Source organism: Cupressus sempervirens, chromosome 9 (assembly GCF_028749045.1).
Source record: "Cupressus sempervirens isolate cs-2001-9-10 chromosome 9, ASM2874904v1, whole genome shotgun sequence".
Lineage (NCBI taxonomy): Eukaryota > Viridiplantae > Streptophyta > Pinopsida > Cupressales > Cupressaceae > Cupressus > Cupressus sempervirens.
Window position 1 is genome coordinate 203,051,928 of NC_143126.1, and position 144,179 is coordinate 203,196,106.

General features: G+C 33.7%; 2 protein-coding genes across 2 annotated transcripts; both read left to right on the forward strand.

The window, feature by feature from the left end:
• The first annotated feature begins 23,419 nt into the window (after positions 1-23,419).
• Positions 23,420-80,060, forward strand: LOC149538198 (cucumisin-like). Its single transcript, XM_089802433.1, has 14 exons — positions 23,420-23,514; positions 23,755-23,852; positions 24,055-24,201; positions 24,571-24,676; positions 26,182-26,698; positions 27,538-27,641; positions 27,757-27,987; positions 28,080-28,188; positions 28,344-28,557; positions 28,663-29,203; positions 78,961-79,030; positions 79,231-79,460; positions 79,562-79,618; positions 79,868-80,060. The coding sequence occupies exons 1-14, from the start codon at positions 23,426-23,428 to the stop codon at positions 80,058-80,060; spliced, it is 2,706 nt and encodes a 901-aa protein (XP_089658559.1). The 5' UTR covers positions 23,420-23,425.
• A 2,295-nt stretch (positions 80,061-82,355) lies between these two features.
• Positions 82,356-83,278, forward strand: LOC149538199 (subtilisin-like protease SBT4.3). The gene is made up of 4 exons (XM_089802434.1): positions 82,356-82,488; positions 82,779-82,889; positions 83,034-83,110; positions 83,222-83,278. The coding sequence occupies exons 1-4, from the start codon at positions 82,356-82,358 to the stop codon at positions 83,276-83,278; spliced, it is 378 nt and encodes a 125-aa protein (XP_089658560.1).
• Positions 83,279-144,179: the final 60,901 nt, after the last annotated feature.

The window sequence follows — 144,179 nt, forward strand, 5'->3', positions numbered from 1 at the left end:
GGAACCACTCTCAGCCAAGCTAGTAAATGTCTTCTAGGGAAGTCCACTCTTCAAAATATTCCAATGTATTCCATGAGCCTCTTTGGGATTTTGGTCAAATATACTACGAAAATGGAAAAGATCTAGAGAGATTTTCTTTGGTCCAAACTAGAGGAACATAAAATATACCCCTAGTGGCCTAGGATATTGTATGTCTCCCCAAGTGTTATGGAGGTTTGGGAATTAGAAAACTTAGGCATCTCAATAATGCTCTTCAAGCTAAGCAGGTCTAGCACATATTTAATAGTACTGGGGAATGGAGAGATATTTTGGTGGATAAGTACATTAGAAGACCTTCTCTAAGATATTTTCTTAATGATTTTGTCATCCTAAATGACTTAGATATATGGAATGGGATCTTAAAGCCAAGAACCCTAGCTAACTCTAAGGCCAAATGGAAGGTGTGGAATGGAGAGAACATCCTCTTGTGGCATGATAATTGGCCAATTCAAGGCCCTCTCATTAATAAACCCACATATGATAACTGGGCCAATACCTATATAAGGCTATTCAAAATGAAAGTAAGAGACTATAGAACATACCAACAATGGAGAGACCTGTCTTTGAGTTTGAATGATCTCAAGCTAATAATGGTGATGCTAAACTCTTTGATTTTGAGTAATAATAAGGATGTACTGATATGGAAGGGTAATCCAAGTGGATCCTATTTGGTGGCCTTAGGTACAACCCCCTTTGGAGCCTGAAGGAGAAACCTCTTTGGGCTAAGGCCTAGCTACTTGTCCTTAAACCCAAAATTAACTTTTTCTTCTGGCTGATGCTTCAAGACAAAATTCTTACTTTAGACAATTTAGAAAAAAGAGGCCAGTACATCCCTAATAGATGTATTCTTTGCAAGCACCACTTAGAGACAGTTATCATATCTTCATCCATTTCCCTTATTCAATGGAGGTCTAGGATTACCTCACCAAGAACCATGGGGTCAGTTGGTGCAAGCCAGGAAATATTTTGGACTTCTTTTGTCAGTGGGATAGTATTTACAAAGGCACAAATTTTCATAGTAAAAGCATACGGACTTTACCCCATTTCTACTGGGGAGTATGGAAGGAGAGAAACAACCAAATTTTTAGAGATAGGGAAGCTCCTGGTAATGTGCTTGCAGATAAAATCAATAGCACTATGAGAGAAAATTTTCTTATCTGGAAGGGTGGAGATCTTGATGAAGGGGGTAATAGTAAGGAAAGGGAGAAGGATATGAGAATGAAAAGATAGGGGGTGAAGTGGAGATTTCCCCCTAAAGGTTGGCACAAAGCCAACTTTGATGGAGCAGCTAAAGGAAACCCTGGTCCTTCGATATGTGGGGACATTATAAGAAATAGTCATGGTGCAGGTATCACTATTCTCTCCTACCCCTTGGGAATCTAGAAAAATCACTACACTAAAGCCAATGCTACTTTCCACACTATTAAATTGGTGCTGGAAGTGGGAATCAAAAACTTATGGTTGGAGGGACACTCAAACAATATCATAAGATGCATAGAAGTGACCTTCAACCTGTCTAGACCATTGCAAACATAGTGGAAGGAAACTATATTACCCTTTGCAAATATGAGAGTGTACACCTCAGCCATGAGTATAGGGAATCCAACTCAATGGCTGATTGGTTTGCAAACAAGGTAGTCAAGAAAGAAATGATGACAATATGGACCACCAAAGAGAATATTTTGTTAGTTGCAAAATGTCTAATTGATTAGGAGAGGATCTTGGGAGGTATGGGTGAAATCCCCAGTTAATTATGGAAACTAATGCAAAGCTGTGCAACAAAAAATGAATTTATAGAAAATACAAGAGGAATTTTTGGATGATGCACTCAGTATCTAATTTCCACACTTTATGGATGGCTTATTTTCTTTTTTGGACAATTCTTCAGAATTGAAAGAAGATGCAGTTTTGGATAGAGCAAACAAAGGACAAAGAAAGGTGAAGAAAGGACTATGTTTATGTGAAAGGCTATCACTCAACTTATCAAAATGGTGGGAGAAAGGAGTAGAAGGGAACTAGTTGGAGAGGCAGAGAAATGGAAATAGAGAACCAAGGTTTGGGAGAAACTTGAAAAGGGTGGCATCACTAACTACACAGCCAAGCTTCATGGGTATGACTTTGTTTTTACCAATCTCATGGTAAATTCTTGGAAGAATGGTAGGGTTAATATTGATGGGGTGTTGTATCATGTCAATGTGGAGGTAATCACCCATGTCACTGAAATCCTTGATGAGGATATGAAGTTCTAAGAGGAAAAAAAGTTTCTACAAATATGGTGAAATATTTTTCCAAGAATATGGAAGAGAAGGAGCTAGTGAAAAGTGAGACTTACTATGAGATGGACTTGATTCAGAAGTTCTAGAGGTATGTGTTGATAGCCATCATTGAGTTTATTTTCTGGATATGAGGTTTGATAGGGTTAGAACCCACCATTTTGTTTTTCTTAACCATTTCCATTATGGAGCTAAGGTTTCTTTTTCGTTATTATCTATATTCTTCCATGAACAAGAATATTTCAGGGTATAAGAAAAAACCCAGTCCTAACCCTACCCTTCATGAGTGTTCACTTCTTTTGCTCATTGAATATTTTAAAACTCAATCTAGGAGTAAACCCCTGCCTCAAAATGTGATTTCTTTTGACGAGATGGAAACCTCAAGTTTCTCCTTAGACATGAAGGAAATGTAGAGCTTAAGCTCAGAGGAGGAAGAAGATTATCATTCATTAGGGAAGAAGAGGGGGAGAGACAAGGAAACTCCCTCTCCTGGTAAAGTTCCTTGTAGGAAAAGCCTTAGCGGCCATGCACCCAAAATAACTGGTTAGGGGGAAGAAGAGTATAATGAGGAAGGAGAAGACATGGACACGAATGAGTAGAATAAGGGGGAGGATGTTGAGACTAGAGAGGAGCTGGTGGGTAAAGCCAAAAAGAAGTAGAGGAGGAATAAAGAGGAGGACATGCCACTAGAGGAGAAAAAGGATATGGGGATGGAGATCTCTATGCTTCCTCCTCTTCCCATTCCCCCACAGGAGCAGGATAAGGATAAAATAGAGGAGGGAAATGTTAGGATTAAAGCATAGACAAAAATAACAATTACATGCAAATGTAACCAATAATAGAAAAATAATAGATCACATAGAAAAGAACACAAGGCACCAAGATTTAACATGGTTCACCCAATCCCTAGGCTACATCCAACAAATAGCAAGTCCAATATTTTTATGATCTAGTGATTACAACCTGATTACAATCTGTAATCCCTTAAAACTCAATACCGCTGCAAGAACCGATTTTGCATCACATCTTATGAAATAATCCCTAACCCTAAGCCCTTTTATACAAGTATTTTAACTACTTTAGGGTTATAATTAATAATTAAATGTTGGCCCAAAATCTCGATAAAATAGGGCCCAAAAAACCAAAGAATTTATGAAGTGTGTACAGTACTTTCCTGATCAATCACCACAATCTAATAGGAAACATAAGTGGTAAGGTTGTAACACAAGATAGGCATATGGGTTGGAATAATTTCAATTCTAGAACCTCTAAAATGGGGATTTTCAAAGAAACTATGAGCCCCCAAATCCTTGAAGAAAATGAGGCGAGATCTAATTGGAAGAACTAATAGAACAATTTTTGGTGGCCATCACTGACAATGTGAGGGAGTGGGGTATGAATTTGCTATATAATGCAAAAAAAACATGATTGATAACTTTTGATCTATAAAATAGCTTTTTCATGAGTTGGAGGAGGTCAAAGAAAGAATGGGATAGCTGGAAAGATAGGGGAAGAAGATTGAGCAAGGGAACTTGGTAGACTAGGGGGATTGAATCAAGATGGTTGAAGAAAGGATGAAAAATATGGAGAACTTCAACCTCATCTTGGCTAATCAAATGCTAACTATTTTGAATTCTCTCAATGAAAACATTGTCATTCTTAATAGAAAGCTGAAAGCTAGGGGGTTTGTCATGGAGAACGATGGATAGGAAAATGATGAAGATAGGATGGAAGAGGACACCATAATAGACATAACCTAGAGCCATGTGGATTAGAGCTATGAGAAAAACCAAGAGCTCTTGGTGGTGGAGATTTAGAGAGCCCACGAAGCAACATAGACCATTCAGGACTTTGAAAGCAAGACAGGGGGTAAGTGAAGAATTTTTAAAGTTTCATTTTTGGATTCTGTTGTCTCTATAGGTTTTTCTCTTTTTGGCTTTTTTCCTATCTTTTGTTCTAGCCTTTCGATTGGCTTTCACTCTGTTGTTGGGCTTTTTTTGTTAAAATGTAACCCTTTTTTATGTTTTGGCTTTTAGGATTGCTATAAAACCTATTTTTCTTAATCAAAAACATATGTAAAGAATACTAAATATAAAATAATATATTATAATGAAAATCCAAACTAATTAAAAAAACTATCTTAATGATGAAATACTAATTAAAAGGTTATGATACTGAAATACCTAATAAAGTACCTAAACTACACCTTACACCTACCCCCTAAGCCTACCTACTTATTCCATTTGTCTATATCACAAGCGGCCTATCTCACTTATCCACACAAATCCCTATGCCTTTGGTGTGTTTTCCCATGAGAGGGATGCATTTTCCCCAAGGTAGCCAACCCTTGTCAGCCCTTTTGGTTGTACTTAACAAAATGGTATGCTTGGGAAAGTTTAGGAGAAGCTTTGTAAAGGTGGTTTGGTTCTAACCTAATCAGGCCTCCATAAAGTTTTGAAAGTCCATAAATTAAATGCCCAAGCTCTCTCTAAGCCAAGTCAAGGTTATTTTGAGCAAGGAGGAAGGTAAGTGGGATGTGGGGCCCATGAGGGTCCCATCTCCACTTCCCCAACTTATTAATTTAAATATCCTTTTTTCAATATATTGATGATGTCTAATTGAATGGGATTAATAACTTAAAGTTTATGTCCCTTACTTGTTTCAACATATTTTTCTAAAAGGATGGGATTATTAAAGGAACATTCTCTATTATTTTTGTTGGGATGGATTAAAATTCTTATCCCATACATTTTCCAAAGAGCTGTTTTTCTTTTCTAGAAATGTATGGAATGCATATTCTTCTTTACTTCTTACTACTAGCTAGATATATGGTATTTATTTCAAATTATTTACAACTTTGATAATTTATTTACTTATTAATCAACTATTATAATCATAATAATTTATATGGACTTAATTATATTAATTGTTAATTTATTTTCATCTTTTGGATCTATGATATTGAAACTATGCAATAAAATAATTTAAATATACTAATTTAAATTGATACTTGAATCTAAAATAACAAATTTTTCAACTATTCAATGAAGTAGAAGTATTCAATGACAACAACTATTCAACTACTACATCAATTCAATGCAACTTTCTTCACATAATGATCTATCTTTTCCTCTCAATTTGATATACAATTATATCTTTAATCAATCCAACATATTGCAATAATTATACAAATAACCCTTTTAATTTCAAGGATGCAACAAAAAAATAAGAAGGTGAATGACAATGGAGAAGTCTCTAACACATTATGAAAAAAGGAAACCATCAAGAAATCAATTTACAAGCTTGCTCCAACCTTTGAATCCATCATAGCCTGTAAATATAATGAACAATACAATGGAAAGGTCACATCCCAACATAGGCCTCAAAGAGGTAACCCACCAAGCTAGGAGAAATAATAATCAATTGGCTCACATTCAAACTCAAACTAAAAACAAATGAAAAATGCATGAAACACCCAACCAGGGCTTGCACAATAGGTTCCACCTATGAACTCATGACAAAGGGTAAAGGTGGAACATCCATGAAGGAGATGCCAATGAAAAAAATACAATAACATGCCTTTTCTCCTCCATAATCATACTCTCTTATCTCCCCCAAACAAGATCAAATGCATTGGAAAACAAGAGCCCATACAACTTGTAATTTTCCCTCTTCTCCATGAGAAGATACTCTACACTTCCATGGAGTCACAACTAGTCCTTTCACCCACACATGGCCGCTTATTCCCTATCAAAGGGTGAGTAATTCCATCACTCCCATTAGAAAACCACTCAATAAAATGTAAAGAAAATAAAACAAGAACAAGATGGAAAAGAACCATCTCCTCATCCCTCACAACACAATAGAACAATACATGTAATACAAAGAATAAAGAACAAGAAACTTCAAACATGAACTACTCTATTGCAAGAATGACAAAAATCCATGGAAAATAAGAAGACCAACCTTTCACAATGTGTTATGGAATAAAATTTTGAGAAGATTCCTCCCCCTTTTTTTCTCCAATTCCAAAACCTAATGTTTGTAAAGAAACAAATTGGGTGAACACCCACTAATGTCTCCAACGGCCTCTAAAAAGACCTCTAAATACCACCCACCTACCAAAAATATCTCTTGAGTTGAATCTAATTCCTTTTTCCATCATCCATGTCACCTCAATTAATGCAAGTCTTGGGCAAAAGTGTGGGTATGGGTAATGGCATAAGCCCACTTCATTTTTGCAACATTTGGAAAAAAGAAAGTTGATAAGGTCCCTAAAGCTACTTGGACCTTCTAGTGGCACTAATAAGGCCCCAAACTCATACCCATACCACTTAGGCACTTATATTCTACTAAATTGTCTCCTAGGACCACTTTTTGGCCTCTAAAAGTGTCTCAAATTTTTAATTTAAAATCCTTATTGGTGGGTTGACTTCACAAGTTACCTTTAACCAAGGGTGATTAAATTAGGATTCTAATTGAGTTAGTTTTAGATTAAGGGTCACATTGTCAAACCCTAATTGACATGCCATTTTACACATATACATAACAATTTTCAAGTAACACTATAAACATCATATTACATATATAATTCAAATGTCACTAAATACAAAATGAATTAACATAATACACGCAGTCAATTTATGATTACAAACTAAATTATACAACAACAAGTTTCAAATCGCTTCATTAGATTCAAGCTTGGTATTATAGTTTTCATATAGGGTTGGCAATTGGTTCTTTTATTAATTATATGGTTAAATTTCCTATACACTCAATTCAAAAGTTTGAGAGGATCACACACACACACACACACACACACACACAACTTAACTGAATAATCAAATCTAACCAAAATATTCTAAATTTTATCCAAGTAACTTTTTTCCTTTTTCTATACATTTATTAAATATAGAAAATTTACATGATTGGATTATCAATTTAACATCTAAAATCTATTCAATGAACTTACCATTTCTAATAAGTATTCATATAAAGCACTTATATAATTCAACACTGTGATGTTATCCATTGATTTCAATCTTAAACTTGTAACACATAGTTCATCAAATCACTCTAAATCTAATTCCAATCAATTTACTATTAAAAAATGGACTATCTGAAAGTGTATAAACATAATCATCAAGGTATCATATATAACATCTTAAGGTAAAACACCACATAACACCAATAGTATACATCAATGCTTAAATAATCAAATAATGTATCAAATCTTGAATCATAGTGCATCAAAACATGAATATATCGAATGACATCAATTTCCATTAAAACACCTAAGCCATAAAACCTTATTTTGTTTCCATCATCATAGTCATCCAAGTCCTTTTAATTTTCTAACAACTAGGTATTAAGATGTATCCTAGAGAACATGTGAAATGTTTACAATTTACACTGTAATTTCAAACATCTAAATAACTCATCTCAATAAAAAAGTATATCCTCTTGTGTATAATACCTCAATAAACTTTACACACTAAAATTTACTTTTAATATTTAATATTAAGTTACCCTAAGGAATTTATAGGAGGTGATAATATTTATCTTCAACTTTCTACTAAGTCTAAGAGGGTAAGAATTAAATTATTTTATCATAACAATCATCAAATTAGTATACATACAATAACCTAAATTTATCAAAATGTACTCAGTAGAATTTCTAGCAATAACTATACCAAATTTCCATACCATCACCTTGTCTTTCTCCTATATCCATTCAATTTTCCTATACAAGGATTTAATAGAAAAATTCATATTTAGATAAGTACCCTTTTGTAAAGGAAAAGCCTAAAAAAAGTATAACTATTCAGATTGAATGACATAAAATTGGTATTGTTATTTTGAATTTTAAAATGAAGTAAACTAATGAAATGTGTAGAAATGGATGAAGTTTAGGATTATACTTTTTTATAATTATTTGCAACAAGAAATGATATATTTTCCTAATTTCTATAGATAATTTTTTAGCTACTGAAAAACACTAAAAATTAGGCATCTAGTTCCCACCACAAAACTATATGGAAATAAACTTATTTGCCTTTGATCTCAGACTATATTATAGATAACATATATATCTAGAAAAATAAAAAATAAAAATTGGCTTTAGACCTATATTTTCTCTTTTATAGTGATTCAAATTTCAACTCACCTAAAATTGATAGTTTTCATCTCTAACCACATTTTTCATAACAAATCCATTCTAACAAGAGAAGAATTATACATTCTAGTAAAGGACTCTCTCTTCTACAATGTCATATTTTTTTTTTTAAATTGATACAATTTAATAATTTTTCTTTCTCAAAATTGACACTTTTATGAGTGTTAAAATACATGGTTATAGAATATTTTGATTATAATATACTATAACTTATTAAAACACTATAAACTCTAAATGAGAATAGTCTCGACTCTGAGCTCTATAAAATGGTGTTTATATGTTATTGAAAATATATCATAAGATATAGTAAGATTTATTGAAATGCCACTTTTCTGAAATAATTTTATTTCTTTAGTAATTGGATAAAAAACTTGTATAAAACATGCATTTAATAGACATTTCCAATTGGAAAATGTGAGACCACATATAACTTAGCTAGAATAAATTTATCTAGATCATATGTTTGAGAAAAAATTATTTTTTGGATAGAAATACTCAAATTTAGTCATTCTGATAAGCCAGCCTGAAAGGTGACACAACTTTGAACTTTTACCCAAATATGATAACCTAAATTTATCAAAACGTATTCACTATAATTTCTATCAATAACTATAACAAATTCCCATACCATCACCTTGTCTTTTGCTTGTATCCATTCAATTTTCCTATATAGGTATTTAATAGAGAAAATAATATTTTGATAAGTACCTTTGAGGAGGGGTCTTACATCCTCCCCCACTTGCCTTTGACTTCTTCCTAGAAGTCACACAAACTAGAAAATTCATCTCATGCTAGACCTTGTTTAGTGTTATCCCAAAATTTTACTCCTACACACAATAATGATTTATAATTCACATATACATTGATAGATGATAACATATTTACCAAATCACCCTTAATAAAAGAGAATTTCAACCCATAAATCCAACATGGGTATGGTTCCCAAGATCAAACACTTCTTAAAACATATAGGTAGCATATATATAACATGATAAATTGATATGAATATTATTATAGAGTCTCTATTAATAATACCACATGGTATTTCAAATTTATATGATCACTAATTAGGGTAATAGCTATATCAGACTCCGTCAAATAAGGTTTTCTTATAATGAAACTTGGATCTTTATGAAAGGTTAATCACTTTTATGCTAGAGTTTCCATTTCATACTAATTCCTTGATAGGACATTGAACAAGTCCATCACTACATGTCATGCCCAAACTATGAGGGCAAAAACACCCCATTTTTTTTTTAATTATAATTATTAATTAAAGTGCTCTAAGCTGAAAAGATTGAGACAACATTTTAAGTACAGGTTCTCTATATTACGTCTTAAGTTTATAAACATGAGGATGATTACATCATTAAGATATTGAAAACTTTCATTATTACATTTACTTACTATGATACATGAAAATTATTTAAATAACAATGTAAGTGAATTTCGGGTTTAGATTAATTGAAAATATCTAATCAAATAAGATCGATAATTAAACACATTTAAAAAAAAAAAAATTAGCCTTTATCAATAAAACTAATTAATAATCGAAAATTAAACTATCTAAATTTTAACTAAACATTAAAATTATAATTTTCTAAGCTAATTAAACAACTAAATAAATCTAAGAACTAAACTAACTAAATCTAATATAATCTAACCCAACATGATAATTAAAGATAAACTATACTAATTAACTTACACAAAAAAAAACATATTATTTAACTTATAATAAAAAAAATACTACACTAACTCTAACAACTTCATTAACAAAATTAGTAATTTACTTTAAAAGCTAAACTAACCATTATAACTAACAAAAAAAAAACTTAATCTATCTTAAATTAACTTAATATAAACTAACTACTAAAACTAACATATAAATTAATACTATTACAAATAACAAAAAAAATCATAAACTAACATAAATAAATCTACTGACACCTACCCTATACTAACCCACACTACCCTAAGACCCTACCTACACCCTAGACCCACTAGCCCTTGGGCAAGCACTTCCCAAGGAGCGCTTCCCAAGTGTTGTCCTTGGGACAGCGCTCTGCCCGAGGGCACACATTGCAGAGCCGCCCCCCTCCCTTAAAACATGTGGCCCAAAAAAAAAAAAATTAAGCCAAAAGTTGCAATAGCAACTTAATAAAACTTATTGCAACTTGATAAAACTGAGCGCCATTTTTCAAGTCTGCAACAAGGTGGATGTGACTGGGTGATGTCATCACTATGATGACTATTGAATGTTTTTTTTTAAAAAAAGATTTACTCTTTCTCCCATTTGCATACTGCGCCCAAAATTGATGGGACAAGGAGGTGACATCATCCCATGTGATGACCAAGGACTTGCAATAATCTAAAACATTTTTTTTTATACCTCCTTTCAAACTGACGTCTACCAAGGAAAAATTATATTAATGACATAAAGTTTTATAGATGGCAAAAAGGGATATTTATAAGAGTTATTTCATAAAGTTTAGTTGTTAGGAATAAGATATATATATGTTTTTTTTTTTAATTTCTTTAGAATTTTGAACACTAATATCTATATTTTCTTTTTATTTGTCTTATTTCAAAATTTTTTAAAAATAAAAATATTTTGGGGAATATTCTCTGTTGCAAGAGGCATTTAAATTTTCTTTCATATAAAAGGCAGAGAGTTTTACTCTCTTGCAACACACATTTTTTTTTTAAAGAAATTTTCTAAGTATAGATTTCAAGCCATGTATATTTTTTTTAAGGTGTATATTTTTTGAAAGGCTTTAAACATAGATACAATAGTTTAAGGTATCCTAACACCATATTTAATATGAACTCCTATGTAACTTGCATTGCAATAAATCAACCATAGACGTTAATTCCTTTCCGGAACATAGTTATCATTTGAACATATAAGAAACATATAAAGAACTTGAAAACTTGCTCAATCCAACTAAATCTACATCCATGATAAAATTTTCGTTTCCAACATAGAAGTAAACTTGAAATTTGCTTGATTAAATAAACACCATTTCTATCTTATTTTGATGTGCATCCATCCAAAATAAAGTTTACAAATTAAATCACAAGACAAGCAATTATATTCAACACCAATTTTATTGGCCAACCTGATTCAACGGCTCAACCGAGAAAGAATCAAGAAGAAAACCCGGCTTCGTTGCCAATTACAACAAGGTTTAAAATACAATTTTCAATAGGATCTCAATCCCTAATTTCAAAAATTAAATCAAATTTTCTTCATGACCCTAATCAAGGGATTTATAATGTTTTTTGCAACTCATTTCTAGAACCATGGAGGAAACAAAATCTGATCAAGTGACCAAAAGCATGAACAAGAACAATTCAAAACATGCATATTTCTACAAGGTTTTCACAAAAAGATCTACAATAAATCAACACTAGGGAAAGGTGGATTCTTCCAACTAGGAGAAGTCGAGCACAACACCAAATCAGATGCCCAATCGGGGCTAATTATCAAGAAATTCCGTTCTTCCATTTTGAAATGCCATACTCATACGAGGTTTGTGCTGACGGGTAGTGGCCCATAACACCCTACCCTTTCTCCCTCTTCTCATCCTGAGAAGAGACTCTACATTGGTTGGAGTCCAACTAAACAGACCTTTCCCAAAATTGGTCACTTCTTCCATCTCCAAGGGTGAGTAATACCAAAACACCCATGCAAGGAAAATCTCAAAATTGCAAACATAAACAAGAAAGGAAAACAACCAAAATAACATGGTTTTCAAATCTTCCCAACATACCCACAACCATACAAACATTGAAACAACAACAAAGTAGCATGAGCATGAAACAAAACATAAAAACTGAATAAGGGAGATGAGAATTTCCTACCTTCACAAAGAGGTAATGGCAAAGAACAAGTTTGAGTAGAGTTTCCACTTCCTTCCTTCAATCTTCAAGAATTCCTCTCTAAATGTAGAGATTGGGTAACAACCTCCATAAGTCCAAGAAGGGCCTCTAAATAGGCCTCCAACTCAACCACCCAAGGGCTCAATAACTACCCCACCCACTTGCAATTCTAGAAACTCCTAACTCAACCTACACTATGATTAAACCCTAAGTGGAGATGAGGTGAAGTAACTCAAGAAAACCATGGTCAATTTTCGCACAAAGGCAAAAAGAGACTTTTTGAGTGACCTCAAAAGTCAATAAAAGGGGCTTAGGGGTTGGAAAAGACCCCTAACCCATACCCATACCCTTTGGGTATAAAAATTTCATGTTTAAGCCTTAGGAAAGAGGTTTAGAGCCAAATAAAATCTAGGAATAAAATAGGACCATCTAACTACTCTAACTTGCACATTAAACACTAACCCGGATTAAGGGATGACTAACCTCGATTAAGAACCCAATTAGCAAACTGACACCAACTAAACCAATTTGGGTCCAAAGGTTAAACAACTAACCCTAAACAGCACATTGAAGCACATAAACACTTTAAGAGTGTCAAGCGACACTAAAAGAACATAATTACGAACACTGACATTCACTGAACAAAGAAGATGCATACACATATCTCACAAGACAATATGTGAATTACGAACAACAAAGTTTCCAAAATTAGCACAAGGAGATCAGTTATGTTCCTCCGTAGGGTTTCTCGGCTAAATATCTACACACTCATTGCACACATCAGTAGTCCCGTAAAATCACATGTACATAAATGTATACGTATAAGAAATTCACATAAATTAAAATATACATCAATAAGGGTTTCTTCATCTTGCTTAATTCTTAATCATTTAAAATCTCTCAAATCAAAGTCTCAAGCCTACATTTACTGATTTCATCAACATACATATACATGAAATATTAAATGACAATCATCAAATATATCTGAAAATAACATCACATAACATGAAATAATAAAGTATGTTCTAAGCATCAAATAATGTCTCGACATCTCGAATCGTGAATATCAAAATAATAGTAATGTATCACTATGCTACGATGGGTCAGGGCGAGGCCTCACACTACACATGCACCTTTTGCATCTAAAATTACATTCGGTTAACCATAACCTTAACTACTCTTATGTTGGGGTGTAATCCATTACTCATAATAGTCAATAGATATATTCACTGGTCCTATTCTTGGAGTCCTAGGAGAGGGTGGGGAATTAATACCCTCACTAAGAGCCCCAAACCCTAATGCTCTACCTATACTTGATTGTTACGAATCCCTTTGGTAGGCCTATCATAAACCAATTTTCTAATACACTTCACAAGAAGGTGCATCAAAATTTGAACTCAAAATCAAGCACAAAATTTTCAATTTAAAATTACAAAACAAAAGAAATTAAGAGTGGACACAATAAAAAACTTTCAATCAAAAAATTAAGGCATGTCATAGAGGCAAAATAGAACCATCAACAAAAAATTTCCTAAGTAACCCAACATCACATTCATACACTATTGGTAATAAGGAAAGATAATTAATTTACCATAATCTAAAATCAAACAAATAAGGAAATAAATCCAATTGCTAAAAAATAATTACATTATTGAAATAATGCAGTCACACCAAGGCAACTGAGGGAAAGGAGGAAATCTTAGGTCTCCCAAATACATTGTAAGGATCTTGCATTGAAATCATATGGTTGTCTATAGACCATATGGCTAAATTTGTGATTGACCCCATGTACTAACAACATAATTGTCTTGATTTGCATTGTCTAAAGGTTAGAATCTTCTACATTAAGGGCTATGTCTTGACTAGAAACCCCATGATAATGTAAAAATGTCAGGGTAACCATAAAAATTTGTTTCCTTCAATCCTCTTGTTAGTATAGGGGCCTTCTCTCAATGAATATAATTGTCTGGGGACATTATTGACATTAGAGTTATACTCAAAGTTGTGGTTATAATGCCAAATCCCCTATCATCAAGTTACTACAATTACATATTGGGACATCTACACATGATCTTACTTAGGTCAAATTTACCACAATATATAGATTGAATTTGTACCATCAAAATGACCCAATTTGGTATGATTTTGTGTTCATATATATCCTTCTCCAATATTACTTCATTAGTAACAAAAATTCTAATTATCATTAGAGAATGTACTGAATGTTGATGCTCCTATCAATATTTAATTTTTTCACACCCCTTAGCCATAAATGACTTGTGAATTCATCTTTAGATTGTAGGTCTACATCTAGGTAGTTATAAAATTATAGGTAAGATGTTTGTAAATGATTACTTTTTACTCTTACTACTAGGCCCTCACTAGGGTAAAAGGTCATCATCAATTTTCCTGCCATGCATCGTGGCCTACAATCCTTCTATTACTTAACTCTAAAACTTGAACCTTCATTTCATATTAGGTCAGTGATCTCATCATGACTTTACTTACTCTATGCCATAGGGTTGTAATTGATTCCATGAATTTCTAATACTAAGGTCTAAGAGAATACACTAGATAGCTATAATTTTATTATCACTTAGACTTACACAATAAGTTTGTTAGCATAAATAGATGTACATAGCCCTAACTTAGAAGTTTGAGTTTTTTATATTATCGGTTCAATGCTATATGCTACATACTACTCACCATTTAGTTGTGTACATACCATCATATAAATAATTTTATTACCCGATTAGGGTTCTGTTCCTTATAATAGAATTGAGATACTCTTTTTCTTTGTGTGTTAATAACTAACTCACTTGTCAAATTAGCTGCTTGGATTTATTATCATACCACACGAGGTTCCCAAATGTTACTTGCAAATTTACATTGACCTCTTGCTTACTTTCCAAAGAATACCAAAATAATACTTTTTAACACCATAATAGATTCAAAGTATCCTTGTATCTTGATAAAATTCTATACTTGATATGAAATCCAATAATTTTAGGAGTGATACAATCATGTCTAAATTAGCTTTTAGTAGAGATGATTCTAAACAAATCTCTTTGGTAGTTATTTTGCACATTTACAATCACCATATTGAATGCTTTTTAAATGTCTATAATTTAATTTACCCAAGGTGATAATGTTCAATACAATTTCTAATAATTTATGAGGTCATAATCTACCTTAATACAAATATAACACTCCTCTTTTTAATCATTTATTTTCATGTCATTAAGACTAGGTTATCTATTGTCATTGATCATTCATAATTGTTTTAATACCAATTTTAATTTTTACATAGGTTTACTTCTCAATGTCATAGTTTTGAAAGAACAAATTGGTTCATTCAAATTATTCAATGAAGAATCTCTACTTTGTGTAGTAACCCATAAACTCCTACATTGAAGATAAACCCATTGTTAAGTGTTACAAACCTAGACTCTAATATGGTCCTACATTATACAAAAGTTTAGTTGGAAGCCTCATGGATAGGTTACTACAATCATACCTAATATTATGTATTTTGTGACTCTTATCTCTTAGTTCATCAAAGATCCAGATGAGACTCATTGGCGAGCAACAAAAAGAATTTATTTTACAATATGTGAGTGGTACACACAATTTTGGCATTCATTATTCTCCTAATGATATGTTTGAACTAGTTGGTTACACAGATTCTAATTGGGTTGGTTGAATGGATGATAGAAAATCAACCTTTAGTTATGTTTTCTCCCTTGGTTATGGAGTTATCTCATGGAGTAGTAAGAAATAGATGACTCTGGCTCTCTCTTGCACATAAGCAAAGTATATTGTAGCAACAATAGCTATTTGTCAACCAATGCAGATTTGAAGGATTCTAGAATATTTGCATTTGGTTCAAGAACATCCTACAACCATTTTTGTGATGGTAGTAATGTCATTGTTTGAAAAATCAAACTATTTCAGTCACTGGTTATTAATCTCCTATCACAAACGATTATTAAACTGTTGAAAATAAATTCCCAGCTAATATCAAAAAATAACACAACTACAACTTCACTTATAAAATACGGAAAGAAATGCGCAACACAATGAACACAATATTTTTGGACAAATTGTCCCTAGAAAAACCCCTAAGGGAAAACCAGTTCTACAGATGAGGAATTATATTAAACTTCAGCAAATCAAGAGATACAAAATTCCTTGCCTCTCACTGGCAGAACTCCGACAACCTCCTAATTTCTCCCGCTGATATTCCCCACTGCTATCCCCACGCTAACACTGCGCCCTTGCTAACACTGCAAGACTGTTTGCTAACACTGCAATTTTTTTTCCAAAACTTCTTATCCAAATGACCCAATGACCCCTTTTTATACTACTCCTGTTGGTAAACCAATGACTGAGATTAAATCAAACCAACGGCTGAGATTAAATCAAACCAACGGCTGAGATTAAGACAACTCGACAGCCAATAATAGAATTGGTTGCAAGGTGTGCAAAAGGGAATCTCTAAAATTAGTAATTAATAACCATTTACTAATTCTTGGCAAGTGGACAAACAGCTATCCAAACCACCCATAAATACTACTGCTATTCATAGATAAGGACGAACAACTGTCCAAGCTACCCATAAATACTACTGTTATTTCCAAGTCAGAAATAACCGCTGTCCAACTAACAATAATTAACACTCCCTCTTAGCAAGGGAGCTGTTCTGCATGACACCCATCTTATCTCTGAAGAAGATAAATTTGGCCTTTTCCAAAGCTTTCGTCAGAATGTCTGCTACCTGCTCATCTGTAGGTATGTATTGTAGTCGAACAACTCCCCTTTGTACACAATCTCTGATGAAGTGATATCTGATATCTAAATGTTTAGACCTATCATGAAACACTGGATTCTCAAACAACTTGATGCAACTCTGATTGTCACAATGTATCACAGTAGTCTCAACCTTCTGACCAAACAAGGCTACTAACAACTTTCAAAGCCATATAGCTTCACATGTCGTCATGCTAGCTGCTATCTATTCTGCTTCTGCTGAACTTAGAGCCACAGACTTCTACTTCCTGCTGAACCAAGATACAACTCCTGATCCCAAGCTGAAACAACACCCCGAAGTGCTCCTTTTTTCTGTTGTACTTCCTACCCAATCTGCATCAGTATAGCCTATCAACCTGATACCTTCACCTCGAACATATCTGATCCCATACTCGACTGTACCATGCAATTAACGTAGCACATGCTTAGTTGCTATCCAATGCATTCTCTTTGGTTCAACCATGAACTGACTAAGAGAGTTAACTGCAAATGCTATAACTAGTCTAGTGTTGACCAAATACGTAAGCGAACCAATCAACTATCTATATAAAGTGGGATCTACATCTTTTTCCTTAGATGTATCTACCTTCCTCCAATTCGTGATCATGGGTGTAGACATGGCTTTGCAATCCTCCATCCTGAATTTCTTCAAAATTTCAATGCAATATTTCCCTTGACCAAGGAAAATCTCCCCATCTGTCTGCCACACTTCCATGCCTAGAAAGTAGTGCATAAGTCCTAAATCCTTCATCTTGAACTCTTCTGCAAGGTTCCTCTTGCAATCCACTATGAGCCCTAGTGAACCTGTAAGAAATAGATCATCCACGTAAAGAACAAGAATGAGAATCTCACCCCTAACCATCAAGTAGTAGAGGTTAGCATCTGCTTCACTCTTCACAAAGCCCATTTTCTGCATGTATCAATGCGCTCATACCACGCTCTAGGAGCCTGCTTGAGTCCGTATAATGCTTTCTTCAATTTGCACATGTGGGTCTCTTTGTTGTGCGCTACAAAGCCTTCTGGTTGTTCTATGTATACCTCCTCCTTCAACTCACCATTGAGGAATGCTTTCTTGACATCCATTTGATGGATTTGCCATCCCATCTGTGCTGCAAGTGAGATTACAGCTCGTATAGAAGTATACCTGGCAACTGGAGCAAATGTCTCCTCATAGTCTATTCCCTCCTTCTAAGAGAACCCCTTTGCCACGAACCTAGCCTTGTATTTCTCGATACTACCATCTGCACTGTGCTTTATCTTATAGACCCAGCGTGATCCAACTACAGCCCTATCTGTTGGTCTAGGTACTACCTCCCACATATCATTCTGCATTATTGAAGAATATTCCTCAACCATAGCATCTCGCCATACCTAATGTTCTGCAGCTTCTTGATAGCTAGAAGGCTCACTATCTACCAACTGACTAACTAATGCCACATAGTCATTGAACTTGGCTGGTTGTCTTCGCTGTCTAGTACTCTTCCTAGGAGCTCCCACAAACTCCTGAGTATCCCTTTGTGTATCTAGAACCACATGATTCCTGCTGCCAACTGTAGAGGATGAAATGTCAACCTCTAAGTCTTCTAGATGCATTTCCTGTTGCACCTGTTGCTCCATACTCTGTGAATCTTCACTAACTGAGTCTACACTCGTACTGGTAACTATACTTGAGCTTTGCTGCCCTTGACTTGGTCTTGGAGCTTCTGTTGGTTGCTGTCCTCCATGAACTTGACATCCTGTCTGACAATAATTCTTTTAGTCCCCAGAATGAAAATCCTATATGCCTTTGAGGTCTTACTGTACCCAACAAAGTACCCCCTCTCTGTAGTCTAATCTAACTTTGTACGTGTATCTCCAGGAATATGACAATATGCCAAACTCTCGAATATCCTGAAGTGACTAACATCTGGCTTCTTCCCTAGCACCTTGTGTGGAACTCTATTCTGAATGTAGACTATTGTATTACACGCCTCTACCCATAAGTAACGGAGCATGTCCTGGTCATGTAGCATAGCTCTTGTTGCCTCCGATATAAAATGGTTCTTCCTCTCAGCAACTCCATTCTACTGTGGATTGTAAGGAATAGTCCATTCTCTCTTGATTCCTTCTCTAGTACAAAACTCCTGGAAGACATTTCCTTTGTACTCGCCTCCATTGTCTGACCGAAGAACCTTTATCTTCTTTCTTGTCAAGTTCTCCACAAGAGCCTTGAACTCTTGGAATCGACTGAAAACCTCATCCTTAGTCTTCAAGAAGTATATCCAGGTCTTTCTAGAGAAATCATCAATAAAAGTAACATAGTACTCATATCCTCTGAGAGATTTCGTCGACATTGGTCCACAAACATCTGAATGTACTAGATCAAGAACACCCTTAGATCTGGTGTCACTCCTTGGAAAAGATGCTTTCACAAACTTCCCCAACACACATCCCTTACATACATCGTCATGCTCTATGCTCACCTCTGGAACACCTGTCACGGTATCACGAAGCAATCTAAGTGCTCCATGATGAATATGGCCCATCCTCCTATGCCATAGCTCTCCAAGATCTCTAGGATTATTATTGCTCATATGTTCCTTAGGAGTATCAAACTGCAATCTATAAAGGCGACCACTCCTAACTCCAATAGTTATGGGTGATTTCCAATCCTTGTGCTTAATGAACACATGTGTCCCTCTAAAGAGTACATTATACCCCCTATCCTGAAGAACAAATACAGAAATCAAATTCATACCTAAGTCTGGCACATATAACACATCATGAAGTGGAATTATCTTTCCATTCTCCCTTTGAAACTAAACAGTTCCTTTCCCAACAGGGTTCAGTTTGGACAAGTTTCCCATAGAAATCTGGATGTTGGTGTCCTCCTCCTTGTAATTGGAGAAGTACTCTCTAACTCTTGTCATATGAAATGACGCACCACTATCTATATACCAAACACACTGTGAGGTTGAGCTAACCATACAAGCTATGAGTGCAAACTCATCTTCCATTCTACTGGAGAGTTCTTCTGCACTTGCTGAAGCTGCCACCTGCTTCTTACCCTTCTTCCTCTCTAGGCAATCACTAACATAGTGGCCAAACTCGTGACATCCAAAGCACTTGACCTTAGAAAGGTCCTTCTTCTTCTTTTCACTTTGTGAATTTGATCCTTTGCTAGATCCCTTCTTTTCTTTCCCTTTACCCGCTAGGGCAACGTTCTCTTGTTCCACCTCACTTTTCTGACTCTTGTTGGCCCCATTGACAAGACTTAGTCTAAACTCCTCCTGAGTGAAATCAGTCCATAGTCGATCCCAACTTGGTAAAGCATCTCATCCACTGACAACTTGAACAAAGACACTCCATTGTTTAGTAAACCCATTTAGGGCTATTCTCACTAGCTCATCATCACTAGGGCTATCTCCAACAGCTGCTAACTCATCCTTGACAAGTCTGAGCCTGGTGAGGTAACTTGTGACATCTTCTCCCTGATTCATCCAGGTATTCTTTAGCTTCTCTCTGAGAATCAACTTCCTATTGGTGGTAGCATTTTGGTACAGATTTAGAATGGCGTCCCACATCTTCTTTGTTGTATCTAGCTCTGAGATATGTGGAACAATATGATCCTTGACACCATCAAGGATAATCCTCCTCGCTTTGGAATCTTCCTTCCTATATGCTGCAAGCTGTGTTGCATCCGTTGGTACAGGTACACCACTGGTAGCATAATCCTTGATACCATTCTCTTCCAACAATAAAGAAATTTTGGCCTTCCAGACACCAAAATTTGAGGCACCATCCAATCTATCTTGATCTCTCAAACCAGCTAAAGCCATCTCAAGGGTTTAAAGCAATAATAAATCTAAAAAGATCAAAATTTCTTTCCTAGGGAAAAACTCTTCTACCTTTAACAATGCTCTGATACCATGTGAAAAATCAAACTATTTCAGTCACTGATTATTAATCTCCTATCACAAACGATTATTAAATTGCTGAAAATAAATTCTCAGCTAATATCAAAAAATAACACAATTGCAACTTCACTTATAAAATACAGAAAGAAATGTGCAACACAATGAACACAATATTTTTGGACAAATTGTCCCTAGAAAAACCCCTAAGGGAAAACCAGTTCTATAGATGAGGAATTATATTAAACTTCAGCAAATCAAGAGATACAAAATTCCTTACCTCTCACTGGCAAAACTCCGACAACCTCCTAATTTCTCCTGCTGATATTCCCCACTGCTATCCCCATGCTAACACTGCACTCTTGCTAACACTGCAAGACTGTTTGCTAACACTGCAAACTTTTTTCCAAAACTTCTTATCCAAATGACCCAATGGCCCCTTTTTATACTACTCCTATTGGTAAACCAACGATCAAGATTAAATCAAACCAACGGTTGAGATTAAGACAACTCGACAACCAATAATAGAATTGGTTGCAAGGTGTCCAAAAGGGAATCTCTAAAATTAGTAAATAATAACCATTTACTAATTCTTGGCAAGTGGACAAACAGCTGTCCAAACCACCCATAAATACTATTGCTATTCATAGATAAGAACGAACAGCTGTCCAAGCTACCCATAAATACTACTGCTATTTCTAGGTCAGAAATAACAGTTGTCCAACTAACAATAATTAACAATTGTAATGACCAAGAATCTAGTGTTTCATGCCAAATTGAAGCACATTGAAATCTGCCAGATACACTTCATTTATATTTGATTTACAATGGTATAGTAGATTTATAGCTTTTCCCAACCTCTGAGCAAGTTGTTGATATCTTCACCAAAGCTCTCACTACAACCAATTTTACTACAGTGAGGAATTAGCTCAAACTCATTCTCATTGTTCATGCAAGGGAAGATTGAAGACATGCATGTGTTCATGCATGTCAATATCACTACATCATTGGTTTGTTTCTAGATTGTTTTATTTATCTCACGCACAATAAACTACATGTATGGAGTTAGTTATATAGGCACCAATATTTTGTTCTTTTAAATTAGATTGCATAATAGTTAGCTATGTAGGCACCAATATTTTGTTCTTTTAAATTAGATTACATAATATGTAGAATGGTGGTTATCATGTATGCCCCTTGCATTGTAGTCTCTAGAATTTTTATGTAGTCAAGACTTAGTATATAATGACCAACACGTCTACCACTAAAGCTTCTTTACAATCTTATGCCAATCTTTAATTTTTTTCTATATTTTCGTATTCTCAAATCTAATTAACAGAAATGAAAGCTTTCTACAAAACTCACAATTTCCTTTCCAATTAATTAAAACCTAAGCTAATTATCTAAAAATAAATAAAGAAAAATGTTTGATTAAAGATACCACTATAAATCCAAGCAGGAACTCAAAATATTTACCACCAAGAGATGTTTGATAGTAAATAAGATTTCAGAACAGTACATTTATTACATAGGATATTCTCCAATAGTTTGACTCCAGAAAGTAGACAAACACGTTGAGGTGAAAAGGACTCACGAAAGGGTTCAAGCATCTGAAACAAAGAGAGAGAAAGACAACAATTAAACACTGAAATTGAAGTTATTTTTATGGTTCAGCTTACCATATTATATATTTTCTATATTATATGTATGGCCACCATTTCTCTTCGAAAGTGACAATCCATCATTTCTTATGGGCTTGACAACAAACGTAATTTTCTATGAAAAAGAACAATAAATTTATTTTCATCGTTTTTTATATAATAAAATATTGTCTTAATTTTTTAACTTCACTATGTATGCTTTGAATCCTCGCTTGTTTATATGTGCTTATCTTATTACAGATGTGATCTTATGTTTGGATTGATAAGGTTTTCTTGGATGCCTTTAATGTAATGTTACGCTCTACTTATTCAATGAATCCGATTGTCTTTTTCGTTTTAGTTTCCAATCACAGAAGATTGAATTACGACAGTAAAGGTCGGAGTTAACAGAGAACTACAGCTAACAAAGACCTCAATAAATGAGGAAACATTTCGCTACAATCTTGTAGGAGAGTTTTTATTGATGCAAAAATAAGTATTTCAATGGCAGCTCCGCGAAAGAATTATTTTCTTCTCTTGGTGTTTTTAGTTTTTATAACGTTGGATGTTCAAAACCTCTGGACAGCTGCATCTGAAGAGCTAGATACGAAGGTATTTATTCACTATAATCATTATCATTAACTTTAACTAAAACTAGAGCATGTCAATAATGTAACATTTTATTTTCTGTCAAAGAAGCTTTATGTAGTTTACATGGGCGCTACCCAATCAAATGGTGATGAGAATTTTCAAGAAACAGCCACTTCTGGGTATCTTGGAATGCTTGAATCCGTATATGGAAGGTTATTATATGTTAACTATAATCTACTTTCTTTTCTGGGTCAGTCTTAAAAATTTAACTATCAATCACATGAGTTTTGGAATTATATATATATATATATATATATATATATATATATATATATATATATATATATATATATATATATATATATATATATATATATATATATATATATATATATATATAGGTGTTATAAAAGGATAAGTTATGTCTGATTTAATTGTTGTATTGGTGACAGCAAAGTGGGAGCAAAGGAGTCTTTGAGGAATAGTTATGGGAAGAGCTTTCTTGGGTTTGCAGCTATGCTTTCTCCATCACATGCCCAACAACTCTCAAGTAAACTAGATAATGTTTGAAAGAAAATATTTGTGTCAAGTGATTTAAACTTTATGCACTGAGGCTTGATTCCTAGACTAAAAGTATTAAATAGTCAAAATCGACTTATAGTTTTCAACTTCATTTTTTCTTAGTATGTGATGTTTAAGGATTACCTTTCTTAAGAACTGTTTATATAGATTTATTTACTGTTGAATTATAGATATGGATGGCGTTGTCTCTGTGTTTGAGAGCAAGAAGCTGATACCCTTAACAACTAGATCATGGGATTTTATTGGTTTTCCTGCATCTTCTCAAACCAATAATTTGGAGTACCAGAGCGATATCATCATTGGAATTTTGGACACAGGTAAACACGTGAGATGAACAATGTTTAAGCTTAAAATGTTTTTCTAAAGTCTACTTTTTTGTTTTAATTTTAGGTGAGACTTTTTAGTCCTAAGTACTGTGTTATTAAAACTAGATTTTCTTGTGAACTCTTTAGATATTGGTAGACATTAAACAATCTAATTTGTTCCGAAAGGTTGATACAATGTAAAAGCAATACCGGAGTAATACTAGAATAAAAATAATATTCTTTGATTTCAACAGCCAAACAACTATTTTACAAGACTCCGAGCTGTAATATTTTCTTTCTATTAGTTAGAAACACGCTGAAAGATAAACAGCAATTCTAGAATGGTTTGATCATTAATTTTACATGGTTGGTCTGTTGTAGGAATATGGCCTGAGTCAGAGAGTTTTGTCGACACAGGATTTGGTCCCGTTCCCTCCAAATGGAGAGGTGGCTGCAACACAACATCAGATTTCCCTGCTTGCAACAAGTTAGACTCATTCCTGCTTCTTGATTTTATGACCAATATGTTCAATTAATATTTTCTTTTATGATCAATATATTGAATTAATATTACTGGAGGCTTGTGAAATGAATTGTAAGACAATGAGTTAATATCAATATTATTGTAGGTTACATGCTTATCTTGGGTGGGATTGATTTTTTTTGGTTTATGTCTTCTTATCTAAAATAAAGAGTCTCTATCTTTCTATTGTTTTGCCTCCTTGTTTCGATTAATTATAGATATGAATTCGGACCCTTCTGCTTTAATTAATCAGAACAAAGTGGCAAATCAATAGAACTAACAGCCTGTTCACCTCTTTCACACCTACCCGTTGGCTTACCAACAACAAGACCACTGCCCCTTTGGAATACCACTGCCCATTTGGAGTAGACAAAAATATCCTACAAATTTTAAAATTTGTATTATAATTTGATCAGAAAACTACAAATCATATGTTCCATCTTTTCCCTATATTTAATCTTGTTTGAATAAATTTTAATCTTTCTTTTATTTCAAAACTTTACTTAATAAAACAAAAGAATTAAAACAAAATATTGACCAATGCTTTCATTTCAATCTTGAATGAGAGATATTAGCTGGGGTGATCTTCAACTTTAAAAACAAGAAGCTTTAAAATCTTTTCCCACTAGCCTCCCATTCTTTCGCTGATAGTTTTGACTCTGACATTTTATGATGCCTTTCTCTCAACAGCTCTGAAATCTTCTGCAGCTACCGTACCATGATTTCTGACACAGGACCTCATTTTTCACTTTGATTGGAACAATTAAAAGTCACACAATCTTCTGTGTTTAATTTGACATGAAACAACAAAATTTTGCAACCCTCATTATCTGTAGCACTCCATTTTTTATCTTTCCAGCAATCATTTGAAGTAGCTTTCAATCACACTTCTAGCAAGAGCAGAAATTTGCTCGCATTATTTTTGTATACATTTTTTCAATCACACTGTTAGCAAGAGCAGAATTTGTTGGAATGTATAATTTTTTTCTTAAATGAAATGTAAGAATATAATAGAGGATTCTAAAAATTCTTGGATTCACGAATAAGATTAGGTAAAGTTCTAAAAGTCATTTATTTTAGATAGTTCTAGAAATGTCTATTTGTCTGTTAATTTAGATGTTTCCAGAAATAATCAAAAACCCCTATAAATAGAGGCATCTTGTACCACAGCACATTGAATATTTTTTCATTTTAATTTATTTTATCCATCTACCTTTCACAAAATGTATTAGAATTGTCCTAAAATTTTACAGAAATTTCCTAATTTTATAATATTATTTCAATAACTTTGATTTGTTACTATTTTACAATGCTTTCTTATATATGTTTAAGCTAAAAAGTTTCACCTCCTTAAAACAAACAAAATAAATTAGAGTTTTTCCCATGTTTAATATGAATAAATCTATATATAAATTTTCTTTAATACATTGGAAAACTTATTCTAACTATTTAGTACGTTGAATTTGCAGAAAACTTGTTGGGGCAAAGTTCTATCGTAGTTTCTCCAATGACTATCCGGAAGGAGATTTCTTGTCCCCAAGAGATGGACAGGGCCATGGAACGCACACGTCCTCTACATGTGCTGGAAATTTTGTTAAAAATGCAAGTTTATATGGTATTGCTCAAGGAGACAGTAGAGGTGGAGTCCCTGGTGCAAGGGTTGCTATGTACAAGGTTTGTTGGGCTGATGGTTGTTCTGAAGCAGATATTCTTGCAGCTTTTGATGATGCCATTTATGATAGAGTGGACGTTCTTTCTGTATCACTTGGCATTGGTCATGATCTCAACTACTTTGAAGATGTCATTGCTATTGGAGCATTTCATGCTATGCAAAGGGGAATTCTCGTAGCAAATTCAGCTGGAAATTCGGGACCTCGCAGGGAATCTGTTCTAAATACTTCTCCCTGGTCTCTATCTGTCGCAGCAAGTACCATAGATCGCAGTTTCGACACAGAAATTCTTCTGGGAAACAACATTTCCATACAGGTAGGAGTTGATTTTAAATTTCTTGTATAAGAAAACAATATTTTTGACAGATGGAATTAAGCACTTTTGGTGAAACATAACATTTATTATAATGAGAAATTAATGTTTTTACCTAACAATCATTTGATTGTTACAATTAGAGTGTGGCTTCTGGATCAGATTGTGTTAACATTATTACATTTATTATTATTATGAAAAATTAATGTTTTTATCTAGCAACTATTTGATTGTTACAATTACAGTGTGGTTTTTGGATTAGATTGTGTTAACATTATTAACTTTATTAGAAATTAATGTTTTCACAGAACAACTATTTGATTGCTGCAATTACATATTATTTATATAAAATATTCATTATATATAATATTTATATATTATTATTTATTCATTTGATCATATGCGCATATTCTCACTCACACACATATTTGAGCACATAATTAAAATATAAGTATATATTCATAAGGATACATGTGTACTTATACACATGTATATGTGAATATCTGGATGCAATCACACACACACGCATATATATATATATATATATATATATATTTGTGAATAGTATGTCTCCTTTGCGGGTCCTCTTTTCTATTATTCTATTTGATTTTTATTATTTTTTTGATTTTATTTCAATTCTTGGTGGGTGTGCAATATCTTTTGAATCAAACATTAATGACAAAAGTCTTAACACAATCTAATCCAGAGCCATGCATTGTAATTGCAACTACTGAATTGTGGAAATTTAATCTTTATTGTTAGCAATTAAAGTCAATCATAGTAACATCAGCTTGACTCTAAACAACTGAATTAACTGCATTAACTTAAATAATGTTCTACAGGGCATTTCCATAAACACATATTCGATGGAGCAAGAATGGTATCCTTTGGTATATGGAGGGGATGTTGCTAATGTTTCTGGAGGTTTCACATCAGATAACTCTAGGTAACAAATGAAACATAAATGGCTAATAAAGACATAAAAATATAAAATACAATTATTTACTTCATTATGGCTTCTATCAGAGTTCTGAATTTTGTTGTTTCTATGAAATCTTCAGTGCCTGTCAATTGGATTCTTTGGATCAAGCAAAAGTGAAAGGGAAGATAGTAGTCTGCTATTTACAAATCAGTACTACTCTTCCAGATTATTCAGTATTTCTAGCTGGCGGTGCAGGTGTTATCATAATTTATGATAAGGATAATGACACAGCATACACATGGTTAAATCCCGCGGCTATAGTATCTACTAAGAATGGGCTAGCCGTGTTGTCTTACATTAATTCAACCAGGTAAGTTGCATCAAATTTGTAATTTGAGAATGAAGATTAATATACGGTGACCTATGTGAAACTAGTAATTATTAATTTTATTTACAAATCAGCTCTCCAGTTGCAAACATTCATAAAACTACAACTCCAAAAGCACCTGCTCCAATAGTTGCTTCTTTCTCCTCCAGAGGCTACAATCCAATCACACTGGACATTCTCAAGGTATCTATTTTTTTTTCTTTCTCAAGGACAAAATTTTAATTACAAACAAAGTAAATTTTTTTGTTTCTCTCTACCCTAAAAACTTTTGGAAGCTCCGTTTTAGACTAGATTTCTTCAATGGAATGTAATACGATATAATGGATATGTATTATCAGCCGGACATCACTGCACCAGGGGTGAACATTCTGGCATCTTGGGCAAAAAATATATCTCTGACTGGTTATCCAGAAGACACAAGGGCTTCTGATTTTAATATAATATCAGGAACATCAATGTCATGCCCTCATGCTGCAGGGGCTGCAGGATTTGTTAAGTCTTATCATACTAATTGGTCGGCTCCTGCGATTAAATCAGCTCTTATGACTACAGGTATTTCATGATCATTCGAATGTCTCTCTACTAAATAAGGAGCTTTTCAGTTACAATTAGTTCTGGCAAAAGAAAATCAATTAACAGTCTTCACTTGTGATGCAGCATTTGTAATGGATGAAACATTGCCTGGGAATGCGGATGCAGAATTTGGGTATGGGACTGGCCAGATCAATCCAATGAAGGCAGTCGATCCAGGGCTTGTTTATGACACAGATGTAGATGATTACATTGATATGCTTTGCAGGGAAGGTTACAATGATACCAGCTTGCGTTTGGTGACAGGAGACTCGAGCAGTTGTGAGCTTATCAAACCGTCTAAAAATGGTGCACGAGAACTAAACTACCCTACAATAATGGTTTTCACTTCCCCCGGAAAGAATTTTCAGGCTGTATTTCCTAGAACCGTTACCAATGTAGGAAGTGCAGAAAGTGAATACAAGGCCACTGTAAGTGCACCATCTGTAATCAATGTGACAGTGGAACCGGAGACATTATCATTTTCCTCTCTAAACCAGAAGCTCTCATATAATGTTACGATTGAAGGTGGGTCACTAGATAACGACACATTGCTTTCAGGGGCCTTAACATGGAGCTACGGGAACTACGCTGTGAGAAGTCCGATCACTGTGTATGCTCTTTCAACGTAATGTAGCTTTTGATTTGAGTTCATAATAATATGCCAGTTTATTTTGTGGCGACAAATATATCTGGCTATAGTTTGTTGAACTTATTTGAATTTCGCCTTAGAAAGGAACAGTATAATTAGCACTTTCATTTTTTAAGGGTGAAAGGGTTAAAGTTGATAGTCTTGTATACTATTGATTATGTTATTTATTATCTCTTTTTTTTTTGTTCTTTTATATATCATTTTTTCTTTATCTTATTATTTTTTCTATTGTGATTGTGTGATAAAATAGGAAAAATCATAGAGAATAATGAGTGAGTACATAATGATCTAAAAGTAAAACTGGTTATCTTGAGAAAAATAAGTGCATATCTCCAATTTAAGATCTACTTCAAATAGATGTTGAGACTGATTTCACTACATTTTTTTGGAAGTAAATAAAACATGTATGTTCTAGATGCATGACCCTTATCCAAATTTAAAATGATGAAAGTCAACATAAGTGTCCTTCTACTTGTATTTCTACAATCCTTAACTATTGAATACACATTATGAGGTATGCTTCTTTTTGTCCCACTCCTTGCACACCCCCTATCCTCCTCCTTCTTATTCTTTTCCTTATGCTCTTTATTTTTCTTCTTCCACTTCATCTTCCTCTTCTCCTCTTTCTTGGGCTTCTCCTTCTCCTTGCTCTTTCCTCTTTATTCTTCATCATCATGTAAGACTAAGTCTCTACAACCAAATAATTTTAATCTACAAAAATAAAAAAATGCCATTGCGTAATCAGTATGAAATATTTATAACATGAAAGTTATATATTTTTCACATATATAGATGGAAAATACTAATTGTGGTGTGAAATTTATGAAAATGACTATTTTTTAATCATTAAATATTTTGATTTACTCAAGTGATTTATCTTAATACATGTTATTACAGTGTATGTATTAATTTTAGAAAAATTAAAATATTTTATTAAACTATGATTATTTATAACTAATCAAATATGGATATATATGTATGTGTCTATATGTATATGTGTGTGTGTGTGTGTGTGTGTGTGTGTGTGTGTGTGTGTGTGTGTGTGTGTGTGCATGCGCGTGTGTACACACACATACACATCTAACTCCATCTTTAAATTTACCTCTCTCTTCTTCACGCCCACTTTATATCTAGACAAATATTTCTCCTCTTTGTAGACCTTTATATTTATATATCTTTTCCCTTTTTCCTTATCGCTATATATTTATATCTCTCCATAATTTCTTCCCTGTACACTCCTACATCCCTCTCTACCCCTCTCTATATCACCATTTTCTTACATATCATCCTCCCTCCTTCCCTCTCAATTTTGTATACCATTTTTTATTCATTTCTCCCTCTACATCTCTCCTTATTCTTCCCACTCTTTTTCTCCTCCTATATGTTGCCTATGTCTATATGGCTATTTATATCCTCACATTATCTCACCATTACCCTGTCCTTCTCTATTTCAGACTAAACATATTTCTCTCTATTTGTCTGTATGTAGCTCCCTCTCAACCTATCTCTATATCACCTTATATATCTACCTAGTCACACTCTATCTCACCATTTGTATCTTGCTAGCGCTCTTTACATCACTATTCATTCCCTAATGGACATTCTCTTCTATATGTGGACCTAAGTCCTTCTCATGTACCAATAGACACTGTCTTTTGTATTTATGATGCACTCAATCACATTAAATATCATATAACATACCAATCAATAAAGTTATTGCATGACATCAGTTGTAATTTTAAAATAAAAACTACTTTCTAACTTTTTTTTATAAATAATTACATGACACATATAATATATATTTTACATTCTAAATTGATAAGCATATTTACAAATTGAACATTAAGAAAAAATAAAAAAAAATTTAATAAATTTACAAATTGCACAAAGTCATGAATTATCTTTTCTTTGAATTATATATAAATAGGTTTTCACTGCTATCATTTGTCCTAATTATTAACTAGTTACACTTATGACCATTTTTTGTTAACATTTTTCTTAGATTACAAATCTATAGGTACACACCTAGCTATTTTTACTAATCCTTCAATTCACTCCCCTCCTTCTTGAATATTAAATAGGTTATAATCAACGAGTCTTCTCATGCCTTTCAAAAAAAAAATGCAATTCATCAAATTGACCATATCAATATTAGTATTCAACATGGTTAGACATTAATTTTAATTTTGATATTGCATACTTTTAACAATAATTATTATTCGTCAAGGAAGAAAATTAGGGGAAGAGACAAGGATACTCCTGCTCCAAGTAAAGTTCCCTGCAGGAAAAGCCCTAGGGGTCATGTGTCCAAAATAGCTAGTTAGGGGGAAGAAGAGTACAATGAGGAAGGAGAAGATATGGATACGGAGGATGAGAAAAAGGAGGAGGATGTAGAGATTACAAAGGAGCCAACTGCTAACCCCAAAAAGAAGAAGAAGAGGAATAAATAGGAGGACATGCCTCTAGAGGGGAAAAATTATATGGCTCCAAAGAACTCTATGCCCCCTCCCCTTCCCATTCCCCCACAAGAGTAGGTAAAGGAGAATATGGAGGAGGGAAGTGGTGAGGTTGTCATAAAAGATAGGCATATGGCTTGGAGAAATTTCAATTCCAGAATCTCAAAAATGGGGATTGTGAGAGAAATTATGAATCCTCAAATCCTTGAAGAAAAAGAGGACAAGATCGCATTGGAAGAACTAATATCACTAGTGTTGGTGGCCATCATAGACAATGCGAGGGAAGGGGGCATGAATTTTCTCAATAATGCCAAAAACAACATGATTGAAAACTTTTAATCTATTAAATGGCTTTGTCATGAGTTGGAGGAGGTAAAAGATAGAATGGGATAGATGGAAAGCCAAGGGAAGAGGAATGAGCAAGGGATCCTGACAGACCAGGGGGACTGAATAAGGTTGGTTGAAAAAAGGATGCAAAATTTGGAGAATTACAACTATAACATGGCTAATCAGATGCTCACTATTCTAAATTCTCTCAGTGAAAACATTGTCAATCTTAGTGGTAAGCTAAAAGCCAGGGATTTTGTCGTGGAGAAGGATGAGAAGGACAACATTGAAGATAGGATGGAAGAGGACACCATAATGGACATAACCCAAAGCCACTTAGATCATACTTGTAAAAAAAGCCACGAGCTCATGGCAGAGGAGAATCAAAGAGCCTATGAAGTGGCAGAGACTATCTAGGACCTCGAAAGGAAGGTGGGGGAGTAAGTGAGAATTTTCAAGTTTCGTCCTTGGTTTCTATAGCCTCTGTATTTCTTTGTCATTTTGGCTTTTCGCCTTTTTTTTTTTTGTTTTGGCCTTTATGTTGGCTATTGTTCTGTTGCTAGGCTCATTTTGTTAATTTGCAGCCCTTTGTTATGTAATAACTTTTGGGTTTCAAGATCCCTATAAAACCTATTTTTCTTAATTTAAATTATTATTTTTATGCTAAGTAAAATATAAAATAATTTCTAACTATAGAATATTTAAATATATGTTTACAATTAAAATAAATATATTTATAAAATAAATATAATATGTTATGTAACATGTAAAAAGCTAATTATTTTAACTATCACTTTTAATAAAAAATAAATTGTGAAAATCTTAGATTAGAGCAACTTGGTCCAGGCATCTAAATTCTCAAAGGTGGGCATCAAATTTTTGTCATATTAAGAAGCACTATTGCACTATTTCTTTCTTCCATAGCAGTGATTTTTCCTTACAATATGGAAACGAACTCCCCCTTATCTAGCGACGATTTTGATACTTAAGAGTAGCAAACTGGTCATTTAGTCAGGCTTAAAATTGCTTCAAGGGATGAACGGAATCTTTTGGAAAGTGAATTTTCTCTATATTGGGAACGAATTCAATACATGACAGTGATTTTGTCTTATCCATAAGACGCTCAACTACCTTACTTGTGGCAATAGGGTTTTGAGAAGGGAGGATAAATAATCAACTAAAGGTGGAAATTTTGTTCCTTTCAAAAACAATCTGTGGGGTCGAAGAAAACTCTGTTGTGTCTCATTCCTAGGGATGATGGAAGATCATCACTACCTGGCAATAGTAGAACATGCAAAATCAAACTCTATGAATATAAGAAATCAAGCCTTCTTCTTCAATGGCTGGTATTAGGGAAATATATAGGTTTTATAATTATTTCATGAGCTTGTAGGGATAGCAAAATGGCATGTCAGAGCCCACATAATACCAAGATTATTGTGGATTAAGGCATTAAAAGAAACATATAATCAATGTGGTCTGCCACCATTTTCAAAACTTTTTTCCTACGATATCCAGTTTGCGACTTTGATTCTTTCCAACTTTTTCACAAAAACCATGAAATCCCTGCAACTGTTGTCATTTATCTTAAACCCTGACCAAACATAGAAATATTTTCCAAATTCGCAACCGATTTCTGCCATTTATAAGGGTTTCTACCAATTATCATTTTCCAGTTTTATGGCATCCAAAAATGTCGGATTGGCATAACAATCCAATGTTTGTATGTTGCAATCTCTTCACTGACCACCGCTGACCATTTTCAACCACACCATTAGAAATAGAAGCTACTATGCCATCTAGCATAGTCCACTACTACCCACATCAATATTATTCACATGAATGTCGATTAAATGTCGATTAGATCTAGCATAGTCTACTATTACAAACATCAAAAGGATGCATGGCAAGATAGTTTTTCATAATAAATAATTAATTAAAAATTTGTAACATAGTTATATTTGAATTTTCATCTAATTATTTAATTTAAGAAACTATCTATTCAACTTCCATTTTATGCTTGTATAGACATTTCTCATTTTGTCCACATTTGTAAGTGAAATCACAATACAGATTTGGAGATCTTGTCACCATTTGTGATAGACATGGGAAAAAGAGGATCCCGGCAGCATTTATGACTAATAGGAAGAGTGGAATATCCTATCACCCATTGTGACAAAGAAATCTTGCCACCATTTATGACATACCTCCTAAATATAAAATTGTTCAAAGGAAATGGTAAGTTGTTTAAGAAGACCTTGTTGTAGCTGAAGATGAGTAATGTTATAAAAGAGGAACCTGTAGTCATGGCCACTAAAATGAAATGGTTCGAAGGAGTTTCATAAGCACTAGTGATAATGGGCTACTAGAAGTTTTGAGATTTTTACCTACATATTATAGAATCTTCTAGTACAATTTAGCACAATTCAACAATACCCACAACAAAATTATTGATATGGGTATTGAATGTATTATTGTAGATTTCTAAATTGTTCAAACTCATCTATAAATAAGGTTATAGTGTAAAGATACAACTATCAGATCTTTCTTTGATCATTGTAGATCATAGTGGAAGTCCAATGTTGTAGTATTCTAAATATTTTTAATAAAATTCAATTAAATTAATCAATGAAGATAATGTATTGTAGACTGGTTTAGAAAATCTATATTTTTTCTTATTATTTTTATATTAGTTTTTATGTTTAGTTCTACTCCATCCACCTCCTACTAAATAAATATTAGCTCACAATATATGAGATCAAAATAGACCAACATATTTCTATAAAGAATAATTTATTATTTAATGTATATTTTTGTCTCTAAAGCATACATTTGAGAATGATATCTTTGTTAAATTTGTTTGAATTTTGGGCAACATGACCATTGTAGATATTTTTAAAAATACAATTTTATTGTTGTCTTTTTATCCTCTCTGTCTACTAAATTTACCATTTAATATCTAACTTTTTTTGTTGTCTAATCATTCAAAAATGTTTGTCAAATAAAATGATGTATGAAGTGGCTAATTATCATTGTAGATTGTTATTGTCTATATCTTATGGGTCTGACTAAGACTCTTTGTGTGACTTCCATAAATTTTGGAGAGCATCGCAATCTCCTCTACATGTATTTCCAACTAAAGAAACTTGTGTTCAATTTATGTCTTCATCACAATTTTCTCTTCCTAATGGTGGTTTACTATTGTACAAATTGCTCTTCTATAAATATTGTAATCATTGAATAATCAAATATCTAATTCCCACCTAGTTTTATTTATTTCTTGTATTCTTGCAAAGGTAGTTGTCCACTTTTCTAAGCTAGATGTATTATTTATATTTGAGCATTAGCTACAAAATTTTGCATGTTCTTCGAGAATAGGAACCAGGAAAGAAAGTTAAAAAAATTGAAGCCACAATATATTAGAGCTTGAAGGAAGGGATTTTTTACCCTTTTATCTTCCTATGTCATATATTTATTTTCAATGGAGGCCACATATTCTAATTAATCCCACAAGTAGAGGCTTTTATTGACCAAAATCTTGACGGTAAAACTTTAATCAAAAAATGCATCTTGCAATAGGCCAAGGTAATGCTCTCATTATATGGGACTTGCATTCATACCTCTATAGTGACACTATGTTAGTCAACCTATTATGCCTCTTTATTCAATATTTTTGAAGGGGTTTCAATAGTTCATGTTGATGCTTATTTGGTCCATATTTGATTAGATTTATATAAAATTGACACTTGTGTTTTGCACTAGGAAATTAGTCTTGGATGGTTAAGTAGTATCATTAGCATCACTCATACAAATCCATGCATCATTTTGATCCTCCAATAATATATGTTTTATCTTTCCTTTTTGTCTTATGAATCTTTGATTAATAGATGTTTTTCCTTTTTTTTCCATCTTCTTATTATTTGGGTAGGGTTTTTGTTAGTACTTGTACAGATTGATCCTCAACTTTATCTTATTTTTAGAGGGGTCCTTTATTTTGGCACTATGGCAGTACTATCAATCAAGAGATGTCCACACTTTTATTTATTGCAAGAGAATTTATTTTACATCTTTATTACTGTAGATTTTGAGGATTTTTATTCCCACTAGGTTTTTGCATCAATTATTCTCTATAAATTATGGATCTAAATATGATTCTTTCCTCTATCTCCTTTGTAAATTTTGGATCTAATTGCAATCTTGTGTGTAGCTTGTTATCTTTAAATTTATGCCCCACTAAGGGAAAGTTAAATCAATTATTTTCTTCAAAATAATATTGTGTGTGGCTTGTTACCTTTGCATTTATGACTTGTAATCAATTTATGTTTTGAAAATAAATTTTTTCACTAATAGTGGTTTACTATTGCATAAATTATAATTCTATGAAATTTTAATCATTCAATAATATGAGATATAATTCCATTAGCATATCTTCTTATTTTTTCTATTCTTCTAAAGATAGTTTTCTTCTTTTCCTAACTAGATCTGTTATGTTGTAGTATTAGCTAATAAAAATACACTAGTCTATGTCTGGAGAAGGTTGTCATTGTCAATGACCTAAAAATCAATACATGTAATGTTATTTTTTTCTTTGATTATTAACATAAATCATTATATTAATATCTAAATTAATTTAAATTTTTGGGAGAATTATGCTTTCCAAAATAACCATATCAAACCCAACCAGAGTTCAATACCACCATTGATACAAGATACCCCTTGATACATAACTATGTCATGTGAACAAAGAGGAGATACATTTAAATCCAACACACATTTTCAAAAAAGAAATCCACATCAGAGTCTATGCGAAAAAATTACCACTTCAGAGAGGGTATGATCCAAAACCTAAGAGAAAACACCCATGTCAACATTACTTAAACCAAAGATCTGAATCCTTCTCTTTGTAGTTTAGGACTACGTGGAGATCATCAAAGACTCTATTGTATGAACCTCAAGAGGCCTTGGATTCCACACCAAATTATCTTGTGACCTTAGTTAATAAGAAAAGGAGCCAAGTTCCTATTTTCTTCCTCATTGATGACATCATGAGTAAATACAGTTCCAGAGCCCCAAAATCTAAAAGGACTAAAAGTTCAGCCAAGATAGTGTTTGACCAAGACATGGGCAACCATATTGCTAAGGTGGTGACTTATAACCCAAAAGATTATACTAGTACATTAGACCTGAGTAATTTTGAGATTACTCACACCAATTTTGGGGTGATTAACTGAGAAAAAAAGGAGCATTGGGTAGAATCATCCACAAAACAATTTTTTCTATAATTACAAAAGGATGGCATTGAGAAGAAGAGACTGAAGGCAGAAATCCATACGATGGAAGAGTACATAAGATCATTAAAGGGGAAAAGTACTACAAATGATAGTTCATCTTGGCTCACATTTGATCCCAACACACCTAAAAATCAATAGCTAATGGATGATTTGAGCAAGGGGAAGGACATAATTTTTGTCATCCATAATTGGATTGATTGTGTGATAAATATGCTTACTATGTGTATACAAGACTTGCATAAGATAAATTTACTCTTGCTGAAGTAGTGATAGGTGAGGCATGTATTCAGATGACAATATGGAAAGAGGAATTTGCTATGGTTATGTAGCTAGCAGATGTAGAGGAGAATGGTCCTAGTAAACTCTTAGAGGAAAATGTGTTGTAGCTGGTTAACACAGGACTGATCTATATATTGTGGAGGAACATAGCTTGCGGTCTCCATTTATGGTTCAACCATTTCTTGCATTCATTCTTTTGAGAAAGAATTCAAAAAAATTTAAGATGGTGTGAAAAAGACCTATTAACTATGAGCTCAACTCCCCTAATGCCTTTCAAAGAAGGAGTTTTAGATGTAGAAAGACTAGTTAACCAGTATGAAGAACCACTATATGCGATTAAAAATGTCTGACTTGACTGTGGTAGATCTTACCATGCTTGATAAAATTGAAAAAATGGTTAGCATGTGTAGCTGGCAGCTTTTGAAATACTTAGATAGTATCACTAGAATGAAATAGGATAGGTACATGTGGAAGAACTGCCTACAAAGCATAAAGAGCCCAAACAAGAATGCCATGTTAAAATTCATCAGCATATATAGAGTTTAGAAACTAGCACAAGGACCTTCTGCCCAAGATGTTGATGAGGAAGAAGAAGAGCTACTGAAGAAGCATGACGATGATTCTATCTAGGAAATCTTTACTTTTATGTTCTTTTCAATTTCAAGTTTTAAATTAGTTGCTTCAAGGGTATGTGTATTCATTAAAGACTTGGTTATTTTAACTGCTTTTAAACTGTTCAAGAATTGGGTTTTGATGGAAATTCTCATACATAACTTTATTTAAACTAGAAACTTAGTAGTGTAAGGGGTTGGCAATTTTTGATGGATATCATACTGTGAAGTTTAATCTTATTTTTTAATAGCTATGCAAATATTTTAGTTTTCTAGTATTCTACCTGAACAAGATTGTTTTTGGAATGGGAAAGATCTAATTATTTGATGATTGTATGCTTTGGATTGTTCACTATTGATTTAGTATTGAATTGATATTGAGTTGTTAATATTTCTTTCTAATGTTGGATAATTACATTGTGTATATGTTAGCTAAGTTATCTATTTATATATCTTCTGAAAAGTGATTGATAGATAAACTGTGCATTCTCCCCATTTTATCCTTTCTTGTTTATTTAGTTTTTGTTTTTCTAATTATCCCCCTATCGAAGAATAGATGGGAAGCCTTACTACTTTCTGGTTAAAAGTAATCCTCATTTAAAAGAATGTTTTGATAGAATATCTAACAATGGAGCTAAATCTTATCGAAATTCAGAGAGGAATTAAAATAGTTAAGATTCCTTAACTATTGTGAAATTGTATTTTTTTTGTAAACTTGGGCATAGGAGTTCTTGATTATTTCTTTTATTAAAAGACAAATCTGTATACCAATAGTTCTCCAAAACTAAACTAGTTATTCTTCTCACTAGAATGTCACCTATTTATTACCCTTGTTATATTTTTCCAAGTTTGTAGAGGTGACATTCTTTTAAAGGATTTTCTTCTAGAAGGGATGGTTGATAATCTATATGTTTAGTATTGGAAACAGATTGTCTATTATTTGATCTAGAGAATAAACATTCTAAATGTTTTGGAAATATATTCTAGTCATAAGGAATTCATTCTTTAACTAGATTATTTCTCATCTCTATAACTAGTCTTATTTACCTTTTTGATGCATTTTGTAAATTAAGTCAAAGTCTCTCTTACAATAATGTGCCTTGAAAAAAAATTATGAAAATTTAATGATTTTAGTAAGAAACTTAATTAATGGGCATAACTTCTCTGCAAACTCAAATATTAGAAAACCTCAAGTAAGACATCTAGTTAATCTTAATTTTGGAATATAATTTTGACCTTTTATTACCGCATGGATGAGTTTTTTAATCTAGGTAAATCAAAACCTTTTAAAATTTGGCCAGCATTAGCCCAATTCTTTATTATTTATACTTGAGATACATAGGATTTTATTATGAAGAAATATGAATGATTAGTATTTAAGAAAGAGTTCAGTGATACAGAGAAAGTAAGGAAATTCAATAAATAATATTAAAATAGATGAAAAATATATGTAAAAGTAGAGTTGGTAGCTTGCTGAAAGGAAGGCTTATAGAAAAGTAGAAGGATGCTAAAGAGGGTTCGATTTATTACATTAACATGGGTGCAACAAAATATATAAAAGGGAAATTTGAGATACATTAAGAGAAAAATGATGGGAAGCATCAACAACTAATTATAGAAGACAAGAATATTAATCCTAAATATTAGAAATAAACAAACCCCATATTAGACATTAGTCAACCTTCATCCCTAATTGGCACCTCAAATAGTTAACAACCCTAAAATAGGAGTTATTCCCAATGTAAAATGCATGTGTAATAGATACAATAATAAATTCATATCTAGGAGAATTGAATATATATGTCATTTATAAAATTTTTTTAAAATTACATCAAGAATATAACACCAAGATTAAACACTTGTGTGGGATTATGATTCAAAATAATATACATGAAAAGATATAAATAAACATTGAATCCAAGATAGAAGAACTTCCTATTAGGAAGACATCTTAGGGAGTATTTGGAGAATCCACAACATTGAAAAGGATGCAATCGATTAGACATAATGTATATACTCTTACTAGATATATTATATCAGGACCAAATAAAAACTTGTGATAACATAAAATGTTTATTTTGATTGATCATTGAGTACAAATCATTGACATTTTTTCAAACAATATACCAATTGAATGGTATGAGGTAAAATGAAGTGAATGATTTTCTCTAGAAAATTTTAATTTAACAAAACCTCCATTTGTAGAAACCAAAATTTAAGAAGTCTACCTATGATTAGATTAATCAATTAAAATAAATAGCATATATTTCCAATAACTGATAAGAAAATTGGATGAACCCCTTAGTGATAAACAAGACGAGGAGTCACCATCTTAGTACTAACTCCAAATTTTTGAATGTCTCTAGAAGGTTGGTGTACTTTTCTACCCATTATAAATTAGATACACTAGCTTGTATAACAGAAACAACTAAGTTTGTGAAAGAAAATCATGAAGTAAGAGTTTTACCTCAAAGGAAAAACATATACGATTCACTTTTCAAGGGCTAAATTTGTATGAAATGAAAGACCTAACAAGAGTATAGAAAAGAAGAGAAATGTGTTGATGCCCACTTTTGAGAGGTTACATAAAAATAACACATTATATAGTGGTAATTATGGAAAATTATTGTTCATGAGATATTAGAGTTTTCCTTCCATTTTTTCTAAGTGAATTGGGAAATTGACTATAATATAAACATATCATATATGAAAAGGATGGCTTCGAGAGAGTTGTATGTATAGGGAACTATATATTTAGTTCCTTCATTAATGTAGAACATTAAAAATGTTAACACATCCCTAGATATAAGACCCTTAAAAAATAGACAGGAATAGGGGCTAGAAGGGTATGGTTGAAGAAGAGGATAGAGATTTACTTCTACTTGTTTCAATTACAATAGGATAGTCCATTAGCTAATAAAATACTAGAAGTAAAGAAGAACCCTTAGAGATTTTGATTTTAATAATATCTTGATCAATTTGAATCTAAAAAGAGAAGACAAATATTTAAAATTTTGATAGTGTAATGCAAAACCATTTTCCCAAAAAGTTCAAATGCACCCAAAAAAGCTATAGTTCTCTAGAAAAAATTAAGAACTAAAACAAGAAGTAGTAATATTATGTTACATTGTTGAAATATTTTTTCATATATTATTTAGGGGATAAATGACATAAATGAATTTAATAGTTTAAGCTATATGAATTTATTAACTAAATACTTTCGTGCTAGCAGTAAAAATATTAGAGAAAGATGGATTTACAAACATAGGCATCAATATAACACAACCTACATTAGCACAACCCAAATAAATCAAGGGATGCCAATCATAAATATTAATTATATCAAGAATGTACACAATAAATTCCTCTTTTATGTTGTTGATATCAAAAAGTACACAAAATAGGAGCTAAACCCACCAAAAAAATGTAGCTAAAACTTGACTGTAAGTTATTAGCATTAGATTAACCTACCCCCTTCCTTAATATAAAAAACCACCAAACTAGAATATTTCTATAACTATTACTACCACACTAAAAATTAACTATCATAATTACATATAATCCTAGCCCAATTCATATTTTTGGACATAAACAAAGTCCAACAAGTATTAACCAAAAATTTCCCATGGGAGAAACAATTAATTATAAACATAAAAAAATTAAAAAATAAAAGACAAGGAGCTAGGAGCTAAATCTCCTTCTTAGTCTTATCTAAATTCTCCAGTAAGAATCGCAATCAATCTTCCATAAGGAATTAATAAAGGGATTGAGTAGTCTCCTCATCCTTAGCATCCTTAAGCTTCTCCTTACTAGCCTAAAGAAGATGGAGGGTAGTGAGTACATAATGCGTGACACAAACTAAGAAATTCTCTACCCTATCAACTTTTCCTCCATATCCTCTTGCTTCTAGATTAAGTCAGTGATAGTTTCCTCTAACCTAAAATGATCATTGTTCACTAGCAGGTATTTTTCTAGCTATTTCTTACATGCTATGAGAGTATTCCCCCTCTATTTTACAACTCCCATGGGATCTTTTAGTTGAGTCTCCATAGTTTTTCCAATTCCTTGATTCTATGGTTTTATGTTTAGGCTCCTAATTGTGGAGGTGATCATCCCCTGATCCCCAACCTCATGCCTCACCTGAGACTATGAGGTATATACTTTAGTTTTAAAAATTTTCAACACATGGAATGAATAGGGTTTTGATCACTAGTTGGGGTATCGTTAACTCTATCTTCACTATCTATCTCATTATTAGCAAAATATTTCAAAGGTATGGGACCAGCATTCACAACTAAGGGTTAAGACCCTTACAAAATTCAAAGAGGAGAAATATTAGGGATTGGTGGTAAAAGGTATAGCTCTTACATTCATCTCTTTTATTATGCACATTCTAGATGGAATCATCCATGGACTATAATAATAGGTAAGGAAAAGATATAATCTCCCTATTCCTAAAGTGGTTGAGGATGGGAAGGTGATAATAGTATAAAATCTTAAACCTATCTTCAAGAGTAATGTACCTCATAATGGCATAGCAGACCATGTCCCATGGATTTGGAAGTTTCTCATGCACAAACCCACCATGGAAGCATTTAGGTTCCTCATTCGATTGAAAGAATTTCCTCAAAATTGCTTCATTTGCAACCCTTGTTTGTTTCCTCCAATTCTTTCTTTCTAGGGAAAGACCAGTGGCATTCGTAATGAATTCCTCACTGATTTCAAATGATAGACTATTAGCAGTTACCCATCGGTCCTTCCAAAAATAATGAATTGATTGGAAGCACTTTTATCATGGTCTTTTGTGCATTCCATATAAGGAATCAAACCACCTTTGTGTAGATAAGTCTAGGAATATTTCTTCTTTATAATAACTTCCTCAATTCATAGTGACTTGATATGGACATTATTACTTTTCATAGCTTCTTCATCACCAAGCTCTACTACCAAATCTTTCAAAATTTTTGATATATGCACAACCAAACAACCATATAAACTAGAGAAACTAGGAAGAAAACTAAAAATATCATTTTTTCTCAAATGAAAAAAAGTCATAATGATGTTAAGGGCCTTAATATTATAGTAACACTTGGTTTTATCACATGAAAAAAGTTGAAAATTATATTTTGAACTTGCCACTTCATAACCCCTCTACATCAATGCAACAAATGTTATTTAAAATGCCTTGAAAAATTGGAAAAATTACTCCATATTTTTCCTTGGGTATTAGACATGCCCTCATCATAAAAAAAAATATAATTAACATACTTATCGAAAAGATATCTCGTATTATAAATATCATAATAAAATGATCCACCCTAGAAGGCGCCAAGTCAACCACATCACCCATATACCAAAAATTTGAAAAGGTCATCATGGAAATAAGTTTAATATTTTTGTAAAAGTGAAAAAATCATTGCCAGAAGATCATACTCCCTTTCCCACATATGTTGTTTAATGACACCATTCCTATATATAGCCAGGGTATGAGGCACTTGGTTACCCTCATGGTATGCATGTTAGATAGTGGTTTTGATAAATCTATTCAGCAAAATCTAAGCATCTCTAATAATCATTGTGGCATGCCAACTCATCCTTCATTCTCCTTTAATAGCCTTAATGACAAGAATAGAGTCATCTCCAATCACCAGTTTTGGAATGCCTAGGTTAATAGCTATCTCTAAACCCCAAAGTGGGCCCATAACCTTCACCTTATTGCTTGAAGTTTTACCACATCCATCTATATACTCCTTAATACAGAACCTCTAGTTATCCCATATGATAGCTCTAGTAGCCACATTACCATTACTCCTAGATTTGTCTAAATTAACTCTCCACCAATTTGTGGGGGTGACTTCCATTTCCTTTGTATAGTCTTAGCATTATCCATTTCTTCACCTAAATGAGATATATTCCAAACCTTTGCCCATTCCTTTTTTAGCTGTGATGGAGTAAGGGTGGAGGTTTCTACTTCTGATTGAGAGTGCATTCCCTTATAAGATCCATTTTTATGTGGCTGACAACATAAGGGGGTGATAATTTCTCTATAAAATTATTGTGATTACATTTTTTCCATATGTTCCAATAGATAGAGTGGGGAATAGCTCTCCATAGGATTTTAACGAGAGTATGGTGGGAAGGGAAATTCTAGTTGAAAATAAATTATTGGGTGTCAATGTTAAACACCCAAGTAATCCCCATCAAATTGAAAACATTTGACCAAACAAGAGAACTACAAGAATAATGGATTGGAAGTTGGGGGATAGTTTCTTCATCACAATTACATAAAACACACCAGATAACTAGTTGAAGACCACATCTTTTGGAGGTTATCAATCATGAGGATACTGCTATGTATCACTAACAACCAAAATGGTTAATCTTAGGGAGGAAGCTATGATAATTCCAAACATACCTCTAGGTTTTGGAGGAATATCCTACACCAATAATTTTATTGTAGGCTAACCTCATACTAAAACCTCCCCGACAATTTTTGTCCCAATTGAACTTATCTCTATCAAGGAAGAAAGGAATAATAATTTCTCTTAGGAGTTTCCCTAGCTCCTCCTATAAAGCTATATTCATTAAATTGAGGTTACTAAGATGTTGGATTTTCCCTTTAACATTCTCAATATAATTAGCCACCCTAAGACCATAGTTACCACACTACAATCCTTCAAAGAGGAGAACTTGGCGCAAATAAGAGGGGATTCCCCAATCCACCTATCTTCCCAAAATATAGCAATATTCCCATCCCAATATTCCATCTCACCCTTCATATTAAAAGCTTCCTATGTTTAACAATTTTAGACAAAATTATTGACCTAGTAGGGAGGTCAACATTATACAAACATTGGTTGAATGGAACTTTGCACAAATATTTGGCCCTCATTATCCAACACCATCCAACTAAGTTTTGAGATATTCTCCATCCAATTTTACTCATAAGAGCCTTATAAGTTTCCTATTTTCCTCAAGTTTAACCCCCCCCCCCCTTTGATTTTGCCTTACAAGCTCTCTCCCAACAAACAAGACTTTCTTTACTTTTTCCTTAGAAGTTATAATAAATTTATCTAATTTTTCCCCAAGATTTTCTTGAATAATCTTGAAATATTAAATATGGATAGAAAATAGACTAAAATCCTCTATAGAGAAGCAATAAAAAGTTGAATTTTCCCAGCATTGCTAAGTACCTTTCCTTTCTAACCAACTACTTTATTCTGCAATGTTTCAACCACTGCATTCCAAAATTGAGTGACTTCTTTCATAGTAAGGGGGGGTGGGGGGGGACCAAGATAAGTGTCATGAAGGGAAGCCACTTGACAATTACATTCCCTAGCTATGTGATGTTGAAGGCCAATCTAAGGATTGAAGAAGTAAAGCTTTCTCTTCTAATATTAAAGTGTTGTCTAGATACCTATATATATTGATTCAAAAGTTCCTTCCAAGATTTAGGTTCCCTTATTTGACAAATCCGATCTTTAAAATTATCATCAACAAATTGTTATAGCACCTCTAGTGGCAAAGAGGTAGATGACATAACTCCCATGATCATCGCTTGAGAAGTCATAGCTAGGAGGTTCCTCCCCAAAATCCTTGCCACCATAATAAATGAGTATGGTGACAAGGGGTCTCCTTGGCCTAACCCATCAATAATTTAAAGAACTCACTCAATAACCCATTAGCCAAGTCAAAAAATTGGACTGAGTTGATAATTTTCCCAAATAAAGTGATTTTTTCTCTCCAAAACTAAATTTAGCCTAGGTTTTCCATAGAAACTCCCTCCTAACTTTATCGTAATCTTTTTCTATAGAATGTAAGACCTCATGGGAGGTTATTACTATTTCTAGAATCTAATACCTAGCAAAAAAACTATTGTGAATGGGGCTGATAGCTTTATCCAAAGAGGTTTTATGCAATTCACTACTACCTTGGAAAGGATCTTATACATAGTTTTGGACAAGCTAATTGGCCTAAAATCATCCAATTGAGATGGTTCTCCTATCTAGGAGTCCAAAAAAAATAGGTCATATTGAGTTCTTTGATCATTTTTCTTGTCTTGATAAAATCATGTGCTACCTACAATAAATCATATTTGATGATGTTCTAGAATTCCTAGTAAAAGGATCAAGGAGAGGCACTGTGACATTGGAATTTATACACTTCCATAGAAAAGACTATCTCCATAATTTCATTTTTAGGAACCTTTCTATTTAGTTATTGGTTTATTCTATCATAAATCACTGCCTTGATGAAATGAAGAAGAGCTTCTTCTATATAAGGATTCACCAACACCAGAGGAGGATAATATATTCCCTAGAAGTTCCTTGTATCCTGAGCCTAAATCTCCTCCTCATTAGTGAGTTCCACATTTTCATCATTAAAGATCTTTGTAATAGTATTCCTCTTCTTGTGTTTATGTGTCGACCTATGGAAGAACCCATTATTCTTATCCCCTTTAGTTTACCACTATAATCTAGATCTCTACTTCTAGAAAACTTCCTCTCTCTCCCCATAATCACATCCACTTCCCTCACCATTCCTATTTCATCTCCTGGGTAGAAATAGAGAGACCCCCTTCACCATACCCTCCTGAATCTCTTCTAATTTCTCATTGATTTCATTCTTCTTCTAAAAAATATATCTAATGGTTGACTTACTTCATCCTACACAATTCCTTCTAATATTCCCAAGCTTCCTAGCTATGTGAAACATACCTATACTCCACCATTAATTAACACAATCTCAAAATTGTGGATGGGAGTGCTACATAATATCATATCTAAAGATTTTCTTCATATTAGTCCAATGTAATATGAGCATATTTGAGTGATGAAATAAATTCCTCAGGAATGCATTAAGGGAGGTGTAGGGGAGGATGTTCGAATCAGCTGAGAGAAGGACTCTATCCAACCTAACCTATATAAGGTTTTTCCCCAGATGATTGTAGGACCAAGTGAAAGGGACTCCGTGAAGGTCCATATCAATAAGATCATTCCTCCCAAGGAACTCATCTATAGCATGCATACTCTCAAGGAAGTCTTCCATACCACCCAATTTCTCTAAAGGGTGTAGAGGGGTATTGAAATCCCCACACATATGACTTTTTATCCATTAAAAATAGTAATACATAAAGAGACCTCCCCCCAAACTAGTTAATCTCCTTGCTTCCCCTAGGTCTTTGGAATAGAAAAATTGAATAAACCCCAACTACTTACCTTATCATAAAAGGCCACAACAAAAAATAAGGATGAATACGAATCTCACCCCCGATCAAGATTTTATGGATTCCCCATAGTTGCAATCCCCCTTGAGGTAGTTCTCACTTCACTATTAGCATACTTAGCATCTTTCCATATATATCTCATTATTTTGTCAAAAATCTACCTATTCATTTTAACTTGTATGAGAATAATATCAACCTTGTGGTCAAAGATCATTTTGTTCTTTCAAAATTGTTTTTGAGGACTATTAAGGCCCCTTATATTCTATGATATGAATTTCATTTTTAACCTTTACAGATTTCTTTCAAGACCTATTTCTTCTCTTGAGATATCTCTTAAGAAGTTGCCATCATTCTTTGCACTCTTTCCAATGGCTTACTAGTTCCCATCTTTGAGCCTGCATCACCCTTAGGTAGTCCACAAGTTTTCTTTTTGGGTTCTTTCCATCCCCCATCATCCTTACTAGATAAGAGACTAGAAGCAGGCATAATATCTTGGTCATAAAAAGGTAAAGAAACCATCAAGGTACCTTTTGGGGAGGGGAAATCTAACTATTGGGTGGAAAACAAGGGAAGATCTCTATATTGACTAAGTGAGTTTTTGGAGTGTAGAAGGTAAATTAGGATCCTCCAAAACCTTGACACCTTCTAAAGGAGTCTCATCTCCCTCCACCTTGAGGTCCTTAGCGTCAATCTTGGGAGACTCAAAGGTTTGAACCCCATCCTAAGTATATGAAGAGATATCCCCCTCGGGTAAGTGCACAAAGATGGACCAAAAAGAGCGTATAAGTTGCCACTTTTTCTAAAATTTGACAAATCTGAACTACAAAAAGAAATTGAAGGTAGTTGGATTCAATATTTAAAGATATGATAAAAACAAAAATTGTATCCCTTTGAATCTAGTTTCTACACTACTAATGCTTTTGTCAAATGGTGGAGTTTTAAGACCCTCAAAAAGTGGGAGCACACAAAGTAGTTTTGTTTTTTGAGTAAATTTATAATATAGTGTCATGTGTGCTCCCCCTAAAATCAATTTAAAAAATAAATTAATTAATAACTCTGGTGAGGAGATAGCTAACACTATGTAGTTTATCTGAGATTTTTTTGGTAATTTTTTTACTTTATATTTGATTTATTCATGCATTTTTAAAGTGAAGTCATCTTTGTTGTGGTGCCCCTATAAATCATTGAAGACTATTTTTTTAAATTTTTTCTAAAGTGTGTAGAATGGAGTCTAGTTTCTAAAAATATAACTTGTTGCAAGAAATGATGAAAGAGTGAGAATCTACACCCAAAATACTACAAGTTGGTTTTTGACAAAAAAATAGACATATTTTGAAAACAAATTAGTGATGAAAGTCCTAATATAATCCAAACTCAAAAATAATTATATGGTTAGATAGCTAACAAGGAGATAAATAATCTTATGTAACCCAATTTTGTTGTTATATAACAACGAGAAAACTTGATGGATGCAACATAACCGAATATATGTGTTTTTGTGTAAACTTGCTAGAAATCATGTCTAAAACCTATTTTACATGTTCAAGCATTTGGGATGGATATCCAAGCCAAATCCAACCCTTAGGATTAGCAATCTTCAATGAAAACCATACCATGTATGCGCTATTTAAAATTGAAAACTTGGAAATTGTTTCTATTTTTAAACAGCGTGTATGCACTATAGCATGTATGCACTATTGAAATTTGAAAATTTCAAATATTTTCTCTATTTTTAAATAATGCATTCTCTATATAGTGTGTATGCACTATAGTGCACACACACTTTATTTTGTACACACTATGTTTTTCCTTGTTCAAGGCTATGGTTTGAGAAATAAAAATCATAGTGCATGCATAAAGTAGTGTATACACACTATGTCTTAGATTGGGGAAAAACAAAAGGTTGCAACCTAACAAAAGGTTGCAACCTTTTGGTCCCCCATCTTTGTGTAGATAAACCCTCTTCAAGACAACCATTGGAATCCTTTGTATTCTTAGGCTTCTTAGGAGAAGAAACTGCCTTCTCAATATTCTCCACAGAAGAGTAAATCATCAAGAACATTGGCCTAACCTTCTAGTTTTCCCATAGGAATCAAAGGAGATTTTGGGTTTACTCTAGAGAAGCATCTCAAGCCACTCTCCCCATGATCAACCACACTAGCTGAGCAAATCTTTACTTTCATTTTCTCATCCTCATGATTCATAGGTTTTTTGTTAGTAATTACATGACCATACTTCATATACATCTAGTAGTATAAATATTCATTCTCATAGATGAAAGATTGTGTCTTAGTGCCCTATTTATTTTTAACCATGATATTATTAGGGAGGGGTTTATTTATAGACACATTGACACTAAATCTAGCAAACCTAGGTCAAGATTTGTAAAGGGTTATAGAATGTGCCTTGATAAATTACCCAAGGGAATCTCCAATCCATCTAAAAATATTTGCATCCCAGTATTCTAAGGGAAGATTAGGAACTTTGACCCAAACTAGGGCCAATCTTTAGAAGAGGGCATCCCAATAGAATCCACTTCCATCAAGCCTTTGAGTTTTCATTTAGATGAAACCCAAGTCCACACCATATCAATGGTCTACCTAATAGACAAAAAACTTTCCCACCAAATTTAGAGAAAAACCCTGAGAAATATTTTCAATCACACAATCCAAAAGAAGGATCTGAGGTCCATTTATTCCCATGCAAAACTTTTGGCAGATCCCTAGGTGGGGTACCAAAATAGAATGTTCCACTAGCGTAGCTTTTCAGTATGTTTATGGGATTTCAACTTGACAAGAACTATGAAGAAATACAAAGTCATTATGTACCCCAAAAACATTCTTAGAAGTCAACTATTTTTCAAGATTGGAGCTGCCCCTAGAGATAGGTGGGTACCCATTAGAAGAGATGAAAAGGAAAAAATCCTAACAATACTATTTTAGATCTGGAGGAGGTGGTTCATGATAGAGTCCACCATGAAAAAAGGTCAAATTCAAAGTTGTAAAAATTGCAAAGAAGGATCTTACATATAATTTATGGTACTCTTGTTTATGATAATAATTTTCAATTCCTCTTTTATGTTAGATTATTACATTATATTTAATAATAATATGGTAGTTAAATAGGTTAGTTAGGTTGGGTGGCTTGTTACCTAGTTACGTACCCAACATAACCTTATGTTTGCTTCTATTTATTTATTTTCATGTATTATCTTTTGAGAGTAATACAATCTATTTTATTATGTTCATCATTTGGTTATGTGAAGTTAATTTATAGAAACAATGATGAAATGCTATGGATTTTTGTGCTAGGTCTATAGGTGAAAGAATTTGTTACAAAAAAATTATTCCACAAAATTTATTTCATAGAACCAATGCTCTCTTATGCACTCTCTCCAGCACTCTCCTACACATTCTCCACCTAGTTAGTCAGTGTTTTCAATGCTCTCTTCCAACGGTCTCTAAGAAGTATTTGATGTGCTTGTAGTCATGTTCTTTTTCTCGCCTAGATGGGCTCCTTACACCTTACTATCTTTCTTTAGAATAGATGGTTGCTAACTTTAAGCTACAATGGTTATGTTGAAGTTTGGTTATGCATTTTTTGAGTGGTTGTGCATTATTGTGCTCGTCCCTTGGTTTTCCTTTTTACTATGCTTGGTCTCTCTTATTTTCTCTTATTTTCTTTGTCTTTCTTATGTTTTCTATTGATGGGAATAATGATCTTATGGATTTGGAGTTATGAGTTATGTGCAGCCAAGAAGATGTGGTTTCTCCTTAAAGTTTCTTCTCTTGTGCTGATAGGTATTGAGGTGGAGTATTATCATGCAGGTTTAGTTGTTCTTAGGAGTATGTGGTTTTTATTGAAGATTGGAGAGTCATTTCAAAACCACTTGTAAGTAACTCTTATGTTTAGCTCTTGGAATATTAGATGTCCCATGACATTTAATTTAATTTTTTGTTATGGGATTGACATGTACAACCTAGATTTAAGACTGAAGTACTCTATCACATCCCTTCCATGAAGGCGGGAGCCTTTCAAAACTCTATGTTGTGTTGTGTGTCTTTTACCTTTTTTATTGAAGTTTTAATATTATCTTATTTTCTTCTTTAAAGTTGCTCATATTCTATATAAAAATCTGATTACCCCTTTAAAAAAATTTGTACTATTAGAATTAGCTCATACACACACACAAAAGGAAACTTATTTGTCATCAATATTAAAAGTTGTAATAGAATAACATTCACCATTTGAAAATAAGAGGCATCATTAGATCCAATACTAAAACCAAAAGTACTAAAACATTCAATGGATTGATTAATTTCATTGTAATATACACAACTAATAAACATGTATTTCAAAAGATAACAATTAAACTATTCCTCTCTCTCTCTCTCTCTCTCTCTCTCTCTCTCTCTCTATATATATATATATATATATATATATATATATATATATATATATATATATATATATATATATATATATACCAGTCTATGATTTACAAGCAAGAATTTGTGTTTTCTAATTTGTCATACTTTAAATATGCATAATAACTATCGATTGATAAATATAGTTTTGAACATGATTAAGCAAACAAGTCCATCTTACTTGGAATCAAACTCTGTATCAATCTTAAAATCATCTTTTTCATCATCTACAATAGTGCGGGTATGTTTCTTAAAAGTTGGAATTTTGTTATTCCAAAATATAATTTAGAAAATGTCAATGGTAAAAAAAAATAGAAATCAGTACTCTTGAAAGCATAATAGTATAGTACACTCAAATATGACACAAGATGATGAAATGAATTATCAGCTAGACATCGCTGCACCAGGTGTGTAAAAAATTAAAATCACAACCCTAAAATTTTGCTCAGCACATGAAGGTGTCAAGTGCCAGTTTTGCTTGGCACCAATGGATGCCAAGTGACAAGAGGGTGGCGAGTGAGCTCGACACAAGAGAAAGCCGAGTGAACTCGGCACTTGGGCAACTCAATAAACGATAATGCTGAGTGAGCTTGACAACCAAAAGGTGCTAAATGAGCTCGGTCTCCTCTATGAGTTGAAGCTCAGCACAAGACTCTACCAAGTGAGCCCGGTAGGGTCTATAGAGAGAAAACTTACTCAAGTCTAGATCGAGTGAGAAGAGTGACAAATGTCCATTAAAATGTAGAGTGTCGAAGTATGAAGATTTCAACAATGATCTTCTCTAATACAAAATAACATGTAACAATTAATAGAAGAAGAGTGGCAGCAACAAGATATGTTTTCTTGCTTGCTTGATTTCTATTCAAATATGATTAAAACTATTACAAAATCTAGGAGCATTCAGCTTCAACCAGAAAACCCTAAAATAACCCTAAAATATTCAAACTGAATAAAACTTTAAACTTTAAACTTATAGCTCTAATGGTTGCATATAACAATGTCTCGAGCAATCACTTCTTCATAGGTTGAATCAACAACAACTTACAAAATGAAAAAAGATCCAACACATGTAAGCTGAAATCCTTTTGTCTTCTGAACTCTTTACTCTAATCTACTAATCGATTTGCTTCTCTACAACTACTTCAATCCTTCTCTCTGTCCTGCTCTACAACTTCTCTCTAACTCCACTAATTGGTTGAATGGATGAGATCATTTCTTTTGTCTTCTTTTCAAAAAATAGTTTCCCCTTCTTTTCCAGATTTGAAAAGCTCGCCTATCTGCATTCATTATTTCTGACTGTTGCAAGAGACATAGGTGGGCATTTGTCTCCAAGGGTAAACCAACTATGCATTAAATATTTCAACACTCCCTCTTTTTCCTGAGCCAAACAAGAAAAGATCACTTCTAATCCAAATCAACTACACCAAGACACTCTGTTAGGTGTACAAAACTTCCAATGCCTAAAGGCTTAGTAAATATGTCTACTAGCTACTGCTTAGACTTGCAAAATTCCATTTTGATATCCCCATTCTCCACCAACTCTTTGATGAAGTGATATATGATCTCTATATCCTTGCTTCTCCCATGGAAGACTAAATTTTTGGACAATGCAATTGATGAGATGTCACAATAAATTGTGGTTCCATCCTCTTGCCTTTCATTCAAATCTATCAAGATCCTCCTTAACCAAATAGCTTGAAATGCTGTTGCATTTGCTACTATGTATTCAACCTCTACTATAGATTGAGAAACAATAATTTTATTCTTGGATGCCCATGAAGTTGCACACAATCTGATATGGAACATGTATCTGGAAGTGCTCTTCCTATCATCTAAACTTCTAGCCCATTCACTATCTGTATAACCCACCAACTTGAAATCATTTGCTACAGTATACAAAATCCCAAATCCCTTGGTACCAGTCACATACCTTAGGATCCTCTTTCCCACTTGCCAATGGGAAACCTTTGGTGTTTTCATAAATTTGGAAATCAAACTTACTGTGTCCATTATGTCTAGCCTAGTTGCAGTCAAATATATCAAACTTCCAACCATACTCTTATATAGTGTTGGATTCACACTTTTGCTGGAATCTTCCTTGCTCAACTTTAGACCTAATATTGTTGGTTTTGGGGCTACCTTACTATTCTGCATTTTGAATCTCTCCAAAAATTTCCTTGCATATTTTTTTTGAGAGATGAAGATGCCATCATGCATTTGTTTTACTTCTATGCCTAGAAAGTACTTCAAGAGACCTAGGTCTATCATTTCAAATTCATTTTTCATAGCCTCTTTGAACTCACTAATTAGGAAATTATCATTTCTAGTGAAGATTAAATCATATACATAGAAGACAACAATCAACACATTTCCATTTTCTACCTTGATGTAAAGTGTGAGCTCACCATCGATTTTGCTAAAGCCATTACTCATCAAATATGAGTCAATCCTACTATACCATGTCATTGGAGCTTTCTTGAGACCATAAAGAGCTCTCTTTAATCTATAAACTTTGTGTTCTTCACCTGCAACTTCATAACCAAGTGGTTGCTCCACATAAACTTCTTCTTTCAATACCCCATTCAAGAAAGCGAACTTCACATCCATTTGATATATCTTCCATTTGTGTTGGGCTGCAATTGCTATCACAACACGCACAGTTTCCATTTTTGCAACTGGGGCATATGTCTCATCATAATCTCTACCATACTACTACTTGTACCCCTTGACCACTAAACATGCCTTATGCCTATCTATTTTTCCTTTAGCATTACACTTGGTCTTGTATACCCATTTTACTCCAATAACTTGTTTCTTGGGAGGCAAATTAGTTAACTCTCATGTCTCATTTCTTTCAATAGCATCTATTTCCTTATCCATGGCATTACACCATTTCTCTTCATCCACAGCTTCCTCAAAATAAATTGGATCACTATGAAAAAATAATAGAAAATTTACACTCTCATCATAATCTTCCTTATACCTTTTATCTTGGTATATCTCCCTTAGACTTTTGGTCTTTCTTGGCAATAGGGAGGCAAGCGTGGGATCTGAATTTTAAGTATTGTTGCTGCTACTATTTTGCATACTAGCCCAAGACTATCTTGAAGTACTTGAAGTTGTTGCTCGGCATGTTAAGGGTTGCTTCCCTTTTTGCCTTTGTCTATAATCTATATTTACTACTCCATCTTCTTGCTAATCACCAATGTCATCTTCTTCCTCTTGAATAGTATGCACTTTACTTGAAGTGCTTGAGGATTCATCTACTGAGCCATCCCATGATTGATTTTTGAGGAACTCCACATCTCTTGAAATGAGGATCTTCTTGTTAATTGGATCATATAATCTATAAGCTTTTGATTATGAGCTATATGCTATGAAGATGCAGTTCACACATTTGTCATCCAACTTTTTCCTTTGTTCCTTAGGCACATGTGCATATGCATCACATATGAACACTCTGAAGTGCTCAACCATCCATCTATTCCTTAACCATGCCTCAAGAGGTATCTTGTCATGAAATGACTTTGTAGGACACCCATTAATCAAATATATTGTTGTTGCTACAACCTCTCCCCAATATTCAATTGGGAGTCATTTTGTTTTCATCATGCTTCTTACCATTTCAACAATCGTCCTATTCTTTCTCTCAGCCAGTCCATTTTGCTGCGGAGTATAACTGGCTATTAGCTCTTTCTTGATGCCATTTTTCTTGCAAAAATTTATAAACATATTGCACGTATACTCTCCTCCTCTATCTGATCTAAGGACTTTTACATAGTGTCCACATTCTTTTTCAGCCAGGGCTTTAAATTCAACAAATTTATCAAATGCTTTAAATTTATTCTTCAAAAAATACACCCATGCCCTACGACTAAAATCATCTATGAATGTCATAAAATAAGTATTCCATGCAATAGAAGTAGTTTGCATAGGGCCTACCAAATCAAAATGCACCAATTCTAATTATGTCCTAGCCTTTCTAGAATTTCTAGAATTAAAGGGAAGCCTATGTTGCTTACCCAATATGCAAGCCTCACACTTGTCATATGAATCTACAATGCCTGGCAAACCATCTACCATTATTTTCTTGAACAAAAAATTTAAAATAACAAAGCCAAGATGTCCATACCTGAGATGCCAAAGCTTGGAGGGGTCTTCAATCACACTCCTAAGAGCTAATTGTTGGTGTACTATTGTACATGCATGCTTGGGAGGTGCAGGACTAACTTGAGAAGATAAAAATGTCTCTATCCTCAATGGGAACATCTGGTTCTTTGTCATTTGGACTGCTACAAGTAATCTATTACTCTCATCCTTCTAATGAATGACACATTTTTCATTTTCCATCAGCACTTTATATCCATTTTGAATGAGTTGTTCAACACTCATCAAGTTTTGCTTCATACTGGGGGAAAAATACACATTTTTTATTTTCTTCTTCTCACCTTGCTTGGTGCAGACCATAATAGATCCTTTGCCCACTATGGGAATGGTTATATTATTTTCCATTTTAATTTTAGGCTTAAAAGTCTTATCAATGAAAGAAAATAAACTTTAATTACCACTCATGTGGTTGCTACAACCGTTGTCTAGGTACCATACCCCAAGGCTTCCTTCTTCACCAATGTTAAACATGATGAAGGCTATGGGATTGTTTGCATTTTCCATGTTCACATCAACCACATTAGCATTCTGCTTTGACTGATCACCCTATTTCTTCTAGCATTCACTTTCATAATGCCCATACTTATGATAGTAGTAGCATTCAACATTACTCTTATTGGAGTAGTAATTCTTCTTACCTCCTCTAGAGTTGTTTTGAGAAGTGCTTGCTCCCTCTTGGTTTCTTGCTCATTCTGAGCTTTCTACACAAGCATTCCTTTGACCATTCCTTCCATGACCTCTACTTCTTGAGCCTCTACCAGAGCCATTTCTACCTCTCCCCCTACCTCTTGAATTCTCTTGAGCCTTAAAAGATTGGTTTTGGGAAGTAGTTGCCGATCTGTTTATCCGGTGCTCATGGGTTGGAAAAGTTCCCATCAACTCATCCATGGTCAATGTGGTGAGGTCCTTTACTTCCTCTATGGTCATGACAATATTGTCATATTTTTGAGGTAAACTCCTCAATATTTTCTCTACTATTCTTTGCTCATCATATTCTTCTCCATTTCATTTGAGTTGGTTTATCAAAGTGGGGATTCGTGAGCTGAACTCTACAATAGGTTCATTGTCCCTCATCTAAAGGTTCTCAAACTCTCTTCTAACCATCTATAGCTTCACTACTCTGACCTTATCAGTCCTCTTGAAGTTTGTCTCAAGCATATCCCATGCTTCCTTTGCATAATTTGCTACTACAATCTTGGGATAAATTGTCTCTATCATCACTGCATCAATCAAACTTAATCCCTTAGCATCTTTCTCATTGATTCTTTCAATTGAGTCTTTTGTGGATTTGTGAGAGTAGCATACTAGCTGGATCTATCACATCATTGAACCCATTAATCACAAACTACGATAAATCATTTGCAACCATTATGGTTTTCATCTTCTTTGCCCATGTATCATAATTTTGTCCATTGAAGGATGGTGACTATTGCCATATCTTTCATGTATCTCTTGCCATGTCAAATATCCTAGAAAAATAAATACCCTAACTCACTATGGATGTGGGGCCTCAAACCTCTGATACCATGTAAAAAATTTAAATCACAACCCTAAAATTTTTCTCAACACATAAAGGTGCTGAGTGCCAATTTTGCTTAGCACTAATGGATGCCAAGTGGTAGGAGGGTGCCGAGTCAGCTCGACACAAGAGAAAGTTGAGTGAGCTCAAAACTTGGGTAACTCGGCACATGACAATGCCAAGTTAGCTCAGAAACCAAAAGGTGCCAAGTGAGCTTGATCTCCTCTATGAGGTGAAGCTTAACACAAGATTATGCCAAGTGAGCTCAGTAGGGTCTATAGAGAGACAACTTAGTCAAGTCTAGAACGAGTGAGCAGAGTGACAAACTGCCATAAAAATGCAAAGAGCTGAAGTATGAAGATTTGAACAATGATCTTCTCTAATAAAAAATAACATGTAATGATGAATAGAAGAAGAGTGACAACAACAAGATATTTTTTTCGGCTTGCTTGCTTTCTTTCTATTCAAATATGATTAAAAGTATTAAAAAATCTAGGAGCATTTGACTTCAACTAGAAAACCCTAAAACAACCTTAAAATATTCATATTGATTAAAACTTAAAACTTAAAACTTAAAACTCTGATGGCTGCACACAACAATGCCTAGAGCAATCACTACTTCATAGGTTGAATCAATAACTTACAGAATGACAAAAGATCCAACACGTGCAAGCTGAAATCCTTCTATCTTCTGAACTCTTTACTCTGATCTACTGATCAATTTGCTTCTCTACAACTACTTCAATCCTTCTCTCTGCCCTACTCTACAACTTCTCTCTAACTCCACTAACTGGTCGAATGGATCAGATCATTCCTTTTGTCTTCTTTTCAAAAAATGTTTTCACCATCTTTTCCAAATTTGAAAAACTCACCTACCTACATTCATTATTTCTGGTTGTTGCAAGGGTGGTAGGTGGGTGTTTGGCTCCAGGGGCAAACCAACTACATAGTAAATATTTCAACATGAATATATTTGCATCCTTCTCACCAAAAATTCCACTTCATACTATTCAAGGAGACACAAGGACCTCCTCCTTCAATATATTATTTGGTACATCCATGGCACCATGTCAAATTGGCTCTCTTGATTATAGGTATTCAATAAGAGCTATTAGATTTTTCCAATCCATTAGAGATATTATGGGTTTGATTGTGTAATAACTTTTTAAATCAACATTCATCCCTGATCCATCATTAGAATAGAAGAGAGATGTCAGAAAAAAAATAAAAGAATATAATAGTTTGCAAACCTTCATTCCAATAAGAAGATGGAAAGGACTAGAGAGACAAGCCAACCAAGAACTACACCTACAATACTAGATTAATAAGAAGAGAAAAGGTAAAAAAAAAGCTAAAAATAAAAAGAAACAAAATAAGGGTGTTCAAAATAAATACTACATACTCAAAAATATAGAAATAAAGAAAGGTATTCATTCATCATTTCTTTGTATGAAAAATATTGAGACCCAACAAAGTCCTCCAATGTTTGAACCAATTTTGCAATGTTATGACATAAGATTTCTTCTACAATGTTCTTTCATTTGTTTGACATAAGATTTCTTTTAGAATGTTCTTTCATTTGCATGACATAAGATTTCTTCCATAATGTTCTTTCATTTACATGACATAAGATTTCTTCTAGAGCATTATATCATTTGTATGACATAAGTTTTCTTCAACTTTCTTTCATCAACATGATATAATATTTCTTCTAGAATGTTCTCTCATTTGTATGACATAAGATCTATTCTACAATTTTCTTTCATTTGTATGACATAAGATCTCTTCTGGAAGCTTCTTTCATTTGCATGACATAAGATTTCTTCTAGAATGTTCTAACATCTGTGTGACATAAGATTCTTCTGCAATGTTCCATCAATTGTATGCCATAATCAGTAAAACATAAGATTTCTTCTCAAATGATTCTAGCATTTCTATGACATAAGATTTCTTCTGGAATGTTCTAACATTTTTGTGACATAACATTTCTTCTGCAATGTTCTTTCATTTGTATGACATAAGATCTTTTTTGGAATGTTCCATTATTGGCATGACATAAGATTTCTTTCTCCAATTTTCTTTGATTTGTATGACATAAGATTTCTTCCGCAATGCTCTTTCATTTGTTTGAGTTGTTTATACTTTCCATCCCTAACAGTTTAAGTTGTGATACAGCAACAAAAATAGATTGAAGTTTTTGAGAGAATGGGCAAGCAGAGTTAGCTTATGGGGTTGGACAGATCAATCCATGGAAGGCAACCAATCCAAGGCTTATTTATGATGCAGGCGAGGTTGATTACATTCATATGCTTTGTACGGATGGTTATAGTGATGTAGACATAAAAACCTTGACATGAAAATTAATTAGCTGTAATGGTATACAAACAACCCCAAATCCAAGGTGAGAACTAAACTATACAACATTTTTTGCTTATGTTGCTCCAGGTCAAGCCTTTGAAGCTGTGTTCCCATGAACTGTTACCAATGTAGGGGTTCTAGTAAGTACATACAAGGCTATTGTATTTCTCCCAGCAGGAATCAATGCCACTATGAAACTAGACACATTAATCTTTTCATCTCTAAATCAAAAACTATCATTTACTCTCACACTTAACGGTGGACCAAACACACAACCTACCAAGACTGGGTCTTCAGGTTCCCTAACATGGTCCTTTGGTAACTACAAGGTGAGAAGCACAATATATGTGTATGCTAACTCAACGTAGATTTAGATCTCAAGCCCATTATTTCATTTAAACTGCTTGAGACAAATAATTGGTTGTATTTTGTTAGCTATGACATACGCTTTCACTCTTATATCAATGTGGATCTTATTTCAATAAATTATTCCACTCTTTTACTTCTAAAGGAGGGATTTTAAAGTCTAAAAGATTATTTTCATTTTATATAGATAGTAGACAATTTTTTATGTGTCTTAATTAAACAATTCTTTCTATTTTGTTATTTTCTTCCTTTCCTGTTTCTTTTAAAAGATTATATTAAGAAATCAGATATTTGACCTTCTTATTAGAACTGCCTTCACCTAAAATTATTACTTATCTACCATGAATTTGGATGTAGACTCAATTTTTGAGATTATCAATACTAATATTTTGCAATATACTTAATTTTAATAATCAAGAAATTCTAATTCTATGAATGTTTCTAAATGTGGATCTTACTTCAACAATATCTTTCACTCTTTTACTTGTAAAATAGAGCTTTTTAATTCTTTAAAGATTGATTTCATTTTATAGGTAGACATTTTTTATGTGTATCTTTTCAAAACAATTCTTTCCTTTTTATTCTTTTCCTTCTTTCTCATATTCTAAAAAGGATTATATTAACAAATTAGACATTGCCCTTCTTATAAGAAGTGCCTTCACCTAAAATTATAATTTATTTTATCTATGGTTTATCTACTATGAATTTGGACATATACTCAATTTCTTGGCCGATTAATACACCTAAAATTTATAACTTTTTTTTAACTTATGTACCATGAATTTGGACATAGACTCAATTTGGTGGGCTGTCAACTCTAACATTTGCAATTATGCCTAAATTTTATTATTAAGAAAATCTAGCTTTATGAATTCTTCTATATATTAGCCTCCTCATTTTAGTGATTATATTTTTGAGCCCTCCTTATAAGAAGATTCATTTAAAAATATAACTTATATGCCATTAATTTGTATGTATCCTAACTTTATTGGGCTATCAAATCTAATGTTTTGTAGTATGCCTAATTTTTATTATTAAAAAATTCTACTTCCATGAATTCTTCTAAATATAAGATTTATTTTTGAAATCATCTAAGATTTAATATATGTTGATTAAAGACCTTTTAATACTGTATATGTCATATTTCAATGACAGTTTGAAGCTCTAAACCTAGATACAACAATTACATAACAAAAAAATTCAAAGAGTGTGCCCATTATAGTCAAAGAAACAACCATCACCACCTAGAAAATAATCAAAAAGTATGTGAGATGGTTTACAACAAAATTCCTATAAGATTTCTATTAACATTCAAATACAAAACTTATCAATAATAGGAATTTTTGGGGATATTTTTGTCTAATATTGACCTACTACAACATCATTGGCTCAAGATGTTCCTCAAAAAGCTAGAGGTATATTTGGAATTCTCACTTCCTCCCAAAGATTAATCTTTCTTGGTGGTCAGTAAATAAATAACAATATCATCATGTAATGTCCCACCATGTGACCCAAAAGAAATTAACCTAAAGCTTCACTAAGTTTGACAAACATTTTTTTAAGATAAAGATGCAACAACAATTATAGAATAACAGAAGTAATTAACATATGCTCATACATCAACAACGCATTAACAGGTTACAACTATTACTTGGGTCCCATGATGATGAATCACATTTAATTTTAATTAACACTAAATCTAATATATAATAAATTTAGATCAAATAATTATATACAAGTATGAATCCATTTAAATAATATATAGTCATCTCGAATACCACTTGGCAATAATCATACTGCACCATCATCCACTGTACAGGTCATGGGGTATAAAGGGTTGAAAGAGTATAAAACATAAAAATAGATTACAACAACATCTCATAAGATTCATGAAATCAAATACAATACAAAAGGTATAACCATCCATCATAGAAATACAAGATCAGATAGAAAGGAACATCTACACAAACACATCTAGCAGTGACATCTAACAGTCGAATCTCAATGGTATAAGAAAAAAACATTACCACTCGACCTCATGAAACTTAATAAGGTCCACTCCCACCATGCTGAGGAGATAGTCTTGAGTCCCAAACAAGATAAAAAACTCAAAATTCAAAACCAATATCTAGGTTAAAGGAATCACTTGAAAGAAAACTATCTCAAAGGGTACCAAGACACAAGTATCGACTAATCCCAAAGGTAGCACAGACAAGTAGGGCTCAATCTATTATGCATGTGGGAAAGTGTCATTATACGAACCACCTCTAAGGTTACCTGGCTAGTCTTTTAATCCTCCAACCCCCTAGTGACTCTATGCAACACTAGTATCATTTTGTATTGACAAGGCATACTAATGAAGCATGGTTGCAAGAATCCTCTCTACTCCCATCCTAGCCTATACTAGCACTTGAGGCATGGGTGAGGAAAATGATGACTCTTATTAATTAATTTTAAACCCATTTAATGAAATGTTATCACTTATTAAATAACCTACAACAGTTTACCTGCCAGCCTCTTTAAGGCCTCGGCCTCCATTTCAAGACACTTCCCAAGATGACATACTAATAACCTACCCTAAGCTTACTTAAAATCAAAAAGATCTCAAAAGACCACATACCATACATTAGTTCTTAAATAAGCAACTAACAAACATTGAAATACCACTGGTCAAAATACAAGCATCACTAAAATGATCATCCTAACAAGACTGATCCAAGAAAGTACACATAAACCAATCCACATCATAGCATGACATCACCAAGAACAAATCATACCAACACCTCGATCCTATACAAGTGACTAGAAAGAAATCCAAATATAACCGATCGAAGACTCAAAGGTTATATCAAACAGGTCACACCATTCACCTCAGTTTCACACAAGAACAATGGAAAGCAATAACAATCAATAGATCATAACACCTCATAGAGAATACAAGACACATTACCATGGTTGAGTATAAAAGATCATGATCAAAACATCATCATGACATCACAAAATAGAACTCCCAAGCCTCTGGTAAAATAACCTAATTGGTCAAAGGTAAATCAACCTGGCACCCAACAGTAAAATCACATGCCATAAAAAGAGTGCATACAAAAGGTAACTTTCACAATATATTAGTTTTTGAAAACACACCAATTCTATTTTCACTTATAGGTTTTCAAGTTTTCAATTTTGTTATCGAGTATATTAGTACATAATATTTTTCAATCTCAATTTGAGTTTCAATTTTCATTTCTCTAATTGCTAGATTCACTAAGGTATTCTAAGTTCATTAGAATTCTAGATGATTCAAATTTTCATATAAAGTTGTTTAAACATTTTTTCATAGTTTAATTTGTTACCAAAACATAAGAGTTTAGTGAACATACACATCACAATTTTCATCTTTTCAAAGTATGTTAATTACTAAGGTAATTGAATAAGAAAATTTTCCTAGTAATATAAATCATTTTCATATAAAATCAAATCATCAAGCACAACCCAAATTTACGAAAGATAACTATTCATTGTCCTAATTAATTTCTTTGATTTTCAATTTACTTTAGATTTATATTTAAATAATAAAGTAATAAATCAAATTTTCAAATAATTAAATTAAAAAATTTAATAATACTTATTAAACTTATTATTAACAATAATTATCAATTATTACCATAATAATTTTAAATTATTTCAACTTTCGAAAAGCTTTCTTATAAAGGAAACCTGCTAAAAATATAGACTTTCCCGAAATGGAAAATTGCAAAAAAAATTTAAAAAATCCCAAAATAGAAACCTACTAAAAATAGAGACTTTCTCGAAATGGAAACCTGTTAAAAATAAAAACTTTCCTAAAATAGAAAACTTCTAAAAATAGAAAATTTCCTAAAATAGAAACCTACTAAAAAGGAAACTTTCTTGAAATAGAAACCTACTAAAAATTTAAAAAATTTCCAAAATAGAAACTTTCCCAAAATGGAAACTAATTTAAAATGGAAACTTTAAAAAATGAAAACTTACTAAAAATGGAAACTCACTAAAATTGGAAACTAAAAAAAATTAGAAACTTTCAAAAAATGGAAACTTGCTAAAAATAGAAACTTTTAAAAAATGAAAACTTACTAAAAATGAAAACTTTTCAAAAATATAAACCTACTAAAAATGGAAACTTACTAAAAATGGAAATTTTCTAAAAATGAAAACTTACTAAAAATAGAAACTTCAAATTAACAACAAGGGTTTCAATCCATCCATTCATTATAGATGCTTTTGAAAATCAAGAGCAATAATTTCAACACAAGGGTTTCAATTCTCTTTTTCTCATATACAAATAATGAAACGAAGAATAATTAAAATATACAATGGTTTTAATCAAATTACTTTGCTCAAAGATGTATTAAGAACAAGGTAGAGAAGATTTTAACACAAGGGTTTTCAACCACATTTAAAAACTCTCAAAACAAATTCATCCAAACATAAAGAAGACATGAGTTCAAATAATGGAAATACAATGTACAATTAAACCATGAGATCCTACTTGGATCTGATGCTAAAATGACAGACTTGTAGAACATGCAACAATTCTTTTTTGCTAAAAACTTTCCTCTTGAAAAATTGCTCCTCCAAAACTTGTGTAATTGCAAAATGAGCTCTAGATCTCTAATAAAGAGTTCTCCCCTAATTTGGAGCCCTGATTGTGCAATCACAAGAGGGAACTCACTGATCAATTACTATTTATTACTTTATTACCTTTTACCTTTTCATGCACAACTCTTTTAGATATTTAATTACAAAATATCTTAATTTAAATAATTATCTTTCTCTCCTTAATTAATTTATTATATTTTAATTTCATGCATAAGCTTTATGCAATTTAATTAAAATAAATTTTACTAATTATATTTTCTCTCTCTTATTAAATCATGAGACGCTTTAATAATGTACTTATTAATTCAAATAATAATATTATGTAGAGTTTATTATTTAAAATAAAACTCCTAAATAATTATTATTAAATTAAATATATATAATTAGGCCTAAATTAGAACCATAACTTTATCTTTAAGTTTCATTTTTTTATTTAAATAAATTCATGAGATTTTCTTAATAATATATTTATTAACTTAATTAATAACATTATTTAGAGTTTACTATTAAAATAAAACTCCTAAATAATTATCATCAAATTACATAAAAATAAATACATCAAAAATGGAACTTTAATATAATATTTTAAATTTAATTCTTTTATTTAATTAATTTCTCAATTAATTAAATATAATTAAATATCAAATTTTCTTTATAAAATTTTCATCAAATTAAACCATTAAATTATTTTTAAATTTGATTTAATTATAATAGAAAATCATCACAGACCCACAAAACCAAATATGACAACTCAACTAAAAGTCAAAGAACAAAGTCAAACTCTAGGGTCAAAGTCATGAATTCATGTCATTTGATGAATTCAGAAAGGTGAAACTAACTTAAATACTTATCCTATTTTCTAGGATGATTGGCTTAAGGATAGGATTTGGACTCAAGAGTTATCTCCACTTATACCATTGAAATATTGTGATAGGGTATGCTCATCCGGGCAATTTAGGGAAGTCAATACCTAGTACCTACAACCTACATAAAATCCACGCATATACAAACACAATATTCTAAACTAAACAGGAAAAGTTAGGAAGTGGTGCATCATGTAGATCCTAAATAGCAGGTGACTACAACTCCCTTCCTCAACCACATCAAGAACGTCAATCATAAAAAAAATATACATGCACACCATACACATACAAGTATGGGGTAAGTATCCATAGAAACTGCATAAAAAAATTTCATCTTACTAACATCATTAAACAACTAAAAGTCAAGTTACATGAACATATATATCATCATTGAACAATCATGCATACATGAGATAACTAGGTAACTCAATATGTAATTAATTGAGTATAAAACAACATCTAATCAAATTCGGTAACTAAGTACCAATAATCATAAAACATGATGAGAAAATTGACCTAAAATAATTTGACAATACAATAAAAAAGTCAAGTAGGGCTAGGCATTACTTTATAATCTCCAAAGACATGGGTTTGAGCTAGTTAATTGTCATGCTCTATGCAATTGTAAGGAAGAAACTAGATCCCCCACCTATTAATTCACTACTCTTATGCATTTTCTATTTTGTTGAATGTTTTGAACTAGACGAAGATTTCTTGGATTTTTAACACTAATGCCCAACAATTCACTTTCAACTAGAAGTATCCATCCCACCATCCTCTCAAATTTTTTAAGGAATGTTCTTTGATTAGGAAAAGGAAACCTCGCCCTCTTTCTCTCATACAACTTGAAAAGATATGGGTAGAGGTTTGGTATATTTTCCACTTTGTTGAAAAAATGGAGAATGCCAAGACTTTATAAAGGAAAGGCACAAAATGGAAGTCCCCTACCACAAAGTGGTGGAAACTTAATTTTGATGGATTTGGAAGGAATATTATTATGAATATGAGAGGTGTTACCTCTTTTAGAATGATAATTCTAAAAGAGAATTATGATATTTAAAAAAGAAAAAGAAAAAAAAAAAGTGGAGTTACTTCTTTTAGAATACAATGATCATAAAAGAACTCCTTAACAACAACAGAGACCTCTTTTTCAATGATGTATCACATATTAAAAAATATAAACATAGGAAAATCATCTAGTCCTAGGAATTTGTCACCATATTTGGGATGATAGATAATAACTCTCTTGGTCATTAGCATCAAGAGAATTCTTAGCACTAAGGAGGAAAGTTAAGTGATTCCTCATTTCTATAATTATCTCCTCATATTCATTGATTCTACCTCTTCTAGTATTAAGTTGTTTGATTCAATTGGAAAAGTTGTGTCTAAGATTAGAAATGTGGGAGTATTTGGTATTCTTGTACCCTTCAGCCAAATAAGTTGATCTTGATATTCTCCTCTGGAACATCTCTTCCTTAGAAATTATATCATGACATTTGACCAAGATATCATTTACCATATTATAAATTTGATTAGTACATTCCTCATTCTAGATTTTATCATGGATATCATTTAAAATACTTTTAATGTATCACAAAAATTAGCCTTGTTCAAAATTACAATACACTTCTTAACATTATTAAAAATTTCAACCATCACATACATTGTTGTACCATTAACCTTGACATCCAACCATTCTTCAAAAAAGTTCTCAAAATGGTATGGTTCATCCATATTTTTTCAAATCTAAAGGGAAAATGTTTGTTACCCGAGATAGGATCCCTAGAGGAATCAATGAGAAAATTGTGTGATCCAATCTTAGAGAATAAGAAAAGAGAGAAATAGTATTTTTGGATCCAATCATGGGAAATGAGTTCTCTATCCAACTTAACTTGAATGGGACATTCTTGTGCCCTTCTATTGGAAAAAGTATGTTTAGTGCATCTTAGACCAATATCAATTATAGCTTCATTAGAGGTGGAATCCTACATATCTAGTACATATTCCTGATTGATCATGTGGCAAGACATGTTGTCAATTAGTGACAAACCAATTAAGCTATCCAAGAAAGCTATTTAATACTACAACCAAGCTTTCCATCAATAAGAAAATTTTAGTGTAACCCAAGCAGATAAATGTTATACTATGTTAACCACTTGATTAGAGTATAAACTGAGTTATCAGTGGAAACCAAGTTCCCAGTGCAAATCGAGTTCATAGTGTAAGCCAAGTTCTCTATTTGGACCAAGTAAACTATTTATCTTGTATCACCTGAGTGTCATAGAGTTATTTGAGCATCCAATACACAATATTACTCAAGCTCACTATTTTTTCCAAGCATCAACTGAACATAAAGTGCACAGTATTTCTCGAGCATCAGTATTTGCGCCAACTTTGTATAAAATTATTGTTTGAAGGGTATATAAGGAAGAAAATTGCATTTGTCTAAGTGTTTGGAATATGTAAGTAAGGCAATATGAGATATATACGAAGACAAGGAGTGAATATGGATAAAATTAAATAAGTAGGCTACAAGGCAGTATAAAGGGCAGAACATAGACTCATCCATCATAGTCAAGTGATCATATTATCCAAAGGAATTTTTTTTTTAGAAAATCATTTTTCAAAGCAGAGGCCATCTTGCTAATTCACCCTAAGAGGTGCATTAGTCAAATCCTCTAACCAAGTGGAACTAACAGTCCTTTGCAGAATATCTTAACAGAGTACATACTTCATTGTATTGAAAATTCCTTTCACAAGGTGGACCTAATAGTCCTTCATACTCCTAACAAAGAAGATCACTAGAAGTGATAAATTGTAAGCCCTAATCGGCCAACTTTATTATTGCAGTAGTGAATTATTGTTTGTGTCATCCCCAACCCAGTTTTACCTTCTCCCTAGAGGGTTAATGGGTTACCAAATCTTGTGTCAAAGTGTTATGGTTTTGATTTCTTTATTTGTTTATGTTCATGCATGAAATTAGATTAGATAATCTAGAGAAGTAAAGAAGAAATAATCTTAGTGGGAAAAGTTTAAGTGGTTCCTAATTCACCCCCCCTCTTAGTCACCTGCTTGTCATTACATTTCTAATGATTCCCTCCATTCTTTTCCATATTACTTAAGATGGTATTAAAATATCTTATGATTATCTAATTAGAGTCCTTAAAGGTTTAAAGGTGGTCATTAAATAAGGAATTGTGTTCCAAAATTTCTTCATCAAGACTTTATTATTAAAGAATAATTATTAGATACGACCCAAGAGCAATTATCTCTCAATTGATGACACCTTAAATTAATGATATTACTACCACAATAAAAATAATTATTAGCAATGATATTTTGATTTCAAAAAATCACATTACCTCTAGATGCACCTTCTGCATTCTTTACTAGCACTACCCTATTTTTAAAAAGTTTACCTTTTTCCACCTGTTCTTTAGGAATATTTCTCTCTTGGAGCACTGGCATTTTAGGCTTAGTATATCTAACAATATTTCTCAAACCATATTTCTTATGAGGATTATTTAACTCTCTAATATTCCAAGATAGAATCTCCATTTCTTTGGGTTAGAATCCTATATACTTTCTGTACTATGCTATAATTTGTCTAGTCTGCCTAGTTGTCCTTCTCCCTATAGGAGTTTTAGGGGATCCCACATTAGTTTTTCTGATCCATAGGCTAACCTTCTACTTGAAGTGGAGAACCAAATTTCCCTTTCCACCTTCTTCTTTTTCCTCTATGAGTTATTATCATATATTTCATGAACATTCTCCTTGGCTTAAACCTTCCTATTATTATAGGAGGAAATATCATCTGGAAAAATTGATTTGACAAAATCCACATCCTCCAAATCTACCAAAATATTTATGTTCATTTCCCCTAAGATTTGACAAGACAAAGTATCTTGAAAGAAAGGTTGTTTGTCCATACTAGTGAAGTAATCTTCCACTCTTGAAGGATGAGGAATGGGACATTGTTTTATTTCTTGTTCGTGCTACTCAAATTACTGGGAGTTAATAATTGGTAGATCAATCATTATTATTATCCTATTAGATATCTCCTCCATTAGACAATCATCCTCCCTATTATTTTTATTGACTTATGAGAGTTGTTTTGATTCTTGCCTCATGATCATTTCCTTATTATGTATTTACTTTTCCTCCTAATCTAGGGAAGAGAAAATATTTCCTTCCACATGAGACCCTTCTAACATATTTGGTTAATTTGATTTACCATGAAAATAATGCTCATTATCCATAAACAAAATGATCTTCTATTTTCCCATCCCAAATAAGTTGATCTTCCACTAAAGTTATAATAAAAGAATTAACTTGCACCTTCACTTGGGATAGTAAAGGACCAATCCAAGCATCATTCCCCTAGTAATTTTTAGAATATTTATAATAACTATGAGGGAAAGGGGAGGGGTGGAAGGTGTGGTGAATGAGTTATCCAAGGTCCAAATATACCAATTGAACAAACAAACACTTAGTGAACTTCAAATCTTATCATTCCATAACTTGGTCTCTACAGTTAACTTTTAGTAACACCAACTACTTGTCCATTGTCTTAAATATAAAATACTTGCAAAATATAAATATTAGCACCATAAATAACATCCACACAATTTTTGTGGTAGGATTTAAATGGAAACCAAATTTGGAAAAAACCACTTCTAATATTTCACTAATTCTCACTATTCTGAAGAGAGCTCTATTAGGAGCCAACCCTATTAAAGGTTTCAAAACACACTGTTAAATGTGATCTTGTTAAAGAAATTAATCACCTCGTTAGGAGCATCCTTCTTAGAGCACTTTAGAGCATTCCATTATAATGTCACCCTGCTAAAGGATTTACATATGACTGTTAGGTCAACCTTGATTAAAGGATTTCAAATACTATTTACAATAGTTAGAAAGTAAAAATAGGGTTTTGATATAATAAGTACAACTCACTTTGCATTTAAAAATATACATTTAGGTCATAAAATAATTTAATGTCTAGCCTCTATTCTCATCTTAGTCTCATATTTTCTTGGTAACTTTTCACAAAATCACTCTTTACTTCCTCACCTCTTCTCAGCCTTCTGTTTAGATTCACTGGTTAGTAACATAAAAAACTACTTCAACTCCCTACAACATATCTCATACTCTACAATTTCTCCCTTTTACCTCTTTAAATAGGTAATTCTGATCATTTGTGGCTCAAACATCACCATAAATCTAAGGGTATATGATTAGATTTTTTACATATAGTGAACCTAATCATCATTTTTTTATCCTCTTCTTTTCTAGAAATTTCTCTTGGAATCCATTCCTTAGGTTTTTTAACTAATCCTCTTCTAGAATTAAATGATTTAACTCATCATTATCTTCAACACACTTTCCATATTCCAAGAAATCAACTTAGTTAGCTGGAAGTTATGATTTCTCATAAACTATTAAAATGTTGTTCCTCGACCAACACTGTCTTCTGACACTCGATCATCACTGGGTTCTTGGTTGCTACTAAATTTATTGATTGACATATACACTATCACTTGGTCATCACTGATGCTCAGTCAAAATTAATTTTTCTCATCTTGTTTTGGCGCTCAGTTGACACTAGTATCACTTACCATTTACTTCAAATTTTGTAATGTTTTTGCTCTATTGCTTGGTCAAACCTATGCATTTGATCTATCTTTTATCATACCTTTAAGACTTGAGCATTACTATCTTCTCCTTTTGCAACATGATTTAAACAATCACTTTATCTTGTCAAAGTCCAACTAGTCAAGTATATATTTATATTTTCCTCTTCATAACTCAACCTCTCCTATAGATACATTTTTTAAAACAACTTCTCAAATTCTCTTCATCAATGAAATATATGTGACACTTAGATCAAATAGAAAACTATCTCACAAATAGGTTTGACATCAATGACAACGTATACTTATTCTAATTGTAGTTTCCAACAATCTCCCTCTTTGGCATTGATGGCAACACCTCAAGTTACCATACAATCTAAAAAAAAAGTCTTTCTAGAGTAACATCCTCAATGCATCAGATCTTCATTAATATCCTTAGTCTCATTCTAATTTTCATGTTTGTTAATATGATATAGATGAGCTCCCTCTAAGGAATATCTCCCTCTTACTTAGACATCTCTACTAGCTTTGACTATCCCCTCTTTCATTATGATATTCTTCCTCTGGATAAACTTTCTCTCATTTGGATAACCTTTCTTTTAGTAACTAAATTATCTCTCCCTCTTTGACAACAATGCCAATGACATCTTCAACTTTTACATCTTTTCATGTAACTATCTATATCTTCATTCTGAGTTCTTCATTTGACATCTTGTATGACTAATCCATCATTTTTTTCTTTTTCCTTACTACTACCTTAAACAACACCCAAAGTAGAAATGTTTGTATCAATTTCTAAGATAGTTTGATCAGCACATTTGAAAATTACCAACTTTTCCTAAGTAGATTTTCCTAGGGGAATCACCCCTAATTTACCTCTAAGATATGCATGAGAATATTTAGCTAAATATTTAGTGAATATGTCATCTATTTTATCTTTAGTGTTCATATACTCCAATTTTACTTTCTTTTTTTCTTTTTTCGTCTTGGACTAGTTCTCTCAAATAATTTGATGCTTGATATTAATGTGCTTTTTCTTTGTGTGAATTATAGGGTTCTTTGATATATTAATAGGACTAGTGTTATCACAATAGATAACTACTAGATCAGAAATTTCAAGATCCTTCATACCTTTCAACAATTGCTTGATCCATATGATATTTGAACAATTCACTGCTTCAACCACATACTTAGGTTTAGGTGTTGATTGGAAAATGCAATTTTGTTTCTTGCTTATCTATGAAATTAGTCTGTTTCCTAAGAATAATACAACACCACTAGTTATTCAATTTTTGTCATCAACATTTCTTGCCATTCAGAATCAATGAATACCTTTAGTTCAAATCTATCATTCTTCTTGTAATACAATCTATAGTCTTCTGTTCCTTTTAAATATTTGATTATTATTTTCACTGTCATCATGTGGTTTTTCTTAGGACTTGCAAAAAATTTGGTGACTATCCTAACTCCTAATGCAATACCACATCCACTATGAACATAGTGCAATTTTCCAATCATTTATCTATATAATGTTTGGCTTACATTGGTAGAATTATCATTCTTAGATAAATGGTGTCTAGAGACAATAGGTGTACTAATTGGTCTGAAATCTAACATCCCAAAAGTCATTAGTATCTCCTTGATATATTTCTATTGAGTAATGAAGATACCTTGCTTCATTTCATATACTTGTAAGACAAAAAAAAATTGACCTCACCAAAAATTGTCATTTCAAATTCCTTTTTTATTTCATCAGCACATGATTTTCATAATACTTCCTTTCCTTCAAAATGGATATCATCAACAAAAATTTCAGATAGAAATACATCATTATTCTTGCTAGTCTTTAAGTATATATTGTTGTTATCATTTGTTCTTGCAAAAGCAATCTTCATTAAGTAGTTATGTAGTATTTCATGCCATGCTCTAGGGGCTTGTTTCAATCCATATAGAGCTTTGAACAACTTACACGCCATATTTTTCTTCCTAGGATCCACAAATCCTTCAAGATGCTCTACGTATACTTCTTCTTCAAATATTACATTAAAAAATGTAGATTTGATATCCATTTGATATACCTTAAATTGTTTCTAAGCACCATATGCAAGTAGTGTTCTAACTCCTTCTAGTCTCGCTATAGGGGAAAATGCATTCCCAATAATCAACTCCTTCCTCTTGTATACCCTTTTCATACCAATCTAGCCTTGTTTCTTGTGATCTCACCATGTTCATTTAGCTTGTTCCTAAATACCCACTTTGTTGCAATAATATTTTTGTCTTTAGGTCTAGCTACAAATGTCCATGTTTTGTTCTCTTCATTTTTCTCAATTTGTTCATTCATTGCTTATGTCCAATCCTCATTTTCCAAAGCATCTTTCACAGATTTGGGCTCAAATTCACAAAGTAAATATGCATCATTTCTGAGTCCTTTTCTTATCATAACACTAGATTCCTTATCTCCAATGATTTACTCTAATGTATGATGTCTTCTTAGATATTTTTCTGAAACATGTTCTTTTTTTCTTTTTTCTTCAATAGGTTCATCTTGAAAAATGATTTCAAGCTGATTATCTCTCTCTTTTCCAACTTTAGGTTCATGCTCTACATGCTCAAAGTTATCTTCTCGGTGTCAAACTTCCTTGGTCTATGACTCAATAATTGGGTATTGCAACTTGATATTCCCAGTCTATTGTATATCTACAACTTTTTTTTTTGTTCAGCTGGGGTGCCACGAGCACCCTCATTCACATATATGAACCAACTATAGTCTTTAGGTTATTTCTTACATTCAACTTCATTATTTTCTATATATTCATCAACTTTTACATTTGCACTATCCACAACTTTCTCAGTGTTAGAGTTCAAATATTATAATCTTTCCTCTTAGTGGAATAACCTAGGAATACGCCTTCATCACTTTTAGCATTAGTTTTTCCATTTCTATTATTTTTATGTATGCAAAATTTTCTTCCAAAAATTTTGAAATACTTAACATTAGGTGCATATCCATACCATAATTCAAAAGGTGTAGCAGTTGTACTTTTCTTAACTTGCACTTTGTTTAGGGTATAAGTAATTGTACTTACAACTTCTCTCTAGTATTTATGTGATGTATTTTTTTCCATCATCAATGTTCTAGCACAATCTATGATTCAGATCTATATCTTCTTTTAGCTATTCCATTTTGAACAAGGGTCCTATGTCTTGACATTTGTCTTTTAATTTCTTTGTCATTTCAAAATATGTTAAATTCATTAGAAATGAATTCACCCCCTCTATTAGATCTCAAAAACTTCAAACGCTTTCATGTCTCCTTTTCAACTCTAGCCAAATACCACTTAAATAACTAAAAGGAATAAAAACATTCTTTAAGAAATACTGTAGTCATCATTCTCTAGAGTAATCATCAACAAATAGAATGAAATATTTGTCTCCATAATAGCTTTGAACACCAATAGGTCCATATAAGTTAGTATGAACCAATTCCAAAATATCATTTGAGTATGTCTTTCTCTTAAAACTAGACTTTGTCATCTTTCCCAATTGACATTGTTTACACATAGTATTATCAGATTTCTTCAATTTTGGCAAACCTCTTCCTTTTTTCATCTTACTAATGCTAACCATATTATCAAAATTTATGTGACATAACCTCTTATGCCCTAACCAAATATATTCATGTTGTGAAAAAAACATGTATCATCAGATAAATCTAGATAGAACAAGTTACCTCTTGTTTGATCATCACTTCCAATCAGTTTACCATCAACATCAAATATTTTGGCCTTTCTAGGATGGAATTCAACTTTTTAACCTAGTTTATTTAACTGTGAAACATTCAAGAGATTATAGTTTATTTCTTCAACCAAATATACATTATCATAATTGATCTTATTAATCCATTTTATTGATCATTTACCTTTCACAAGACATGGAACATCATTAAAAAATTTATCACAGCTACCCTTGCATGGTCCAATATTCTAAAATTTATTCCTATCAGTTGTCATGTGATTTGAACAACCTCTATCAATTATTCATCTATCAATTTTATTTACATAAGAGATTAATGTATTTTCCTCATCTTCGTCAAAATATTCTTTCATAGAAACATATACCACTTCTTCATCTTTACTTTAAGATCTAGTATTTGTTTCTTCTTCAACAATTTAACAAGATTTCTAATCTTTTTCTATAAATTAGTCTTTCTCTTTTTTGTCTCAATCATATATTCTTCCTTTGTACTTCCTCTCCTTTCTTCCTTCCTTTTCCTCTCTATCAAGATGTCTTGCAACAATATGACCAAATTTGTTACATGAAAAATAGATAATAGTAAGTTTGTCTTTTCATTTTCCTTTGCGTCTTCCAAGTCTTATAGCCATCAGTGCCTCAAACTCATTAAGTTCGTCATCATAAGTATCATTGTCACTTTTTCACATATTTTCCTTCTCCTTTCTTGCTAAGAATCACTTGTGATTTAAAAGAAGATTCAACATTAGCAGAAATATAATTTTCAAAATTAGACATCTCAAAAGTAGAAAGACTAGCAATCACACTTCCAAAGTTAGGTCATTACCTGGAGTACATCTTAAGTCTTGTATTAAAAAAATATAATAGAATAGATAGAAAGTAGAGTTCCCAATACCTTTTTTATTACTATTTTATCCTCAATATTTCCATTAGCACCTTCAATAGCATTCACAACCACTTTGATTCTTGCACAATAGTGAACTATGTTCACACCTTCTGTCATTCTCTTTTCATCCAATTTTTTTCTCAAACTTTCTAATTGGATCTCATAAAATTACCATCTCCCTCACATATGGTCTTCGATTTATGCCACATTTCCTTTGAATTCTTTTATGTCATCAAACTTATCATAGCTTAGGGATGAAGCAATCTCCAACATTCTTTGATTGTGCTCTTTCTTTTCTTTGAGTTATTGAGCAATTGGAGGGACTATTATTATGTTCACTTATGAATTTTCAAAAAAATCTAGTGCATCATCCCTAATACTAGCTATATGTAATTTCATCAAATTTTTCCATGTAGGAAAATTGTCTTTGTTCAACTTTGGTACCTCCTATTTGTACATCATGATCTTTATCTTTGAGTACCTTCAAACTTCTCTCAATAACCACCTATTCTTTGAAACCAATTATTACAATATTTAGAATGACAAAGAGAAGTTGGGGTGGGTGGGATGGGTGTGAATTAGTTATCCAAGGTCCAGATGTACCAATTGAACAAAAGAACTCTTGACCAACTTCAAGTTTTATCATTCCATAGCTTAGTCTCAATAGTCATCTTTTAGTAACATCAATTAGTTGTCCACTATCCTAAATGTAACAGACTTGCAAAATATAAATATCAGCACCACAAATAACATACACATAAGTTTGACACTAGGATTTAACATGGAAACCCAATTTGGGAAAAACCACTAGCAACATGTCACTAATTTTTACTCTTCTAAAGTGAGCTCTATTAGGAGACAACTTTGTTGAAGGTTACAAAACCCACTGTTAAATGACCTTATTTTAGGATTTAATCGCCCTTTTAGGAGTGGTCTTTTTACAGGAATTTAAAGCATTCCATTACAATCTCACCCTGATAAAGGATTTACATATGACTATTAGGTCAACCTTGTTTAAAGGATTTCAAATACTATTTACAATGGTTAGAAAGTAACAACAAGGTTTTGATCTTTTTAAGTACAAATCACTTTGCATGTATGAATCTCTATTTAGCTCATAAAAACATTCACTTTGTGGCCTTCATTGTCATCTTAGTCCCAGATTTTCTTGATAACACTTCAAGCAATGATTCTTCAGTTCTTCACCTCTTCTCGGCCTTTTTCTTAGATATGCTAGTCAATGACATCAATAATTGCTCCAACTCCCACGAACATATCTCATAGTTTAAAAGTTTTCCCTTGTACCTCCTTCAATAGGTAATTCGATCTTTAGTTTCTTAAACATCACCATAGATCTTAGGGTTTATGATTAGATTCATTACATATAATGAATATTATCACCATTTTGTCTATCCTCTTCTTTTGTAGAAACTTCTCTTGGAATCTATTCCTTATTTTATTTACTTAATCCTCTCTTAGCATTAAATAATCCAACTCATTGATCCTTATGTTCAAGATGCTTTCCATATTCCAAGAAATCAACTTAGTCGACTGGAAGTTACAATTTCTCTAAACTATTAAAATGTTGTTCCTTGACCAACATTGTGTTATGACTCTTGGTTATCATTGGTTTACTTGGTTGCTACTAAATTTCTTGCTCGGCACACACATTTCACTCAATCATCACTAATGCTTGGTCAACACTAATTTTTCTTATTTTGTTCTCATGCTCAATCTACACTAGCATCACTCAACATGTATTTTAAATTTCATAACCTTCTACTCTATTGCTTGTTCAAGAATATGCATTTGAGTAGTCTTTGATCATAGCTTCAAGACTTGAGCATAAATGTCTTCTCTTTTTGCAACATGATTCAAACAATCACTTTATCTTGTCAAAGTCCAACTAATCAAGTGTCCATTTATAGTTTCCTCTTCATAACTCAACCTTTACTCTAAATAATTTTTTTATGAACAACTTCTCAAATCCCCTTCATCAATCGAATAGATGCGACACTTAGATAGAAAATTGTCTCACCAATAAGTTTGACATCAACAACAACATAACAAAAGTTCCAATTGTAGTTTCCCACAATAACCCCACACCTTTGAACTAAAAACATGGAAGCACATTCCTTAAAAGGAGAAAACTTCTCATAAGAAGTGATTGATTTCTAAAAAGAGCCATTTATCATCCTAAAAGATTATCCTCTAACCATTTCCAAGTTTCTATCTAGTGTTTAGCTTGGTGGTTGACTTGTATTGAATACAATTCTAGAAATTTGACCCTTTTGTAGAAAAAATCAAATTCAAAAAGTTCTTTAAGCTTGTGAGCACAAAAATATACTCTCTTCTTAATGATGCTATTCCACTCTTTGTTATTATATAAAACTCTCCAAATTTCTTAGCTAAGAGGGTTGTCATGTCCCCAATTTTTGGTGACAGTTCGATTTAATTAATTTAATTAATGGTTGTCCAAGGACGACTAATTAGTTATTTTAATTAAATAAATAGTTATTAAAAGATAACTTTATATTTAATAAAGTGACTTGGAAAATATTTAATAAAGTCACTTAAGAGATAACATCAAAAAAGGTTCTAGAAGTCTCTGGAGAGGATGGAGGGAAAAGAATAAATAGGCACCCCGGGGCTCCATTCGAATGAAGTAGTTGATTATCTCTCTCTTTGTTTTCAAATTGTGATTCAGTCACGGGTGCATTGTGGAAACTTAGGGTTTCGGAAATTGTCATAGTTGGCCATTGAGAACGATAACTCTCAATTGGTACGCGATTTTGAGGGTGTGAAATATCATCCGAATTATTGCAGATTGGAGGTGACGCTGCAGTCATTTCATCAGGGACAAATCTGTGGCCTAAGGCCAAATCTTGCGATTCATTGATCATTGGAGGTTTAGTTAGAAAGGGATTAACTAATTGCAGTATTAGAGGAAATTCGGAAGGAAGTCGGGAAGAGAGTTTAAAGAGACAAGGATCCGATTCAGATCAACAGGTCAAGAAGGGTTCGAATTTCAAAGGAAATTACAAACAATGATTTATTTCCAGCAAGCAAGTTTTCGGTCACCTGAGACGGGCATTTTTTCTCAAGATACTTTCGTCGTTTGAGGCCTAGCAGATATCATAGATTGAAGGTTTGTGGACGTCGCGACTTATCTGAGCTCCAAGAGAGCACGATCTGTGATCGGCCTGCAGTGGAAACTCAAGCGTGCTTTCAACGTGGGATCTGAGAAGACTCTAGCCCAGGCAGTCCGTGTTGTTCACGAATTCGCCAGAGACATAATTCGAAGGAGAAGCTGTGAGGAAGGAGATCTCAAACCAGACTTGCTGTCCAGATTCCTCCAACTGAGTGAAGGAGGCTTTGACGAGGAATCTTTGCGAGACATTGTGCTGAGTTTCGTGTTGGCAGGCAGAGACACGACGACGTCCTTGAATAGCTGTTGAAACTCCAGCCAGGCGTCATTCTAACCAAGCACGGGTCTGAAACGGAGTCTGCTGCATAATGGTCGATCCATTGTAACTATAGAAGATGCATTAATCTAGGACAAGACCGAAGGAGTAGCGGAGAAGGGATTAGACACAGGTCCGAATATTTGTAAGGACTGTTTCCCAATTTCTGACTCAGTCTCGGCGTTCCCCCCCCGTCATCCAGTAAAAAAAAAAAAAAAAAAAAAAACAACCAGCAACCGAGCACCCTGTCACAGGTCGCAATTCATACAAGTGACAGAGATAAGGTGACTAGGTGGAATGGTCGGACTTGGAAGATGAGAGGTATCGCAGGATTCATAAGAGAAATCTCAGTCTAAGATCGCATTGAGAATTTCGTGGCAAGGATTAAACACTCCCAGGAAAAGACAGAACAAGGATACGGAAGATTCGTTGATGATCATTCCCCTGACTGCGATCACTTCCAGATACCTACTGCGGATAGGTTTATGCATCCACATGTTCAGGACAGTTCATGGCAGGCGTCCAGTTTTCATACGTTGCTAGTATCGGATAATCATTCAGCTGGAGGAGACTAGAAGTACTTATTTCAGAACTTGTAAGTCATCTACAATAATAAGATCTCTCTTTGAAATGTATTGCATTCGACACATTTAATTTGGGATAAATTAAAACATTTCCTCTGTGCTCTTTTAACGATTGCACACCAAATATTTGACGAATTGCCACAGTACAATATTGGGATTTAGTGCCCTTTATAGTAAGGGATATCTCAGTGGTATCAGAGCCTGTTTGCTAACTGTTTGACAAAATGCCTAATCATTGAAGTTTTAGTATTTTGGTGTTTAAGAGGCAAATATCCTGTCGGGGATATTTCAAGGGTATACTTCATCATCCTCGTAGATCAGACATCCAACCCACCACAACTCTTTGGCTTAAAGACTTTATTCCAAGCTACCAAAGTGAACCCTTTTTTCCTCCACCCTATCCAAAGGAAATTTATTTGGATTTATTCAATTGAATTCAGAAACTTACTAGTAATGTTAAATAGCCTTAGGGCATAAACAAGGAGGTTTTAAAGTGTAGACTTGATGAGCTAAATTTTGTAAGAAGGTAATGTTTCCTAATTTGTCATAATAAAGTTCAATGTTTCCTAAGGGGTTTCAATGGGTCTTGAGTGGTCATAAGAACCATAGGACCCATTATGACCCCTTGGAATAGAATAATTTTCTTATTTGAATGAATAAATGAAAATTTAGAAATATTTTCCATTAACTACAAATGAAAACTACAACTACAAAAGTAACACATTAGAATTCCCTTAGGGGAAAAAAACAACAAATGCTAAAGAAAGAAAATATTTTACCTTTATAAATCTCAAAGACAATGGTTGTGAATATTCAGAGTAAAAACTACATGCAAAAGTTATAGGGTGATCTTCTACTTATATATTTAGGCAAAATAGATACAACACTCTAAAAAAGGTATGGTAGAAACAAATGAAATATGGGTGCAATCCATGAGGAAGAAGCAAAGAGAATATATAGTTTATAAATCATTCAATGTAACTAGGGTGGTTGAATTAAGGACACATGAAACATATTCATCTAGTGGGATGTTTAAGTTTAAGAAGTTAGTGGTAAGATTACAGTGTGCATACAAGAGGATTTGGTGTTCATGCAACAAGTAAACATAAAACCACCATGACTAATATTGACATAAATGTAAAAAACTTCTAATTGTGGGCCCGTGCCCATCCCATTCAATGCAATAGAAAAGGTTCTTTCGGAAACAATGGTGTTAATCGACATGCCAATGTGGCAAACAAATGATTTTGTTCCAAAAGTTTTGATTTTGGGGTTGCCATAAATGGGAAGGAAAAATAATTAAATTTTTAAAGATTTTTGGTCCATGTGGACTCCAAGCCTAGAGTGCACACCTCCTATCTCCCCTCTCATAGACTAAACATAAATAACACATTAAACTAGAAAGTTATTATAGAGTGGCATCAACCATTCTAAGAAATAATATTAATGAGGATTTGTTTCTTTTCTAAAATTGAGGCAAAACTGTTATTATGAAATCCAAAATTGACATAATATACATTTGTATTCAAAAAATTGAATTATTATAAGAATTTATTAATTCTCATTTACCCCAAAACCAATATTTTAATCCACTTTCTAAAAAGATAGAAGTGAAAAATAAATTTCGATTCTACTTAAATGAGAATTCGATAAATCAAAAATTTTATTTAATTAAATCCACAAGTATCATATGTGTCTCAACTTAATTTCTGTTTACAACTGTCTACTTTATAGACTCTAATGAAGTAGTAGGAGAATCAGTGTTCTTTGTTGGAAACACCTCCTCCGTCTTGGACTCAACATCCAAATATAAACAAGCTATACAAAAAGATATACTCCCATTTGACAATTTAAATATTATTTAATTTCACCAAACATATAGACTCTAGTTAACTCTGACAAATAAAACAGAAATAAACAAATGAATTTTTTTGGGCAACATATCAAAATTAGAGTATGTTGGCAATATATCCGACTATACACGCATAAAAGATATTCCTTGTCTTTGATGCCAGTTACTGATTGATGAATATAATCTTCAATTTAATAAAAACCAAGCCCATCTTAGCTGGAATTAAAATCTATACGAATTGCCAAAATCATCATTCTAAAAGCCATTTATGTTCCTTGCTAAAAAAAAAAGTTTGTTCCGTTCCAACAGCAATGATATCAGGCATTCTTTCATCTATTATCTAAAATATATTTCCCAGCCGCCAATGAGCTATGTTGACATTTCAAATCTTTATCAGTAAAGCTCGAAATAGAAATTAGGGTTAAATAGCCTACATGGGATCTAAGCCGTCAAAAGTTGGCGCGGCTTCCCTCGATTTAGCTCAGTTTGCTTTGAGGGTTAGTTATTGGAAGAGCTTTCGTGGCTTCGCAGCACTTCTTTCTCCATCCGGCGCTGCAAAACTCAGAGGTAAACAAATTTTAAGAAATACTGAAAGAAATAGAGGGAGAGAATGATATTATTTACATGCAAAGAGTGTTAAAATGAATTTATTTGTTGTTGTTGTTATACTGGTATAGACATGAAAGGCGTCTTTTGGTGTTTGAGATCGTGAAAGTCAAGCCCAAGACTATTAGGACGTGGGATATCTATGTTAAATAATTTCAAACTTAGTTTTTTCTATTATGTTCATAATAGCAATTAAAATAAATTTATTTGTTGTTATTATTAAATTATAGAAATGGATGGCATATTTTCAGTGTTTGAGATTGTGAAAGTGAAGCCCTCTACTACTAGGTCGTGGGATTTCTTTGGCTTTGATTCATTTCCTGAAGACCTTAATTTGAATCTTCAGAGCAACGTGGTTGTTGGTGTTATAGATTCTGGGAAATTTGTACTTTTCTTGTTTTTATTTATATTTCTAATGTTTTGTTCAATCAAACTCATAAAATCAATTATTAATGTAACAATAGTTGGCATGTCTCTTTTGTTCCCATATCTCTTTTGTGATGTAGGAATATGGCCAGAATCAATGAGTTCTAGTGACCGCGATAATGCTGGCCCTCTTCCCGGGTGGAAGGGTGGCTGCAATGTCACGATAGACTTTCTAGGGTGCAACTCGTTAGTTTCCTTTCTACCTATTTTACTATTGATATATTTCATTGATCTTATTGGACGCTTATAAAAAAAATTCTAAGGGTAGGGTTCCATGGGCACCCGCTTGTTTAAAAATAGAGCGTGTGCCGCTGAACTTTTTTAGGAACATTTAAAGGGGAGTCATGGCACTTTTTTAGGAACATTTAAAAGGGGAGTCATGGCATTACATATAAATCTGCTTTAAAAAATTAGCTCCTAAATTGAAGAAAATATTAAAAATATAAATTGTTGTTTTTGGAATTTTTGGCAAGATGATTACAATTTGGAGGGAAAATGAAAGGTAGGTTCTTGCCAAGTCGCAAAATTCTTTCCTAAACAGTAGGGGCTATTTCCAGCCACCCTGCACACCCCCCCCCCTTTTGCATCCGCTCAACTAAAAAGTAGGGGCTCCTGGTTAATAGGAAAAGATTCCAAATTAAGCTTTAGCCCTCTCAAAATATTATCATGGGACCTCTACTTCCTTAAATATAGAGCCCAAGCGCCCCCCCCCCCCCCATGGGACCCCAGGGTAAGACAAATTGAAGATTGATGGATTTCAAAAGTTTTAGCTGATGCATATATTGTTAGAATTGTATGTTTAGGACAAAAGACAAAAGTAAGTTTATATATATATATATATATATATATATATATATAAAAGACTAAATGACCAAAATAAAAAGTATTAATGTTTGTGAGATAAGAAGAAAAATGGCTAGAAGTTAGAAGTACTGTCATCAACATTCTCTACAAACATCATATTTCCTAATTACAGTATTTCTGAAATTTCATGAAACTCTGCCAAATTTGGTGAATCAAGAGAGAAGCTTTGTCCATCACTTGTTAAATTCAAATACATGAGCCAAAACATTGCCCTCTTATTGATGAAGGACATAAATCAACATCCTATTCAGACAATACTTGGAAATGATGGCTTGAATAATAATCTTGTAATCACCTTTAGTAATCAAGTGTTTAAAGCCATTATGAAGAGTGCTTGGAATTAGTTACAATTATTACTAAATAATTAAACATTGTGAGAAGGATCCATAATGTGAGTATAGTCTTTATGTGACATATTATTCTAATCAATGTTGTTTGAGGTAAGTAGGTTTTTATGTATTTCACTTGTTTCTAGATTTACTAGTTTGGACTTTTTGTTTTCAATATTTTGAATTACATTTCTTTTTTATTTATCATTAGAATGAAAGAAATTGTTAAGAAATGTGGAAATACAAATTACAATTTATATTTCTATGTTTTTTGATGATGTTTTTGTTGGAAATATAAGAGGAGTAAGTGAGAGGGAAGGGGTGAATCAGTTACTACAAAAAAAATCTCAGATCCCTTAGATGTCAATACAAATCAAAATATAAACTCTGATTAAATTGTATTCTATTGTTACTTAGCAAACACACATGCACTCAATTTACAATAGCAAATGATATAACTCAGCAAATATTGAGAATCAAATATAACTTGGCAATAACTAAATGTACTAATTTTAATGTGATTAAGCTTAAGTTTAACTTAGTTGCATATACATAAAAGAAATAACATGAACACAAGTCACACCAAGATTTAATGTGGAAACCCAATTTGAGAAAAACCACCAATTGCAACTAGTTACTTATTTTCACTTTTTTAAAGTGAATCATGTTCGGAGCCAACCCTATTAAAAGTTATGAAACACATTGTTAATTGTGACCCCATTAGAGGATTTAATCATCCTATTAGGAGTGGCCTTGTTAGATGTTTGTAAGACACTTCAAATAGAAATGTCAACTTGTTAGAGGATTTACAAATAGTCATTAAGCCAACTCTATTAAGAGATTTAGATCACTACTATAATGGTTAGAGTGTAACAATGAAATGACCTAAATTCTGATGTAACTAAATTGTTTATTACAGATCTCACTTATGGTTTGTATACTTGATCCTTTATGATCAAATGGATCTTTGAAGCTCAACAAGGATATTCTTCTTATCCTTATAATTCACTTCCTCTAAGAATCTTCAAATCTTCCTTTATGTTCCACACATTCAATTCTCAACTTGACCTTATATTTATATGTTACACATTGTCAAGTTAGCCTAAATACAACTTAGAATACTTAATATTCATCTCCTCAGTCGGCTAAAACCAACAATTAAATCAATTAAACTCAATATGCCAAAACAAGAAAATTCTTTGTTAGTCAACTGTGCTCAGTAGACACTAACTTAGAAGTAATTTTCTTGAGTTAACCAAGTAAACTTGCTTAACACTACATATTCACAAAGTTCTTATGGTAGCCAAGTGAGCTCAGTTAACACTGGTTTCATCCAGCATTTTTTTCATTAACCAAGTGAGCTCGATTAACACTCAACTTTTGTAAACTTTCCTTTGACAACTGAGTGAACTCGGTAGACATTGTCTTCTGAACTTGGCAAACTCTGGAATGTTTGGTAGACACGAAAAATTGTCTTCATTAGCTTGATATACACTAATTGAAAATGATATGAAATTTTGTGTAACATCAAAGAAAATACATAATTAATCAATTATTTTCAACACTCTCCCTCTTTGGCATTGGTGGCAACACAACATGTCATAATACAATGAAATTTATAGAGCAGGAATATAGTAAATAACATATCCTTAGTTTAATTCTAATTCTCATCCATGAGAACTCCCTCTATTAGTGTAAACTCCCTCTTCCTTTAGTTTCTCATCCTATTAACAAAACTCTATCTTCAACATCTACTTCTAATAGAAAATTTTCCTTCTTTGATATTAGACCAAGTTCTCCCTCTTTGACATCTTTGGAACTAATAAAATTTCTATAAAATATATACTCTCCCTTTTTATATAATTTTTGTGAGATGACAACAAAGTTCTCCCTCTTTGACATCTCACGCCAAAGACAATATTCAGTGAATATCAATGTACCCCATGTATTAATTCATTTGCAATGTGCCTTCTCAATACTATATCAACTATCTGATCTTCAACATGCTCTAGTTGATGCATCACTAAACTGCATTTAGTGAACTTCAGATAAGGGAATGACCCCTAACTTACCTCTTAGATACAAAAATGCATCCTTAGTTAATAGCTTAGTGAATATGTCTACAATTTGTTCTTTAGTATTCACATATTCCAATCTTACCTCTTGTACCAACTCTCTCAAAAAATGATATTTTATAGCAATTTTCTTGGCTTTGGTATGCATCATAGGATTCTTTGATATATTAAATGCACTAGTATTATCATAGAATATAACCACTGGATCCTTGATCTCTACCTTCATACCTGCCAACAATTGCTTGAACCAAGCAACATTGGAACAACAAACTATTTATGGCACATATTTTACTTCTATTGTGGACTGAGAAATATAATTATGCTTCTTACTTATCCAAGACACTAGTCTTTTACCAAGAAAGAATGTTCCACCACTAGTGCTCTTTCTATCATCAACACTTCCTACCCAATTAGCATCTATGAATGCTTTCAAATCTAAATTGCCTCTTTTTTTTGTACCATAATCCATAGTCTTCAGTACCTTTCAAATACCTCATGATTCTCTTGATTTCCATCATGTGATTTTCTTTGAGATTTGTTGAGAATCTTGCCACCATACCCATTACAAGAGAAATGTTAGGCCTAGTGTGTACAACATACTATAATTTTTCAATCATTGATCTATATGCAGTCTGATCTACTTGCTTGAAATCATCATTTTTGGAAAGCTTGTGTCTAGTAGACATAGGTGTTCCAACTGGTCTTGAATCTTCCATTCCAAGCTTCTTTAGTATCTCTTTGATATATTTGGATTGAGTAATATAGATGTCATATTTCTTTTGGATTTGCAATCCAATAGAGAATTTTATCTCTCCAAACACAACCATCTCAAATTCATTACTCATTTAATTTAAAATTCCTTGCATAAGTCATCATTTCGTATAAATAAAGTGTCATCCACAAAGATTTCTTTTAGTACAATCTTCTTGTCTAGTCCTTCTTTAATATACAAGTTGCTATTATCATTTGTTCTTTGAAAACCAATATTTAGCAAGTAGTTATGAAGTCTTTCATACCAAGCTCTAGGAGCTAACCTGAGACCATACAATGCTTTGTGTAATTTATAGATAATATCTATTTTGCTAGGATCCACAAAATCTTCTGGTTATTCTATGTAGACTTCTTCATTAAAAATTTCATTTAAGAATGCAGATTTTACATCCATTTGATAAACTTTCAATCATTTATATGCTACATATGCTAGTAAAGTTCTAACACCTTTTAATTTTGCAATAGGATCAAAATTTTCACCATAATCAATACCTTCTTCTTGAGAATAACCTTTACAAACTAACCTTTCTTTGTTTCTTGAAACTTTTCCATCTTCATTTAGCTTATTTTTGAAAACACACTTTGTACCAATTACATTTTTATTCTTGGGTCTAGGAACAAGAGTCCAATTCTTATTCTTTTCTATCTATTCTATTTTTTTATTCATAGCCTATATCCAACTTTCATTATCCAAAACATCTTTAACATTTCTATGTTCAAATTCAGCAAGTAAACATATACCTTTGAATTTATTTCTTGTCATTGTTCAATCTAATTTGTTTTTAATTATCTGATTAGGTGCATGGTGCCTTCTAACATATCTTTCTAACATAGGTACTTTGGATTTAGAACATGTTCCACCTGCCTCTTCATGATCTTCTATATAAAGCTCGAGTCCCACTATCTGTGACTCAGTTTTCTTTAGCACTAGCTTGGTAGCTTCATATGATGACTCAGGTTGCACTAGTTGCAACTCGATAGCCTTTAAAAATTTTGGGGACTCAAGAGGTGAGACCTCCTAACTTCCAAATAGATTTGGCAATGTATCAGGTTCATAGTAAATAAACCTTCTGTAATCCTCAAGTTCTTTTTTGCTTTCCTCTTCAATCTTTTCTGCAAACTCAACTATTCTCACATGTGCACTTTTTATAATTTTATGAGTGGATAAATTCAAACATTTATATGTTTTACTTCTGTAGGAGTATCCTAGGAATATGCCTTCATCACCTTTCACATCAAATTTACCTTTCTTAGATTCCTTCAAGACATAACATTTGCTACCAAATACTTTCAAGTAACTTACATTAGGTTTGTAGCCATACCATAGTTCATAAGGAGTTTGATTTGATTCTTTCTTCAACTATACTCTATTCAGGGTATGCATTGCAGTACTGATTACTTCCTTTCAGTATTTGATTACAACATTTGTTTCTATCATCAAGGTTCTTGCACAATCCATTATGGATCTATTCCTTCTTTCAGCTATACCATTTTTCTATGGTGTAGCAAGGGCTGATAATTGTCTTTTAATTCCTCTTTCAATGCAAAATTCATTTGAAATGAATTCACCACCTCTGTTTGAACTCAAACATTTCATCTTCTTTCCAATTTCTTTTTCTACTCTTGCTAGATACCACTTAAATTTTTGAAAAGCTTTAGATTTTTCTTTTAGATACATTGCAGTCATCATTCTAGAATAGTCATCAAAAAATAAAATAAAAAACTTATCTCCATTGTATCTCTCTATTGCAATAGGTCCATAAAGGTCTATATGAACAAACCCCAAGATTTCTTCTGAATGATAGTTCTTGCTTTTGAAACTAATCTTTCCAATCTTTCCAATTTGACAATTTTTGCATAGACTTGTATCAAATTTCCTCAAACTAGGAATGCCTTTTACTCTTTTCTTCTTTCTTATCTTAATTAGATTATCAAAAATAACATGACATAACCTTTTATGTGAAAATCAGATTTCTTCTACTTGAATGATAAAACATGAACTTTCACTGAGATCTAGGTAGAATAGGTTACCTTTTTGTTCATTTGCCAAACCCAACCAAATTTGCTTTTCCATCCAGTAGTTCAACCTTCCAATTCATGAATTCTACCTTGAATCCAATGCTATTCAACTATGCCACACTTAATAGATTATGCTTTAGTACTTCAACCCAATAAGCATTACCACATTTAAGTTCATTGGTTAGTGAGATACAACCTTTTCCCTTTATGCAACAAGGTTCATTGTTTCCAAATCTCACAATTCCACCATCATAATGTTCCATATGTTTATACATTGTTTTTTCAATAGTCATATGATGTGAGTGGCCACTATCACTAATCTATGTATCTTTCTTGTTAGCATGAGAGATAAGTGTTGTTTTATCTCCTTCATTATCAAATTCATCTTTTACAACAATATATACCATTTCATCATCTTTATTACTATCTAAATCTTTAGCTATAAAACAAAATTTATTGCCTTTATTCCTTGTAGTCCTTGAAATCCTTCTTGCCTTTGTACTTGTTGTGATTCTTTTTATCTTTTTCTTCTTTTTTTGGGCACCTTGCAACAATGTGTCCAACTTCTCCACAAGAGAAATAGATTAAAAAAAATTACCTTTATACTTTCCTTTGTCTTTGGGATACCTTTTTGCAAGAAATGCTTCAATGGCTTCAAGATTACTATCAAAACTATCTTCCTCTTCACTTTTAGATTGTTTTCTATTAGATCTTTTAGCTTTCTTTTTGAGTGATACCTTGGCTTCAAATGTAGACTTAAGATTTCTAGAACTAGTAGTATAATTATCATAGTTATTTAGTTCAAATCCTATCAATCTTCCTACTAGAGCATCCAAAGTTATCTTGTTATTTAGATCACATCTCATCTCTTGAATAGCAGACACTTTGATTACATAGATAGGAAGAAGGGTTCTAAGTACCTTTCTTACCACTGTTACATCTTCAATTATTCCTCCAAAGGTTTTGATAGGAATAATATTGTCTTTGATTCTCTCAACATATTTTATAATATTTTCATCCTCTCTCATTTTTATCTAATCAAAATGGCCTCTCAAACTTTCTTCATTGGCTCTCTTTACATTATCATCACCTCCATAGATATCCTCTAATTTGGTCCACATGTCATTAAAGTAGCACATCCTATGACCTCAACAAATTCAACATAGTTAAGAGTTGATGCTATGTCAATCATCATGATATTATGATTTTTTTTTTTAGCAATTTCTTCTACAATCATTGTACCAATAGGAGATTTGTAAGAAGTGTTTAAGTTTTTCAAACCTAAATCACTAATGGTTGTCAGATGCAACTTCATAAGGTCTTGTCATCCTAAAAAGTTGTCTCTGTTCAATTTGGGAATCCCTCTTCTATAAGACATCCTGATTTTTTAGCTTAGGTCCTTGAAACCTTTTCTGTAAGAATCAAAAGCTCTGATACCAATTGTTAAAAATATAAGAGGAGTAACTGAGAGGGAAGGGGTGAATCAATTACTAAAAAATAAATCCTAGATCCCTTAGGTGTCAATACAAATCAAAACATAAACTCTAATTAAACTATATTTTGCTATTACTTGATAAACACACATGCACTCAGTGTACACTATCAAATATTGTAACTCAGAAAATACTAGGAATTAACTATAACTTGGAAATAACTAAATATACTAATCTTAATGTGATTAACCTTGAGTTTAACTTAGTTGCATACACATAAAATAAATTGCATGAACACAAGTCACACCAAGATTTAATGTGGAAACCTAATTTGAGAAAAATCACGAATTAAAGCTAGTTACTAATTTTTACTCTTCTAAAGTGAGCCCTATTAAGAGCCAACCCTTGTAAAGTTTATAAAACACACTACTAGGTGTCACCTTATTAGAGGATGTAATCACCTATTAGAAGTGATCTTGTTAGAGGTCTTTATGACATTTCAAATAGAAATGCCACCTTGTTAGAGGAATTACAAATAACTATTAAACCAACTCGATTAAGAGATTTAGATCACTGCTATATTGGTTAGAGAGTAACAATGAAATGATCTAAACTATGATGCAACTAAATTGCTAATTATAGATCTCAATTCTAGCTTGTATACTTGATCCTTTCTGATTGAACATGTATCCCTACACTTCAACAAGGATATTCTGCTTATCCTTCTAATTTTCTTCCTCTAAGCATCTTCAAATCTTTTGTAATGTTCCACACATTCAATTCCCAACTTGACCTTATATTTATATCTTACATATTATCAAGTCATCTTGAATACAACTTAGAATACTTAATATTTATCTCCTCGGCCTACTAGAACCAACAATTAAATCAATTTAACTCAATATGCCAAAACAAGAAAATCCTTCATTAGTCAACCCTATTCGGTAGACACTAACTCAAAAATAATTTTCTTATTTTAACCAAGTGAATTTGGCTAACACTACATATTCATAAAGTTTCTTTGGTAAATGAGTGAGCTTAGTTAACAACGGTTCAATCCAACATTTTCTTCTTTAACCGAGTGATCTTGGTTTACACTCAAATTCTATAAACTTTCTTTTGATGACCAAGTAAACTTAGTAGACACTGTCTTCTGAACTTGACAACCTCTATAATTTTTGGCAAACATAGGAAACTATCTTCATCACCCAAGTGAGTTCGGCATATAGTGAGTAGAAATGATATGATATTTTGTCTAACATCAAAGATAATATACAATTAAAATCAAATGTTTTCAACAACTTTTTATATTTCTACATCTATGCTTATTTACCAATTTACATTTCTACATATTTTGACATTCTATTCCATCCTAAATTAAGTGTAGAGAGAAAAAGATACACAATCAAATATATAAAAGCAACTGAACTAATAGATTATAAAAGTGTAAGAAACCACTGTGATCTACTTTGTTCGAGTTCTATTAACTTTTTCCTATTTTATTAGTAAATTCATACTACTATTCTCCAAATAAAGATTAATATACCTTTTTAACATATGATTGAATTTATAGGAAAGTGATAGGGGAAAATTACTATCATACTTCTGATGTTTCTATACCTCAAAATGATTTTTAGTATCCAAGGGATGGTACAAGCCATGGAACACAAACCACCTATGTAGCTATTGGATACATTGTAGATAATACAAAAAATTTTAGTATTGCTAATGGACTTGCACGAAGTGGAGCCCCCAAGGCAAGGCTTGCTAGTTACAAGTTTTGTTGGATGGATGAACAATGTGATTATTTTGATATCCTCTTAGCCTTTGATGATGCAATCCATGATGGCGTGGACATTATTTCTATCTTAGTTACTCCTCCTCCTGGCCCCTACTTCTTTTGTGGTATTATCATTGGAAGATTTCATGTAATACAACATAATATTCTAGTTTTAGTTACTGGTAGAAATACTAGACTTAGTTTATGAACTATCAGTAATTTAGCTCCATGGATTCTAACCATAGCAACAAGTCACCTTGACTGCGGAATGGAAAGTGAACTCTTTCTAGGAAACAAGGTTTCCATAAAGGTGATATGTTTTCTAAATGAGTTGTTGAATACTACTCTAACAATATACTTTTATTTATGTCTACAAATTTAAATTGGGCTAGGTTTATATGTAGTTATGATAATATGTTAAGTGTTAACTATAGTAAGTCTAGATATATAAATATGTTAGTTTTGGCATTTGTGATATCTTCAACATTAGTATGAAGTTAAGTAGATTTTTTTTTTTAAAACATTTTTTATAAATACTTATGTTTTAACCATATCTCTTTTCTTAAGTCCTCAATTTGTTGGACAGAGGTGTCTATTATATCTTCTTCATATTGGTAATGTGGTTGAGCAGTTTCTTGTGACATCCTTAAGTGAGATGGTAGAAGTCTCCTGAATAGAAACATCTTCTTGAGAGAAAAGGCAAGCTCAACTAATAGATTTTTTAAATATAATCTACAATATAAATTAAATTGTCCTTACAAAGTCTAAATAGTAATTTGGTATCTATTGATAAATGGAGCCAATATTCCTACTCCAAGGTCTAATAGAGATAGTACCCGGGTCAAATTCAATACATATAGGCGTACATCAAAGCTTGAATTCTAGACTAAAAGTATTACAAAGTCAAAATTCACTTATTTCTCCAAATTTAATTTCTTATTATAATGTTTAAGAGTGACTATAAGTGTAATACAATTTGAAAAAATATTATATATTCTTATATCTTCTTATCATTACTCTTGTGAACTATGTACTCAATGTCAACCTGACTCACTGGATACAACGAAACTAAGTGGAAATATTATCTTTTTCTATTTAGCTAGGGATCATCTAGATAATATTGTTTATAATTTTTCTAGTGTGTGTACGATAATAATTGTTGATACTACATAGCCTGAGATAGTAGACATCTACTTTGGCCCTGCCACAAGAATAATTGGTCAAAAATCATATCTTGTGCTAGATTACACAGCTTTAGTAGGGTAATTAAATTACATTATAATATTACAAATTGGGTGAAGATAAACTTGTTAAGATCTATGGACAACTTTTTAACATGATTTTTTAATTTTTGTAATCCCTAAGCAATCTGATTGTGAGAATTCAAAAAACCACTAATCCCACAATATCTACACCAAAAGTGGCTTCATTCTCTTCATGAGGTCACAATCCATTTACACCAAACATTATGAAGGTATATTTTTATATAACATAAGAAAATAAAGCAGTACTCTTGAAAGCTTAACATAATTGTCGCATGGAATAATATAACCTAATATGATGAAATGTGTTGTCAAACGGACATCATTTTTGATGTCTCATCCAAACATAATTGCATTTGATACTATTCTAGATGACGATAGGAGGTAACCCTTCATTATAGAATCTTGAACCTCTTTTTTAGCCCCTCATGTATCAGGAGTTGTAGCTTATATTAAGTCTTATCATCCACATCAATCTCTTACTGCCATTAATCAACTCTCCTCACTATAGGTATTTTCCTTCAAAATTGACTTCATTTACATCAAAAGAGATAAAACGTAAAAAAACTTATAGAGCTTGAATATTTAAGAGTCAGTCATTAGCATGTGATGTTTCCAATTGAAATTAAATCAAAAACTCTCTTATAGTTTCTTAATTACTATGATATAAGATTTCTTTTGCACTAACTCTCATTGAATTTCAATTTTTTAAATTTTTTATAATTACCATCTTCATTTTACTTGTTGGTTCTTATTTGTATAGGTTTGGGCCTTATCTCATTTTATCTATTCAAAATATTGAATTTTAGTTGATTAAATTGTTTATATTTACCATCCTTAATCATTTTCTTTATGATCTTGTTGGTTCTTATTTGTTGAATGGGGTTATCCTCCACACTAAATGCACCTTTGATCAAAATTTAAAAAATAAAAAATAAAACAAATTTTGTTGAAATTCTCAACATTTGTTCTTCATGATCTGTATTTTATGTAATTGAAAACAACAACAAAATTGAGAAAAAAACATTGCGTTGTGGAGCTGGGCAGCTCAATCAAAAGGGCATAGCTGATCTAGGGCTTATTTATGACATAAACATGGATGACTATGCCTGTATTCTTTGTAGGCATGGTTACAATAGAGGAGAGCTCTTCTTGTTGACAGGAAACATTAACTTAACTTTCTAAAAGGAAACTTGCAAGAAAGAATATATAACCGTTTCCACATAACCCATAATAGATCTTAAATAAATATGCAATTAAAACCCACATGCAATAGAATAGAAAACATACCCACAAAACTGGGACCCAAGATATAACTTAGGAAACCCTTATTGAGGGAAAAAAAACTCAACCTCCAAAAGCATCCATCATCATGTATTATTCAGCAAAACACCATTTCTATACAACTATGGAAGTATTCAAAGCCATAGCCACAACCAATCAATCCATGTGAGAAAATATGAATCTAAACATCCCATGCCATTCTTCCAACCTTCACAAATGCTCCCTTAGCTAACCTATCAAGCCTTGTCCCACTCGACTCTTTCCTTTTTTTCCTTTTGTCTTTGTTATACAACAACTACCCTTGTGGCTGCTTATATAGTAAAAAGTCCCACAAAACCACCAAGTGGTATTACATAAACCATGTGCTACCTAACACATTGACCCGACATTTAATATTGAAAATTTAATTTATTTTTCCCAATATTATATAATTTTATTAAATATTATCACAATGTTACAAAACAACACATCAAGTCTATCCCATGGGAATCTTTACATGCACATCCATCTAGGTGCAACATTACATAATAAAATAATATAATATAATACAATAATATTATGCAATGTGTGCAACACCCATTATCTCAAAAATCTCTCACTTGTTGTATACATTGCATAGGGTCAATCCATAGTCACATAAATGAACGAGGGAACAATCCCTCCTAGCACATCCACCATCACGAATCGAAGTACACCATGTGCTCCATCTTAGTACCAGGAACAAAATCAAAGTATCTAGCATTTCAAACATGAATTATCTCACCTCCTATTATGCCATTGCCACCGAATATACATAGAAGCCATCCAAAGAGAAAGCCACCCAACCTGTTGCATTAGAAGATCATAAAATCATGTACCAATTGAAATGTCAAGCACAAAAAACTTGATCTAAAGGTAATCACTTGTATCTGTAGTTGTCAAAATATCCATAGCTAAAATAGCACCCACAACAAGTGCCAACCCATCCAACTATCCATACTTCCAAAGGTATACCAAGATAATCTTACAACACTAACATATCCAATATATAACCTACAATCACAAGCCTCAAGAGAAATACCTACCACATATATACCAAGAAGCTCCCACTGCAAAAGATAATGTCAAATCTATAAACAATCCACTCACAACATCTCAAAGAAGTGAATCTATGTAGTCTCAAGGACATCCACAACACATAAACCAATAACCTACAAGAACAACTCTCCTTAAAATAATCTCCAACAATCTCCCAAGCTCTCCACAACCAATAGAGGAAAGAGATAAAGGAATAACCATGTCATCTCTCATATGACATACATGAACACAAACCACTGATCAAAATCTCTAAATAATCTCACATTGAATATAAGTGAAACTAAACATCTAGGAAGATAACCAAGACCAAGGAGAAAGTATGCAAATCATAATCTATATCATGTCCTTCTACACACACCTATAGATGTAAACTTTACAAGTAAGATCTCCTCCATAAAACCCCCAACAAGAAACTTTAATAACACCCAAACTATACCATATAACTAATCATGGATGTAAGCCTCTCACAAGAAGATCAAGCTCATAAACCATTCCTAATCCAAGGAATATACCCAATATAAAACCATCTCCTAAACTCAACCAGCATAACAACATATTAAAATGGAGCTAACAAATGCTAAAAAATCTCTCAAATGAACTCTCTAGAACTAACTCGTGTACTATAGCTCAAGATCCATATCTATGAAAGACAAGCATAAACATAATGCACCTGAGAGAAATAATGGGCTATACCTCTCAAGCACCAAACCATAGAGTAGACCAAGAGTGGGGAATGAGAATTCTCATCAAGAAATCAAAGTCTCCAACCAAGACTCATTTAAGAACAATGTCCTCTCAAGTCCATATCAGGTGAATGCCCCTTGGTCTTCCTTCTGAAATCATCAACTATCCCAAAAAATACTTCTCTAATCTAAGAGAAACCGACATCACCACCATTTCTAAGTATCCATGAGCACCTATAACTAATCAATCCATGCCAACTCCAAATGCAACATAGCAATATTATGAAGTATCTAGCTTATGATCAATGTACTCAATACCAAGAAACTAAACCAAGATCAATGTCAAAGTTCTAACCATGGCCTTAGGAACATAAACTTGACAACATGATCTAACCATCTCAGCCAAAGAGATAAAATGCTCCATATGAACATACTATAACATGTCAAAACTCTAAAAATGTATCAAAAGTATAACATGACTTAAAAATGAAACCATCCTCACACAAAGGATAATAGCCAAATGAAAGCATAAACCACAGCTTTACCAAGAACTCCATTAGTCCTCAAGATGAAACCATCTCCATACACCATGAAGAAAACCATCTTCAATACCATGATGAACCATCTCCACACACCATGAAGATAACCAAGAACCCCATGAGTTCTCAAGATCTAACCATCTTCACACACAATGAAGATAACCAAGTGCACCATGCAAATGTTAAAGATGTTTCTGCAACAACAAGATCTAAGACAAACCTCCAACATTTGCAAACACTCAATAAATATATCAATTACAAAAAACTCCCACTCAGCTATGGTACCAAGTCACCCATAGCATCATAACATCCATCTCCTACATCAAGATCCTCTACATCTACAATCACACAACCAAAGTGTTAGTACCAAGTGAAACAAAGATCTCCAAACCAAGAAGATACAGGCCAAACTAGGAACTATTCCTATACTACCACCTCATCACTATCACAAGCTCCCACTAAAAAGTGTATCCATTCTATCCATGACACATGATGAGAAAACCATCATCTAACTATGAGAATCAATCAAGGCATTAAATTATCAAAGAACTCAAAGTGCACATCGTGAGCTCTTCAAAAGAAACCAAATAAGCATGATCCTCAACCAAGAAGATATACCACTATAACCAAATTAGGAATCCAAAACTAAAAAACAACAAGGATGTACTTGTATATCCAATTTTGTCATACCAAAATCTATGGCACCATGATCACATCTTGATGTAGCCCAAACCCCTTTCAAAATAATACTCAAAAAAATTTAACGCAACACAGATTTTCAAAACACTAGATTATTCATTCAACTTCTCCAACTCTATTGTCCCTTACAATGAAATAAAATGCCTACTTATTACAATTTTGAAAATTACCATATTTGGTAGATTTTCAAAAAAAAAAAAACATTTTTTGTAATTTCCAAAATCCATCCTAGGAATTCAATTTTTCCCAAGAAAATCCCCCAACTAAGGCAAGATAAATTGCCAACTAATCTTCAAATCCAAGGGTATGATTTCATATTTATTAAAAAAACAACTTTCTAAAAAGCTAGAAAAAAAAAATGAGAACTCAATTTTGGAGGTCAAGATGAAATTCTAGGCTCCCAAAAAAATGTTGAAATGGCCACCTATTGAGACGAGCTCAATCATCAATCCAAAAAACTCCTCATGTGATTTCCTATACAATTTTAGCCAAAAGCATATCTGAGTCAAAAGTTATGACTCCCAGAAGTTGATACATCACATAAATGAGCTGAGCATCTGAATCTCAATATGTTCAACCTATCAACATGAAATATTCAATAATAACCTCGATCATGGTTGTACCTGGTAACAACATATCATCCCTTCTACATGAAGAAAAATCAGTAAATCACGCGACTTAGGGAATAGAAAACCCAAATCCAAACCACCAATTTGAATATGTATCAATAATAGAAGATGAATGGGTAAAGAAAACCCATATCCAAGCTATACATGCAACCTATAAATATAGACTGCATACAACATTGCACAACTTGTAGACCTAACAAGTCATCTTACATATCCAAACCAAAAACTAATAACCATATCATCATAACACCAGTCTGAAATATAAACTAAGTATACAATGACATCGAATCTTAAATCTCCAAACATACAATGTCATAAACTCACAATGCTACCATAGTCAATATAAACCATAAACTATTTAGATCAATATATTACCCAATAAACCATGCCAAACCTACACCAAATATAAACCAATGTGTAGAGTTTTTCAAGATCTTTTCATTAACTACTCAAAGCCCAAAATCTGACTTCATATGCCCAAGTTATGCTCTAATCTATTCTTAAAATAAATAACATCTTATTTTAGGGCTCCTAAAACCTTTTAAAATATCAAAATCATAGAACCAAACCTACACCAAGTTGTAGTGCTCTGAATTAGCTTTCCAACGCCTATAAGAAGTCTAAAATCTAATATTCTAAGAGAAAGTTATGGTCATTTTACTAAGATAGTCTTTTTACGATTTTCACTATGAATTTTTTTTTGTGACGAAAATTTTGATGGGATTAAATTTGACAGCCATGATGGGTTGAAACTAAAAAATTCTTTCATTTTCTCTCAACATAACCAAACTAGGCCATATTATATATCAAAATTTATAGAAATGTTGACCTAGATCCAATGGTGAGGTTTGTTTTTATCCAGGAGGTCATTAGTGCAAGAAAACCCACCATTTAAATGAAACATCCAAAAAACTCTTTTGTTCAACAATTTCACATACCCAAAATCTACCAATAGCCCATTATAACGAAAAATCAAAAACCCTTAGATCTATAATAAATAACTTATATATCTTGCCCTTTCTTTCTATCCTCTCATGCACTCCCATGGATTCAATCTAGGGTTACAATAATAAAAACATAACTCTGATACCACTTGAAAGGAAACTTACAACAAAGAATATATAACTATTTTCACATAACCCAAAATAGATCTAAAATAAATATGTAATTAAAATCCACATGCAAGAGAATAGAAAACATACTCATAAAATTGTGACACAAAATATACTCTGCCTCATTAAGGAAAAATCTTAGCCTCCAAAAGCATCCATCACTATGTATTATTCAACAAAACACCATTATAGTACAACCATGGAAGCCGTCAAAACCATAGCCACAACCAAGCAATCAATCTGAACAAGTATGAATCCACACATCCCATGCCATGATTCCAACCTTCTCAAATGCTCCCTTTGCTAACGTATCAAACCTTGTCCTACTTGATTCTTTCCCTTTTCACCTTCTATCTTTATTATACAACAACTACCCTTGTAGTTGCTTATATAGTAGCAAGTCCCACAAAACCACCACGTAGTATTACATAAACCATGTGCTACCTAACCCATTGACCCCATATTTAATATTGGAAATTTAATTAGTTTTCCCCGGTATTAAATAATTACATGAAATATTATCACAACTCATCAAGTCTATCCCATGGGAATCTTTACATGTTGCATGTCCATCTAGGTGCAACATTACATAATAAAATAAAATAGTATAATATAGCATTATTATACAATGTGTGCAACACCTATTATCTCAACACTTGAAATAATATAGAACCAAAAACAAGCACAGAAAGAGGACTAAACTACCCTACAATTTTTTCTCTTGTGCCCCCACTAATATCTTGTCGCACTGAATACCCCAGAACCATTACCAATGTGGGAGTTACAAAAAGTATATATAAGGCAACAATAAATATCCCTTTTTCTTCACTTGTCTTCAAGGCTACAGTGCCTCCAAACACATTAAATTTTACACATCTAAACTAGAAACTATCATATACTTTGAGAATGACTAGTGGACCACTAACACTACTTAACAATACAAGGGTTTCAGGTAGCTTAATCTAGAAATCTGAAAGTTAAGTTGTGAGAAGTGCAATATTAATATATGGCCTCTCAATGTAGATTTAGATATCAACTCCAACATTTCATATAAATGTTGAACCAATATATAAATGTTGAAGCAACATACAAATGTTAATGCAGGAAGACAAATATTTGGTTATATTTTGTTAGCTATATGTTACTCTTTGAATTACATGACTTAGACAACCAGGCTTAATAGGGACACTTGAACCATTGACTAATAGTGGTTAGGAGTGGGCCAAGCCACTCTTAGCCAATGGGGCCACTGTTATGCATTGGTCGCATGATATTGGTTAAGAGTGGCTAGGCCCACTCCTAACCACTAAATTAGTCAATGGTTTGAGTGTGCTACTTAAGCCACTTAGACATGGACTTCTAAGTAAAGTGATGATAATGATATTGTAGATTTACTTTACTAATGATATATTACCTTTTCTTGAAGCATTTCTCCTTTTCTTCCTTGTCAAATAAGATTTTGCAGTTCTTTGAAAGATTTTCTTTTTAAGAATTTTTAAGTAACATTTAAAATGTGTCTCTCTCATTTTTTTGAGAATTATGTCTCAATTTCTAGAAAATTGTAAAAAAAAATTTGTGGTAGATTTTCATATGTTTATGAGTTTTAGAAAGGTGTATGAGTTGTTGAAAATGTGCCTTGTCTCTAGGAAAATATAAGAGTGTTATTTTTAGAGTATAAAAAACTCATTATATGACTTTTATGGAGTCTAAGCTAGAGGACAAAATTATGGACGAAAATGATATTCTTGGAGTTAAAAATGACAAGTGGGTAACATGTGGCATGGTTGTTTTGCCCATGATTTTGGCCCATGGTTTTGTAAAATCACAAATGTTTTCTAGGTTTTAAATTACTATAAAAGGAGAGCTTGAGGATGTGTTTGAATCATTGAGTTCTGTTAGTAAGACTAAGTGCTAGAATGAGTCTCTCTAAGTCTGAGTCCAAGTTCAAGTTGTGGTGATGTGCTCATGTAAGAACTTGCATTGCAAGTTTATTGTAATCTTCTTGATTTGATAATACATTGTGTGGGTTTTGAAGGGTGGATTTTTTCTCCCAAAAGGGTTTCCCCATGGTAATCATTGTGTTATGCATTCATGGTTATTTTGTAATCATCCTCTCAAGATTCGTGTAGGAATCAATTTTTTCAACCTTAGTTTCCTTACACTTTTTAATTTTTTAATGATTATACTTTGCATGCTAAATGGAAGTTCACTGCAGTCATAACAAGTAAATTTATCTTAAGATTTAAAGTTATCTACCATGAGTTTAAATGAAGGCTCAATTTCTTGGACTATCAACTTGAATGATTTGTATTCTCCTTAAATTAATATTATAAAAAAATTCTACCGCAATGAATTCTTCTAAATATATGACCACTTATTCAAACCATCTAAGAAATTATGTAGGTCGATAGTATATCTTTTGATGCTCTCTATGTTGCATTAAATCACCATGATCTATTATTTAATTAGGGATACTTAACAAGCAATACATCCTCCTTCTAGCTTCTTTGTAATCTTTATAACTAGTCCCAAATTCTTCACAATATACATTATTCCTACTATGTTCTACTATTGTCAATAAATTCAATGTTTCTTTTGCAATCGTGTACCTCTAAATGAAATTTTTAGAGTAAGGAACTTAAGCCCAATACATAAGTTGTAGAATCTGAAAATAGGGGAACAAATTATACATAAAAACACTTAGAATATTTATTGATCCAAAATTCTAAAATTACATATTTTTGGGAGAGCACATTACATTGATAGTTTTTTTTTATAGAGGTTACAACCTATAAAAGCATTCATGCATTATTCAAATAATTTTACAACTATAAGTTTATAATCATGCAACCCATAATTAGAATCCATAAACTACGTATGAAACCATTTACTTAATGCATTATATTTAAAATTATAGTTTTACTTTGACGACATTTGATCTCTTGCCACACAAACTTGACTCAAGAAACTTCACTTTATTATAGTTTAATAAAGTAACATAGTACTTCTAGAAGAAGTCAACTATCTCTTTACTAATTTCTCTCTTTCTTGAGATATTACAAGGCCCACTTCCACGTGCTGATCAGAATAAGTAGTTATCAAATATTTTGCTCAAACTTCTAAACCTTAATCCACCATTTTGAATTTTCACATTCAAATGATTAGGTTTATACAAAGCTTTCAATGTCTTTGTCACCTTCTTCTAGTAGGGTATGTGTAGGATCATGGTCAACCAAACTATGCTATTAAGTGGCAATAAAAAATCTAAAAATCAGGCTTATGTCAACTTGACATGCAATTTTCTACTTGTTATTAACTCTATATCAAAAAGTTGAGAGAAAAGAATCTCTAGCAAATTGAATCTAGTTTCTAAACTACTAGAACTTATCTCAAAAAAATAAAAAACTGATTGGTCAAAATTTTGAATTTTAATGTAATATTACAAAAAATTTAGAACAAAAATAAGAAGTAGATGTATGTCTGACCACCTTAATCAAAATCAAATTAATATTTTTTAATAATATTCTAGATATAAGTAGTAGACTAATTCTTGGATGTGACACATATTTTTGGGTATTTTTATTCTAAATATTTAATTAATAATTAACTTTTTTACTTTAGTATTTTTAAAATAAAAATGCTCTCATGTTTGACCACCTTAACTAATTCAAAACTCTACAAAATTTAATTTTTCATTTATTTCCTTATAGTAGAAGAAACAAAGAATGTGATGCATCTTTTGGATTTTAAAAATGTTGTACCATTTGAAAGTTATAGTTGTTTTTCAAGTAATGTGTCAGTTAGCACTTTATACATAACTCCATTAGAAAATAAGTAATAATTACTTACTAAACTTATAATTTGACAAACCATACATTTATGGAAATATAAGAACATTCTTAAGAAACACTTTTCATTTTATCAAATTTTGGAGGAAAAAAAGGTCATCAGGTACATGCTTGAAGTAAAAATCACATAAAATAGGCTAAAAGGACATTTTAAAGATGATTTTAAAGTTGAGCATATAGGTTTGGTATCAAAAGATATAGTAGACCTTATAAAGATATTAATTATTTTCATTTAGTATTAGGGTGGGTGGGAAAAAAGTTGGAATAGATTTCAAAATGGTTTGAGATGTTTCATAACTACAGATTTTTCAGACTACCACTTTTTGGCACACCATGATCCTACACATACTTGCCAATAGGATCCATCGATTCATATATAATCAACCCGCATACAAACTTTGGTAGATTTTGGATTGGATTATCTATTCCAACAAGTATTTTTTATACAACTCTTCAACCCTAAATTTGACAATGTTGAAGATCCCAATATTTATCCTAAAATGTTCTTCCTTGTCACAATGAGAACAACGCACTCTATCAATTGATTTCTCTAAAAAAATTATACTAACAACATAGGATCTCTCTCTCTCTTTTACCAAATCTAAAGCCTTCAAATTTTTTCCTTCAAATGGATTGGATGGGCTTCTTCATGCCTTACCCATGCTTTCCTAATCTTATTCCTTTAAATCTCATTTTCTACATAATATTTCAACCAATAATGTTCTTAAAACAACTTTTGCTATCATCATGAGAAATTGTACCCATACCTGCAGACATATTCTCACCTTCATCTTTGGACTCTTTTCGTAAAGAAACTTTATCTACATCAACAATAGTAAATTAACATAAATCACTCATCTGGCATGCAACATCACATTCTTATTGCTTTGATTTCAATATATTCTTATCTCCTTCCAAAGCATTTACCTTCATACCCAAGCCTTTATTCTCCTTCTTGATTTTATCAAATAATTTTTCTTTTTCTTTCTTTTCATTATTTTCCTTTTTAAATTTCTCTAATTCTTTCTCTAGATTATCATTTTTAAAAACTTTCTCAAAACATTCTCTCAATTCCTTGATAGTTTCTAACAATTTCGAGCTTGATTATTTCAATTAACAATTCATCATGCAACATGTCTTTTTCACAAATTGGACTAAAATTCTCCTTTTTAACCTTCTATTAAAATAAGTAAAAATCTTACACAAATAGATTATTTACAACAAATTTGTATTGGAATCCTCTTAAACACTACAAATCCCTTTTACCTCAAGCTCCTTTGATTTTATTTTTTGAAAATTGCATCTTCCATGAACATGCTTTATCCTTAAAAACTCCTCCCACATCCTTTTATCTCTATTCTCAATCAATTTTTCAACATTCCTAATCTTTAGCAAACACCATATCCCCAATCTAAAAGTCGTATCGAGAAAGGGTCTTTCCTTAGAACTCTTGAAAAAGACATTACTCCAAGACATGTTTTTTTGAGAGCATCTAAAACATTACATTATAAGTTTTAATACACATGCCAAAATGGGCGTCTAACACTATTGCATAATAAACAAAAGCAGTGCATCATATTGTGATATTGATGTCAGGGTTTAGCTATGTGATTTTGAGTCAAACTCATTGACCCATGTTTCATGAGTAGTAATTCAACATGAATACATCTCTCATGAGAATAAATGGAACACTTAGCACTCATTGGATCTAGGTGATGCTCAAAAGGGTGAAGCATCAGGACTTCTCGAGAAGTCACCCATCCCAGTGCTACTCTAGCCCGAGTGCACTTAATGATGGAGTTCCCTCCATGGTTAAACCCAAAGCTTGCAATCCCATTTGCAAAACCTTCACCAAGTGTTGTGCCTTATGAAGCATTCATTAGAAAGCCCCTTCAGCTCATCATGAAACATAGGTCAATGAGTTTGACTCAAAATCACACTGCTAAATCCGGATAGCAATATCACAATTTGACTTACTGTAGAAATTTCCTACTTACCAATCAGTACATCATAGTTTACATGGAAAAGTATATAATGGTGAAACTATGACTCAAGCATCAGCTCCCTATATAATTACTCTCTTAACTCAAACATTACCAATCTACGAGTAAGATATCTAGTTCTAAATTTATACGTTAGATTATAACGACTTTCTATTCTCACATAAGTGAGTTTTCTAAATTGGATAAATCACTAATCTAATTTCATTATCAAATATCGCGGCTTGATCAAATTACATTAATGAATATACCCTTAAAAACCCTTAATGATAGTAAAGATATTATCTTCTCTTAAAAAAGAGCGGAATTATAAAGTTGTGATTCCGGATTAAAAGCACAGACATTGAACCCATTTGTACACTGGCCGATATGTAACGACCCCTTAATTGCCCAAGTCAAGAAATAGGGACAATCACCTGGTAATCCAAATCAGCAGTCTTCTTTCCTTAAGTCCCTATTTACAATTATGGATTGACTTATGAATGTGAAAATGATATGTATGAGATATTGATCTGCTATATGATCCTTTAATTGTGTGCAATGATGAACTGATGTATCATCCGTATGCTTTCAATACGTGCAATGCCGGATGTATCAATATCACTTAATAACAATATAGCCATTGTCTCAAATAATGAATCATAATCATGTACCGATGGATGTAATGTCGGATACACTATTTCCCCTGTAACATGTTATAAACTTATCCGCTTGCAATGAACAAATGTCTGAGGTTGCATCACTTCCTATGAGCAGATACAAAGGGATTACATACATAAAATAGGAAAGTGATTAATGATTCCCCTCGAAATGAAAATCTTATCCCAATCATAAAGCTTGCAAATTGATTTGTGGAAACCTTTGATCACAGAGATATGTCACTTCCTATAGTTAATCTCATATTTTGCTAAGTAGTCGTCCTTCATAATCAGATGGGTTTTAAGAATTATACAAACCAATAGAAATTTTGAGGCAATGACTATTATGTAGATTTAAAAAATAATCTAAAATACAAAATTGAGTTTAACATAACAAAATGTTTTTATTATTTAACATTTGACTACATTACAATCTACTTCAATGTAGAGGTCACATTTTGATCTACATAAACAATGCAAGAAGGAAGCTTCAACCTAATTTACAAGTTCATAAAAAATATTCTAATTGTACATTTGAGATTACTAATTTTATCACGCTTGCATAATTATCCAGCATACTCCCTTATGTTACACGATTGACAAGTTGAATCCATGCAACTCACTATACAAAGTTGTCATAACTATTATGCCAAGTCTTATAGAGTCACAAGGTACACTTCTTATGGGTAAAAGAACATATTTGTGTCACCTTTTTGGACCTCTAAACCTTTATGGTCAAATCTCATTTCTTTATCAAAACTCAACTTTTCTCAAAAACTAAAAATATCCTTTTGTAGATCTCAAAGTCAATATCATCATGATATAAATTTCAAAATGTTTTGACTAGTTATAATATGTTATAATTTCAAAATATTAGAAGTAGGTATTTTGATATTCGAGAAGATGTTGCTTCCAAAAAGGAAAAAAATAGTAGATCATATTAAAAAAATTAAAATTTATATTTGTCCCTAGAGTAGAGAGTCCTCTTCAAGAGAATGTACTTTTTTTTATAAAAAAGTGTAGATTTGATAGAAGGAAAAAATTGTTCATTTCTAATAAGGTTGACCGCAAGTACTTATAACAAAGAAAATATGCTGCATAAATCATTTTTCATTCTCAAATTATCAAATCTGTAGCCACACCAATAAATAACAATCCCAAATAGGAGAGGGTCCAATTAGTAACATTTAATTTGATGAAAAAAGTTAATTTGAGTAAGTTGTCTACAATTGTTCTCTGGCCATTAATGGTGGCCTCTACGCGGGATAACTTGACACCTCTAGACCAGTCGATCTGCCCCAACCTCTGGTTGGTTATCTCAAATGGGGTGAGTCTCGATGCTGGGAGTACCTTTCGAGGTAGGGAGTTGACCCCTTCTACTTCATCAAATCTACCAATGGATATGGCATTTCTACAAAATTATGAGCAGAGGGTCCTGGGGAATGATTCGAGTATGGCAGACCCTAAACTATGTTGGAGAGGCCCATAGATTGGTCAAATGTACTCTAACCCCACACCTAATGTTACACCATCTTGTATGGGGACTCTACTTTGGAGATTTTTTTACCAAATGTGGTTATAGAAAATGTTGCCAAAGGATTCTCTTTGAGCCTTGTTGGAAGATTCTTATCCTATAGACCCACCATAGAGATGTTTAGGAAATGAGTCTCTAATAGGTGGAAGTTGAAAGGCTTGAGTATGGTTGCAGCCATGGTGAGGACAATGTTCCTAGTTAAATTTTTAAATGAAGAAGATCAAAACCAGATTTTGGTGGGCTCTTAGAGACTAGGGAAACACAATCTAGTTGTGGCTAAATAGAAACCTAGAATCAACCGTGGAGTGAATTCACAAAGAATGACCCTAGTTTGGGTTCACCTTCTAGGCCTATGACTGGAATTCTAGGATAATAAAATCTTTCAATAGGTCAGGGATTCCTTTAGTCATTCATTAAGGTGGATGATGTTACCCAAAATAAGTCCCAATTAGGTTTTGCTAGAATTTGCATGAGTGTGGTTGTCAACAACACCCTCCCAAGCTATATTGTCTTGAACTCAAAATGGGGAACTTGGAACAAAGCTATTAGTTATGGGAATGCTAACTTATACTATCAAAAGTTCATGCATTATAGCTATATGGTTTATGAATGCAAAGTGGCCTTAAAAAAATGGAAGGGGTTAAAGAGAAAGAAACTATAAAGGAGATGGGTGCCACAAATGTGGGTCAAGGGGAATCCTTAGAGACAAACTAGGACCAGTCCATATAAATGGGAGATAAGGTGGGGTAGGTCAGCTAGGCAAGAGACAAGGATCAAATAGATAATGTTATTTCCAAGGTGGTTAACAAGGAATAATGCAACCTCTTGGAGGAAGGAGAATTTTATATGTAGGCTATTCAGGCAAGGGTGAGCTAGGTTGAGAAGGTGGTTAATAAGAAGCCATGTGAGCCCTTGGAGGAAAGAAGATTCTAGATGGAGGCTATTGAGGAAATGGTGACCTAGGCTATTGAGGAACGGTTACCTCAAACTATTGAGAAAAGGGAGATATAGATTCAAACTGTGGAGGTGTGGGTGGGGATGGGTGATAAGTTGGGGAGAAATGGATCAAGTTGCTCCTTGTCGCATGGCACTCTCAAGGTTAACCTTCCTTGTATAGAGCTTCAACTTCCCTCAAAGCTAGGTTCTCCACCCTCAGTTCTAGGTACCCCTTTGGGGATGGGGGGTAACAGGAACCCAAATGGAAGGGGCATGGCCAACCTAAGGCTGATGTGGGCTTGCAAAAAAGAAATGGAAGGCCGCCAAAAAGGGTTGTAAGAGGCAAGAAGACCTCCCAAGAAATCATTAACAAGTCACAAAGGACCTTGGAAGATACCTAAAGAGGTAAGAAATGAAATTAATTTTGTGGAACATCAGTGGCTTCAATAGCCTGAGGAAACAATTTTTTTGAAATATATGATCAAAGATAGTAAGGTAGATATAGTTATCATTCAGGAACTCTAGATAAGTAAACAAAATTTGAACAAATGGTCAACTATTGATGGAAAAGGGATAAAATATGTTTGTGGTAAAGCCACTAGTTTTCTAGGGGGGATTTCTACTATGTAGAATCCTAATAAACTTGATGGGGTGGAGATCCATTTTTGCCCTCACTTCGTTGTCATTTCTTTTAATGAGAGGTGAAGAACTAGGTGTCACTAAATTTCTACACTCTAAACATGAGGAGAGGTTACCTCCACCTCTAGGAAGAAGCCTCTAGATGCATGAAGAGCTAGAAGGATTCCCATTTTATGTGTGCAACAAATTTTAATTCCCCCTTATACACCTCAAAAAAGAAGGATGGTCTAGATGATGTCTCAAAAAGCATCAAGGATCTGGAGGGATTCCTAATTGGAAATGACCTAATGGATGTTGAGCTATAGGGAGTCTAATTGATGTGGGTACATCAAAAAATGGGTGATATTGTGCAATTAGATACCATGGTTGACATCATCAGTTCATGGGCACGATGTGTGACCAAGCCATGTGTATCTTACATAGGTTTAGGTGGTTATTTTACATTGTAATATGGCTTGGAAAGCCATTTTGGGTAGATTAGTCTATAATTTCTTAGGCCATGAAAGGCAACCATGTTTATGTTAGTTGAATATGGTTAGATGGAAAGCTTAGTTTAGATCAGGTATGTTAGTTTTAAACTCATTATAACTCACCCTCATCTGAATCTAATAGCTTTGGGTGGTTGTTTATATGAGATAGAAAGAATGAATTGAGGCTCAAGTTACAAGGGTACTCCATACTGGATCCCAATATGGATGGATATTGGTTGCAGGTTTTGAGCATGAAACAACCCCAATATAAATGGCAGTGGGATTAAGAAGTAGAGAAACCCAATTACAAGGGTGAAGGAGGTGACAATTACTACAGGAAAGTTGTTAGGTAGGTGGAAGCCATTATAAAAGGAGAAAAGAAAAAGGTGGTGGTGGCCATTAATGAGAAGAGACAACCAGATAAGGAGGACTGGTGGTGAAAATGGGAAAAAAAAGGTGGTGGAGAGTTAAAAAGAAATAAGGTTGGCAACATCAAACTTAAGAAGTGGTCATGGGAGCTAGAAGGTTGGCGGCGTTGATGGTAAGAGGAGGTTGTGGGAGATAAAATGTAGTGACATCCATTCAAAGAATAATGGTTGGTGTCAAGACAGAGAAAATAGGATGTACAGTTGTAATCCCTTGTATTTATGAAGTTGACTTTATATAATGTAATGGCAATTTATATAGTGAATGAAATTCTATCTTTTTTGCACTTTGAGTATTATGAGTATTGCATGTCATTGTTTTGAGCAAACTGACCACAATCTAGATGGTTTGTGGGGTATTGTGTTTATAAAGAAGAACTCGTACTTGGGTAGTATAGGAAAACCATGTTTTAAGGTTATTTACATCTATATTTTGAATTTGATGGGTCATAGAAGACCTTTGTAGTGCTCAAATCCGAACATTTGGAGATAGGTTTTTCATAAATGAAAATTTTATCTAGTTTTTTAATTTTATTCTCACCAAAGTGGTATCAAAGCCTAAGGTTTGTGGCTTTTTGTAGATGTTCCACCCTACTGAATCAAGTAGGTCAATGTAGATGGTGACTAATAAAAAGTTTTCCAAAGAGGTGGATGAGTAGAAGCTGCTCTTAGAAGAAAAGACCAAGGTTCTAGATGAAGCCTTAGAGGAGGTCAAAGACAAGTTTAAAGAGATAGAGAATGCAACCCAAGCTAAGGAAGATGGAGATTGTAGCAAGGGTAAAGAGAAATTAAGCTTGGAAGATGAAGTTCTTGAACTAGATCCTCCACTTGGAGAATAGGAGCCATTCCTAAAAGCCCTCAAAGAATTTGGAGGGAAAATTCTAGAGAATGTGTCTCTATTCCATGGCAATATGGATAGTCTTGGAGTGGTTAGAAAGTGTTGAGAACTACTTTGAGTGTGAAGGGACACTAGAGGCCCAAAAGGTGAGGTTTGTAAATTCCAGGTTGACAGGTCAAAACCTAAAGGTATTTTGGTTTGTACATAGTCTAACCAACGATGGAACCAATAAGGACTACTTATAGAGTCCCAAGGTGAGTGTAGGAAAGTTAATGCGGTTTATTTTAATCTAGGAGTTAAAAGTTTTCAAGTAGGTCTTAGGAAGAAAAAAGTTGCTCAAAGTGCTTAAACTAGAAAAATAAGGTGAAAAGACCCAATGAGTAGTTAAAATAGGTGAAAAATGGTCATTTGATGATATTAATCCATGTGGAGAGGTTTTGAACCAACTGGTGAAGGTTGAAGACTTGGTTTGCAATAATTGCAAAAGTTGTCAAAAAGTTGCTCATTGACAACTTTTCAATTTTGCAAAGTTTCTTAGAAACTTTTTACATAGTTTTGGAAATGAACTACCTAGAGTAGTTATGGATTGGTTCAATGGCCAAGAAGGAGGGGGAATACTATTTAAACATCCCCCAATCCAATTCTAGGGGTTGGACACTTGGATGTACAAACAACATTTGTTAGTGCAGCACTGTATGAGCATTTGGAGTAGTTTTCGAGAACTAATGAATTGGAGGAGTTGATTGTGTTATTATTATTTTTTAATTTGGTTTACTTGGATCATGTTTTGAAACTATGTATATTTTTTTGGATTCAAGAGTTTCAGTTCTTTAGGTTTATAAAATCATTTTCTTTGTGTGATACTACTGTCCACTTTTGAGTTGTTAGTATAGAGATGGCTATATGGCTTGAACTTCCACAATCAAAATCTCATGTCCTTTGGAAATCAAGAAATAGCCTTTTTACATGTTGTAAATATGGAAGTTGGAGTTTGTGCAAGAGATTTGTCCATGTTTACAAGTGGCCCTAGGCAAGCTAGTAGAGCTTGGCAAGGCACAATGTATGCTTGTAAAGAAGTACAGTGGTGAATAGGGGATTAGTGTGAGTCAAAAATTGTAAGGTATGGCAAGAGTAGGATACTAAGAGTGTTGGATTTAGAAGAGGATGTAGGAACTGAAGAGAAACACATTAGAAGGAGAGAAACGTTGATTTTACCTTAGAAACCACCAAAATAGGGATTCTTAGACACCATATTGTACGTACAATAATGTGACTCAAGGCCACCAAAATCCTTTAGCCTAGGTCTATAGGAGACAAATTCCTTTAGACACCAACTATCCTTTTTAAGGGTTTTGGGTGGAAATGCTAAACCTTTTTTTTTAGAATGGCTAATAGGGGCTCTTAGGGCTACAAGGCCAATTTAAGCAATTTGAGATTATGGCTATGATGGACCTAAAAGAATGATGCAGAATGGTGGGGAATGTAATAAGAAACTCATTAGGAGAGCCTAAGATTGGTTGGAATCTACAATTAAGGGGTAGATGGGATTTTCTCTTGAAGGCTTAAAATGTACCTAATGGAATGGGAAGGAGAGAATGTAAACTTGAATTGTTGGGGAGTTTTCTTTGAGGAAGGGGATCTAGAGTGTGCTTCCCTTGTGTAGGGTTGAGTAAAGAACCCTAGGAGGCCATTGAAAGTATCAATGGAGCCAGTGAGATCTTGTGGAAGGAAGCTCCTCATCAAAGTGGTATCAGAGCATAGAACATCTAGATTGTGTTGGGTATAGTGATGCCATGTTCAAAATATTACATGCATAATCTACAATTGATGATGCAAGTAAGAAGAAAGAAACTCGAAGACATGAGGGACACATTAATAAGAATGTGGGAGGAATTTCTAGAGAGTAAGATACACACTCTCACCATACTAGAATCGATTCAAGCCCGAGCAGCATGTTGAGACAATGATGAGACGAAGACACTCATTATCAATTGTCCAGTTGAAGGACATGGAGAGAAAACTGATGTTGGTAAAGAGTAGATGGTTGTGGAAAAATCTTGTGTTAAGAATATTCTTTTGGAAAATATTGATGCTATTTCAATTGGTGACATGGGCAACATGATTCTAGTTATTGGAGAGTTTGAAAGTAGTGAGCTAGTTCTCAAAGATCAATAAGTGGTCGAACTGAACCTACATGCCAATACCTTAGTCTTGACAACATGGAGGTTGCAAGGCATGTTTGGTATGCAAAAGTTGTAACAATCATTGATGGTGAAGTCAAAAAAAGTATTGTCTTGAAGGATCCATTTCATGATCTCTTGGTGCTTCTTCTTGTTGAAGTACAGATGTAGATTAGAATTTTGCATTGGGTGTTTCTTGCACGTCTAAACAACATACTATGAAATTGGAAGACAAAGAAGAAGCTCCTAAAAAATTCAATGGGACTTGAATTCATGTGTCCCTAGAATTATGATGTAGGTGCATCACAAAATGCGTTATATTGTGAAATCAGATATCATGGTTGAAATCATCAATTCATGGGCACGATGTATGACAAAGTTCTGTGTAGCTTACATAGGCTTACATGGTTATTTTACATTGTAATATGGCTTTGAAAGCCATTTTGGGTAGATTAGTCTATATTTTCTTATGCCATGAAAGGCGACCATGTTTACATTAGTTGAATATAGTTAGATGGGAAAGTTAGTTCAGATCAGGTATGTCAGTTTTAAACTCATTACAACTCAACTCATCCAAATTTGATAGCTTTGGGTGTGGTGTGTGTATGAGATGGAAAGAATTAATGGATGCTTGAGTAACAAGGTTACTCCATAATGGAGCTCTAGATGGATGGGTATTGGCTATAGGTTTTGAGATTGAAACAACCCTGATATGCATGGAAGTAGCATTAAGAAGTAGTGAAACCTAGTTGCAAGGGTGAAGGAGGTGACGGTTGTTGCAATGAAGTTGTTAGCTAGGTGGAAGCTATTATGAAAGGATAAAAGAAAAAATGTAGAGGCCATTAATGAGAAGAGAGAACTCGATAAGGAGGACTAGTGGTGAAAATGAGAAAAAGGGTGGCAGAGAGTTAGAAAGAAATAAGGTTGGTGACATCAAAATTAAGAAGTGGCCATGGGAGTTCGAAGGTTGGTGGCATAGATGGTAAGAGGAGGCCATGGGAGATAAAAGGTGGTGGTATCTAGTCAAAGAATGATGGTTGGTGCCAAGACAGAGAACATGTGGTGTATAGTTGCATTCCCTTGTGTTTTTGAAGTCAAATTTATGTAATGTAATGGTGGTTTATATAGTGAATGAAATTATTTCTTTTCTACACTTTGAGTATTATGAGTAAGTGCATGTCATTTTTTTGAGAAAGCCAACCACAATCTAGATGTTTTGTGGGGTATTGTGTTTATAAAGAAGAATTCATACTTTAGTAGTGTAGGAAAACCATGTTTTAAGGTTTTTCACATCTGTGTTTTGAATTTGATGGGTCATAGAAGACCTTTGTAATGCTTGAATCTAGACATTTAGAGATAGGTTCTTGGTAAATGTAGATTTTAGCCAATTTTTTATTCTCTCTACAATACTAATTCACCTGGTCTAGTAACTGGATGGGAAATAACCTTATGTAGGCAAGACTTGATAGAGTGATCATATTGATGGGATTGGATATCTTGCCATATACTTCCCTCCAAGGATTCCCAAGATCTATCTCAAACCACTCTATGCTTGTATTCACGTGGTCTCCTAAAAATCACCATAAGAAGAAACCCTTTAGCTATAAAATAATGTGGCTTTGACATGCTCAATTTAGAGACTAGATTAACTTCTAGTGAAACACCAAAATATAGGGGATGACTATGTTCTATACATTGATGAAGCTAATAATTATAAGAAGGGAGGTTATCTAGTGGAGTTAAAACTACTTTGAAGATATCTTCAAATAGAAAAAATAAATTGAAAGTAAGATGGAGGAATTACAAGGGAGGATGGTAGAAAGAAACTTTTCAATGGCTACCCATAAGGAGGAATAGGGCTAGAGGAGGAAACGGAACCAAGCGATTAGAAGAGAAGAAGTTTTCTATATATAAAGATCTAGGGTTCAATGGATTTTGGAAGGAGATATGAACACAACCTCTGCTCATAGACCAACTTCTAATAATAAGAAAAGAGACACTATTAGGAAGTTGATAAAAATTGACAATGAAGAACTTAATGATGAGAAGGAACTTGAGAGGTGGAATACCAGTTATTTTCAAGATTTATACAATCTATCGATAATTTTTCTTAGTCCCTAGACTGCTCAAAAAACTTGCTAGTTCTACACTTGGTTGTTAATGGTAGAACTAACAAGTACCTGATAAGGAAGATGACCAAGGATGATGTTAAGAGGGTTTTCTTTTTCATGGGAGCCTTCAAGACTTCTAGACTAGATGGTTTTCCCTCAATGTTTTTCTAGGAACTTTGGGAGGTTATAAAGTATGATCGTGTTCATGTGGTGAGGTATTTCATCATTATAGGTAAGATTATTAGAAAGCTAAAGGAGAATTTTATAGTATTGATTCCTAAAATTAATAACCTCACCCAGTTGGAAGACTTCAGACCAATAAGCCTTTGTAACACAATTTACAAGATATTTTCCAAGGTGATGATCAATAGAATGAAACTGATTCTAAATACAATGATTAACTTGACTAACAATAGATTTTTTCTAGCTAGGAGATACTATCTATGCTATGATCACCTCCCATGTGGTCTTGCACCCCATGGAAAGAAGCATTAACCCTGCTAATGGCATTGTAGCTTGATATTTTTTAAGGCCTACGATAAGGTGAGAATAGAATTCCTCATTAAAATTCTTATGAAATTAAAATTTGGGGAGTTTTTAATCACTCTTATTAGAGAAATGACAAACACAATCCACTTCTTTGATCTTGTTAATGGTTCCTCGAGGTTTTTTTCCTAGAGAAGTGGGAGCTCAAACAAGGAGACATGTTTTTGCCTTATCTCTTCATAATGGTTGCCAAGATTCTTGGTAGGAACCTCCTATTCCTGGTGTGTCAACAAGAAATTATGGGGATTATTGACATAAGTTTTTTATAACACCTTTCTTTATGGAATGTCTTCCATAAGGGAGGTAAAGGCCTAGCAAAATACTCTAAATTGGTATGTGGAAGTATCAGGGCAACACATCAATTAACAAAGCAAGTTATACTTCTACAATACTAAGATGGCTCTTCAAAAATGAATTATAAGGGAGTTGCAAAGCCAAGCTACCAACCTCCCTAATACTTAGTTGGGTCTTCCCCTCATGGTAAAGAATATGACTACCCAATTTTGGAATACAGTGGTGGAGAAGATGTAAAGGAAGATGAAAATGTGGAAGAGGAATTTCTTGAGTAATGTTGGTAAACTTCAATTACTTTTGACCTCCTTACAAGGAATTCCTATCTATTTTTTAATTTTATTTATATATCTAGCAAGTTCAGAGATATTATTGAGAAGATACAATAAAATTTCTTATAGATGGGATCAAAGCACAAGAAAAAGCTAAGCCTAGTTAGTTGGGACAAGGTGTGTAAGCCAAAATCTAAAGGAGGTCAAAATCTAAGAAGAATTAGAGATCTTAATAAAGCCCTTATGATTAAGGTTGGTTGGAAGCTGGCCTAGAACTCTGCCCCTTGATATGATATTATGAGTGCTAAGGACTTAACTCATATCTTTTCATCTATGCCCTCTTTGGAGAAAGTCTACTAGTAGGTTCAAGGATATGGAACAATATCATCAAGAGGAGAACACACTTGAGATGGCGTATAATATAGAGTACTGGAGATGGAAACTAGATTTGATTTAGGAAGGATAGATAGATTGGGGAAGTTCCCTTAGTTGAAACAAAGTTCACTACATTAATAGGGAGGGGGAGATTGAGATGGGGGGAAATGGTGAAACACTAGATCCATCACAATGAGTGGACAATCTTAAACACCAATAACTTCATCAAGATGGATAAAGTCTTAACTAAAGAATTAAATTCTCTCCTAAATGAGATACTTATTCCCTCCTTCCCAATAATGGATAAAATAATATGGGACAAAAATTTAAGCGGAGAATTTAGTGTGAAATTAGCTTATACTTCCCTAGTTGGCGAGGATGGAGCTTTGGAATGGAAGAATGTTTGGTATTCTAACTTCCTCATCAAAATTAATTTCTTTTGGTGGTCAGTTATACATAATTTCATTGTCACCAATGAAGACTTTAAGAGCCATGGCTTTTAGCTATGCAATATGTGTGTGTTTTTTTTCCATGAAGAATATTTTATCCCTCACATTTTCATTCACTTTCCTTGCTCTATACAGATTTGGAAAACTATTTTTATCCAGCTTCAAATATCATGGGTCTCTCATAGTACTATTTCCAAATTTATCCTCAGATGACAAAGCTATTTACACCACTCCCTCATGAAAATGATATGGAAAGTTGTTCAACCCTATGTCTATTGGAACATATGGAAAGAACATAATAATTTTATCTTTAGAGATACAAGTACCCCTGGAGGGTGGTTATACGTAAATGTATGGGAGGAATAAGTAAAGGTTCCTTAAAAACTAGAAATGGAAACCACCTCCCCACATAAATTGAGTAGGATTGGGTAAATGTTTGGGGCATCAATAGGGTTTGTTGAAAGAGTTGATAATTCTAAGACCAACAATGGTTGCAGACTAAATGGCAGCCACCTCCCCTGAACTAGTTGAAATTGAATTTTGATGGGTCTAAGTGTGGAGAGGAATAATCATGCTCAAGGTGTTGGTATTAGGGGATACTCTATAAAATGTGGTAGCATTTTGAGCAATGAGGCAGAAGTTCTTGGGTTCTTGTGGGAAGCAAAGTTAGCTAACAACATGGGAATTCAAAATTTAATTATGGAGGGATATTTTCTTAGCTATTAAAGTTGTCAAGGGGAATATTAAGATGTGTCAAAATGCCACATCGATCATTAGGGATGCCCACTACATCCTGATTAGTCTTAATGATGTAAGGATACAACATGTCTACAAGGAAGGGAACCCAATAGTGGATAGCCTGGTAGGATATAGACACAAAGCCATCCATGGTCAAGTTTGGAAGAATGAGAAAGATCTTCAAAGTGTTATCAATTGCTCATTCTTAAAGAGCCCTTTAAAAGATGGAGTACAAATTGGTGTACAACATGGATTGTCTTTTCATAGTGGACTTAGCAATGACTAATTACATGACCTCTAACTAATTGCTTGTTTAGTGGGTTGAGTCATGATGGCAATAAATTTAAAGGAGGTCTTTATGCTATCAATTTATTTTAGTGTTACCTCTAGTGAGAAGATTAAAACTATTACTTGTGATGGGAATCAAAAAGCCAATATTCAATGCAATAATTGGGGCAATTTTTTACATCATTCAAGATGGATTTTCAAATTTTGAGACTAGTTTCAAAAGGAAATCATGGATATATTTTGATCTAGCAACTTAAGAACAATTATTATTTTAACTTAATTTCTACAATTCCTAAGTGACCTTTATTCACTTGCGGTTTTCTTAATTTTAAACATCATTGCCTAGTGTGTAAGGATCTAACTTAGGGTTTTTCAATAATTCATTCAAACAAGTGAAGAATATAGTGGTCAAACTTAAGGAAGGAGACTTGTAGATTTTTTTATGAACCCTTATGATGATGAGGTCATGGAGGGAGTGAATTCAAGAATTGAAGTGTCAAGAATTTACAGAGTTATTCAAAAATATAGAGTGATGTGGTCTCATTTTAAGGAAGGAGGTTTCATCCTATTCATGTAAATCATCAAGGGTCATGACAAGATGGTCACCTAGAAGCTCACTGACTCCTGGAAGAAGCATTGGGTTACTATTGATGGGATCTCTTTTGAGTTTACTGAAGAGTTGATAGCTAACATAGTTGACCTATAAATAGAAGGAAAAATGTGGAGGAAGTAGCCTAGAGTGTTGGATGATACGAGCCTTGGGAACTTCTTTCACTCTAACAAAACCCCTATCTACTTTCATGGTGATTTTGTATAGGAAAAGCTTCTTGAACTATGGGATATGGTCTATTATGTCATTTTGCACTATGTTACTATGGAGGATAGGGTTAAGGTCTTTTATTACTGTCATTCCCCAATTTTGAATCACTTCCTAAACAAAGATTTTATTTCCTGCCCTTTTCTCCTATTACATTCTATTAAGGATTGCATGTAGAATACTAGGGATAAATATGAGGAAGGGAAAACTTTCTCTATTTACCATCAATATTTGACCTTTCACCTTTTTAAATTTTACAAAGGCCTTTACCCTCAAGTTATGAGTCTTATCCCTTCACCTCTAAAAATTATTGGCCAAAGTTCCTCTTTGCCAAAAATACCCAATCTAGAAGAGGACCCCAATGCCTTGGCTAGGAAGATTAAGAAGGAAAAAATTGAGGTCATGGATGTTGAAAATACTAGTACTACTTCTAGGAAGGGCATCAACTAATTGAGCAAGAGGTTGAGAGAGAGAAATCCCTTGACAAATCATGGCATGCCTAAGCATGAAAACTCAAGGAAAATGTCTAACCCTAGATGTAAATGCATGGCCACTAGAAGGAATTATTGGGAAAATGATGAGGAAGAAATAGAGAGTGAGGATAAAAATGAGGATGTAATGGAGGAGGGTTAGAATAGTCCTTTTTTCTCTAAGGTTTAGGATACTTTAAAATTTGATACCATCACCCTAGATTGTATGAAATTTGAGAATGTTGAGGAGTAGGGAACAATCACTTTGTCAGTTAGGATGGGTAATCTAGGTAGCCAAAATGAGGCAGAGATCTCTGGTGATGAAGGGGAAGATAAGGATGAGGCACAAGGAGGAGAACACACTCAACATAAAGATGCCACAATGGAAATGGAGGACAAAATATAGGGAAACCCAAAGGTGGAAAAGTTCCAAGGAGTAGTCCATTGTTGACCTGATCAAAAGTAACATAGACTTGGAGGATAAGTTTGATAAGCTTGCTAATTTGTTAGTGTGTATCATGCAATCAATGACCATTGCGCTCTACCTCATTCATAGTGACAAGGATGGAACAAATGATAACAAGGAGGTGGAGACTACTCATTCCCTATATGGCTTCCTGTCCAATGACTGGCTTCACATCCTATTGGAGAACTAGAGGAACCAGTGATTGCTCTTCCTATTGGTGTGCTTTATTTTACTTTTTCTTATGTTATTTATTTTCTCTTTTACCCTTTGGGCCCCCTTAGGTTTTTTTTTGATGTTGGACTAGCATTATGGCCAATTTGTATCTAATCGCCAAGCTTATGTATATTGTTAATACTTTCATTATTTTTGGCATTATTTACTTTACTTGTATGCTTATGGGGGATTTTTTTATGTTAGAAAGGGAATTTGGTAACATTATGGTAATGACTACCAACTAATCTTCATACAATTGTTTTTCTCTATTATGGGTCAGCCCCTATTTTGGCTTCTTCATAATTTCAAAAACAAAGAAAATATACATCAAAAACCAATATCTCTTTTTTTGTGTACTAGCTATACATGTCATTTATAACATATATTATCAAATCAAAACAAAAAAATATGATTTGCATATACTTGTTTGACAATAACTACACTCTCTATATTTTATAATTGAAAAAAAGGGCTTCAAAAGGTTTTAAAATGAATAATTTCTTTCTCAAAAAAATTTAAAAAATTGTTGGTATAAAATTCATCTAATTTCATATATTTCATCAATTTACATCATCTTCAAATTGTAAATACAAATAGAAAATTTATGTCATGAAAAGTTCAATAATTTTAATTGTAGGATCTTTTTTTTGTATAAAATGTGACACATGTTTGTGCATTTTCCCTTATAGAAGTACCAATCTCCATCCTTCGTGAGAGATCACAATATTTTCCCCTCCTTTCTCAAACAAAGAGAAAACTATTGGAATTTATCTTTTTGTATTATTTTTCTTATCGACTACCATTGCACATGATAAAATAATCTATACCAAAGTTAAAGAGAATTGGGCTTCAATATCAACTTAACATTTCTTTGTTAGCTTACATTAATTTTCCAAAAGGATCTTGTCACATATTCTATTTCTTGTGACATTGTCTTCCTTAAATGTAAACTTTTCCCATATACAAACCACATTTCTAATATAGGCAAGGTCATCCCATAACACCTTGTGTTTAATCACCTCTCTTACTGGTTGATGATATGGTTCCTAACCATGTCTTATATAAACCTTTTTCTCAATAATAATCACAGTTTGGATATTAAATTACTTACATACAATCTTCATATGAGCCTCTCAAAGAAATAACATATACCAACAACATCACTCTTTTGAAGCTAAGATCTCCACATGTTAAATTTTCATTCTTTTTCTTTAGCTAATAACTTTATAATCTCATCAACAACCTTAATTGTATTAATCTCCATACCTAGGATTTCTTTTAAAGATCACTCTCATAATAAGTTAGATTTCGGGCTCTTCTATGTGTGATGAATGGTCAATACCATCTCTAATACCATTTTGTAGATTTAAGGAATAACACAAATTACAAAATTAAGTTCTTCGTAACAAAATATTTTATTTATGAAATATCTAGTACATTATGGTCCACCTCATTATAGAAGTCATGTTTTGATCTACATAAATAATATAAAAATGAAGTTTTTATTGAGGTTGCAACCTCTAAAACTACAATAGTTCCCTATATAAAATATTTTAAAAATTTGAAATATATAATTTTCATTTATGAAACATTAGTATGGGGCTCTCCATGGATTTTTTGGAGCCCCAACAATAAGGATGCTAAGAGGGAGGCATCAGCTGATGATGGATTAGCTTGGATAGAACCTATTAATCTTAATAGGAGAAAGTGATTAGATTTCATAATCTAGGATGGTATGTTGTTCAAAGGAAGTTATTGGTGCATTCCAAAAAGTTAAATTAGCGAGAATATTATTAAGGAAAAACATGGCAAAGGATTGGTTGGATATTTTAATAGAGATAAAAGTGTTTCTTTGGTTGCTAAGAATTATTATTGATCATAGTTGCGACTAGATGTCAAGAAGTTTGTACAAAGTTGTAGAGTATGTTAGATGGAAAAGTGTGTGAAGTATAATAGAGGTTTGTATTAGCCATTACCTATACTAGGTAATTTGTGGGATGATGTCAATATGGATCTTCTTCTTGGTTTGCCAAGGACTTGGTGACAGAATGATTCAATATTTGTGATTTTTGATAGGTTTCTAAAGATCATACATTTCATTACCTATAAAATGACTAGTAATATCATTTATGTGAAAGAGTTGTTTTTTAGAGAAGTAGTAAGACTACATGGTCTGCCAAAGAGTATAGTTTCAGATAGACATACCACATTTGTTGGGTGTTTGTGGCATACATTATGGAAGAATTTAAACATATATTTAAATTTCAATTTATCACACCATTCGCAAACTGATGGATAGACATAGGTTATTAATCAAAGTTTGGGAAAATTATTAAGATGTTTGGTTGGAGACAAACTAAAAGAATGGGATTTGATTTTACCATAGGAATAATTTTTATAAAATAATTTTGTCAACATGATTATTGGTAAATCAAAATTCTATATTGTGTATGAGAGTAGTACCATAAAATCTTCTAAATGAAATCAATTGACTAAAGGAAAGATGAGTAGTAGTGAAGTGAAGAATTTTCCAAAGCACTAGAAGAGCATCCACCAAGACATGAGGAAGTGCATTATAATTATTAATATGTATAGAAAAATGATAAGGAAGTTGAGATAGGGAGTATCAATAATTTAAAGTTTGGGATGAAGCCATTGTTCATTTTATGAAGGAGCATTTTTCAATGGGTACCTATAACAAGCTAAAAAATGAAGTTTGGACCATGCAAGATACTGAAAGAGCATGGTTCTAGAAATTCCTATAAAATAGAGTTTCCTGTTAAAGTATATACTTCATCATGTTAGGATTAAATCATAGACAGAAATGACAATTACATGAAAATATAAACAATATCAAAAAATAATAAATCATACAGAAAAGAACACAAGACACCAAGATTTAATGTGGTTCACCCAAAGCTTGGGCTACATCCACCAAATAGAAAGTCCAATATTTTTATGATCCAGTGATTACAACTTGATTAAAATCTATAATCCCTTATAGCTTAGTACTGCCGCAAGAACCAATTTTCACATCACCTTATGAAACAATGCCTAACCCTAAGCCCTTTTATACAATTATTAAACCACTTTAGGGTTATAATTAATAATTACATGTTGGCCCAAAATTTTGATAAAATAGGGCCCAAAAAATTTTTTAGCCCAAAGAATTTATGAAGTATGTATAGTACTTCCCTAATCAATCACCACAAATTGACAATCTCCCACTTAGGGACTAATCAAACTCCACACTAGACAACGATCTCCCACTTCGAACTAATCCTATAGTAATACCGCTACCACATCAGGCTCCCACTAGATCAAACCACCTTGGACTGTGTTGTTCATTAACTGCTATTGAATCTAGAAGACCAACTAAGGCTAAAGAGGAATTCAGCTTCTCCCTTGTCACTACCTTGGTAAACATATCCATTGGATTTCCATCTATATGTAACTTGTCCATCTTTAACTATCCATCATCCGAACTAGATTGAATAAAATGGTACCACAAATGTATGTGTTTTTTCTTTGAATGCATACTTAAATTATTCACAAGATGAATGGCACTCTGACTATTTGTAAACAAATAGTTATCCTTCTAAGGGTGATCCCACAATAATGGGTTTGACTTTTTGACCAATTTTGACATTGAAATCAATATTTTTGCAACAAACATTTCGATCAAGTGACTATATCTCCAAAACTATAAATAATTTCAAGATGACATAAACTAGTGATTTTGAGTACTTTGTTCCTACTTTGTAACCATATTTTTTAATCTAAAAAAAAAAATTATTTATGTCAATTTTTTTTATCTCCTCCAAAAAGTGGTACATAATAAAATTTAATATTTTAAAAAGTGACAATCTGTTTGACACACATAACTTTTTTTCTAGAAATGATAATGAAGTAATTTTTTCGATGTTAGATTTGTAACATCAATATCCAGAGGACGCATTTGGTTTGATTTATTTTGGTTGAATATTGTATTGTTTATGAAGTTTTGAAGTGACATGGACCATAATTCAGACATACGTTCCGTTTGACACAGATAATTTGAAGTCAATTTATCATAAACCATTTTTTTTTTTTTAATAGAAAGGTATCTCAATAAGCCAGTGCCTCCATATTTTTCAAAAAAAATTTAACCTAATTTACTAATTTTCTCGAGGTGTCAAAGTCGGTTGATGTTCAATCGATAATGAACCTATAATGAGTTAAACTCATATTTGAAAGTCTTAATGATTAAATTATGTAATAAAATTATAGTCGTTGGAAAGCTTGATCCAAGCAGCACATTTTGACATTTTTTATTTTACAGTAGGAGATCATTCTCCTGCAATTATGGCAGTCAAAAAAGCAAAAAAAAAAAAGAAAAAAAGGTTAAAAATTTTGTGATTTTTCATGTTCGTGCAAACATGGCATTCGTGCGAACATATTTACCATGTTCGTGGGAGCATATGTTCGTGCGAACATGCAAATCATGTTTGCGTGAACATATTTTGCATGTTCGTGTGAACATGGCATTCACACGAACACGTTTACCATGTTTGCGTGAATGTATGTTTGCGCGAACATGAAAATCATGTTTGCATGAACATATTTATCACATATGTTCGCACGAACATACAAAATGTGTTCGTGCGAACATATGGTAAACTCAATTTCTCATTTTGCAATTTTTTTCATTTTTCTTCGTCCCACTAAAGTGGAACCCATTATTGTGTGTTCACCCCTAAGGATATCCCAATTTTTCCAAGAAGAATTGAAGCCATACCATCTCCTTGGCTACCTTTGTAGCAGCAACATACTCTGCCTCTGTAGTGGATAATGCATTAACCTTCTATAATCTAGAAACTCAACTCATGACTACCTTACCAATAGTAAATACATAACTTGTAGTACTCCACCTGGTATCAATATCCCTAGCCAAATCTAAGTCAACATAGCCCTGTAAATCAATAGTAGAGCCCATAAAGTGTAAACACTTATTAGATGTTCCTCTCAAGTATCTGAGAATCCATTTGACTACATTCCAATGCTCAATTCCTAGATGACTCATATACCTACTAATGACTCCCACTACATATGCAATATCTAGTCTTGTACATACCATAGAATACATCAAGCTTCTTATAGTTGAAGCATAGGGTACCTTTGACATCTTATCCTCCTCTTCTTTTTTCTGGGGACACATCTCCTTAATCAACTTTAAATGACCATGTAAAGGTGTGTTGATAGCTTTAGCATTCTCCATAGAGAAATGTTGAAACATTTTCTCAACATAATTACCCTGAGTTAGCATCAATCTCCTATTCTTCCTAACTCTACAAATCTTCATACCAAGGATTTGTTTTGCTGCCCAAAAATCCTTCATAGCAAATGCATGTGCTAACTAGCATTTCATCCCCTTAATGTGATCCATGTTAGACCCAGCTACAAGCATATCATCAACATATAAACATAAAATAATGTAGCTATCATCATCCAACCTCTTAAAGTAAACACAATTATCTGAGTGAGACCTACTGTATCCATGCTCATGCATAGACCTATAAATTTTAGATACCATCGCTAAGGTGCTTGCTTCAAGCCATATAAACTATTCTTCAATCTACACACTAAGTTCTCCTTATCCTTGACCTCAAATCACTATGGGTGAGCCCCATATATCTCTTCATCCAAATCAATATGAAGGAAGGTTGTTTTAACATCAAGCTTCTCCAAATGCAAATATTTAGTATCCACAATACTTAAAACAATATGGATAGAAGTCTTTTTAACAAGAAGAGAAAAAATCTCATCAAAATTGATTCTTTTTTTCTATGCAAATCTTTTTACAACTAACCTAGCTTTAAATCTTTTCTTACCTCTATCCTCTTCTTTTAACCTGTAAACCCACTTATTGTGTAAAGCCCTTTTACCTCCAATAAACTTGCACAAATCTCATGTCTTATTTTTTAGCAAAGAGTCCATTTCGTCTTTCATTGTAGACTCCCACTAAATCCTAGTATCCACCTATATAGCTTCATCATAACATTTAGGTTCACTAGCATCAGTAAGTAAAATAGAATACAAAGAGGGAGAGAATCTTTCTAGAGTTCTAATTTTCCTTGTTGATCATCCAATATTCATTGGTGCATGTGGTATTTGTTGTTTTTGTTGTTGCACATAATGAGGAGTTGTTGGAACATCATCTTTTGGAGTATCATCCAGCACTGCATAATCATCTTCTTTCTTCTCATGTTGCTGCAATAGATCTTTGTACAACACTTTCTCATTGAATATGACATCCCTGCTTCTTGCAATTTTATGATTTTCAAAATCCCAAAGCCTATAAACAAATTAATTAATGTCATATCCAAAAAATATGAATTTCTTTGACTTAGTTTCTAGCTTGGTTCTATTTTCAAAATCTATATGAGCAAATGCTTCACAACCAAAGGTTCTGAGAAAAGAATAACTCACCTTCTTACCAATCCATGCTTCCTCTAGAATACCATAACCAAAAGTAGTAGAAGGACCTATATTAATGAAATATACAGCAATATTGATAGCCTCTGCCCACATCTGCAAGGGCAACCCAACATGCAACATCATGCTCCTTGCACACTCCATTATAGTCATGTTCATGCATTTAGCAACTCCATTTTCCTGTGGAGTCCTTGGAATAGTTTTTCCTCTATGAATACCATTAGTGGAGAAATAATATTTAAATTCATGACTACAATACTCACTACCATTATCATATTTGAGATATTTTAATTTCTTACCATTCTCATTTTCAACCAAACATTTCCATTTCTTAAAAGTTTGAAATACATTAGATTTATGTCTAAGTAAATAAACCCATACTTTTCTAGTTGTATCATCAATAAATGTAACATTATAATGAAAGCCACCAAGGGAAAACACCTGAGCCGGTCCCCATACATCTGTATGTACAAGCTCTAATTTCTTGTTTTATTTTCCTTCCTAATCTTCACAAAACTCACTCTCTTTTGTTTTCCATACACACAAATTTCATAGAAATCCATATTGACACATTTTAGACATGATAAAACTTTCTTTCAATGAATTACTTTCATAACTTTCTCACTCATGTGCCCAAGTCTATTGTGCCATAGTTTTGTATCAAAATCTATAGTAGCTATTTGTTCTCCCTACTCAACTGTAGCAACTATTCCTGAACATTCATTTTTCTTTCAAAAAATTAAATTAGAAGGAACAATATGACTTGTACAAAGATATAAGGTGTTTACTTTCACACCTTTTGCTACTATAAGGGAACCTTTTGAAACCTTCCAATTTTTATTATTAAAAGTAACTACACAACCCTCATCACTGAATTGCCCTACTAAAATTAAATTCCTTCTCAGCTTTGGAACATGTCTTACCTTATGTAGTAGCCAATGATTCCCATTCTGCACCTAAATCTTAACTTTTCCCTTCCCAACAATCTAATAGGTTTCATTTTCCCAAAAATAAATAAGTCCAAAATCCCCTTGGACATAATCAATGAAATAACTTCTATGAGGTGTAGCATGAAATGAAGCACTAGAATCTAAAACCTAGGAATCATTAACACTTCCTAAAGACAGAAGCAAAGCATCCTGTTTAAATTTGTTACTTACTACATTTACCTCATTGTGTCCATCTGGTTTATCTCCTTCATTTTTCTTTTGAGCCCAACAATCTTTTTTTCTATGCCCTAGTTTCCCACAGTACTAGTAGTCATTTGGTCCTCTCAATTAAGACCTTCTCCTCTTTGACTTTCCTCTTGATTTCCCATGATTTCCAAAATTACTTCCTCTCTTAGTCATTTTTCCTCTTCTTTCTGTGTTTATAGCACTTCCTAATGTAGATCCACCTAAGGTTTTCCTATGAGTTTCCTCACTCAAAATAACATTGATCACATCATCATATTTTAGGGTACTAGATCTAGGAACATAATTACTCACAACCATTCCTTCTTTCAGGTAAAGAACACAAAATCAAGAGAGCCCTAATTTCTTCATCAAAATTAATTTCCACAAAAGATAATTGACTAGTAATAGTATTAAACTCATTTAAATGATCTGCAATAGATCCACCTATTGTCACTTAGGTTTGCACCCTTGTCCAAGGCCTATGCGCAAGGACAACCTAGTGAAACATGGAAACAACCTCCAAGCTATGGGACTTGAATTGCGAGGTTGAGTCTCCAAAGAAGGCTGACTTTCTCTTACTATCAGGGCGCACCTATCTACTCTTGGAGAGGAAAAGGGAGAAAGAGAGCACGAAAGCAATTCTACCTAGTCTAATCTAAGGATGTGATGCACCAAAATAGAGTGTTTGGACCAATTCTCTGCCCATGCATGCGCTACTGAACCAGAATGAAACTAAGGATATTACACATCCAGACTTGTTTTAATCAAATAACCACATACAAATCAGAAAACCAAGGTGAATGACACAAGGAAGAAATTCACGTATATGTCATTCATAGGCCAGCAGAGATACAATCATGTGAATTACAGATTTCCACAAAACAATGGAACAGGCAAAGAATTCTTGCACTTAATACCAATGGCTGAAGGAGATAAATAGAGAATCAGACAGTTCAAAGGCATAGGGGAGTTCACACTAGAATTGCAGAGCAAAAGCAAAGGAAAATCAGAGAGAAGGTCCCTTTTAAAAACTACAAAATTTGCCTTTATAGTTTAGGCATAACTGAGATATTTTTCTATTGAAGTGGGCCTGCAGCTACCTGCCATTAAGTCTTGCAAAGGACAATCATGGGAATCTAAGGAAAATCTGATTTTTGTTGCAATAGGTGTTCTGAGAGGACTAAAAATGACACCATAACTGCACTCTGACCTGGTAGATGGATTGACTGAGATGGTGGAGTGTCTCTCTATATTTTGCATTCATTTCTGGTGGTTTTGGATTGATCATAAAGATCAGATCGTACAAAAAAATAGATCACCTTCATTTTTTGGTTCATGAATCAGTGGGGGGGGGGTCAGAGAGTCAACCTAGTTTCATAAGCCAACTGGGCCATGCGGGCCAATCACTTCTCTTTATTTTGCCACCTCCTCAAGGTCCCACGCGCTGACCTTTCCTTTATTAAACTAACCATGCCACCCTCAAACTGTTATCGTTAACTGTAGTGATCATACTAGCTGCCAGCCGTCAATCGCCAACTTTAGCCGAGCCAGCGAGACACGTGTCAACAAGGCGCTATGTCGCCATGGTATCTGCCATGCAACTTCGAAAGGCGAGATAGCACCGACTGTCGATCTGCCTTAAATCTGACGATCGTGGAGACTCGTCGTACCACTATACTGTTTTTACCCTAGGCCCATCATATCTAGTGCCACCTCAGCAACCACACCATGCCCAAATGACACCTAGCAATACCTGACAGGCGTACCTTGGTGCAGCTTGGCCCCGCTGATCCATGTGGTGAAAGGGCATTATGTCGCTATGGTAAAGATCGCACAACTTTACCATAGCAAGATGGCACCATCCGTCGGTACAACTTAATCTGACAATCGTGAAGACTCATCGTACTTTTCACTTTGCTCCTCCACCGTTAGCACACCTGGCATCACCCTTGAGGCTCACGAGATATTACGACCCACCTAACATGTGTCCTTGAGGCACTATGTCACCATGGTAAAGACCACGCAGCTTCGAAAGGTGAGATAGCGCCTCTTGTTGATCCGACTCGATTCGACGACGAGCAAGATAGATCATCCCCCTCAGTGCATCAATCAATAGAAACTGGCCACGTATCGTTGTCTATGTTTCCTACGCCTTCGAACCTGGACCCACGAGGACACGTGTCCTCCAAGTGCCATGTCGCTAACATAAAACTTGTGCGGCTTATCCATAGCATGATGGCGCTTGTCGTTGATCTCTATAGATCTGACGGTGGAGAAGTTAACCTTTTCTTGCACTGATCGTGTTGGAGATCTGGTCCCATGCACTGACTATATCCTAACCTAGCATACGTGGTTTTTCCCCATTGGACTAACGAAGCACCACCTAGCAGACTCAAGACTTTGACCCCACAGAGCGGCCACGTGTCAACAAGGCGCTATGTCGCTATGAGGAAATCGAGGCCAATTCCCCATAGTGCCATAGCACCCAACTGATGACATGTCTTCTGATTTGCACGTGTCTTCCAATGATTCACCACCATGGCACCAAACTCTGCCAACTGAGTAGATGAGGTACAAAATGAGACCTAACCACCTACCTGAAGCTCTTACCATTGATCTCTTTCGTTGTTGCAAACCTTGCCGCCGAAACTGGGACTCACTGTAGAAATAACCTTCAGCCGGCCGGGCACTATGTTTCTATCAGAAAACTCATGGGTTTTTCGATGGCGACATGGTGCCTTGTCATCTTTTGAACTTTTCGACCCATGAAAATCGGTTGTCCGCCATAAAACTTTTCTGGTGACGCAACCTGCCTGCCATGAAACCTTTTCCTTTTCCAAAACATGTTGCCTAGCCCGTTGGACCAACTAGACACGTTTCCTCCAAGCGCCATGTTGCTAACATAATTAACCGTGCAACTTTCGATCACGACACAGCGCCAACCGTCGATTTGACTTAGATCTGACGGCAGAGAACTTGCAGGCTGTAGAAACTTTTACAAGGTTTGATCACTTAGATTTTTTGATGTCTCTTAGGCATTAAAATAATATTAATTCTGGGACTAGCCGTTGGACGGGCTAGACATTTGAAATTTGAATCTTGGTGGGGCGAACAAATGATAACATTTCTAGTGACTCACAGGGGACATGAGCCTGCTCAATGCATGACCAGTGCCTGTAAACAATCCATTGGGCCACAGGGTCTAAAAAGGGATGAATCTAAGAACTGCAAAACCCTAACCCCTCTATGAGGAGATCAAAACATTGAAAACCCTAGCTCTGCAACTGCAACTAGAAACAAAAACAAAACTTCCTCTGCAACCTAAGACACCTTAAATCTGCTACCTCACAGGGTGGTGGCTGTGCCCACACACTTCTTGAAAACCAGGAAACAACAGAAAAGAAACTAAACTACTTATGCACATAGATTTCCAATCTTTAAAAATAGGGCTTTAGATAGATCCCATTGATTGGAATGGGCAAAATCTCTCCATTGGGCCGGCTTAGCTGGAATGCGTTAGCGTGTTTGCAACTGGCAATCAGATAGGGGCCACTCCATAGTGGGTCAAACTTGGAATGTCTTCCTGGTTTTGCTCTATCAGAATCCCACTTTAGAACTAAATCTCCCTCTCTGAAGGTTCTGACCCTAGCCTTCTTATCAAAACTCCTTTTCATCTGATGTTGATGTATCTCTACGATTTGCATAGCCTTATTTCTCTTTTCCTCTAGTTCAATCAGCTCTGCCATTCTTATTGACATGGCATTATCTTCAATCAATTCCAGCTGATGAGCCAACTCCAAGGATGGGAATTCCAATGAAATTGGGAGTCTGGCCTCCCTACCATATACCAGCACAAAAGGTGAATTCCCAACGGATCTCTTGGGTGTTATCCTATCAGCCCACAGAGCAGTCCTTAATTTTTTATGCCAGATCCTCTGATTGTCTTCTATTGTCCTCTTCATGATTCTGATTAGATTCTTGTTGGAAGACTCAGCCAAACCATTACCCTGGGGATAGTAATTTGATGATGTGCTCAGGTAGATATTGTGATTCATTGCCCATGCACAAATCTAGGTTCCAACAAAAGACTTAGCATTGTCTAAGATGATAGTAGAAGGAGCACCAAATCTAGATACAATTCCATCAAGGAATTCAAAAACTGATGGTTCTATGGCATCCTTCAAGGCAACTGCCTTTGTCCATCTAGTGAAATAATTAGTAGCAGCCAAAACCCATTTATGACCTACACTAGATGGAGGATTAATGGGGCCTATAAAATCCAACCCCCACTGGGTAAAGGGCTGATCCACCTGAATAGGATGGAGGGGGAGAGCTGCAAGCCTCTGTTTTCCTAAAAAGAAAGCACACTTCTCACATTTTCTCACATATCCATAACAATCATGGAACAGAGATGGCAAATAATAACCAGCCCTCATGATCTTCATGGCAATTGTTCTTGCAAAGAAATGGCCACCATCAGGGCCATCATGAAGTTCCTTAATCATCCTCTCAGCTTGATCCACTTCAATACATCTCAACAGGGTCCCATTAAAATCCTTCCTGAATAGGATACCATCAATTATAACATAGGGAATGAACTACAGTCTATATTGTCTTCTTTTAGCTCTATCCAATCCCTGAGGGTATCCAATTCCTGATAAGAAGTTCTTCATGTCATTTATCTAGCTCCTTGAACCATTAGCATTTCTTACCTCCTGCTGCTCTATTGTTACCATAGTAGTCTCTTCATCTGAATCCTGGCCTAATAACATTTCCTTGCACAATCTCTTCCCTCTTACCAGCTTGGTAATCTGAATATCAACATCATATTCCATTACCCTAGTGATCCATCCAGCTCTCTTTTCACTGATATCCTTGCTTAACAGGAAGTCTTTTACACTGGCATGGGGCACCAACAAATGGATCCTATTATGGGACAAGAGGTGCTTGAATTTCTTCAAGGCTCTGATGACCGCAAGGGCCTACTTCTCAACAAAGTTGTACCTATCTTAATATTCCTTGAGCCCTTCACTAAAGAAGGCTATGGGCTGCTCCTCATCCTTGTCATTTGTTTGAGTCAAGACAGCAGAGATACTTGACTCACCACCTAGAGTGTAGAGGATGAAATCTTTCTCAAAATTTGGATTCATGAGAGTAGGGGTTGAGGCTATGGCTGCCTTGATCTCTTCAAAACTATCCTTCCCTTCCTTGGTCCATGAGAAGACCATATCTTTCTTAAGCATAGTTGTAAGAGGTTTTACCATGGTAGCAAGATTAGGAATAAACCTTCTTACAAAATTTATTCTAACAAGGAAAATTTGCAGCCCCTTCTTGTGTTTAGGAAGAGGAAGGGCAAGTATTGCCTTTGTTCTTTCTGGATCAATGGTCAGCGCATCCTTAGATACAATGTGTCCCAATAATTTTCCTTGGCTTGTAGCAAAGACACACTTGGCTGGGTTAAGGGAAACCCCAAACTCTCTACATCTAAGAAATACCTGTCTCAGATGATCAAAATGATCATCTACATTTTTTGAATACACAGTTATATCATCAAGGTATACTAAGACAAACTTGTCAATTAATCTTTTGAAGGCCATCTCCATTGCCTTCTGAAATGTGGCACCTGCATTTGTTAGTCCAAATTGCATCTTGCAATAAGCATAGGTGCCCCATTTAGTAGTGAATGATGTCTTATATCTATCAGATTCTTTAACCAACACTTGGTTATAACCAGAAAACCCATCAAGAAAAGAGAATCTCCTTGACCCACTGACCTTGGATAGAATTTTCTCCATGGAAGGGAGAGGATGCTGATCTTTAAGAGAAGCCTGATTAAGGTCTCTAAAGTCCACACACCGTTTGATTTCTCCATTTTTCTTCCTTATAGGGACAAGGTTAGCTACCCATGATGAGTGTTTGATAGGAAATATTATATTAGCCTCAATCAACTTGGATAGCTCTTTCCTCATTACAGGTTCAATCTTAGGATTCACTAGCCTCTGTTTTTGCCTTACTGGTTTGGCCTTATCAATTAAATCTATGGTATATTGAAACAAACTAGGGTCAAACCCTGTTAAGTTGTCATATGTCCAAGAAAATACATCATTAAATTCTTGACATAAATGAATGAAGTTTTCTTGCTCAATTTCATAGCATACCTTCCCCATATTCAGAGATTTTCCATCAGCAATTGTAACTGGGGCATGATCATCCTTTTCTACAGCTAGATTCATCCCTTTGCCTCTTGTTTGATCATCAGGATTAAAGACACTCTCCAAGGTAATGAGACCTTTGGGCAACTTGTTAGAACTGAGATGAATGATCTTATCACCATACTGATCTTGCAATCTTGAATGGTTTCTATCTGAGAATTCTACCTCATTCTGCAAGAAACTCACAATTTTCTCATCAAAATCAAACACCTACCAATGAGTGTTGTTGTCAGGGATAGTAGGCGTCACTACCACCCTTATTTGATGCTTCTTTTCTTCCTCAAGATTCCCTGGTACATCATAAGCTGCACCCACTGCTGCAAGTCTATCAGCATGTTTATTTTCTTTCCTAGGAATGCTCTAAATGTTAAATGCATTGAAGCCCTCAAGAAAATCCTAGACTCTGTGTTTGTAAGACTTGAGGAGGCCATTTTTGGTGATATTCTAGTTTCTCACTTGGTTAACTACCAACTCACTATCCCCATATACTCTCAAGGCCTAAATTCCTCTCTTTTGGGCAAGTAAAAGACCTTGAGTCAAAGATTCATACTCGGCCACATTATTGGTGCAACCGAATTGGAGCCTAAAGGAGAAGTAGTATCTTATTTGTGCAGGAGAGATCAACATAACACCAGCCCCTTATCCATTTCTATTCTTTGAGCCATCAAAATACATACTCCATGTTCCACTTATATCATCGCTAGTCCCAATTAGATCAGGAACTTGAGCATCTTTCTCTATTATGCAATATGTACTAAGGCCTGTCTCAAGAGTCTCTGACATAGGTTAAAACTGATAGGCATTTTCCCACTCATCCAAGAAGAAATTAGGAATTTCTACTATGGAAGTGACAGGCTCATTTACTATGCCATTTTCATCCATCTCTAGAATAGGGGAATTCATGTTGATGGGATTGGGGGTGTAGGATTCAGTGTGATGAAGGGCTTGAGGTTCTACTCTGATTGAGGCATTGGCTCCATATCTGGTCTTAAATGACATACATGACTAATTAGCATATATGAATCCACCAATTTGAGCAGTGAAGTCTCTTGAGAGACAGATAGCAAAATAGGGCTTGACTTCAGCAACAGATATGTCTTGAATCACAGTGCAACCAGGGCATGCATGCAAGGCCATCTCCACATTCCTAAGGATACCTATAGTTTTAACAGTACTACCATCCAATTGTAACACATCCCTAACAATGGGCTCATATTTCATTTTTAAAGCATCAGCAACACACCTAGGCATTACTAAGCTACTAGCCCCTGAATCTATCATGCGATTGTGGACTAATTTGACCCCTATAATTAGAGAAACATAGAATGGAGGAGGTCCAACCTTTTTATTTGTCTCCACATTCCCTGCTGGTTGTGCTAGACTTGTGGCACTCTCCATGGTAGATGGTTGATCCTTAGGTTCAATCTTCTCTAATTCTTGCTGCAGCATCCTCTTCTGCATTGGTATGGTAGCAACAGCATCACACATAGAAATATTCACATTGGTCTTCTTCATTTTCTCTACAACACTAAATGGTGTATTAGGAACTCTGGTAGAAACTTTGGGAGCTGCACCTATAAGAGGTTGAGATGTGGTAGCATAAGGATCACTTGCATCTTTCTTTCTAGAATCTTGTTTTTGCTGTTGTGAAGTACTTGTTTGTTTATTTGTTGCATGTATATGAGGTGTAGTAGTTGAAGTTGACGCCTGCCTAGGAGAAGGAGGGGCAGCGTGCTCCATATCTCTCCTCTTGCTTCTTATGTTATGAGCAATGGAATCCTGGTTTACATTACAATGCTCCCCAATCTGATGATTCATGAAAGAGCAATCATCATGTCCTTGAATATATGAGGCCTCCTTGGGATGATCCTCCTTGTATGATTGCTTTGCTACAGGTTCTTGGTCAGTTAGGGCCAAATAAGATTCTACCTTCTGGCACATGCAATAGGTATAAGAATAGTTACAAGAAGGATAGAAATCTTGCTCTTGGACCAAGTTATTTTGAGGGACTATAGCTCTATTCTGATTTGAGCTTGAAGCAAAAGCATGACTATTTTGCCTACCCTAATCAAAAGAGCTATTCCACTGATTAGGAGGCCTACCACCATTTGGAGCTTGATATTGCAATTGGGGAGGCTTGCCACCTTGAGCTTGCTGCCTTTCTAAGGCCACCACTTTGTTACTCATTTTTTGTATTATAGAAAAACTATCCTCTAATCTCTTCCCTTGGTCTTTCAACTCCCTCCCCTACTCTTGCAATTTTGTATCCAGGGTCTTCTCTCTTTTATCTGTATTCAGCACTAGACCTTGGAACATTTCTTTGAGTTAATCTATCCCATTTGAGGATGTGGAAGCTTGGGGAACTGGAGTAAGGGCTTGTGATGTAGAAATTGTAGGAAGCGGGTCCATTTCTGATTGGTGGCTAGGAACATCAGGAAAGAAAGGCATAGGGGGCCTTGGAGCCAACTTTCCTCCTTGTATCAGGATGTTCTCAGCTTTTATGGCTATCTCATAAGCATTAGGCAAGGTATCTCCTCCCATAGTTTGGATTGTAGTGGCAATATCACTGTTAAAAGCTCTAAGGTAATGCAAGAAGGCATTACTAGGGGTAGGTTTCATCGAAGTAGGTATTCTATCCCATGTATTTTGAAATCTATAGTTAAAATTAGTCATACATTCATGGGGGGCTCTTTTTATAGTAGTCAGCTGCTCTAAAAGTGACAGATGGTCACTTCTATCCTCAAAGTGTTTGCATGACCCTACTCCTAGTTCATCCCAATTAGTTATAGAACCATGAGCTAAGCCTCTATACCACTGTAATGCTTTTCCTTTTAAAGATGAGGCTAGAAGTCTGACAACAACATCATCCTCTATGATACCATGAATATTACAGACATTTGCTACTTCTTGGATATGCTCTAAAGGGGAGATGGAAGTTTCACCAATAAAATCAGGTATACTTTTTAGTGCAGATACTGGTATATCATGTCTTTGGGCTAACAATAAAGGACTTCCACCATTAAAGGTTGCAAAAGCATGAACTCTTGGTTGCAAAAGCATGAACACTAGAATTGCAGAGCAAAAGTAGAGGAAAATTAGAGAGAAGGTCCCTTTTAAAAACTACAAAATCTGCCTTTATAGTTCAGGCATAACTGAGATCTTTTGCTGTTGAAGTGACCCTGCAGCTACCTGCCATTAAGTCTTGCGGAGGACAATCATGGGAATCTGAGGAAAATCTGATTTTTGTTGCAACAAGTTTTCTGAGAGGACTAAAAATGGTGCCATAACTGCGCTCTGACCTAGTAGATGGATCGACTGAGACGGTGGAGTGTCTCTCTATATTTTGCATTCATTTTTGGTGGTTTTGGATCGATCATGAAGATCAGATCGCACAACAAAATAGATCACCTTCATTTTTTGGTTCATGAATCAGCAAGAGGGGGGTCAGAGAGTCAACCTAGTTTCATAAGCCAACTAGGCCACGCAGGCCAATCGCTTCTCCTTATTTTGCCACCTCCTCAAGGTCCCACACGCTAACCATTCCTTTATTAAACTAACTGTACCACCCTCAAACTTTTATCGTTAATTGTAGCGATCATACTAACTGCTAGTCGTCAACCGCCAACTTTAGCTGAGCCAACAAGACACGTGTCAACAAGGCGTTGTGTCACCATGGTATCCGTCGTGCAACTTCGGAAGGTGAGATAGCGCCGACCATCAATCTGCCTTAAATCTGACGATTGTGGAGACTCGTCATACCACTATACTGTTCTTACCTCGAGACCATCATATCTGGCGCCACCTCAACAATCGCACCATGCCCAAATGACACTTGGCAATACCTGACAGACGTACCTTGGTGCAGCTTGGCCCTACTGATCCACATGGCGAAAGGGTGTTATGTCGCTATGGTAAAGATCGCACAACTTTACCATAGCGAGATGGCGCCATCTGTCGATACGACTTAATCTGATGATCGTGAAGACTTGTTGTACTTTGCACTTTGCTCCTCCACCATCAGCACACCTAGCATCACCCTTGAGGCTCATGAGATATCACGGCCCACTTGACATGTTTCACTAAGGCGCTATGTCGCCATGGTAAAGACCGTGCAGCTTTGGAAGGCGAGATAGCGCTTGTCGTTGATCCGACCTGATCCGACGATGAGCAAGATAGATCATATCCCTCAGTGCATCGATCAATAGAAACTGGCCACGTATCGCTATCTATGTTTCTTGCGCCTCCAAACCTGGACCCACAAGGACACGTGTCCTCCAAGCGCCATGTCGCTAACATAAAACTTGTACGGCTTATCCATAGCGCGATGGCGCCTATCATTGATCTCTACAGATCTTACAATGGAGAAGTTAACCTTTTCTTGCACTAACCGCGTTGGAGATCTGGTCCCATGTTCTGACTGTATCCTGACCTGGCATATGTGGCTATTCCCCATTGGACTAACAAAGCACCACTTGGCAGACTCAAAACTTTGACCCCACAGAGTAGCCACGTGTCAACAAGGCACTATGTCGCTAGGAGGAAATCGAGGCCAATTCCCCATAGCGCCATAGCGCCCAACTGATGACATGTCTTCTGATTTGCATGTTTCTTCCAATGATTTGCCACCATGGCACCAAACTCTACCAACTAGGCAGACGAGGTACAAAATGGGACCCAACCACCTGCCTGAAGCTCTTGCCGTTGATCTCTTCCGTTGCTGCGAACCTTGCCGCCAACACTGGGACTCACCATAGAAATAACCTCCGACCGGCCAGGTGCTATGTCACTATCAAAAAACTCATGGGTTTTTCGATGGCAACATGGTGCCTTGCCATCTTTTGAACTTTTCGGCCCATGAAAATCGGCTGTCTGCCATAAAAATTTTCTAGTGACACAACCCGCTCACCGTGAAACCTTTTCCATTGTCAAAACATGTTTCCCAGCCCATTGGACCAATCGGACACGTGTCCTCCAAGTGCCATGTCGCTAACATAATTAACCGTGCAACTTTCGATCGCGACACAGTGCCAACCATCGATCTGACTTAGATCTGATGGCAGAGAACTTGCGGACTGTAGAAACTTTTACAAGGTTTGATCGCTTAGATTTTTTGATGTCTCTTAGGCATTAAAATAATATTAATTCTGGGACTAGCCGTTGGATGGGCTGGACATTTGAAATTTGAATCCTGGCGGGGTGAACAAATGATAACACCACCTTCTATCATTTTTATAATATTAAATAAATACTTCATGAGAAATACCTTGTTTGAAGCGAAGGGCTTTTCATATAGTTTTGCTAGGGTTTGCATCAACTCTTTTTTTGTCTTCACTTTTGTAATATTAAATGCCACCAACTGTGCCAAGCATAATCAAATTCTTCCAAGTGTCTTTCTATCCAAAAGATCCTATTCATCATTTGACATAGATCCCTAACTCTTGGTTTTTCCTTCCAATGACTTCCATAAATCCTTTTGATAAAGATAGTCTTCCATTTACATCTTCCATAAGTAAAAGTTTTGCTTATTAAACATGTCAGCCCTTAGCTTACCCTCATCTGCCATCACTCCCACTCAACCGTGAGACTCCCACTCAACAGTGAGACTTTCCTATAGAGGATAACTAAAAGACAAGTAGCTCTGATACCACTTGTTAATATTAAACCATGGACAAAAATAAAAATTACATGAAAATATAAACAATATCATAAGATAATAGATCACATAGAAAAGAACACAAGACACCAAGATTTAACGTGGTTCACCCAAACTCTGGGCTACATCTACCAAATAGCAAGTCCAATATTTTTACAATCCAGTGATTGCAACCTGATTACAATTTGTAATCCCTTACAACTCAATACCACTGCAAGAACCAATTTTTTACATCACCTTATGAAATAATCCCTAACCCTAATCCCTTTTATACAAGTATTAAACTGCTTTAGGGTTATAATTAATAATCACATCTCATTCCAAAATCCTAATAAAATAGGGCCCAAAAAAAATTTTCTCCCAAAGAATTTATCAAGTATGTATAGTACTTCCCTAATCTATCACCACAAACTAATACATCATTAATTAACATTGAAAATCTAGAAAATTATAATGGAGGTGATAGAGATGTAGTCATAAAAGCATAGTGGGGTATTCCTTTAACTGCTTCAACTACAAAGGAGATTGAGGAGATGTTGGATAGCTGTATTGGTAGAATTACAAGGAACAAAACTTATGAAGAGTATCTAGTCAAATGGAAAGGGAGACTAGTAGAAGACTCATCATAGCTAGAAAAGTAGTAGGTTGACCATCTTGGTTTTCCTCTAACTATCTAAGATATGACAGGGTCACTTCAAATTACCCTAGGTGTCTGATGTTGGAACAACTTAGGTATAAGAGCAATATTACATCACCCAAAAATATTTCCTTTCCATTTATTCTATAAGGGTTGTCTTAGTACAGAGTTGTTATCTATATAAATTTTATACAAGTAATAAGTTAGTCATATGAACTTAGAGTGTCTTAAATTTAGAGGTGGGTGCTCATTTGGATCTATTAGCCAATAAATTGAATTTCACTACCATATCATGAGTCTTCATGAAGTTATTGTAAATTTTTGGTGCAAAAATTTGGTAAAAAGAAATTATACTCATTTTTAAGGCCTTAGAGCCTCTAGATGGGCTCTAAAATGAGGTTGACTGGACCTTACATGAGTCAAGCCTTATCAATCAGAAGCTCAATATTTCAGAATGGGTCTATAATAATTAATTGGGTCAAAAAATTTCAATTTATAGTCTTTCAAAGTTGGGCAACCCAAAAATTCCAAAATAAATGCCATAATTGTTTCGAGCCAAATCCATATGTAATTTTAGGTTTGCTCAACCTCTAGGGTTAGGGTTTTATCTCTAGAACCTCTTCGGGTGATGTAAAATTTCATGTATAATGAAGGCTCATAGATTATCTAAGATAAATCTATGTGTTAGTTAACAATTGTGTCTTGTAGAATATTGTAAGGAAGGTGCTCATGTTAGTTCACATATTGTAATTCATAATTATGAAATTCCAAATTTTTGAAGCTAATAAGAAGCCCATATTTTTTCTTGTGAATTATTATCATTACTTTGTTTCTATTATGTTTTTTTGGTATCAACAAGATCACCTTCCCTTCATCATATAACACAATTAATATTGAATCCTTAATCTAAATAGCAATTTGGAGGATATTTCAACAATAAATAATATAAAATATGTAGAATGTTGTCTAAGTCCACTAGAGTATATAAACACTACTTTTAATCTCATAGATTGAATTTAAGTTATTAGATGATGGATTTGGCTTGTGATGTAATAATTTGAAACAATTGAAATGAGTGTATTCTAATAACTAAGGGAACTCAATCCCTTCACTAATTTTCCCTACTTTTATTCATGTCGTTACATATAATTTTTAGTTGCCCTTACTATTTGCCCAAGGATAGGATAGAACCAATAAGGCTCTGTTATATGGGTAATTTTTACAATGGTTAGACATTGTTGGGTAGATAAGAAAATATACTACAAGAAACATTATTGATTAATAGACCTAAAATATGGTAAGAAGTGATAATAATAATTGATGTGTTGTAAATCTTGATGCCAAATGAGGATTACAATGGAGGCTACACTCATGTCACAATAGTATTAACTTTTTTCTTCAAACAAGGACAATATGATATAATAATGTGTTATTTTTTTTATAAGAAAAAGCAACAATAGGATGTTGACCCATGGTACAAACAAAGGACAAGCCCAAAGGGCATATACTAGATTAAATAATGATTAAGCAAAACCCAATGTCAAACAACCAAGTAAAAACAACATCTTAGGTCTACCCCTATAAAAAAAAGGTTCAAATGTGGTACAACCACCAATAATAATATGTATTATATAAGATTATCATGGGATAGCCCCCCAAACTAGCTACATTCCTTACCCAAATACAATAATAAAGGACCTAGGTGAGCCCTTTAAAACTAATATAAAATACCCAACCACTAGAAGAAAATAAATACAACACACTCATCCTCAAAAGAATCACAAACTAAACTCAAGTATTGGGTAGCATCTCCTTCTTTCACCATCATAAACACATCTTTGAAGCCAACAAGACCATCTATTTGGGTCAATATTCCCAAGGATCTTCCTCTATGTTTCATTCTCCCTTCCCATCTTAACAACAAAAGAATTCACCTCTATAGAAGTAGGGGGTGGAAAGATCACAATACCATAGAAAAATCTATCAAATAGGTGACCAATCTTCTTCATCATAAATCTAGGTCTCTTTTCATAACTTAACCACTCTTCTAGACCACATACATTGGAATAGAAATTAACTAGACTACTCAAGAATATTGAGACCTTATCCCAAAAAAATATGGTGGTAGTAGCAAACCTTCCAATCCTAAGAGAGCTATAGATCAACCCAAGAGATCGTGCAAGGGATCACCTCAATCCTTATAGTGCACGCAAGAGGAAAGAAACTCTACTTACCTCTATCTTTTTGAAAAGTAGAATATAGCTAGTCCATAAGAACTTGGAAATTCTAAGTCCTCATCCTAGTATTCAACCATTAAAGGAAGGTGAAGAATAGGGGAATCCACAAATAAACCCACTTCAGAATCTCCCCACCAGTCTAAGAAAGAAAAGGGCCAGACCTTCCACCAATAAAAAATCCAACACATAATATCACCCCCTCATTAGATAATACCTCCACCTCCATAATAACCTAATAATTGAAGATACATGATTAGAAGAAAATTGTAAGCCTTGATTTCCTCCTGGAGGAGCCAAATCTACCTAAGGAGGAACTTCACATCAATAGAAGCAACTGGTGGAAGAAAAAGAAGAAAGTATAGAGTCCATCCAAAAATGAAAAAAATAAGATACTAGTCTCCATAAGGGGAAGATATTCCATACTTGAAACATTTATCAAAAGGGGCAACAAGGTACAGAGGGTAGAGCCTCGTAAACTCACAAGTTCTACTACCACTCTTCGTCCAAAGATTTAAATCGAAATCCATCTTTGGGTAGCTTGAACCAAAGGGGGTCTCCTCATATGAATCCTCCTAATAATAGAAGTGGAAGGCCACAACATTAGAGTGAGATCTCCCCCTAGAGACCACTAGTGTAATAATTGCAATAGTCCACAAAGGAAAATATTTGGATTAGACTCAACCCTGCAACCACATCTTGATTTTCATCGTTGGGAACACAATACCCATTTGAACTCTTTTTATTGATTAGATGGATTCTCAAAGTAAAGAGGAATTCATAGGAAGGAATAACAAAAATCAGCCCATTAACAACATCCCCCTTCTCCATTACTTCCACCCTCTGAAAATGAAAACCTCCTTCCCTACATGCAAATCTATAAGAAGGCAAAAAATATCTTCACATCCCACTAAAGATCTATATCTTCACCCATATAATCTCCACTTTCATCAGTGGATTCACCCATGCTAGAGCCCTATCTGCTCCCAGTCCCCTACTTCTACCATTCAAATAACCTTCTGCTCTCCCACCCATTTCTTTCAGAATGTGACCATCAAAGTTAATAATGCATTATGTTAATATTTATTATAATTGTATTATGTTAATAAGGTTTTCTTTTATTATAATATTTTATTGTTGAGAATAATTAATTTAATAATATTTACATATTTTACTAAGTATCATACCTTATTATCATAATAAAAACTAGGCTCTTAGAAGAAGAAAAATATATGGAGATCCTTGGTATGAATATAAAATAAGGATAACCATCATATATGGAGTTATCCAAAAGTGTTTCTATTGTTGATGAAGTTCTATTAATTTTGAGGTTAAACCATATAGTCCTACCATTGGAGCATCCTATCCATTTCAATATCTTCTCATTTTAAAGATTTTTTCTATGAGGACATAACTTCATGCTAGAACTCTAGACCTCTAAGGTATGGCTAGCATAGTAATGGCTCACTAGGACATTACTAAAACTCTAATCTTTTTCCTCCATTACTTTTAGCTATTTTTTGAGTTGTCTTAGGAAATGATCAAATAAGGAACTCTTTGAATTATTTTAAACTATTATGTATATGTAGGAATCCTTTTATTAAATAATTTGAACAACTCCTTCACTGAGAAAATTGAAAGACCTATTTTCTTGTATCTCCATAATCATAGCTACCTACATATAACTATAATGACAAGTGACCCTCTAACCTAATAAGTTATCTTTCTCTACCTTTAAATA

Excerpts from the sequence above, each read along its gene's own strand:
- LOC149538198 (XM_089802433.1), top strand. The coding sequence starts at position 23,426 with ATGGGCGCTACCCAATCAAATGGTGATGAGAATTTTCAAGAAACAGCC. Across the intron at positions 23,515-23,754 it reads CTTGAATCCGTATATGGAAG|CAAAGTGGGAGCAAAGGAGT; the intron begins GTTATTATATGT and ends TATTGGTGACAG. Across the intron at positions 26,699-27,537 it reads GAAACAACATTTCCATACAG|GGCATTTCCATAAACACATA; the intron begins GTAGGAGTTGAT and ends AATGTTCTACAG.
- LOC149538199 (XM_089802434.1), top strand. The coding sequence starts at position 82,356 with ATGGGATCTAAGCCGTCAAAAGTTGGCGCGGCTTCCCTCGATTTAGCT. Across the intron at positions 82,489-82,778 it reads CGGCGCTGCAAAACTCAGAG|TGTTTGAGATTGTGAAAGTG; the intron begins GTAAACAAATTT and ends GCATATTTTCAG. Across the intron at positions 83,111-83,221 it reads GGTGGAAGGGTGGCTGCAAT|GGTTCCATGGGCACCCGCTT; the intron begins GTCACGATAGAC and ends TTCTAAGGGTAG.